This window comes from Salvelinus sp. IW2-2015, linkage group LG33 (genome assembly GCF_002910315.2).
Source record: "Salvelinus sp. IW2-2015 linkage group LG33, ASM291031v2, whole genome shotgun sequence".
NCBI lineage: Eukaryota > Metazoa > Chordata > Actinopteri > Salmoniformes > Salmonidae > Salvelinus > Salvelinus sp. IW2-2015.
The window spans coordinates 539,724-668,805 of NC_036872.1; the positions used below are offsets into that span (position 1 = coordinate 539,724).

The window sequence follows — 129,082 nt, forward strand, 5'->3', positions numbered from 1 at the left end:
AAACAATATGTTCCTCCAGCTTGAATAGTGATTTCCTACTCATTCTAATGACACTATATATCCACTAGATGGGGGTGTTTTAACTAAAGTACCTACTTTTCCAAAACCCCATCCAAAGTAATAAATCAAATCAGGCTTTATTTATAGAGCACATTTCAGACATGAATGCAACACAATGCACTTCACAGGAAAAAACTATGAAAATAAAAACTGAAATATTTTCTACACAAGAAACATAAGAGGATAAAAAACAAAAGAATAACAATTTCAAACTAAAAGACTAAAAAAACACCCTAAGGTAAATGCACACCTGTTCAGTGTGCATTTACAGGTGATTAGAACGCTTGTTATGGGCATTTTTACACACGTTCATTACACCTGTTCAGTGTTCATTTACAGCTGATTAGAACGCGTGTTATGGGCACATTTTTACATGCGTTCATTACACCTGTTCAGCTTATTGGGTAAGGAATGGTGTTTTTGGAGTTGTTTTTGGATAATTGCCGAGAACAACTTATTTGGTCGCTAACGTCACATTTTGTGATAGAAAAAAAAGCATTTATGTATTGAAAAAAAGCATATAAAGTCTTCATAATTCATAATGGTATTTTCTTATTTTAATTAGCTATCCATCTGTCACGCCCTGACCATAGTAAGCTGTTTTTTCTCTGTGTTGGTTGGGGCGTGATAGTGACTAGGGTGGGTCATCTAGGGTTTTTGTATGTTTATGTTGGCCTGACATGGTTCGCAATCAGAGACAGCTGTTTATCGTTGTCTCTGATTGGGGATCATATTTAGGTGGCCATTTCCCTTTTGTGGCATCTTGACTATGTTTAGTTGCCTGTCTGCACTATTTTTGTATAGCGGCACGTTTCGTTTGTACTTTATTGTTTTGGTGAGTTTTCAGTTTATTAAAAATATGTGGAACTCTACTCATGCTGCGCCTTGGTCTCACTCATACAAAGAACGTGACACAATCATTTTTCCTTGTCTGAAGTATCAAGCTCTAAGTCCATGTGTGGAAGAAAATTACACTTTCCATCCACCAGATAGGATTGTTTTGATAAAAGTACCTACTTTTCCAAAACCCCATTTGTTTGATAAATAAATTAAAGCAATAATAGTCACTATACTTTCCAAACCACAAAGGCTGGATTAAAATGTTTTATAAAAATGTATAAACTTAAGGAGGCAGCAGAGAAAGGACCAGGGTGCAACACTTGAGAGAAATAAGCTTCTTGTGCATATGAAAATGTCTGGCATCTTTTATTTTGTTACCTTTATTAAACTAGGCAAGTCAGTTAGGAAAAAATATGTATTTACGATGACAGTTTAGGAACAGTGGGTCGACTGTCTTGTTCAGGGGTAGAACAGATTTTTACCTTGTCAGCTCAGGGATTTGATCTTGCAATCTTTCAGTTTACTAGTCCAACAGTCTAACCACTAGGCTACTTGCCTCAGATCATGAAACCAAGGCTTTACGTGATGCATTTATATTTTTGGTCAGTCTATATACGTCCATGTGAAAATGTGCTGCAAACTGAGACGTCACCGCTCAAATTGCTAATCCAATATTTTGAGAATAGCTGGCTAGCCATCTGTCCGCTACGTAACATGCATATATCTTATGTTATCTTAAGGCTACCTCTGCACCGTTTCTTTTGTCGTTGATGGGCTGTACATTTACCTACCTATTCCTTGACATTGTCCAAGTTCTGATTTCTCATTAATTCTCCCTTCCTCCTCCAATGTATTCCATATTGCCCACTTCCTCACCAGACAGTAGCAGCAAACTATTAGAAACGGTGCTAATTTCAATCAACATTTTAAAAAGGGTAGTAGACATTGACAGTAGACACTTCCCCGATCATAGTCTAGCTCAAAACTAATGAGACTGTTTAGCATGTAAAAATTAACAGTACAAAACATACATTATTTTAGCAAACATAAAATAAATGAGTTGACTGAATAGATATTTAATAAACGTTTCAAAACAATACATTATACTATAGACCTGCTAAATTATTCACATCCAGCATAAAAAATATTACAAACAGAATAAACAAAAATAATTATGTGTTTACTTCTGATGTAACAATTGTTCATGAAGCAAACATTGTATGACTTGGTGAAGATGTGGGAGAAAGAAGCTGTCTGTTTTCCTCCCCCTCATTCATCCGCGGCGCTCATTCTACATAGCATTTGGAGATTCCTGTGAACATCAACAGTCAAAAACATGTCATTCTGAACAGCAACATCTTCCTAACAAGAATTTAGACCAGTTGACAATTCAACAGAATTCAGTCTTGTTCATGATTATGATCGGTACAACATGAGACAGATAGCAAGTAAGTATATCAGATCGTATACCACGGTATATCACGGTATATACCATGGTATAGCTAAATAGGACAAATTAGCTAGCAAGTGCAAGCTACCTAGCTAAATTGCCACGTTACATTGTTGGCACGTTACAAATTGTCCGTGTTAAACAGGCTGACTACACCGCTCGCATCGCGTGCGTGAGCGTTGCAAAATAAATGTAGAAATCTATATTATTCAATTATTGCACCCACACTGCTCGCGCACGTCAACGAGCATCTGCGTTGCCAAGGGCTAAAATAGAAGTCCTTTCTATTTCTGACGCAGGTCACACTGCAAGTCCTGCCTCTCCCATCTCATTGGTTTATAGAAGCAGGTACCCATGTGCCATCTCCTCATTGATTTTACCCACGTGGGTGACTGAAAGACGAATGAGGTCTGTGGAGGTAATGCACCTAACAGGCTGACTACAACGCTCGCATCACGTGTGCGAGCATTGCAAAATAAATTTAGAAATCTATATTATTCAATTATTGCACTCACACTGCTCGCCTACGAGCGTCTGCGTTGCCAAGGGCTAACAGGCTCACCACACCACTCGCGTCGCGTTCGCGAGCATTGCAAAATAAATGTAGAAATCTATGTTATTCAACTATTGCACCCAGTCCTGCCTCTCCCATCTCCTCATTGGTTTATAGAAGCAGGTACCCACGTGCCAACTCCTCATTGGTTATACCCACGTGGGTGACTGAAAGACGAACGAGGTCAGTGGCGGTAATGCACCTAATTTATGAAAGTTGCCAATCGTAATATAAAGTCAAGAGAAGAAAAAGCCTGGAAGGAAGAGAGATGACTAGAAACGATTCGCTTGACCGTTTTATGTGTGGATTAATTGGAGGAGTAGAGGACCTTGTGCACTTCAGGTAAAATAACAACTCAATGTTTATATCCCAGGACAAATTAGCTAGCAACAGAAAGCTAGCTAAATAGGACAAATTAGCTAGCAAGTGCAAGCTAACTAGCTAAATTGCCATAAATGTTTAATGCTTTCGACCTGTTCCCAAATTATAATTGGTTCAGAGTTTGTTTTGATATTTTAACCTGCGTGTCGTGATCGCGTTTGGTGTGGGGGGACAAAATAAATGTATGGACGATGGCGCACAATGGTGCATGTGCGCAGCCGGTTTGGGTTCCGTGTTACTACACAAGCGTCCAGATAATGATGGGCATTCCGGCTCTTTTCAGTGAGCCGGCTTGTTCTGCTCAGCTCACCAAAAAGAGCCAGCTCTTTTGGCTCCCAAACGGCTCTTTAAAAGAAATATGTTTTGTATTTTTTCAATCCAAACAGTTTGGATAGTTTGACTATGATTGATGTTAAAACAATTCTAATTAAATTATATCATACTCATCCTTAACTACAATGTATTTAAAAATGCATTTATTTATGAAAAAAGCTATTAAACATTTGCATTTAAAGTATAATTTTTATTTATTTTTTACCCCTTTTTCTCCCCAATTTTGTGGTATCCAATTGGTAGTAGTTACTGTCTTGTCTCATCGCTGCAACTCCCGTACAGACTCGGGAGAGGCGAAGGTCAAGAGCCATGCTGTAACGTTTGTCGTCGGAATGAGACCAAGGTGCAGCATGGTAGGCGTACATTCTTCTTTAATTTAAATGTACACCAAAAACAATAAACAATACAACGACCGAACAGCTTCGTCGTGCAAACTACATGCACTCAAAACAAAGAAAACATCCCACACTGAAGGAGGGAAAAAGGACTGCCTAAGCATGATTCCCAATCAGAGACAACAATAGACAGCTGCCTCTGATTGGGAACCACACTCGGCCAAAAACAAAGAAATAGAAAACATAGAAATAAAGAAACTAGAATGCCCACCCTAGTCACACCCTGGCCTACAAAATAGAGAATTAAAACCTATCTATGGCCAGGGCGTGACACGTGTCCTCCGAAACACAACCCAACCAAGCCGCACTGCTTCTTGACATAACGCACATCCAACCCGGAAGCCAGCCGCACCAATGTGTCGGAGGAAACACCGTACACCTAGCGACCTGGTCAGCGTGCACATAATAGAATATTGCACAATATCAAAGAAAAATAAATGTGCAAAACTGCAGCATCACACTTAACACTAAACTGGTCCCTCTTTTCTCTCTTCTTTATTGCCATGTTATAACCAGCAGCACACAGCAATGCTGACCATATTTTGCTTTTATGAGAGATTTGCATTCAGAAATGCAAGCTGCCTCACTTTCGAGGGGCTGATGCGGTTTCTTCTCTCAGTAATTATTTGTCCCGTTTTCGAGAAGACCCTCTCAGGGTCTCTCTGTCATGACTTTAGTAAGCCGTAGGTAGAAAGAGGCCTTGTTCTTTCACAAGCTCAGAGGGGCTCCTCCAAATAGGATCGGACCTCCATTATGGCATCTGCTGAGCGATTCCTTCGCGCTGCATCCCCAGTTGCTCTCCCGTCAAACAGCATCCAAACAGCAGACGTTTGTTGCACTACTGCTAGTGCTTCTGCTCCATCTGATCCCTCTTCTTCCTGTTGCTGTGGTGCCTGAGCCAGCTGACTGCTGGGGCTGCCCCTCCCTGCTGCTGAGGTTATTCTTTGAAGAGCCTCATCAATCGCTCTGGCATCACTGAAGGCTAACTTCTTAAACCTGGGGTCAAGTGCAGCAGTTTCTGATAGCACGTGATTATATTCCATTCTGTGGAACTTTCTGTCCATTGATGAACATAGGGTGTCCATSAACTCTGTCACYTGTCCTGTGGTTACATTTGCTTCTCTCTGGTGGCTGGCTGTGATTCGCTGCAGACCCTTACACAGGAGTATCATTTTTGAGGCTGTCACATAGCTGAAAAGAMAGAACAGTAARWTWTTAGTTCAGGTTCATGTTTTGTCTACTGATACTACATTCTCATCTACTGCTCATATACATATATAATACTGGATTAAATAATGATGTAGTAATAACTGCTTACTGTACCTCTCTCCACTGAGCTCCACAGTGACCTGCTCAAAGGGTTCCAGGACTCTGCACACCTCCACCACCACCTTCCATTCCTCTTGGATCAGAGCATCAACAGGTGCATTGACAATTGCCAGCGCAGAGATGATGGCATCCTTTGACTCAAGAAATCGCTTCAACATATAAAATGTCGAATTCCACATTGTAGTGCAGTCTTGTTCAGGCCTCAGCTCAGGCATCCCCATTGTGCGTTGTGTAGACTTTAGTTTTTCAGCACCTACTGTGCTCCTGTGGAAGTATTCCACAGCTGCTTTCACTTTGTGCACAGTGGGCTTCATCACCTTCAGAGCATCTCTTACAATCAGGTTGATTGTGTGGGCAAGACATGGATGATGGGTCCATTTTAAAATGTTCATGGCTTTGGTTATGTTAGCTGCATTGTTGCTAACACAACAGACCACTTTTCCATCTACTTGCCATTCTCTGGCCACTCTCAACAGTTCCTCTGCCAAGTTCTGAGGTGTGTGTCTGTCGCTGAACTCAAAGCAGTCCAGAAGACAGCTAGACATCGAAAAATCTTCAATGAAGTGACATGTAACCAACATGTAAGAAATGGTTACCCTTGATGTCCAGCAGTTAGTGGTAAGGCACACTGCAGTAGCTTTTGGGGCTCTTTCCCACACTGAAGCCTGTGTGCTCTCATACAGTTGTGGAATAAGTGATTTAGAAAGGGTTTTCCTGCTTGGAATTGTGTACATTGGATTTAGAATATTGCTATAATTTTCAAAACCTGTCCTCAACGATCGAAAATGGCTGGAAATCGGTGGCAATCATTTTAGCCAATGCAATATCAATTTGGCCTTGTTTTGCTACAGACATAGACTTTGGCATAAACTGGTCCATAGAAGACTGCGTTGCTGTGGGTCGTGGAGTAGGCCTACTTGACTGAGTGGATACATCTCCACGTGTGGAGGTGCTGGCTCCACCACTATCACTAGCAGGTCCACTAGTTTCTCGAAGCTCCGCTCAGCTAGCTTCACAGTTGGGTGCACAGTTCGCATATGCCGGTGTAGGTTGTGCGTAGAACCGGCTTTATATGAGATTGTTTTTGCTAACTCTACATTGTCTCTAACATTGTCTACTGTTATGGATACAGGTATCCCGTGTGTGTATCCTGTGTGTGTATTTCTTTTCTCTCCTTCTCCCCTCAGATGATAATCATCCTTCCCCAATCAGTCACCAATCTGTCATCAATCAGAAGACACCTGCTCTTTTTTCCTTACCCAATCACATTCCCTCTCTCTAGAGCTCAATCTCTCTGTCATGCCATCTCTCTGTAGATCTCTTGTTTGGTTTAGCAACTACATGTCACTTTGTCCGTTACCCTTTGAGTATTGTTTTTGTTATGGTGTTTGACTGTTTGTTTGATGGTGGGAAAAGGGGGTACCAAGACAAGTCGCCCATGGGCATACACTACCCGTAGGTGAACTTTGTCTAAGAACACTAGTTAGAACTGCGCGGACCACCCACTGTATTTTTGGTTAGTTAGTTAGCTGTTATTGAAGTAGGCTAGTCTAGTTTAGGGGTGTTTTTGGATGGTTGTTTCTTTCCTTGGGTCCAGCTCAGCCCCTCTTCCTGCCCCCCCTTTACCGTGTGTTTACCAAATAAACCATTAGTGTTCGACGGTAGATTTATGTTGTCTGTGTTTATTCGTTCTCACTGTTACTTTTTCACTGTTATAATTTGCATGAGTTATGTTACGTGTCTCGTTGCCATCCCCCCTAGACTGTAGAGCCAAAGGGATTCGTAACATCTACATTATTAAAATGCATCCAAAAATGCTAATGTGCTTCTGACTCATTTTCCAGCTGTTGTTTTCACAGCTGTCCTTTCTTCTCTCTCCTCGGCTGTGTGTGACTGAGTTCGCTCGGCCCTCCCTCACGCATCTTTGGTTCATTGGTTGACACTGCGTGTCTTATTGACAGGAACAACAGGTGAGGCTGTTGGTCTGAGCAGACAGAACGTATGTGTGCACTTGAGAATTTAGGCCTATATTATTATTTTTTCTTCTTTGAATTAGTTAATTCTATTCATTTAAATCTTTTGATTATTCATATCTTTTTTTTTTTATAAATAGATTTGGCTCTTCTGATATGCGAGCCGGCTCCCAAGGTTCACCTTCAAGAGCCGACTCATTAGCGAACGACCCATCACTACTCCTCAGTCCGAGAAAACACTGAGAGAAAGCTATATGTCGCAGATTAGAAGTCCATAACGTTAAATAAATATAGCATTAGCCTTGGGATGCTTTAGGTATTGTTATAATTGTGTGAGACTATTGAAACATGTAACTTTGAGTTTTATCGTTGTTATTGATATAGTTATACAGAGTGCTAAAAAGTATTGCTGGTGCTAGCTAGCATGTCTTTCTATGATGCAGATGGTTAGCTGCTGATTTTTGCTAGCGTTGCACTAAGGGAGATGTAGTTTTAGCCCTCTAAGGTCTGAATGGGATAAAGGTGATTTCACGTTGTAGCTTGTTTGTATTAGTGTTTTTGTACGAGTTGTTGCATTTTAATACTGTCAACACTGAAAGCACCTAGAATTGTATTGGAGATGTGAGACAGGATATGTGTTTTACCTTCATGCTCCTCTATAGAACAACTTGTCAGATGGTGCATTGGAGACTGATGTATTCCTGTCCTGTCTTTTCATAACATTATTAGAGGTACATGTCACGAGAATTTCTAACTGAACTGTTTTATAACTATCTGTATCCTGGAGGTTGTAAAGCTCCAGTTGTAAGAAACAGACAGATTCCCAGGATACAAATGATCAGTTCTTTATTCAGAGAGCGCTCTGCCCCCCTAGTGCAGAGCAAGTCTTTTCATAGGCTACTCCCTGCTTAGGCAGGCAGTACTTTCCCACTACCCCCATACATAGTTATCTCGTCTCACAGTTGTACCCTGCTTGCATAGCTACAAAAGAATACAATACCCTAGTTATAATTCTAACCAAGCTACACACATCAGATTATATTCTTATGATTCTAACACATTTCACACAGATATACAGTTTTGGGTTGGTATATCTTAGAAGAATTTATATGTTTAAGGTAGTGACTATCAATCCACCCTTTGACTAAATATTACACACAAGCTGGATAAATGTATTTATAGCTCTATTGTCTACGAATTACTATTATACATTCTTTGTATTAAAGATAGTTTATTATTTTATTCTATACATTACGGCTTTATGTATGAATGTAATTGTGTGAGTCAGAGAAAACGCTGAGAAAGAACAACTTGTCAGATGGTGGATTGGAGACTGATGTGTTCCTGTCCTGTCTTTTCATAATATTATTGCAGATCGACATAAAAGCCCAAAATGGCAGCCCTAGTGTCGCTCTTCAATTCTTGGTTCTTCTATGGTACATAAACTCAGCAAAAAATGAAACGTCCTCTCACTTTCAACTGCATTTATTTTCAGGAAACTTAACATGTGTAAATATTTGTATGAACATAACAAGATTCAACAACTGAGACATGAACTGAACAAGTTCCACAGACATGTCACTAACAGAAATGGAATAATGTGTCCCTGAACAAAGGGTGTTCAAAATCAAAAGTAACATTCAGTATCTGGTGTGGCCACCAGCTGCATTAAGTACTGCAGTGCATCTCCTCCTCGTGGACTGCACCAGATTTGCCAGTTCTTGCTGTGAGATGTTACCCCACTCTTCCACTAAGGCACCTGCAAGGTCCCGGACATTTCTGAGGGGAATGGCCCTAGCCCTCACCCTCCGATCCAACAGGTCCCAGACGTGCTCAATGGGATTGAGATCCGGGTTCTTCGCTGGCCATGGCAGAACACTGACATTCATGTCTTGCAGGAAATCACACAGAACGAGCAGTATGGCTGGTGATATCATTTACACAGATAATTTTATGAAATGTTTAAAAAAAGGTATAACGTTTTTTTTTATCAATTAGTATATTTGAGTTTAACCACAATATTTGTTATATTATTTGTTTTTTCAGGTGGATTAAACTGAAATTGTAACCAACTTTCAATGGCTTGTTTAAAAAATAACAATATTTTGGAGATTATTTTATAACTAACTGAAATAAATAACTGAAAGTGAGTGGTTGTAATCTGAATAATGGCAAAAGGTCATTCTTGAACATGGGGTGAGACATTCTTACTAATTTACGAGAGAACCATTTCGGATTTAAGTATAACTTTTGTATGACTGATGCCTTTAGTGAGAGGTCTAATGCTTTAATATTTAATAATTTCTGCCCTCCGAATTCATATTCATTATATAAATAGGCCCTTTTAATTTTGTCTAGTTTGCCATTCCAAATAAAATTGAATATTTTTTGCTCATATAATATTAAAAAGCAGATCGCTGGGGTAGGCAAAAACCATAGGCAAATAGGTCAACTGTGAAATGACTAAAGTTAATCAGGGTGATTTTTCCACAAATACAGGTATTTTCCTTTCCATGGTAACAAGATCCTATCTATTTTTGCTAACTTTCTATTCAAATGTATTGCTTCAAAAGCCTAGAATCTTGCTAATCCAACTGCGTTGTCAGATTTAAAAAAGGATTTACTGCGAAAGAATATGATGCGATTATCTGAGCACAGAGCCCCATACCAAAATACTTTTTCAACCAGGGGCCTGTTGCACAAAAGTAGAATTAAGACATCCGGGATAAATGACTCAGCTGAGCTCAATGAAGCCAAAACATGTGCGTCCAGGCTTAATTGGTTGCACAAAGACCAAGCCAGGATGAGCAGACACGGATTCATTAAGCCAGGTGAAACCAATCCTGGATAGGTGCGCGCTCACGGCTCACTCAAATAGACCCCGCCACAGATCACAGATTAACTGATTTACCATGCAACTAGAGCCGCGTACTTTCCCCGTCGGAAGCACAAATCCTCATGGAGGCATACGAGGAGGTAAAGATATATTAAGAAGAAAGGCAACACCGCCACAGTGATAAAGCAAAGAGAAAAAGCGTGGCAAAGTATGCAGACCGCCTGAATGCGTAAGTAGTGCACAATTACACACTCACCGCTCCGCTGAAACATCACAATTACAATTCAAATATTTAATTCACATCTCCAAAAATGCAGTTGTACTGTAATTATGAAACGGTTAAATTTTTTATTGAAATGCACTGCAGATATGAGTGAAATTGTGTAAAGTAACTCCATCACACTGTATAAAGTATGATAAATTTTTGATATTTTTACTGAAAACAAGACAAAAATACCAAGTAATTTTTTGCAGTGTGACTCCATTAAATGTGTGTGTGTGTGTGTAGATTAAACATGAACGGGCCAAAACGGACATGGCAGCAGTCAAAATCAAATACAAGAACATTCTGCAGAATGGTATGGTCCCTACTAATATTTAACAAAGCACAAGCATATATTGTACCCAGAAGGTCGCTGCTCACACATTGTCTGTACTGTTTTAGCAGTGAAAAAGAATACCCACAGACAAGGCACGGGTGGTGGGTCACCAAAGGCTGACCTACCAGCAGAAGCCATGGCCTTGGAGCTAAATAAAGGCAGGCCCGTCTTAGAGGGGATCCCTGGGGGGAAAGAGACGAGCATAGGTCCTCCAAGATGCCACCCGCTTCATTCAAGGTATGTCCTTCCATCTCTACATGGGATACAACCACATTCATATTGAATCAATGGACTGTCTGACTTTGGTTTACCTATTGCCTTGCAGTGTCTGGCAGCACTGTGTTCCTGTTAGAGCCACCAGCACAAGCACCAGACGATGCTGATCCAGTGAGTACTCCATCAAAGGCATACTGTAGGCCTGGCATGTCTTGTCTACTAGCTTCAATATGAATCTGATTAAATGTGATAGGGTGAAGGCCCCAGTGCAGCAGCACAGCACATGATGGAGACGATGATGAGGAGGAGACCATCTCTCTGGATTCCAGAAGGCATGAGGTATCATGTTAAGACTGTGAAAGTACTATTTACTCTACAATGGTGAGGAGTCCTCATCAAAATCAAAAATCTAATTCTTTTACAGGACCCAGATGCTATACAGTGGAAAACCAGCCTGGCAACATAGTGCGTATTAATAAAAGGACACCACATCCTGCCAAATTCCACTGCGCTAATTGTATTGTGTTCACAGAGCTCACAAGCTATCAGAAAGTTGTATGGCAACCACCTCCGGCGCCAAATGAAACTGGCAGACATAGACATTCAGTACAGAAGAAAAAAGATGGAAAATCTTGCACTGGAGTCCGAAATAAAAAAGAGGACAATTAGGAAACTGGACCTTGAAATAAAAAACTTGAGAGGGAGGTGAGATATGCTTCAATGTACACTGTATGCTAACTGTAACACAAATGTATAATCATTATTTTTTCTTTCCTCCCCAGCTCCAAGAAGATGACACAGCTCAAAATAAAAATTAGGTATATTCTCGTAAAGTCAAGTGAGCCATGACATATGAGCTCTTATTGTGAGCACACAGGACGGTGGCATCTTTCTAAGGTTTTTTTATTTTCCCAGCATCAGTACAACCAAGTCATCGTTATAAGGCATCGCCCTCTTTGCCCACCCCCCCAGCACCAGGTGGGCCACTAGCCTATATGAAAGGCCAAAATTGTGTGTTCCTTTCTGCTCTGAATGGCATCCCATTCGTGCGAGATGTGGTGGATGAAGAAGCACTTGTGCTGAGGAGACCCTTCAGGCGAGAAAGGTCTTCAGGACGGTTTGACCCACTGGCCTTCCCTGATGACCATCTATATGAAAGGATACAGGTTTTCTGGCAGATGGCATCAGGTATCTATGCAACTACTGGGTCCCAGGATTAAGCACCGCACTGCACGGAGCCATGCACTGAGTGTGGAGCAAATGGTTTGTGTGGCCTTGCGCTTTTTTGCTAGTGGAGCCTTCCTGTACTCAGTGGGGGATGCAGAACCAGCTGAACAAGGCCACAATTTGCCGCACAATAAGGAGTGTGTGTCTGGCTCTCAAAGCATTAGCAGATGTCTTCATCTCTTCCCTGGCCCAAGAAGACTCTGACATCAAAGAGGAGTTCTATAGGATTGCAGGTAAGAGGATCTACAAATTACGGACAACTTGTTAACACAAGTAGGATACTCATTACTTTGTGTGACAGGTTTTCCCCAATGTCATTGGGTGCAGTGGACTGCACACACATAAGGATAAAAGCCCCCTCAGGTGCCCATGAGCCCGATTTTGTGAATAGGAAATCCTTTCACAGCATTAATGTTCAGGTGAACATAACTTTTGATTAATTGTCCATTGACGAACACTCTGCATTGCAGTGAATGTTGCATTGATTGGTGTAATATTCTCTCTTATGATTTCAGATGGTCTGCAATGCTGACTGTGTGATCAGCAATGTTGTGGCAAAATGGCCTGGCTCCAGTCCATGACTCCAGAATCTTTTCGGGCCTCTGAATCTATCAGTGCCTATCACAAGGTAAGCCACACAACCCCTATTTATAACCATCATGGGCTGTGTCAAGAATATCACTGTGTTATGAGGTAGTAATGATGAGATTTTGTGTTGACAGGTGAATTCTCTGGTGTGTTGCTGGGAGACAGGGGGTATGGCTGCCAGCCTTTTCTCCTGACACCTTTCACAGACCCCCAGGAAGCACAGCAGGCCTACAACCATGCCCATGCCAGGACCAGGGCCAGAGTTGAAATGACCTTTGGCCTCCTGAAGGCACGCTTTCACTGCCTTCACAAATTAAGGGTCAGCCCTGTTAGGGCATGTGATATTACTGTGGCTTGTGCTGTCCTCCACAATGTGGCCTGCCTGAGGAAGGAGAGGGCCCAGAGTGCCACCAGCCATGGACTGGGACAATCCGGCAATCTTCCCTGATGACGACAGTGGTCGGCTGCTGAGGACCAATATGTGTTGAATTATTTTAGTTAGTATGTGTGCTTTCAATTTTGGTTAAATATGTCCTGCGGTGGCAGAGGAATTTGGGTTTTTTTGGGTTCGTTTTTTGACGAATTTGGCCTCTTATGATGTTTGTGCGGTATTACTGTGTGTAATACAAGCTGCAGGGAGGCTACTGCATCCATTCATTTGTCTGTTCAGTTGATGTGTATGGATTTGTCCTGCATTTATTTTAGTGTGCAGACATGCAGGGTGTGTTATATACAGACCTTTGAATGTGTATGTATCATTTTGTTAATATGCTTGGATTCTGTGCTTTCCATCTTGTAGAGTCACTGTGACTTCAGTTTCGAAAGGAGCTGATGGTTACCTGCTTTGTTTTGTCCTTATTCAATAAAGGAACATAATGTTACACATTGTGTTTTTATATTCATATGGAATGTGTATTTGTTTATATGACAGAGTACTAGGGCCACACCTGAAGATAAAGTCATAAATTTATGAGGCTGGTTCTTTCTGCAGAAAAGCTACATATTGTTTTTACAGTTTTGATACTTAATATTCTGGCACATCAGCATGTCTTTGTTTTGAAACCATACTGAAGTACAATTCTCACGAAATGCCCAACATCTGTCATTTTAACAACTGTCTCCTTTAAAACAACTGGTTACAATATTATGACTTGTGTTTCTTCCCCCTCTGTGGCCCTAATATTCTATCATTTTATATATGCCTTATAGTCTATGGAAACTGTAAATTATCTAATGATAGCAACATCATCTAATCATTTTTTATCCAAAATCATTGAAATTAATGATCACAAACGTTTAAATAATACAAGTGGGTCTAGTTATATGTGATAACAATGTAAGTGAGCAGTGAAATAACTATTGGTTTCCATTTGTGTGACTGCTGACTGACATTAGGGATGAGATTAAATAGATCCTGGAATTTAGCCTGGTCTGGAGCAGGCTAGCTCAACAGAATAATCTCCATGGTAATTTATACCATAACATATCCTCCTGCCCCTATCCATCTTTAGTGCAACCGGATTACGGATCAATTGAGCCAGGTTCACCAAGATATCCTGGCTTAAATCCCTTATCCTAGTTTTGTGGCAACAGGCCCCAGCACAGGCGTACAAAATCAAAGATAGCAATGAAATAAAACGTTTACCTTTGAAGATCTTGCTCTGTTTGCAATCCAAGGCTCATTGTTACACAATGAATGGTCTTTTGTTCGGTTAAACCATTTTATAGCCTAACACGAAACATTTTGTGAACGCTTATCTCGTGTCATTCAATTTTCGACTAAACATTCGACGTAAATACACAAACTAAACCTGACTTTATCAGTCATGTTTGGTTTCCTTGCAATCAACTGTTTGTTTGTAACACAACCAAACTTGATGGGTCATTTCGTGGGACGTATTGACCCGAAAAAAACGATTGGAAGACAACAAGTAACGACCTCATTGTGCACCAATTATATGACGGCTGTTTCGTTGATTGACTGTATTTTAACCCAATGACCACTGATCGTCTTGAAATCTAGCTGGGTAGATAGCAATGAGCAGAGGTAAACGGCAATATCTAATGTTTGTGTTTTGGAAGACCAACCCATGTAGTAAACTCCGGCGTAAAGATTGTCATTCGCCATTGAGTTCATACTGGAGTAGCCAAACTCATTACGCACAGCACTGTTTCGGTAACAAGCATCTTCAGATGTTTATATTGTAGCGACCCGCACAGACAGCTGTGTGTATGTGTTAGGCTAGTAGGTGGTTATGTTGTACTGACCAGTACCCAGTGTTCGCGGGGTCCGACATGTCAATCAAACTGCTATCTGCCAATCACGGGAATGCCTGGAATGTTCTGATGCCGGGCATCCTGGTGGTTGGCGGAGTGGCGTGGAGGGGGTTGGCAGGAGGATTGAAGTTAAGAGCAGGTTTAGCCTTTGTTCCTCTTCTTACGTCTGGGCTTCACAAGAGAAGGTCACGATTGGCTTGTGGGTTATCTGTCATTTATTTGGCGTGGGCTATGGCCAAACAGTAGCCTGTGTAAAGTTGGTTTAATAAACCGTCAATTCGCAAACTCAAACTCTGTCTGGACGATTGTTCATTTATGATCTAGTCAGGTCATTAAAATATATCGAAATCATGGCGAATAAGTCAGGGAAAGCTAAATCTAAGACTAGATATACGAAGTAGACAAAATTATTTGATCGTGAAAGTGAAACATATGCTTTTGGAAGACGACTCAGTTAGCGACCATGACTCAAATGGAAGCATATTTTTTGAACGGAGAGGACATTGTTTTGGACTGGTAAGTTCTTCTCATGCTAAAGCCTTGTTTGAGAATTAATAATATAAAATATTATTTGTGATTGTTTTTACATTTTATTTGCAATATATAAAAATGTAATGAAATGTGTAAAGTACACACATTGGCTATACTTCCTCCAGCGCATGCTTCCTCAACTCAGTCTACATATTATGGATTAGAGGGAGCATGGTCGAGATGCGCGTGTCTCCCGCCAACGTGTCCATCCCCAACGTGTGTCCATCCCCCTCTGAAGCTGGTTCATCCAGCTGGACCCCTGCAGTCTCTGGCTCCAGACCTCCCGGGCCATCTAGAGGTAAACTGTTCATATTTACTCTTGAGGGCTATATAAATAGATTTGATAGAGGACTGAGGGTCTTCCAAATATTGAAAGTGTGTAAATAGTTACCCATGTTATTTTGTAAATGTATATTTTTTTTTTCAAAAAAAATTCTTCATTTTTCCCCCTCCATTTTTGGGGGGGGTGTGTTAGAATACCATTTTGGTATTTTGTATATAGTTATGTTTCAAAATGTATACCTTCACCAATTTGGCCACATTTGGGCTACTTGTGTGGGACACCTGGGTGACTTCATGATAAATGTCATGTAGCACACTCATTTTGGAACTTTGCACAAGTACTGTTGCCCTCTTATGTTTTTCACTGAAATTGTCCCCATATTCATATCTGAATGTTTATTTTATCTTGTTCATTTTAAAGATGATGATACAACAATTAAAAAGAAAAAAACGTATGGTTTTTTCATTGTATTATCTAAACCAGATCTATTGTGTTATATTCTCCTACATTCAATTCACATTAACACAAACTTCAGAGTGTTTTCTTTCAAATGGTACCAAGAATATGCATATCCTTGCTCCTGGACCTGAGCTAGAGGCAGTTAGATTTGGGTATGTCTTCAGGTGGAAATTGAAAGAAGGGGGGGGGGGGGTAGCTGTAAGAGGAAAAAAATACATACAATTCGCCTCGGTTAGTGGATATGCTTAAAGTACATTACTTCCTCTTTCAAAATATCGCATTTCTATCTTGAAGATTGAAAAATAATTTGATGCATTTTTCCCCATATTCCATCCAGTTTGCTTTATTTTTTATAATATATTACACTAGATCTTTCTTGAATTAAGTTCCTCCATTTCTTTTTTCTTCAAACTTACTCTGAGCCTCTATGGTAGAGTTTTTATTGTTATCTATCTGTACTGTTAGTCCTTCAATTTCCTTTGTTAATATGGACACTTTTGACCTAAATTGCTTTTGTTTTATAGATGAGTACTGAATTGCATAGCCTCTAAAGGCACATTTAAAAGTGTCCCATACAATAAGGGGATCTGCTGTACCTATGTTATGTGGGAAAAAGTGAGTTATAAATTATTCTGTCCTAGTTTAAAAGAAAGTTATCATCCAGTAGGCTTTGATTACATTTCCAATATTCTCGCCCACGTGGAAATTGTGTAAGAGTAATATATATGCCAATTATGTGATGGTCCGACCGCATTCTGTCCCCTATCAACACTTTTTAACCTTTTGGTGCCAGAGAGAATGACATAAGAAAGTAATCAAGACGATTAGCTTGATTAAGCCTCCACCATGTATATCTCACTAGGTCAGGGTATTTGAGCCTCCATATAGCAACAAATTCCAATATATCCATGATTTCCTTAAGTGCCTGAGTGTAATAGTTTGTAGTGTGATTTACTTTATGGTCCATAGAGGTATTTAAAACTGCATTATAATCTCCCATCACAATAAGGGTCTTATGTTGCTTGTAGGGTTGATACATTATGTATATTTTCAAAGAAGCATGTATCATCATCATTTGAACCGTATAGGTTAATAAGCCATCTCTGTTTATGGTCCAATAACATATTTAAAATCATCCATCTACCTTGAGGATCTGTTTGGACAATTTGCACATTTGGATCAAAACTACTTTTAATTAATATCATCACCCCTTTTTGAATTTCTTTTCCCATGGGAGAAATATATTTCACCCTCCCCAGTCCCTTTTCCACAAAACTTTATCTAAAATTGTTGAATGAGTTTCCTGTAAACAATATATATTATATTTGTTCTCTTTTAGCCAGGTAAATACTGATCTTTTCTTATTATCTGCTAAGCCATTACAATTACAACTGGCTATACTTATTTCACCAATTACCATATTGAGACAAGTTTAAATTATATTTATCATAATATATGTTTGCACCACCCGATGTCACAGGAAGGCCAAAAAGATCAAGGACAACAACCACTCGAGCAACTGCCTGTTCACCCCGCTATCATCCAGAAGGCGAGGTCAGTACAGGTGCATCAAAGCTGGGACCGAAAGACTGAAAAACAGCTTCTATCTCAAGGCCATTAGACTGTTAAACAGCCATCACTAACATTGAGTGGCTGCTGCCAACACACTGACTCAAATCTCTAGCCACTTTAATAATGAAAAATTGGATGTAATAAATGTATCACTAGTCACTTTAAACAATACCACTTTATATGTTTACATACCCTACATTACTCATCTCATATGTATATACTGTACTCTATACCATCTACTGCATTTTGCCTATGCCGCATGGCCATCGCTCATCTATATATTTAATGTACATATTCTTATTCATTCCTTTACACTTGTGTATAAGGTAGTTGTGAAATTGTTAGATTACTTGTTAGATATTACTGCACGGTCTGAAATAGAAGCACAAGCATTTCACTACACTCGCATTAACATCTGCAAACCATGTGTATGTGACCAATAAAATTTGATTTGATTTAAAACACACCATTAAAAGTAACATGATGATTGAGTGTCTATATAGCTGCACCATGATATTTGCATTGCTACCGGCAAAAGCATTTCCATCACCCTCACCTCGATTTATATTACATATAGCTATTAAAATATATATTTAAAAATTCCTGTTCATCTTCATTTCCATAATTACCCATGACTATTTGTAGTAATGTAGGCAGTTTATGCAAAGGATTGTTACCTCTTACCAGTATTGCCATTACAAAAATTACATTTGGGCAAGCAATTATTATTTTAGCAAACAATTACTGTGATTCATCCTATATTGTCCCTAACATCTTTTACTCCCTCGCAACAGTTGAGACACACGCAACCCCTTTCCCCCACAAACAACCATACACTCAGATGCTCAACAGTTGCACCATCCCAGAGCCCAACTCAGATCCACCCAACATTGAGGGAGGATATACACAGTTGGCTGTGTATTGGGTTAACACCGTCAAGGATTCTGGTACTTGCACAGAATTGGGCCATAAGGGAAAAGTGACTGGAGTACTTTGTGACTCCAGGGGACATACAAAACCATGATGCAAAACTTATGCCATCAGTGTCACGGAAGACGTTAGGAAACACACAGCGAAACTGGAATTTATCAACAATACATCCACAAGAAACACCTTGTCCTTGTGCTGATGACAACACAGATTAGAAAAAATGTAATGGCCTGTAATAAGGCCATGGTCTTCATGGATGTCAAAGTCTGTTAATATTTTGAATGTACAGCGATACAGGATGGCTTAAAGCGACAGCTACCCTGGGTAAACTGATTTGACCATCTACAGTGAAGCATGACAGATGTGCTTCTTTGTTGGACATGCGGAATTATACAATGGGTGGGTCTAATCCTGAATGGTGAAAGTTAAAACCGCATTCCAGCCGTTGTCTATTCCACAAATTACCACCGGCTAAACCTATGATATTGAAATACCTATTTACTCTGTTCAATCTCACTGCGCAATCCACTGTCTCATCAACCCTGCCAGGAAATGTATAAACTTGATCTCCACTATAAAAAGCATCTAGACATTATCTCCCATTTCTTTTAGACTAGCATTTGGTTTTCAACAGCAGAGATTTGTATAAACATTGCCGTCTGTCTCAGACCTTTTCAATATTGAATTGCGATCTCCACGGTCCCATAGAAATTGAATGTGTCCGAACGACACTGACAGCAAATTGAACTGGTTGTCAAAGCAACATACAAAACTGTTATCAGTTCACTGGCTAAATCAATACTTTGTTGCGAAAACTAAAATGGATGAGTGGAACATTTATTTTTATATTTTCGGCGGCATGACTATGGATGAATGGGGAAAAGAGATGGCAATAATACCCAGGCATGCATATTTGGAGGATAGTGCATTGAATGACCAAGAGAAACGCCGCAACGAAAAAAAACACCTTTAAGAATACAAACTGGGCTGTGCGTTGCTTCGAGTGCTGGCTAGCAGGAATGAAAAGTTGTTGACTTCAAAACTGTCACTAAGGAAGAGTTTAACATCCATCTACAACAGTTTTATGGAAATGTACGAAATGGGAAGGGGGGAGCAGTACAGTGTAAGTAGCTACCTGGCACTCCTTAGTGGGCTCAACCGGTTTCTAAATGACCCACCCATCGGTCGCAGCTGGTGCCTTGTAAAGGATACTAAAATTACCACCTCGAATCATGTATTTCTGGTGAATATCAAACAGCTAAGAAGGCAAGGAAAATATATCACAAACAGCCACCCTCCCATCACCGATAAGGACATGATCCAGCTCCAAAACTCCCAGGCTCTGAATCCCGGTACACCAAAGGGTCTGGTCCAGAAAGTGTGGTTCGACCTCCAGTTACACCTGGGTCGAAGAGGAGAACTGGCAACTTTAGCCCAACTCATCCTTCGTAAAAACAGACGAGAACGGTCTAATGTATGTTGTTCATAGCCTGTTTGTTATTTCTAAGTCGCACTCGTAATTAGGCTACTGGAAAACAATATTATAACACATTCTCTCTCTCTCAGATACGCCACACTCGAATATAACAAGGCCACAAAGAATCCTTTGGACCCAAGGGAGTAGCATCCCTAGATTTGTGTCGGGACTATATCTTGTGGAAGGATGAAATAGTACGAATAAATTGAGCAAAATAACGATTAATGAAAATATGTCGATCATTTGAATATGTTGGTAACCCGTTGTATAAAAGTGATAATGCCCTCGAAGCCAGTGTTACCGGTTTGCCCCGTAACAATATATCCAACAAAACACCGGCTTCGAGGGCATGATCAGTTAATCATGAAATGCGCAAGCAGGTTGTGTACGTTGTGTTTGGTTTAACAGATTGTGCCAGGAAAGTAGGTGTATGCATCTTTTGTTTTTGGGGATATTTTACAACCCCGTACAGTAGGTGGCGGCAATACACTGAGCGGAGTCTGCCAATAAACCTCAAAGAAGAAGAAGCCGGCGTACATTATACCTGCTCCTTTCGCTGTTAGCTGAAAATCCCGTTTGAGCAAATCGAAAAATAAATTGACCGCAGGTTCAAGTCACTAATGTATTACTTAAGTGTAATCGGCGCATATTGTATTTATTTTTAAAGAGGATAGCTAACTGTTCTGTTGTAATAGGCATTACACATACGTTAGCTAGCCTGCTATTTGCTAAGTAAGCTAATAGCTAGCAAGGTTCTCTTAAGGTTTTGAATCACATGCGCGAGTAGCTCAACTAGCAAGTTGACGTTAGCGGTCATTAAAAAAAGCTATATAGCTCGCTAACCCACCCTAATATTATATTTTCATCATTTGGTTGCAGTGTATAGTGTTTTTGAGATATTAGGAGTACACCGCAAACGTTGTCGTTTATGGGATAATGTCAATGAAGCAGGCCGGTGGTAATCGCAAACCCGGCGGTGGTGCTGCCGCTGGGGCCGGACGACAGAATTTGGGCAGGTCGGTGATTTATTCAGTCGACATTTTAGTTAGCAAATATAATGCCAACGTTTGAAAATTAACATAAGCTTATTATGCTCTTAGTTACAGGAGCTGACATTTCCGCGATAAACGTCAAAACGTGTTATGTGAATGCACATTTCAGTGGGGCCTGACTGCTTACTACGTTGTTGGTGGTCAAGTTTAGCCAGCCAGCTAGCAAGTTAGGCCTACGAATCATGCTGACACACAATCCAGCAGTATTGCGGTACTTAGTTATTTTGGTAGCTCCATCTGTTTGTTAGTAGCTAACGAGTATTGAGAACATTAGTAAGCTAGCAGTGGTTGCTGGTTTGTGTCCTGTGTCAATTGCTTCCCAGGATAACCCTGTGACAAGAGGATGCATATACAGCAACTAATCAAACGTATATACTACATAACTAGCTTCTTCACTAGATTTAGGCTACGTTAGCCAACTACCATTAATTCATGCCATTGTATCAGCATCAAATGGTATTATTGGATAAGTCGGCTAATTCTAGCTACCAATTTGTAAGCCAGGGGTGTATTCATTACGGAAACCGTTTGCTCCTTTTACTTCTGGTTCTGAAATGGTAAACGAAACTGGGCGGGACCTACCTGATTTTGTCCAATAGAAACTCTTGTTTGAGTTTGTTTTGAGTAAATGGTTTGTTGCAAAACGTTTTGCAACAGAATCAATGTGATATTATACTGAACAAAAATATAAAATGCAACATGTAGTGTTGGTCCCATGTGTCATGAGCTGAAATAAAGGGTCCCAGAAATGTTCCGTCTATACAAAATCTTCTAAAATTTTGTGCACAAATTAGTTTACATCCCTATTAGTGACATATCTCCTTTGCCAAGATAATCCATCCACCTGACATTATATGCTGGGGACAATAAAATGCCACTAAAGTGTACAGTTTTGTCACAACAAAATGCCAAAGATCTCTCAAGTTTGTCCACCAGAGCTGTTAGAGAATTGAATGTTAATTTCTCTACCATAAGCTGCCTCCAACATTGTTTTAGAGAATTTGGCAGTACGTCCAACCTGCCTCAACCACGCCAGCCCAGGACCTCAAATCCGGCTTCTTCACTTGTGGGATCGTTTGAGACCAGCCAGCAGGACAGCTGATGAAACACGACTATTTCTGTCTGTAATAAAACCCTTTTTTGGGGAAAAACTCAATCCGATTGGCTGGGCCTGGCTTCCATGTGGTTGGGCCCTTGCCCAATCATGTGAAATCCATAGATTAGAGCCTAATTTATTTAAATTGACTGATTACATTATTTGAACCAACTCAGTAAAATTGTTGCATATTGGGTTTATATTTTTGTTCATTATATGTTTTCATACTGGGTGTTACAAGAAAGCCCTATACATACGCTGCCATAGATTTTTAAACTAACCTATGCTTGGTGATGCCGCCTTTGTTCTCGATTTGGTAAAAAAAAGTATCTTCGAAATGTCCTTGGTTCAACAAAAACACAAAGGTATGAAATCCATGTTTTGTACAGAGTGAGAAATGCTTCCTGCATGTGGGTAGATATGTTTTGTTTGCACTGTGTGACGTCCTGTCATCTACAGTGCCTGTAAAGTATTCAGACCCCTTGACTTTTTCAACATTTTGTTACATTACAGCCTTTTTCTAAAATGGATAAAATAAAAATCCTCAGCAATCTACACACAATACCCCATAATGACAAAGCGAAAACAAGTTTAGAAATTTTGGCAAATTTATAAAAACATTTAAACAGATACTTAAATAAGGTTCAGACCCTTTGCTATTAAATATGAAATTCAGCTCAGGTGCATCCTGTTTCCATTGATCATCCTTGAGATGTTTCTCCAGCTTGATTGGAGTCCACCTGTGGTAAATTCAATTGTCTATATAAGGTCCCACAGTTGACAGAGTAAAGACCAACCCATGAGGCCAAAGAATTGTCCGTAGAGCTCCGAGACAGGATTGGGTCAAGGCACAGATCTGGGGAAGGGTACCAAATCATTCCTGCAGCATTGAATGCCCCCAAGAACACAGTGGCCTCCATCATTCTTAAATGGAAGAAGTTTGGAACCACCAAGACTCTAGAGCTGGCCACCCGGCCAAACTGAGCAATCGGGGGAGAAGGGCCTTGGTCAGGGAGGTGACCAAGAACCCGATGGTCACTGACAGAGCTCTAGAGTTCCTCTGTGGAGATGGGAGAATCTTCCAGAAAGACAACCATCTCTGCAGCACTCCACCAAATCAGGCCTTTATGGTAGAGTGGCCAGACAGAATCCACTCCTCAGTAAAAAGGCACATGACAGCCTGCTTGGGAGTTTGCCAAAAGTCACCTAAAGACTCAGACCATGAGAAACAAGATTCTCTGGTCTGATTAAACCAAGCGTCACGTCTGGAGGAAACCTGGCACCATTCCTACGGTGACCCATGGTGGTGGCAACATCATGCTGGGGGATGTTTTTCAGCGGCAGGGACGGGGAGACTAGTCAGGATCAAGGGATATATGAATGGAGTAAAGTACAGAGATCCTTGATGAAAACCTGCTCCGGAGTGCTCAGAACCTCAGACTTGGGTAAAGGTTCACCTTCCAACAGGGCAATGACCCTAAGCACTCAGTCAAAACAAAGCAGGAGTGGCTTTGGGACAAGTCTCTGAATGCCCTTGATTGGCCCAGCCAGAGCCTGGACTTAAACCTGATCGAACATCGCTGGAGAGACCTGAAAATAGCTCTGCAGCAATGCTCCCCATCCAACCTGACAGAGCTTGAGAGGAACTGCAGAGAGGAATAGGAGAAACTCCCCAAATACAGGTGTGCCATGCTTGTAGTGTCATACCCAAGAAGACTCAAGGTTGTAACTGCTGCCAAAGGTGCTTCAACAAAGTACTAAGTAAAGGGTCTAAATACTTATATAAATGTGTTTCAGTTTATAAGTAGGCCAGATCTAGCTGCTATCACGTTGGTGTCTACTGATGGGTTGGTTGTTTAACAAAACCGAAGTGTGCTCAACTATGGGGCAAAACAGACTGGGCTGGCTCAGATGGTTTCCAACATGTAAACTATATTTCTCCAATGTTTATTGAAAACATAAATACATTTGCACAATGAGAACATCTTTCATACATTGTTAGTTAGCTAGCGGTTTTAGCCATATTAGCATTGACATGAAATCAGTCAAACACCCCAAAACAAGACCTGGTATCAAGAACAATATGAATCTAGCTGAAATCACTCACAATTTTCCACGTGGCAGTTTGTCAATGTTGATAGTTATCTGGCCATCCAGAATAACATCAACTCATGGACTAATGCCCCATTGAAGCGTGCGCATAATTTGACGTTGTTAGCTAACCCATCTATGGAATAGCCACCCCGTTAAGCAGACAGCAACTGATACATTTTTTTCAATGTCTTCATTTATCCACCATCTTTGGCGCAACGCTTCAGGGGTCCGGAACATGATTACAAATAATTTGTAGACTGCAAATTGAACGCAAAAATCCCAAACAGATATTTGACTAAAACAATCATTTCAAACCTTGCTTACATTTGTATACAAGCACATATGTCTCTTATGCATGGGAATACGTTGGAACAGATTTCCAAAATTCTTATCTCTTCGAGCCGATTTACTGGTTTTTACACTCTTATGTCCAATAGAAAACTTGAGGGGCCTAATAAAATGTGGGCCGCTAGTTGGGGAACCCTGTTGTATCGTCTTTGATGTGGCCGCATCATCTGGAAATGACTAGTTCCTGCAAATATGTTGGGAAATGCAAGTTGTCTGGCAGCTAAAATGGTGAGGGAACTTCAGTCTGTGCAAAATGTGGATTTAATATCTTACCGAGTTTTCACTGGATTTTGTAGAACCAACTGCAACTGGTCACCGAATCGGGAACGAAGAAAGTATCGCCAATAACAGTTGGGGAAAATGTATTGCGAGGCTTTTCATTAGCGAACCTCTAACACGGGTGTCAATCTTGTCCCACGGAGGGCTTGGTGTCTGTGGGTTTTGTTTTTAAGACCTTGACAATCAGGTGAGGGGAGTTCCTTACTAATTAGTGACCTTAATTCATCAAGTACAAGGGTGGAGCAAAAAGCAGCGGACTCTGTGGAATGAATTTGACACGTGCTCTAACGGGTATGGAGAATCACAAATCCCGTTACCAATTATGTAGCAAGGCTATGTTAGGATACCACCACCTTTCTACGCAACGTTTTGCTTTTACATCTTGTTGCAAGATGGAGGCTTTGGCACCGACAATTGAAGGTAAAAATTGCCTAGCTACCTTCAATAGCTTCCTACCTTTTTGTTGTGAAGTCACAATCACAGCAATAGTGTTGCAATCATTTTGAAGTTGTAATATAAGTGGGTGCGTGCGAGTAAGAAGGGGGGCGGGGCGGCCAGGGGGTTTGGGTCAAAGAGAATTTAGAGACCAACGACGGGCTTTCAACCTTGGTGTTGTCGCTGCTACTTATGTAAAATTGTGCCCTTGAAAGATGACATTTGTAAAAACTACCGTTAACCCGATGGGCTTGATTTCAGCAGCATTTCAGTCTATTTTGACAGTAAACTATTGGCAGGACTACAGTACGCGTTTCATTGGAGTCCAGACCCATGCATATAATATACAATGAAGCTCTCATCATATGAGCTGGGGGGGTCTAGCATGAATGTAATTCAAGTCACATGTTTCCTAATCCAAAAGGAAATTATTGTGTGTTTGTTGTAAAGTGAAGTAACCACTGCACACCTAGTGAGCAGGCCATATTTCTAGTTGAAACTTGCCCTAATGACAATGATATTGACCATTATTTTTGGCTTTATTCAGGGGACGGCATAGTGCCAAAGGTACTTCGGCAGCAGTAAGTTAAGTTTAATAATTTATTACATTTTTCTAACCCATTATTTGTATTGGGCAGGTGAAGTTGGAAGATCGCCTAGATTGTGAAATTGAACGGTATTTTATTTACTATTGGTTTCTTTCCTAATGAGAGAAAAAAAACAGCACACTGGTACATACTCAGTTGCTTGGTTTGTCACAGGCTTTGTCCACAATGAGTGCAGATGTTTCCTTTGGCGTTATTTTGTTTTGGGCTCTCAGGTTTGAATTGTATGATACATTTTTTTTTTTGTCTTTCAGGTTGTCTTCAACGGTGTATATGCAAACATGAGGATGGTCCATGTCTTGACATCAGTAGTGGTATGTTCCCTCCTGTTCTTATTATTCTTAGCTACCCCCATCACTTTATGCATGATCAAGGCTGGCAAAACTAAACTAATTAAGGACATATTTCTATAGACAGAGGTAGCAGAGCAAGCTATATATGGAAGCTGTCCCCACTCCTCATAGCAGGGGAAATACTGGACATAGTTAATGGTCGCTGGAATCCTTATGACAGCACGCTACAAGAGCTGTCGAGTCATGGAAGGGGTAACATGGAGTCAAAAAAGTATTGTATTGCATATCAAGCAAGTAATAGTCACATGTTTGTCCACAAAATCTGCACTTGCGATAATTACGCCATGTGTGATTGACAGATACATTTGAAAGAACAGAGGCATCTGTTTTTCGGAGTGAATTTGCAATGAATGAATTATTCAGCTTTTTAACTGCATGTTTTTCTAAACTCATTGTTTTAAAATGATTCTCTCGTACTTTTGTATACTTTTCAGTTAGTAGTTCTGAAAGTAACGCTCATGAAACAAAAGGGTCCTCGAAAATTGCGTACTACATCACATACAGTTGAAGTCGGAAGTTTACATACACCTTAGCCAAATACATTAACTCAGTTTCACAATTCCTGACATTTAATCCTAGTTAAAACCCCTGTCTTAGGTCAGTTAGGATCACCACTTTATTTTCAGAATGTACTATTATTCTGACATTTCAGTGATTTCAGCTTTCTTTCATCACATTCCCAGTGGGTCAGAAGTTTACATGCACTCAATTAGTATTTGGTAGCATTGCCTTTAAATTGTTTAACTTGGGTCAAATGTTTTGGATAGCCTTCCACAAGCTTCCTACAATAAGTTGGGTGAATTTTGGCCCATTCCTCCTGACAGAGCTGGTGCAACAGAGTCAGGTTTGTAGGCCTCCTTGCTCGCACACGCCTTTTCAGTTCTGCCCACAAATGTTCTATATGATTGAGGTCAGGGCTTTGTGATGGCCACTCCAATACCTTGACTTTGTTGTCCTTAAGCCATTTTGCCACAACTTTGGAAGTATGCTTGGGGTCATTGTCCATTTGGAAGACCCATTTGCGACCAAGCTTTAACTTCCTGACTGATGTCTTGAGATGCTGCTTCAATATATCCACATACATTTCCTATATCATGATGCCATCTATTTTGTGAAYTGCACCAGTCCCTCCTGCAGCAAAGCACCCACACAACATGATGCTGCCACCCCGTGCTTCACGGTTGGGATGGTGTCCTTCGGCTTGCAAGCCTCCCCCTTTTTCCTCCAAACATAACGATGGTCATTATGGCCAAACAGTAATATTTTTATTTCATCAGACCAGAGGACATTTCTACAAAAAGTACAATCTTTGTCCCCATGTGCAGTTGCAAACCGTAGTCTGGCTTTTTTATGGCGGTTTTGGAGCAGTGGCTTCTTCCTTGCTGAGCGGCCTTTCAGGTTATGTCGATATAGGACTTGTTTTACTGTGGATATAGATACTTTTGTACCCGTTTCCTCCAGCATCTTCACAAGGTCCTTTGCTGTTCTGGGATTGATTTGAACTTTTCGCACCAAAGTACTTCCTCTCTAGCAGACACAACTTATCTCCTTCCTGAGCGGTATGATGGCTGCGTGGTCCCATGGTGTTTATACTTGCGTACTATTGTTTGTACAGATGAACGTGGTACCTTCAGGCGTTTGGAAATTGCTCCCAAGGATGAACCAGACTTGGAGATCTACACTTTTTTCCCCCCCTGAGGTCCTGGCTGATTTCTTTTGATTTTCCCATGATGTCAAGCAAAGAGGCACTGAGTTTGAAGGTAGGCCTTAATACATCCACAGGTACACCTCCAATTTACTCAAATGATGTCAATTAGCCTATCAGAAGCTTCTACAGCCATGACATAATTTTCTGGAATTTTCCAAGCTGGTTAAAGGCATAGTCAACTTAGTGTATGTAAACTTCTGACCCACTGGAATTGTGATACAGTGAAATAATGGCAAACAATTGTTGATAAAAACTGCTTGTGTCATGCACAAAGTAGATGTCTTAACCGACTTGCCAAAACTATAGTTTGTTAACAAGAAACTTGGAGTGGTTGAAAAACAAGTTTTAATGACTCCAACTTAAGTGAATGTAAACTTCCGACTTCAACTGTATGTGCACCACGTTATTGCTCTCGTTCTCACTCTGCTGTATGTGCGCATCTTGCTAGCTGTGTGGGGCTAAAGCTTATTGGCTGGAATTCAAATTGCTAGGGGGGTGGCCCAGGTGGGGGAAAATATATGGAAAATAATGCTTCTAGTAACAGCTTCTACAGCTTCTAGTAAACAGCTTTCAAACTATTGATTTGTGGCTAATTGAGGTAAGACTAATTCTGCTCATAGATTATGCTTGTATGAACTAGGGCTGGGCGACATGGCCAAATATCATATTGTTCCCATTTTTGAATATTAGATTTTTTTTTTAATTATAAAAGTTCTAAATATTTTTTGCATGACCCAAGGATGGCAACCAATGATATATATATATATATATATATATATATATATATATATATATATATAACCCTGGATTGTTGATGCTATGTTTTGGCCAATGAGAGGCTTTGAAGCCACCGGTTGGCCATATTGGCTCTCCTCAGAAAAACAATATGGAGTTCTACAGTATTTCAAGGACAAAATTAAATGTTTAAGTATTTCTTTGTGGTAGTGGTGACAGTAACTTCAGTGCTTTCTAAAAAATGTTTGCTTTGCTCACATACTGTAATTTAAAAGTATGCTTTAATGTGTCTAATGTAATAGACATGGAAAAAAACAAGTGGACATGAGTAAATTAATTTCTATAGCTTCCAAAATATTTTTTTACAAGGGTGGGGGGTGTGCCAAGATGGAGGCGCGGTGGCTTCAAAATAGTGCCCCCCTTCAGTCATCTGTATATATAAATCATTTGGTGGCAACACACAGTCAATGAGGCTTTGTCCATTCTAATTGTTAAATACTGTTCAATGAAACTTTAACCAAAATTTGGAATATAGTGGACACTGAATATAGTGTTTAACGTGACATAAAATGAAAAAGCCAGGGAGAGGTTGTGACAGGGTAGGAACCAACGTGTTGGTCAGTGTTTCCCAGTGGACACTAATGTTACTTTAAATGTCTCATTGTTGCTAAAATATTAATGCTTTGCCTATTCCTCTTCTATTTAGAATATACCATTTCACAAACGGATCTAGGCATACACCAGTACTGGTATTGGGATATATTAGCTAGCTACCTTTGCTCTGACTAAGTACATTTAGCCAGCTAACTAGCGATTAGCATTAGTGGCTAACAAGATTTATTTTAAACAACAAAAGAAGACAAACTAGCTGTTTACAGACAGTAACAAACGAATATTGTGCTTACAGAACGCTTGTGGATTTATATTAAGACGCAAAGTGGAAAGCAGCATTGTTGTCACCATCTTCAGCATTGCATCTTCACTGCATTTATTGACCATGCAGACTCACTGTGTGGTTGTTGTGACTCGGGGTGGTAGCAAAGATGGTGGACAAATGAAGATAATTCACTCAGGTCGTTTACCATTGAAAACAAAAGGTCAATTCCGGTCTACTTAACGGGGTGGGTCTCCCATAGACGCCTATGCAATAGCAGCTGGTATACTTAGTCTGGTCTACTTAGTTCATTTACTTTCATTGAACCAGAAAATAAACAGCGAGTGGGGTGTTTGCTTTCTCTTCCATCTCTGGTGGTAGCGCAATAAACAGCTCTCCTTGAGTGACATGCGGCGGGGCTTGGTGTTTGGAAGGAGAGAGGGAAATGGACATTATTGCACAGGACGGAGTGGCATAAGACATTTAACAAACCAAACATTGAAATTTCATTATACATGGTAAAGTAAAAACCCAAACCAGCCCGTGCATCAATACCGGTATATAGTAAAATATGGTATACTGCCCAACCCTAGTATGAACTACACATTGACACATCCAGCCCAACGCGGGAGGTTTAAAAACATACTTACTAGTCAAAGTTATGGAGCATGTCTTTAAAATGTGTTGTTCAGACTGCCAATGGAGTTATTCCTAGCATCAGGGCAAAGGTCATAGTTAAACAGTATAACTCATGTGTATGAAAATAAAGTGTTTTTCTAATTTTCAGGGATCCAAATGCGAACTGAAGGTTAAAAATGGATTGGTTTATGACGGAGTGTTTAAAACATATGGCCCAGAGGTAAGGAGGAGAATCACATAAAACAATGGCAACTCTTCAACATTCACCACCACATACTGCTCTGTCCTTTTTCCTATTAGGTGACAAGTCAATTCATTGTTGTGGCTGGAGCAGTGTTCTATAACCTGAGGTCCAGCATATTCAATCTTTCTTGGTAATAAAAAAAGGAGGCTTACACACACAAAAACTGGACCTTAAACCTTATCCCATCCGAATAGTGCTTATTGGCGGGGCTCAGGTAATGTCGTTATGTACACGAGCACAAATCACCACATCTGTAATTTTTGTCCTGTTAGAATCTGCCATGTCAGTCATTTGTACTTGGCAGGAAGGTTATCACAGCCCTAAACCTACTGTTTTTCAGCAAACTCCGAAGTTCTCTGATAATACTTACAGTATCCTGTGCGAATTGTCATGCCTGTGTTTTGAGGGATATTTAGAGTTTAACAAGTGCAGCACCCAGTTTGGGTAAGAAGATGGGAACAAATTGATGCTTAAAACAAGTTGCTATGCACATAGCCTACAGATAAATGATCTGTTTTGTCATATCAACATTCCTAGTGCCATACTTCTCTTTTAAAAGATGAAGGGGACGATATTGTGCCAATTAATAAATTGCCAAATACAGCAGGTAATTAAATATCTGCATAGGTTACAGTTCATGGTTCTTATTGATGTACATTAATATTTAGATTAGGCCTATATTTGAAATATCTTCACGCCTAGAAGAGCCTCCAGGCTTCCGTCATAATGGTCAATTGTGAATTAGAGGGGGGGAAAGAATTACAGGGGTAGTTTGGTTAAAACAAATCCTGTCTGAATCATCCACTGGCGAAACTGATATGCTGGGGAAATTTTTACATAACCAACGTTCAATAGTAATTAGTCCCGTGCGAATAGGGCTTTAGCCTACATTCAACATTAGGTTCAAGTTTAACAGCATTGTCGTTAATTCATTCAGGGTAAATGCATTGCATGGCTCAGTTACGGACAGTGTTCATAATCTCACGTCAAGCACACAAAATGTAAAACATAACCATGCATTTCCTCCAGGAAGCAAGCGTTTACAACCATAAGTGATTTAGCTCTCACCACTCTTTGTCCACCCAGTGTGACCTGGTCCTAGATGCAGCCCACAGGAAGATCCCTAAGCCCAGCGAGGGCCCGCGACAGGAAGACATTGTGGAAAGCATCATCTTCAAGGCTTCTGACGTGGTGGTGGTGCACTTCAGAGACGTGGACCTCAATTTTGCCAGTAAAAGTAAGGCCTACTGTCAAGACCTATACACTCCAGGTTGTCACTGTCCCCTAAAGTTGACTGGATGCACAAATAGCTGTTTATTTGTTGGCCAATACAAAGATTGTGCTTAGGGTTGTTGTCCTGTTGGAAGGTGAACCTTCGCCCCAGTCTGAGGTCCTGAGCTCTCTGGAGTAGGTTTTCAACAAGGATCTCTCTACTTTGCTCTGGTCATCTTTCCCTTGATCCTGACTAGTCTCCCAGTCCCTGTCGCTGAAAAACATTCCCACAGCATGATGTTGCTTCGACACAATCCTGTCTCTGAGCTCTACGGACAATTCCTTCAATTTCATACCTTGTTTTTTTTGTTCTGACATGCACTGTGGGGACCTTTTATATAGACAGGTGTGTCCCTTTCCAAATCATGTCCAATCAATTTAATTTATCTCAGGTGGACTCCAAGTTGTAGAAACATCTCAAGGATGATCAATGGAAAAAAGCATGCACCTAAGCTCAATTTCGAGTCTCATAGCAAAGGGCCTGAATATTTCTGTTTATTTGTAATAAATTAACCAACATTTCTAAAATCCTGTTTTCACTTTGTCATTATGCGGTATTGTGTGTAGATTGATGAGGAAGAAAATTATTTTACCTTCACTTTTTCTAAAATGGATTGTCTGAATACTTTCTGACTGCACTGTATATCGCCACTAAACCTGTCAGGGCCCATACACTTCACAGTGAACTATGATACTCTTTCTGGGAGTTAGCATTGTAATCAAATCAACTAGTGACGTGGCACTGTGTGAAGGAGAGATAGGTTAGATCAGGGCTTCCCTACTTCCAAATCTGAAGCATTCCTGAGTGTCCAGGGATCTGATCTTGGATCAGTGTTCCTGTTCTCGCTGACCCAGTTTCCAGCTGACAAACGGCAAATGCCACATGTTAAGGCTTGCACACGTCTGCCGGTCATTTTAGATGCATACAATATGCATACATTATCTCCAAAACGTGATGGCCATGTGCCATATTGAACAGCTAACCCATAACCGTATCAGTAACCCATATGTTTTGAAAAGGAAATAAACATAACTAAGTGGTTGGAATGGAAACCTCAATATACAGTGGTGCTTTAGGAAAAAGGTTGGGAACCCTAGGGGTAGGCTAGGTTTAGGCTACCTGTCTTCTCTCCACTGACCTTCTCTTCCATGTCTCTGTCTTCTCAAATGGGTGTAGTCTCTACCGACACAGGTAATATGTCTGTTTTCTGTTCTTGCACTTTTGTTTGTTGACACATTTTCATTTTGAAAGGGACTAAACTGTCATATCTCTAAAGCTTTGCGTAAATGCAAACTTTGCTAATGGACAATCCTCATATTGAACTTGTTTCAGTCAGACAGTATTTCAATGGAGGACCCACCAGTACCCCACCCGAATCTCGTTATTCTCTAAAGAGCTTTATTCTTCGAAGTAAAGCCAGAGGGGTGATTTTAGAAAAACAAAGTGTGATTTGGACGAATCTATTGAATAAATGCAACTGAAACACATCAAAGTATTTACACAGGTGTACAACGCAAAGATTTGTGCTGAAATATGGCACTTTTCTCTTCTGATCTCAAGTATAAGAATCTGGCTTGTGCATTCTAACATTCATTTTGCTTATTCAATCAATTCTGCCTTATCCCATTTCCAGGCAGGCCATAAGTAAAATATTTCATCCTACATGACTGCAATCTAAGTGCATGTTTTTTGTTGTTGCTTACCCTCACTGATTTCTGTACTCATTCTCCCTAATGTCAACCCTTTGATTTTGCTACCTCTGGGTTGTGACTGTCTAATGGTTAGCCTGACATGATCACTGCCAAAGCAGAGAGCACACTTGCACTGTTTGTGTGTGTGTGGTACCCTCTTAACACCTGCACAGTGTGTATGTGGTACCCCTCGACACCTGCAGTGTGTGTGTGTGTTTGGCCCCTCTGTTTGCATGCGTGTCTGTCTACTGTATATAAATGTGAATGTGTGATGTAACATGTAGACAACTTCACGGATACGGCGGTGAGCGGCAGAATCAACGGGGAGCACAAGGAGAAGGACCTGGAGCCGTGGGATGGAGGGGAGCAGCAGCAGCACGTTGTCTCAGGCAGCCTGGAGTCCCTGGACACAGACGTGGTATTGCTTTCCATTTAGTGCTCTGCATGTACCGGGGTGTGTTCATTAGTGCACACTGTAGCAAAACGCTGTTACTCCCCACTCACCATCAGTTTACGCCATCTGACCAAAAACCTCTTTCTCTTTTTCTTCTCTCCAGTCTAATGGATGGGACCCGAATGACATGTTCAAGTACAACGAAGAGCAGTATGGCATCATGTCGACCTACGACAGCAGCCTGTCTACCTACACGTAAGCAGCACTCGCTTCTCTCATTCCATTCACGCCTCGTACAGGCACAGTCAAGTGTATCAAGGAGGAACTCTCCTCATCCACTACCAGTGTGTAGCACCCACCTAGCTTTGTTTGTGTGTTTGGGGACGGGTGTGTGTCTAAGGTTTGCCCTGTGCTGTGTTGCCCCATGCAGTGTTGCCCTGGAGCGGGATAACTCCGAGGAGTTCCTGAAGCGGGAGGCACGGGCAGCCCAGCTGGCGCAGGAGATTGAGGCCAGTGCCACCTACAAGGCCCGCGTGGCCCTGGAGAACGACGAGCGCACCGAGGAGGAGAAGTACTCAGCTGTGGTGCGCGGAGAGAAGGGAGAGCGGGAGCCACACACACTCAACAGGTGGGTCTCTCTGAGGGGTGAGTTCAACATAATTATACTGAACAAAAATATAAACGCAACAATTTTAAAGATTTTACTGAGTTACAGTTCATATTTTTAATTTTAATTTAATTTCACCTTTATTTAACCAGGTGGGCTAGTTGAGAACAAGTTCTCATTTACAACTGCGACCTGGCCAAGATAAAGCATAGCAGTTCGACACATACAACAACACAGAGTTACACATGGAATAACATGGAATAAACAATAAACAAGCCAATGACACAGTAGAAAAAAATTAAGTCTATATACAGTGTGTGCAAAAGGCATGAGAAGGTAAGGCAATAAATAGGCCATAGAAGCGAAGAATTACAATTTAGCAGATTAACACTGGAGTGATAAATGAGCAGATGATGATGTGCAAGTAGGATATAAGGAAATAAATAAATTAATCTATGGATTTCACATGAATGGGAATACATGTTGGTCACAGATACCTTTAAAAAAAGATAGGGGTATGGATCAGAAACCAGTCCATGCCTCATGCAGCGCAACACATCTCCTTTCCATAGTTGATCAGGCTGATTGTGGAATGTTGTCCCACTCCTCTTCAATGGCTGTGTGAAGTTGCTGGATATTGGCGGGAACTGGAACACGCTGTCGTACACGTCGATCCAGAGCATCCAAAACATGCTCAATCGGTGACATGTCTGAGTATGCAGGCCAGAACCTGGACATTTTCGGCTTCCAGGAAGTGTGTACAGATCTTTGCGATGGGCCGTGCATTGTCATGCTCAAACATGAGGTGATGAATGGCAGGGCAATGGGCCTCAGGATCTTGTCACTCTATGTCTGTGCATTCAAATTGCCATCTATAAAATGGAATTGTGTTGTCCGTAGCTTATGCCTGCCCATACCATAATCCCATCGCCAACATAAGGACACTCTATTCACAACGTTGACATCAGTAAACCGCTCGCCCACACAACGCCAGACACGTGGTCTGCGGTTGTGAGGCCGGTTGGACGTACTGCCAAATCCTCCAAAACAACGTTGTAGGTGGCTTATGGTAGAGAAAGGAACATTCAATTCTCTGCATTGTATAACAGCATTGTATACACATTTGTGAACCAAATTTGAGAGAAATAGCTTTTTGTGCATATGGAACATTTCTGGGACCTTTTATTTCAGCTCATGAAACATGGAACCAACACTTTAGGGAAAGGGGGAAACCTAGTTAATTGTACAACTGAATGCGTTCAACTGAAATGTGTCTTCCGCATTTAACCCAACCCCTCTGAATCAGAGAGGTGCGGGGGGCTGCCATAATTGACATCCACGTCTTCGGCGCCCGGGGGAACAGTGGGTTAAATACCTTGCTCGGGCAGAACAACAGATTTTTACCTTGTCAGCTCAATGATTCGATCCAGCAACCTTTCAGTTACTGGCCCAACACTCTAACCACTAGGCTACCTGCCGGTTGTAAAGGTTGCTACAGCCATGTTCAGACAGTCACTTGTAACTCGCTCCTTAATCATGCAGGGTTAGCATACTGCAGTGTTTTCAAGCTCTTGTTCCATTGTGGACATTTCAGAAGAGCGCTGGTAGGTTTATTGCAGGATTCCACCAATTCACAACTCTGATTGGACATTGTGGCAGTTGCATTAGTTTGTAACTTGTCCACCTGGGTCTCTGATCTCTCCATAGAGAAAACAAGTACATTCCCCCGGGCCAGAGGAACAGAGAGGGGATGTCATGGGGAGTGGGTCGTCAGAACTCCCCCAAGTTGGTTCAGAGCAGCAGCGGACCTCCGCGGCCAGGTCCCCATGACTACAGCCCCAGCTCTGGAACCGACCAGCGGGTTGTCAACGGAGGTAAGGACCCCCTGTACCCTAGAGCACAGAACAATAATGATACCACACAATGACTGAGAATGAGATGGCACTATTGTCAAAGCTAGAGGAAGTATGCGTGTTAGGTCACCCTGGGAGAACCAGACTAGAAAAGTCAGTTAAGAACAAATTCTTATTTACAATGATGGCCAAACCCGGACGACGCTGGGCCAATTGTGCGCCCCCTATGGGACTCCCAATCACGGCCGGATGTAATGCAGCCTGGATTTGAACCAGGGACTGCAGTGACGCACGCTTCTTGCACTGAGATGCAGTGCCTTAGACCGCTGCAACACTCGGGAGCCATTTCCTTGATTCCTTGTCATCTCGCCTCCTTCTCAAAACCCATTAGATGAGGTCAGAGGGGAGGGACCTCTGACCTTCTCATCCAATGGGTTTTGAGAAGGAGGTGAGGAGAGAGAACATGAAGAATCAAGGAAATACAATTGAGATTCTCACCCTGAGTGGGTTGTTACAGGCATCCTATAGTTAGAGGGCAGTTGTGTGGACATCGCTTTGGCTGTCCTTGCATGGGTCCATCTCAGACTCTTGAATCTACCCAATCCCTAGTTTTCAGCGTTCCTTGTTTTCAGTTCACCGGTATGCTTACCAGTCTTCAGAACAGTTTTTCTTGAATATAAATCCTTTCCTTTTCCCGAAATGCAACATTTGAGTTAAGACTTTCTCCTGTAGGATTCAGGTTATTCTGACACAGAATAAGCACTGTGCAAAGCGCAAAAAATACTTTATATATATATATATATATATATATATATATATTTTTTTTTAAACTTTTTTTTTCTTTTTCGAAACCTTTCTTTGTCAATGAATAACTCCATGGAATGTGCTTGTTAGTCCAGGCCTATGTTTAATCTGTGTCTGCGAAACTGGCCCATATGGGTTTGGTCTCGCGTTTCAGGGACTAGGGTCATCCTCTCATCCAAAAACCTTCATCACATGCATCTCGTCCTGCGTTAACAATTTGAATGTCAATTGAGTTTCGCTTCCTGAAATGTCCTCTTGTTCTGCACCTGCTTAAGTTTCTTTGACCATTTTCAAGTTTATACTGTTTTCATCAGAACATCACTGGAGTTCTTTCTTCTTTGCTACGCTGTTTCTATCTCTCTCTACCTAAACCATTCTCCGCCTTTCCTTGAATCACCCTCCTTTTCCTCATAGACCTCATCCCTCCTATTTACCACTTCTCCCTATTATTTGTCATTATTTAATGTTTTGTCCTCTTTCTTTCTTTGCTTTCTCAATTGTCCCTATTAGGTACCGCCTCGTGGCCATCTCCCTGCCCATCTCCCTCCTTGCGTCCTCCTTTTTGCTACCAGTCAGGGCCCTCTCTCCCAACCAGGGTGGCCACACCCACCCGGCCTCCCTCCAGACCTCCCTCGCGGGCTTCCCGGCCCTCGTCTCACCCCTCCGCCCACGGCGCTCCAGCTCTCGTCTCCACTATGCCCAATAGACGCATGTCCTCCGAAGGTAGCTACCTCCCTCCCAACAGAGTGGCGAACACACAGAGCCACATGCACCGCTGGGCTCACTGAACTAGGTTGACACTGGGCTAGCTGTGCTACTGCTACTCTCGTAGTGTTTCGCTCACTAATCTCCTGACGCTGCTTTTGAGTCACGGCTTTGGACTTTGACATTTTTGTTGTTGTTGTGTGTTTTCGTCTTCACCCTACCTTTCCTCCTCTCACTCGCTGTTTCTCTCTCGTGCTCTCGCCTCTCTCCCTCAACTCACACCGATTTGCATTGTAGTGTGAATTGTGTGTGGTGTTGGTCACTCATGGCAGTCTCTCCAGGGGGCTGGGTCTCTGTGTGTCTCACTCACCGGTAACACTTCCATGTGTGGCATTGTGAAAGTCTTGCTGTCACGCAGACTGGTGAGTGCTTATGTCCACTGGGTGAATTGACGGCCATTGTATTGTTGAATGTAAATATGGTGTATGTATGCATGATCAGTGTTTCCCCTAGGATTTGTTTTCAGCAGTGGTGACAGTTATTGTTGGGGGGGGTGCGTGTGGGCATGGCCAATGGTGCGGTCTCCAACGGAAATTTTGAGGCCCTCTTGTCTGCAGAGACAAAAATGTATATGTTTTAAAGCAAATTTCCTGCAATTCTACACATTCTGTCTGGGGCTGAGAAGAAATTGTAGTTTATAAGCAATTTTCCTGGAATACTACACATTTTGCCATGGCTTATGCCTTGCTATCTATATGAGTGACTGGAATATTATAACAAAATCAATGAGGGCCCGATTCCACAACATTTTGGGAATTTTAGATTCTCTTTGACTGTCTAGTTTTTATACTGGTGGTTGTTAGTTCTCAAAGATGATTTTATAGAAAAATATATAGGTCCATTATCTTAATTTTTAAAAGTTTACACTGAAAACGTTTTCCCACCGTGAAAATGTTATAAAATACATTTAATACTGTGCATTCGGGAAGTATTCAGACCCGTTCCCCTTTTCCCTTTTTTTGATGTTACAGCTTTATTCTAAAAATAATCACATGTTTTTCCTCATCAATCTACACACACTACCCCATAATGACAAAGCGAAAATAGGTTTTTATAAATTTTTGCGAATGTGTAAAAAAAAAAAACTTATTTACATAAGTATTAAGTATACCCTTTGCTATGAGACTCGAAATTGAGCTCAGGTGCACCCTGTTTCCATTTATCATCCTTGATGTTTCTACAACTTGATTAGAGTCCACCTGTGGTAAATTCAATTGATTGGACATGATTTGGAAAGGCACACACTTGTCTATATAAGGTCCCACAGTTGACAGTGCAAGTCGGAGCAAAAACCAAGCCAAGAGGTTGAAGAAATTGTCCGTAGAGCTCCGGGACAGGATTGTGTGGAGGCACGGATCTGGAGAAGGGTACCGAAAAATGTCTGCAGCGTTGAAGATACCCAAGAACACAGCGGCCTCCATCATTCTTAAATGGAAGAAGTTTGGAGCCACCAAGACTCTTCCTAGAGCTGGCCGCCCGGCCAAACTGAGCAATCAGAGGAGAAGAGCCTTGGTCAGGGAGGTGACCAAGAACCCGATGGTCACTCTGACAGAGCTCCAGAGTTCTTCTCGGGAGAGGCAAAGGTCAAGAGCCTTGCGTCCTCCGAAACACTCCCCCGCCAAGCTGCACTGCTTCTTGACACTGCTCGCTTAACCCGGAAGCCAGCCGCACCAATGTGTAGGAGGCAAAAACCGCACAGCTGGCTACCAAAGTCAGTGTGCATGAGTCTGGCCCGCCACAAATTACTACAGCGTGATGGGAAAAGGACATCCCAGCCGGCAAAACCCTCCCCTAACCCGGATGAAGCTGGGCCAATTGTGCACTGCCTTTTGGGTCTCCCGGTCACGGCCCGGCTGCGACACAGCCGGGCCTGTAGTGACTGCAAAGCAGTGCCTTAGACCACTGCGCCATTCGGGAGGCCCACAGCTAATTTGATTTAACCTTTTCTTTTGGCAGGGGTGTCCCTGCTATCCCTGGTCCAACAGACGGAGCACTACGGGTACTAATGGATGATTGCAGTCCCTACCTCCGCTTCTATCTAAATGATGTGATGTCTCACAACAATCTCTCTCCCTCCAGGCCCTCCCAGGATGTCACCGAAGACACAGCGCACCCCACGCACCCACAGAGTTCCCCCTGGGGGTAGAGTCCCTCCGGGAGTAGACTTCATGCCCCACAATGCTCCAGGAGAGGTGCCTGTGCCCCCGCCAACCCACAGCAGCTCTTCCGGTGGCACCTGGTCTTCCGTGGTCAGCGGAGGTAAGAGACCACTCTGTCTCTCAGGATTGGGATGGGAATGACACCCCCTGACAATAACTTGGATTGTACAGAAATGTTACTCAAATAGCCACTGCATGGTCATAGTAGGCGCGTGTGTATTGTAGCTGTGAAGGCTATATAGTGCAAGGGATGTAGTTCTGTGTGACTTTATGTTAACAGCGTTCGTTGCTCTCCTAAAGCACACAGGCCTCGCTCCCCTCGGCAGAACAGCATGGGCGGGGCCTCCCCTGGCCCTTCCTCTCTCCCCTTGGCCCAAACTGGGACCACCCCCGTAGAACCTGCTACCACGCAGTCAGCCTCATCACCCACTGCTGCTAGCCCCGCCCGGGATATGGCCGCCACTCCCTCAGCAGAGGGTAAGTCTGTTTGCCACATCCATGCAGACTGTTTTTAAACATTTTTATACGTAGAACATTTTGGGAAGAGTTGATACACAATGGTAAAATTGTGGCTCCCCTTTGCTGTGAGCTCAGGCTAAGCCGTCTGAAACAAAGCAGTTTGCTAGGCCGCACTCGACGATAGAACTGAGGATGACTCTTTTCCTCTCTTTCTTCCGTCGATATAGCAAAAGAGTCTCGGGTCCAGGAGACGAGACAGAACTCCCCTACGGCCAACAAGGAGAACATGAAGCCTCTGGAGAGCCCCCCTAGTATCAGCAGACCCCCCTCTAAAGGTCTGCAGCGTGGACACGGCTCACTTTTTAGGAAGATTATATTTCAATGTCTCAAATCAAACTGTAGCGGTGAAATGATCGATGTCTCCTCTCTCTCGCTTTATTTCTCTCTTTCGCTGCAGGACCCCCCTCCATGGCACCAGACCACAGAAAACAAATAGACAACTTAAAGAAATTTAGTGTCGATTTTAGGGTAAGTTAAATGTCCTCACTATCAGGCATTTATTGTAGTGTCACTTTCCTTCATCAAGAAGTATTGACAGTAAAATACAGAAGTTGTCACAAAGAATCTTAAGGTGTTTCTCAATATGCATACTACTGTCTCCACGCTCTCATGCTCTGAGTGCATTCTCCGCAGACGTTCTCTTGAGAATGTTCTTATGTGGAGAATACATCAAATATTAAATTTGATAGGGTGTCCAATCAAAAATGTCTATTTTTACCAATGGGTAAAATAATGTTAATTGTGTAGATAATCCTCTAAGAAAACCAATGGTCCAAACCTCATGTCTCTTTCATAATCTGTTCAAAAGTTTTTACCCTTGTAGGATGGCCAGAATTTGGGTGACTAAATCAATGGAGGCCAGAGAAAAAGTGGTCAAAAATAAAGAAAATTGCATCATGTCAGCTAGGCTGGATTCTGTGCAAGAATTAATGCTACTGGCTACCTGACAAGCTCACTTTCCTGTTGAACTCGTCATCTTCTCCGCAGGACATAAAACAATATAGCGGTAAGATGGATATCAATTTTGAGAGATGACGTAGCGGATCTCTGTGAGATGTCAACAGAATGCTGAGCATACAACAAGCGTTTTATTTTCAAAGCCTTTTCTATTGAATTCAGCTCGTGTCATGCAAATTTTTATTTTTGTAACCTGTTAAAACAACTTCTAAAGACGACGACCACAACATGTACAATTCTCAAGTTGTTCGCCCGAAACCTGCACAGCTATGGCAACAGAGCTCGGTGCTTATTATCGGATATATTGGGTTACGAAAAACGATTTTTCTGATATACACCACTGTTCAAAAGTTTGGGGTCACTTAGATATGTCCTTGGTTTTGAAAGAAAAGCACATGTTTTGTTCATTAAAATAACATCAAATTGATCCGAGATACAGTGTAGACATTGTTAATGTTTTAAATGACTATTGTAGCTGGAAACGGCAGATTTTTTTTGTATTTTTTATGGATTATCTACATAGGCGTACAGAGGCCCATTATTGGCAACCATCACTCCTGTGTTCCAATGGCACGTTGTGTTAGCTAATCCAAGTTTATCATTTTAAAAGGCTAATTAATCATTAGAAAACCCTTTTGCAATTATGTTAGCACCGCTGAAAACTGTTGTGCTCATTAAAGAACCAATAAAACTGTCCTTCTTTAGACTAGTTGTGTATCTGGAACATCAGCATTTGTGGGTTCAATTACAGGCTCAAAATTGCCAGAAACAGAACTTTCTTCTGAAACTCGTCAGTCTATTCTTGTTCTGAGAAATGAAGGCTATTCCATGCGAGAAATTGCCAAGCCACTGAAGATCTCGTACAACGCTGTGTACTACTCCCTTCACAGAACAGCGCAAACTGGCTCTTAATGAAAGACCCCACTGAATGATTCAGAACATGATTAATCATATTTGTCTTGGTAAAATGTATTTTAGAACATAAGGAAGTGAAATTTAATCACCATAGTGCATTTTCACCCACTGGGCAGAGTGGGTGGACAACCTACATTTGAAAGGCACTCGCACTCCTCCCTGCTGTATTACCTCACGCTGGTTGCACCTCATCATTTACTGAACCTTTTTCCAGCCAGGACAATGGCAATAAACTTTACAAGATATATATATGTACACAAAGAAAATGTTTTACTTCATAATTATCGACTAGCTGTTTGTGAATCGTAATATCTAGCCAGCTAGTTGAAAGAAAAAAATAACTAAAACTAATGTTATGCTGTCAATTCTTCGTGGATAGCTAACTACCAATTCTTCATTGCTAGTCGTATTGACTTACTATCGGCTTGAGATCAAAACGCTCTTTCTCGCTTTCTTTCTCTCGCTCAGTTGCAGTCCAGCTCTAACCCAGATCCACAGTTTGAGCAGATGATGACCAAGCCTTCACCAGATGCCGCGGGAGAAAAGCCCAAGGAGCTTCCTCTGGACAAGGGTTTGGAGGGGTCTGAGGAGGGCGCCGTGGCCCCCACCGGGAGCAGCAAGACAGGCAGCCCTGGAGCACCATCCTCCTCTACCCTCTGTCCTGCCACGGAGCAGAAGAGGGGGCCTGACGTGACCTCACAGGGTGTCCAGACATCTGCACCCACCTTCAGCGGAGGGGCCAAGCCTGAGGACAAAGAAGAAAAGGAGCCAGTCAAAGAGTGAGTGTCATGGCCACGCATTTGCTCCCATTATTTCTATTTGAGTTGGTGTTTTAGAATGGGCCTCTGAGGGTAAGCACAAATAACAGAATGTGGCTTAAAACGACAACTGACCAGCGAAAAATGTTGAGGGGAAAAAATGATTTTGTCTCGTTAACTATGTGTTCTTTTTTCCCGGTCCGCAGTCAAATCATGAAGTCGACTCTCAATCCTAATGCCCATGAGTTCAAACCCAGGGTGTTCAATACTCAGGTTAGTTGTCTGACTGCCCCAGTAACTATTCTCATCCTGCTTTTTGACATTGCCACTTGAGACAGACATTCCTTTTTAAGCTGTAGTGATTTTTATAGAGTTTCCCTGTCGTGTGTGTGTGTGTGTGCGTGCGTGTGGCCTGCAGCCCAAGCCGGCCACCACTCCAACCCCCCCGCGGCCCCAGGGCCAGCCCAGCCCCTCCATCGTGGTGCAGCAGCCCCAACAAGTCTACAGCCAGACGGTCTGCTTCCCCCAGATGTACCCTCTGACCCCAGTCAGCCCTGGAGTTCAGGTGAGACACATGCACACACTCTCCATCCCACCTGCATGCCTCTGCAGCTCAGAAGAGTACTTGTGGAAGCTCAGACATACCCTTCAATGATAATTGGTTAATGATTGGCATGCAGAGTTCCTAAGCAGCAAGGAAGATGTATGAGTGTTCTAAAATATTTAGTTGGCCTCCTTTCCTGTCATATCTCTCACTGTTGTCCTCTCTGTTGCATCAACCCTGCACCTCTCTCCTTGCAAGGAATGTATCATGCAACAGGAAGAAATGAGGGAGGGGGGGGTGCATTTGTGTGGTCAGAATTTCGATATGCAGTTGTGGCATGCACATGTTGGAGGCCCTCTCCTCTCACTTTGGCCTGTCTGGTTTCACCATTCCCCACTTTGACCGGTCTTCACCATCCCACAGCCATAAACTCATCGTGTGTGTAGTCATGTACAGTAGCCTACTGCTTGTTGATATTGGTTTGTGACATTTCCAGAGACTTTAGGTTGATTCGAGTCGAGGTTGAATTAATGTTTTCTCTGAATTGAATCTCTCATTTTTAAACTTTTGTGTAGCCTTGAAGATAAGTGTTTTGTTGTAGGGTAGTTGGAAGTAATGTAGAGCTCTGAGTGAATGCAGTTTGTGAGAAGTTAATCTGTTGTGAAATATATAATGGTGTGATGGTGATTTCTCTGGACTAAGTGATTTATTGTTCTAAAATATATTTTGGTTTTGAAGTTGCTATCAGAAATTGTTGGTAATCCAACATCGGTCATTTGAGTTAAGAGAATAATTTCTGGTCGAAGAAAAAAACGAGCAACTAAAGAATGGTTCTTTTTTTTTTTTCTCTCTCCCTTTCCTCTCTCTCCATTAGAAAAGCATTATCTGGAAGGTTCGTGCATTTCTTAAGCTATCTACTTGTTTCTTACCTTTTTGCCAAAATCCGTATGAGATGTTTTGCTTGCTTAAATGTCTCATCAGATGTTGGTTTGCCATTTGCAATTGGCTACAGTTATCAATAACTTAACCTCATCCTTGTTTTAACAGCTTTCTTAAGTGACATTCTTTCTCCCAGGCCTAGAATAATATGACTAGTATCAATGTCATTCTTGCTCACAGTTTACAAACACCGAAGCAATGCAGAGCATATCTCACGTCTTTATTTGATAAGCCTGCATTAATGTTTGCAGATAGATATAGAATAAGAAGTGCATGGTCATCCAGGTTAGTAAATGGGCTATGTTGGAACCCATTGGACAGCTGCACTGTATCCATGTGGCCTAAGGTAAGTGCCCAGCCAACCTTTCTTCTCACTCCAAGTCCACACGGCATGCTGTGAACAAGGAGTGTGGGTGGATGAGAAGGGAGTCGAAGTTGAAAGGGTGGGGGGGTGGGCGGTGAATCAATGGAAGGTTTCAGTTGGTTAAACGTTGTCTTCTTCTGATCTCATCTCTCAGTCTCCAGCGATGTACCATGTCCAGATGCCTCATATGACGGTGAGCCAGTCCAAGCCCTACAGACCAGGTAAAGGTGAGAATGCTCACTGCCAGTGCTGTCTGTCCCATGCAGTCCCCTGTCTTCACTAATAGCACAGTTCAGCATCTTGGTATGTCAGACACACATGCGTATGGAGTCAAAGCATTCTAGCAAACGCATAGTCAAAAGAGAATAAGACCACGTGTGCAGGTACATCTTTAGTTGTAACACCTGGCCTGCATGGGGTCGTAGCGGTGTTAGATATTGCTGTCTAGTCTGCTGGGGAGCGAACTGCTTGGGAGCTGCTCTGATTAACAGTGCTTTTGGAAACCATGTCATAGGTTAAATTCAGTACTGTAGACTAATATTGAATTTAAGAAGGCTGTTCCCCCCCGTGAACATACAGTTGAAGTCAGAAGTTTACATACACCTTAGCCAAATGCATTTAAACTCAGTTTTTCATAATTCCTGACATTTAATCCTCGTAAAAAGTTCCTGTGTTAGGTCACCACTTTATTTTAAGAATGTGAAATGTCAGAATAATAGTAGAGAATGATTTATTTCAGCTTTTATTTCTGTCATCACATTCCCAGTGGGTCAGAAGTTTACTTGCACTCAATTAGTATTTGGTAGCATTGCCTTTAAATTAACTTGGGTCAAACGTTTCGGGTAGCCTTCCACAAGCTTCCCACAATAAATTGGGTCAGTATTGTCCCATTCCTCCTGACAGAGCTAGTGTAATTGAGTCAGGGTTGTAGGCCTCCTTGCTCGCACACGCTTTTTCAGTTCTGCCCACAAATTCTCAATGAGATTGAGGTCAGGGCTTTGTGATGGCCACTCCAATACCTTGACTTTGTTGTCCTTAAGCCATTTTGGAAGTATGCTTGGGGTCATTGTCCATTTGGAAGACTCATTTGCGACCAAGCTTTAACGTCCTGACTAATGTCTTGATGTTGCTTCAATATATCCACATAATCTTCCTTTCTCATGATGGCATCTATTTTGTGAAGTGCACCAGTCCCTCCTGCAGCAAAGCACCCAAACAACATGATGCTGCCACCCCTGTGCTTCATGGTTGGGATGGTGTTCTTCGGCTTGCAAGCCTCACTCTTTTTCCTCCAAACATAACGATGGCCATTATGGCCAAACAGTTCTATTTTTGTTTCATCAGACCAGAGGACATTTCTACAAAAAGTACAATCTTTGTCCCCATGTGCAGTTGCAAACCGTAGTCTGGCTTTTTTATGGCGGTTTTGGAGCCGTGGCTTCTTCCTTGCTGAGCGGCCTTTCAGGTTGTCGATATAGGACTTGTTTTACTGTGGATATAGATACTTTTGTACCCGTTTCCTCCAGCATCTTCACAAGGTCCTTTGCTGTTGTTCTGGGATTGATTTGAACTTTTCGCACAAGTACGTTCATCTCTAGGAGAAAGAATGCGTCTCCTTCCTGAGCGGTATGACGGCTGCGTGGTCCCATGGTGTTTATACTTACATTTTACATTTTTTACATTTAAGTCATTTAGCTGACGCTCTTATCCAGAGCGACTTACAAATTGGAAAGTTCATACATATTCATCCTGGTCCCCCCGTGGGGAATGAACCCACAACCCTGGCGTTGCAAGCGCCATGCTCTACCAACTGAGCCACACGGGACCATACTTGCGTACTATTGTTTGTACAGATGAACGTGGTACCTTCAGGCGTTTGGAAGTTGCTCCCAAGGATGAACCAGACTTGTGGAGGTATACAATTCTTTTTCTGAGGTCTTGGCTGATTTCTTTTGATTTTCCCATGATGTCAAGCAAAGAGGTACTGAGTTTGAAGGTAGGCCTTGAAATACATCCACAGGTACACCTCCAATTGACTCAAATTATGTCAATTAGCCTATCAGAAGCGTCTAATGCCATGACATCATGTTCTGGAATTTTCCAAGCTGTTTAAAGGCAAAGTCAACTTAGTGTATGTAAACTTCTGACCCACTGGAATTGTGATAGTGAAATAATCTGTCTGTAAACAATAGTTGGAAAAATTACTTGTCATGCACAAAGTAAATGTCCGAAACGACTTGCCAAAACTATAGTTTGTTAACAAGACATTTGTGTAGTTGTTGAAAAACGAGTTTTAATGACTCCAACCTAAGTGTATGTAAACTTCCGACTTCAACTATCTCTTTCCTGTAATCCTGGATGTTGTGTTCCACTGGCTGCTGCAGTAGCCAACATGCCCCAGCAGAGGTCAGACCAGCACCACCCCCAGGGCACACCCACCATGATGCACCCGGCCCAGGCCGCGGGGCAGCCCATTGTGGCCCAAAGCCCCACCTATTCAGCCCAGTACTTCACCTGCAGCCCACAGCAGTTTACCAGCCAGCAACTGATGCAGCAGATGCCCCACTACCAGTCACAGGTAACAATATGCCAAAATTACAACTCGACTCGAGTCTTTCCACGGTCCATAAAGGTATCAGAAAAGATTGGCATGTATGCCTTTAAATCATTAGCAGTGTCTTGTGAATAGGACACACCCACACACATGCACAAGCAATGTGTCCCCTACCCCTCCCCAGGCTCAGCATGTGTTCAGCCCGGTGATGCAGAGTCAGGCCAGGATGATGGCCCCTCCCAACCACGGCCAGCTGGTCTCCTCCTCCACCACCCAGTATGGCGAGCAGACTCACACCATGTATGGTAAGCAACGCCCCCCCCCTCTGTGTGTCACTCTATTGTCACTTTGTTTAGTCTTCTGTCTTTGTGTACCTTATCTTGGCACCCAGAACAAAATTAGCTACTTCATTTAGGTTCTGGGACCGGAAGTAGAGAAATTTGTAATAGCGTTGCATACTCACTCCAGTTCCCCAAAAAGAATTACGTTTAGATAACTTTGTTGTGGTAAAGCAAACACTCTACATTCAATCTGGTCCGTGCCAATAACCCAGTCTTTGTTTTGGGGTTCCAGTGTCACAAGGCCCCATGCCGCAGCAGTACCAGCACCCCCAACCCTCGGTCACGCCCACAGGCCAGGCCCAGCAGGGCGGGCAGCATGGGGGAAACCACCCGGCTCCCAGCCCCGTCCAACAGCACCAGGCTGCAGCCGCCCAGGCCCTGCACATGGGCAACCAGCCCCAGCAGCAGATGTACCAGGCCCTGGCCCCCACCCCGCCCTCCATGACCCCGGGGACCAACCCCCAGTCCCCCCAGGGCAGCTTCCCCTCGGCCCAGCAGGCCGTCTACCTCCACCCCCAGCAGATGCAGCACGGCTATAACCCCTCCCACATGGCCCACATGCAGCAGGTGAGCTCCACCTTCAGAAGCCCTTCCCTTCACTCTGAGTACATACTATATGAACAGGTTAGTGGTCCCAGGGACAAAAACACAAAACCCTTTTATGGAGTCAGTAACAGTTGTATGTATCTCTTTCTACTAATGTTCTCTCTCTCTTTCTCTCTCTCCACCCCCCCCCCCCCCCAGGCCCATATGCAGTCTGGGATGGTTCCCTCCCACCCTGGCCACCCTCAGATGATGCTGATGGCCACCCAGCAGCCAGGCGGCCACCAGCCCCAACTCCCCCAGAACGCCCTCAACCCCATCCCGGTGTCCTCCACTACACACTTCTCTTACTTGGCACACCCCCAAGGTACATCTCTACGTCACCCCATCCCTATATGCCTCAGGGGTAGGACTCTTCCAATCACCTGACGGATGTCTCTGTACGGCTTGTTCAACTAAATACACTTCCAAGTATTAAATTGAGGCAAATATGTTTGTTCATCACGTTAATGTTTGATCCAATTTTCCCCAGCCTTATCGTTAATGATACATTTAGCTGAAAACTGAAATTCTTGTAATAAGTGCTATGGACCAAAAGGCTCCTTAACAGCTTCTACCCTCAAGCCATAAGACCGCTGAACAATTAATCAAATGGCCACCTGGACTATTTACATTGACCCCCCCCCCCCCCTTTTGTTTTTATCCTGCTGCTTCTCACTGTTTATTATCTATGCATAGTCACTTTGCAAATTACCTCGACTAAACTGTACCCCCGCACATTGACTCAGTACCGGTACCCCCTGTATATAGTCATGTACATTTGTTACTTTTTGATTGATTAGAATTTTTTACGCTCTTTCTTGAACTGCATTGTTGGTCAAGGGCTTGTAAAGTAAGCATTTCACAGTGAGGTCTAGACCAGTTGTATTTGGTGCATGTGACAAATCAAATTTGATTGGATGATTAATGTATTCTAACCACGACTGGCCAATTTCACTGATTTCCTCCGTTTTGTGTCCCTCCAGTGCAACAGCACCATCAGTAGCAGCTGTGGAGGGTGCTACTGAGAACATTGGACCCCTTATCCAGCCCTCGCTCTCTTCAAGGGTCTTGACACAGAAGCCACACAGATCTCTCGTCATGCTACTACACATATGCTTTCCTCTCCCAGTCATAAAGAATGTTCAACAGGTTGTTGCATTGGAGAGGTTTTATGGATTAAGAGTTTGATTAATAACAGAACGGATCCCGCGGTCTTCCCCACACACCTTTTAAGAAACCTGCAGAGGGTCCCTAATAAAACTTGATTCAGCTTGCCAATTAAGAATTGAAAGAAATATATAATTATCTGCACCTTGATATGAAAATTCTTCCAACTTGGACAGCATTAATGTTACTGTTTAACAGCTGCTGCATTCAAGACTTCAGAACAGGTTTTAACCAAACTAAAACAAATTAAAATCTTCCTGTAATTAATAACAAGTTCGGCCTGAAGGACAAACATTATTTATTAATTATGATGGCTAAAGTGATCCCACTTCTCACCTGACCATTATGTAACTTTTACTTTGTAGATAATATAAATAATTTAAAACATTTGGGGGGAAAAATAAAAAGTTTTAAAAACCGGATAGCTGTATTGGCAGTCGTGTTTTTTTGCATAATCAAGTGTTAATTTTGTAATGCCATTCATTGATTACGTCTAAAAATGAAGTATAGGTTTATCAGTGGCCTTGACCGATACGAATTACAATTTAATTTCCAGTAAATATGCATTGTAGTTACCGGTAAATTGGTCAAGTCAGTTGCAAATGGCCAAGCAAGGTTCACACGTAAGAACGGGCATCGGCAAGAATCTGTGACTTTCTGGTCCCTATCCCGTTGATTTTAGAGGGTGGTATAATGATTTGACCATCCAGATATGTTTACAAATCCTTTTTTAAAATTAAGATCTGCAAGATTAGAACCTGTGCCTAGTACGCTACTCTAATTTTAGAATAATTAACGCCCTCCAACCTACAATCATTAAAGGCCTTTATTTGACCCTGACCTGTCACTAAGCTCTGCCCACTGCTTTCATTCAACAAATCAATTTATCCCTGACTACTTCTGGAGGTGGTCAGGATAAACCGGTCTTAAAATGTCAATGAGATCAGGATGCAGGTTACCACCAGGTATAAACGAGATTCACGTTTCACACCATGTCTCTTGAGTTGTTCTTGGTTCACCCACTTTGATCTGAAAGGACTAGACCGGTGAAAGCATTATAGGGCTATGTGCAGGAGCCATACAATGCTGTTTTATACCTGTGTCTATTAATTTCAGTGCACACATTTTTAGACTTGTCAAAGTAATATGCAGAAAAACAACCACGAGGGAAGTGTGGAGCTTTTTCATAGTCACAAAAAAATTGCTGTGTTGTAGGTACATTTTTTGGGTTAGCTTTATATTACAAAAGTCAAATATACAGTTGAGATAATTTAGAATGCTTATAACTAAGGAAAATGTGACAGTTGATCAAAGATTGACAGATGGAAAGCTTTTGTGGTTTAATTAGCTTGGGGAGAATGGAATGTTTAGTGCTAATACATAACAGGTAATCAACAGTATTGAGAAGACACATTAAATCAGTTGAACTTGGAACAATGTCAGAAAGCTTGACTGACCGGGCAAAATAAGTGCATGTAAGCAAATGTTCTAATACATAGGCCTGAGGTACATTGGGGCCATTTGGAGTATAAAACTAACCTGATATGTGCAGACAGGTGTTGAAGAGTGAGCAACACCAGACTACAGTAGTGGAATGCACTAAGCTTGCCAGAACTCTTGGTGTGATTTGTGTTTTCCCAATATGATTGAGTGCAAAGACGATGTACAGGTTAAGCTATAATATAAAGCGTTCAATGTGCCATAGGCTAAATTATTGGAAATATCTCAGTTATTGCACTAAGTTCAAACACGTAAAGCAACAGCAGTTTTCAGGCAAGGCAGTCTTTCTGGCTACAGGGACTGATAAGTCAATGATACCGTTGCTTTCCTGTTGCATTTGCAGAACAGATTGGGATTAGTTTAAATTTAAGCACAGGAAACAAACCGCAATTGTCTAACCTTTTTTCCCACCTAAACATTTGACAATGTCAGTTTAAATTTTGGAAGGTACCTGATTAAAAACCATTGTAAAATTCCTTGATAGATTTTTAGCTGGGTCATGCAATGAAAAGGCAAGTCGATGTCCTGATCATTTAAAAAGGAAATCAACCTGCCTTTGTGCATTTCTTAAAAACAAAGCCCTTCTATGATAAGAAATGAACATAAATACTGTAGGACTTCTAGAGGGTAAGCTGTACAACTCAATGATTAAGGTTTCACTGCTAAGTTAGTGTTAGGCAAGGGAAAGAAGATGTACATACAGAAAAGTGACGGGTACTGGTATGTTAAAGAAGAATGTTTAATTACTAAACAAAATGTACACCAGAACGGTTGCTTACATAAAATGTGTTAAGGGGCCATGTACACAAGGGTTCTTCGTCAAAGCAAGGGAGTGCAGTCTTTTCTTTGGCGAAGTTTGTCTCTTTCAAGAGCTCACTGATTAAGAAGCCATAGAAGACAAACGTTCAAATGTAGCATTTGGAAACATTTAACTAGCAAAAAACAAATGCCTTCAGAAAGGTCCAGCTTTGTCCTTGAGTCGTAGAGCTGGAGAGAACAATGTTAAGATGAAAGAAGTTAATGCTATGAAGGTAAGGACTCTTCTGTTAAATGCTAACAGGAAATTAACATGCTAATATTTTGCCCTATTCAAGTTGTACAATGCTTTGTGATACAACAGAGTTTTGCACAGTGGTTGTGTAAACATTTTTGGGCAGACAAACTCTGTATCACGAACATTGTGTGAAATGTGTTATACAAGAGTTGTGCACAGGGCTTGAGAGTCGAGGCTGTGGAGGGGAACAGGGACTCTAGAATAGGGTGTGTCCCCTCCCGACCGCTTTCTTTATGGGGTTACAGGGGGAGGGAGAGGCAGTGAGGGTGCCCCCCTCCCCTGCCTGAGGGAAGACCTTCCCCATGTAGCAACATCCCTTAAAACAACGACATCTGCTTCATAAAATGAGAATAATCATAACAATATTAAACACTTTCCTAAAAATACATTCATAATGAACTCTGTCACCCCCACCACGAAACAGACCTCAACTTGGGCATACACGTTCACTCATGAGTCCATCTGGCACTTGCTTGGAGTTTTGCGGTGACCTCTGGGCCGGCTGTGAAAGGGAGTCGGCCGGTCAGAGGAACATGTACTGGTTGTCGATGGCCCGCTTGCGGCCCCTGTCTGGCTCCAGTTCGTAGTCGGAGTCTCGCTGAGTAAAGGGTGGGTGGGGGTTGGGGTGGCGCAGTAGGGGTCTGCGGCCCACCGACTCGCTCCGACGCAGGGGACCCGAGGTGGGGAGGTCTGGGAGGGGTGAGGTGTATAGATGAGGGTGTCCGGGCTGGGGCAGAGGGCCTGGAGAGGGGCCTGCTGAGGGGAGCAGGCTGGGGCAGGTGGCTGGGCTGCAGTGGGCCAGGCTGGGCTCGGAGCTCCAGCAGTTCAGGGAGAAGGGAACCAGAACAGCCGCTGAAATCTGACCTGAGAGGACACAATGACATAACATTATTTATGCTGACAAAGGGTTTCACTTGTAACATCCTGTGCGGATTCCCATATACTTTATATCCAAGTAGCTGTTTATGGCACATCTATAATAAAATAGTATTTCTTTGTGTGCAATTTTTTTAGAGACATTTATGTAAAGTTAAGTGTTAGCAGTAGCCCTAAGTTCAAAAGTATTGGTGGGTGCGTGTGTTTGTGTCCAGTGTAGGTCAGGGGTCAGTGACGAGGGCTCACCTTGGGAGTTAGCCACCACGAAGCTTGAGAGGGTGACGTCACAGGCAGTGCCACACTCCAGGGGTATGGGGTAGAGGCGAAAGTGACTGAGCATGTCCATGACGGATGGGAAGCGCAGGTGCTGCACCCTACACTGACCCCACTCTGTTAGAGACAGACGCAGGTGCTGCAGAAAGAGAGAGGCGGAGGGAGATGCATCGACATGAACAACAATGTCAACGATGCTTTTATTCAGACATCTTCATGATATCAAAAACTAAGAAGGTATTCTTCTAGAACCTATGGTAGATCCAAGGTGTGTGCGCCCCACCTTGGCCTTGCTCTGGTAGTTGAAGGTGAGGACGTAGTCTCCGCGGCGAGTCTCACTCTGCCTCACTAGGAACACTCCGTGGCCCTCCAGGCCCAAGTTCTGGACCAGGTGGGCCGCCTTCACCCGCGAGATGGACCCGTGGAACCAGGGGTATGAACACAGGAAGTGGTCAGTCTTATGGTACACCTGCTCCGAGAGGGCAAAGGTCGCAGATCCTAGTGGGGGGACAACAAGTGAAGTGTAAGAACAGAATGTAACATGGTCATTTAGCAGACACTTTGATCCACAAATAGCTCATTTTTTGGGGGGTACACACACTGGATAGTCGCAGTGAAATTTGTTGTTTAACAGGGTCAGCCATAGTAGTATGGTGCCCCTAGAGCAAATTTGGGTTAATCGCCTTGCTCAAGGGGAAATCGACAGAATACCGATTACCTTGTTGACTCGGGTATTCAAACCACCAACCTTTCTGTTACTGGTCCAACGCTCTAACCCCTAGACTACCTGTCACCCTGCCGGAATGTTCATAAGATATACATGCAGCCCATGCAGGAATCATACCCACAACTCCTCAAACCGTTACAAGTGACTGGGCCAACCACTACAGCATAATTTCAAACATAAAGATACAATATCATCCTGAGATATTAATTGTTACACACTTCCAGGTTGGGGTCCGACCCTTCCTGTCCCTGACACCCACCCTGACTCCCTGACTCGGAGTTCCCTCTCCGGTTGGCCATCGCAGCATTGTCCACAGGGTAGGTTAGGAGCTCCAAATCCACACTGCCAGACCTGTGTAATAAACAATGACTTCAGTTAGCAGCAGCCAATCCAGACTGGGCTAAAATGTTAGCCCATCCTTCTTGACATGACACTGCCATCAACTGCACAAGGCTGAAATGTACTATTAAAATAAATCATTAGATTTTTCCATTGTGTTAATGATGGCGGACTGATTGATACATTTTTTCAAGATGAGTGATGAGAAGAGAATCGTCTAGACCAGGGGTGGGCAATTCCAGTCCTCGAGGGCCTGATTAGTGTCACAGTTTTGCCTCAGTCCCAGCTAACACACCTGACTCCAATAATCACCTAATCATGATCTTCAGTATAGAATGCAATTTGATTAATCACCTATGTTTGCTAGGGATTTAGCCCATTGGGTACCTCACGACAACCCCATATGCCATGTCTTGAAATATGCAGACAGATGGATTAAAGGTAAGTTTACATTGTATACTGAACAAAAATATAAATGCAATATGTAAAGTGTTGGTCCCATGTTTCATGAGCTGAAATAAAAGATCCCAGACATTTTTCATACTCACATAAAAAGCTTATTTCTCTCAAATTTTGTGCACAATTGTGGTTACATCCGTGTTAGTGTGCGATTCTCATATGCCAAGATAATCCATCCACCTGAAAGGTGTGGCATATCAAGAAGTTGATTAAACTGCATGATCATTACACAGGTGCACCTTGTACTGGACACAGTAGAAGGCCACTCTAAGATGTGCAGTTTTGTCACAACACAATGCCACAGATGTCTCAAGTTTTGACGGAGTGTGCAATTGGCATGCTGACTGCAGGAATGTCCACCAGAGCAGTTTCCAGAGAATGTTATGCTAATTTCTCTATCATAAGCCGCCTCCAACATTGTTTTAGAGAATTTGGCAGTACGTCCAACCAGCCTCAAAACCACAGACCACGTGTATGGCATCGTGTGGGTAAGCGGTTTACTGATGTCAACGTTGTGAACAGAGTGCCACATGGTGGTGGTGGGGTTATGGTATGGGCAGGCATAAGATACGGACAACGACCACAATTGCATTTTATCGATGGCAGTTTGAATGCACAAAAATACTGTGACGAGAACCTGAGGCCCATTGTGAGGCCCCTTTTTTTCTTTAAAGGTATCTGTTTTCCCAGTCATGTGAAATCCATAGATTAGGGTCTAATTAATTTATTTCAATTGACTGATTTCCTCATATGAACTGCAACTCAGTAAAATGAAATTGTTGAATGTTGCATTTACATATTTGTTCAGCAATACTTCTGACAGCTAACTTTCTAGGTCCGACCATAACTTTTGGACTTCATACCGTTCCCATTTATTCTCATTTATCAGGATGCGTACACCTCTACTGTTACTACAGTAGGTGGCAGCATGGGCCTCTCCAATCCAGCTCCTCTTTAAATATTACATTTCTCTCCTTTTAAAAGAAAAATGTAACTCTTGCAAGAAAAAGAGATTGTCAGCAGATGTGGTTAAGTGTTCGAGAACCATATGCTTTTTCCCCCCATCATGGAGCCCATGCATACAGCATAAGAGAGTTATCTCTGCTGCAGAGGATAAGTTCATTAGAGTTACCAGCCTCAGAAATTGCAGACCAAATAAATGCTTCAGAGTTCAAGTAACAGACACATCTCAACATCAACTGTTTAGAAGTGTGTGTGAATCAGGCCTTCATGGTCAAATTGCTGCAAAGAAACCACTACTAAAGGACACCAATAATAAGAAGAGACTTTCTTGGGCCAAGAAACACAAGCAATGGACATTAGACCAGTGGAAATTTGTCCTTTGGTCTGGAGTTCAAATTGGAGATTTTTGGATCTAACCGCCGTGTCTTTGTGAGACGCATGTAGGTGAACGGATGATCTTCGCATGTGTATTTCCCACCGTAAAGCATGCAGGAAGAGCTGTTATGGTGTGGGGGTGCTTTGCTGGTGTCAAGGCACACTTAACCAGCATGGCTACCACAGCATTCTGCAGCGATACACCATCCCATCTGGTTTGTTTTTCAACAGGACAATGACCCAACACACCTCCAGGCTGTATAAGGGGTATTTGACCAAGGAGAGTGATGGAGTGCTTCATCAGATGACCTGGCCTCCATAATCACCCGACCGCAACCCAATTGAGATGGTTTGGGATCAGTTGGACCGCAGAGTGAAGGAAAAGCATCCAACAGGTGCTCAGCATATGTGGGAACTCCTTCAAGACTGTTGGAAAATAATTCCAGGTTAAACTGGTTGAGAGAATGCCAAGTGTGCAAAGCTGTCATCAAGGCAAAGGGTGGCTACTTTGAAGAATCTCAAATTTAAAATATATTTTGATTTGTTTAACACTTTAGTTACTACGTGATTCCATGTCTTATTTCATAGTTTTGATGTCTTCACTATTATTCTACAATGTAGAAAATAGTAAAAAATAAAGAAAAACCCTGGAATGAGTAGGTGTGCAGACTTTTGACTGGTACTGTACATGCTATATTTAAGCAATGAGGCCCGATGAGGTGTGGTATTTGGGTTGTTCTTATGCCCGGCGCAACGCGGAGTACCTGGGTACATCCCTTAGCCATGGTATATTGGCCATATACCACAAACACCAGAGGTGCCTTAGTGCCATTATAAACTGGTTACTAACGTAATTAGACCAGTAACACGATTTGCTTTGTCATACCGACGGTATACGGTCTGATGTACCACGTCTTTCAGCCAATCCAGATTCAGGGCCCGAACCACCGGTTTATAATTCCTTTTTTATATTGTCTTTTCATTGACCATGTATCTCATTGGCATTGACTAATTCAATTGTTACTTCCTAGATAAGAACAGTTACTTGGAGACAATGGAGTCTAGAGTGTGGGGGGGGGGGGGGGGGGGGAAATAATATTTTCTCAACTTACGATAAGATGGTCTTGGGCATCATTGTATGTAGCCTAGTGTGCTTATCACTTTTCTGCCTCTTCCTCCTCAGGGCATTGGGCTCTCTTTCAACTGGAAAGGCTTACTGCAGCCTGTTCAGGGCTTCATCGGCACTTGTGAACTCCATCCTCTGTGTTCCCATACCGTGTGAGGATATTTAGAGTTCTTCTCTTCTCCAGAAGGCCATTTCTGTTGTCCTATTCGTCCACGCGCCTGCCCTGTATATGCATATCTGACGATACTCTACTTTCCTTTTGAGCAAATCTACCTCTTTAACAACAGATTGTAACAGTTTGCTTGTTTTGGTGAGCGTTGAGAGCATTTTAGCTATGTTTTCCTGGATATCCTTTAGCCGTCCGTGGCTCTCATTTGCATCTCCAAGTTGTTCTTTGTCTTTTCCTCTTCGTCAACGGAAGCCATGGCTTGTTGGCGTCGCTTAACACAGATTGGTTCGTGGCTGTAAATAACTGACCGCTCACTCTCCTCCAGTTGCTTGGGGATATATTGATCTTTTGACTTTAGAGGCTTAATTTAAACGATATTGTCCGACTTCTACATAGAATCACAGTTTTGAGGGTACAAAACGGAGCTACTCACTCCCCATGCGTCCTATCGGTATGTGCATTGGCCTCTCGTAAAGATACTGCATTATTCACAAGAAAGTAAACATTTATATCACACTAGGTCAATATTAATCCAACAATCTGCTTATTCAATCATATAAACCACAAACGGGAGCTTTGGAGTTGTGGTTACACTAGGGGAGAAGTGAAAGAACGAAAAAGAAAAAGAAAGAGGAAGCGGGAGAGAGGGATGGGGGCCATCGAGTCTACAGGAAGCAGCAGGACGGAGGCACACAAAAGCGTCGGGGCTCGGTCAGGAAGGATGTCTTGTTACAGTAAATCTTGAAAACGCTAGTGTTATTGTACATGATACCTCCACTCCACCCCCAATATCACACACACGGTCTGTCTGTCTTTTGAAAGAGAGTAAGAGTGAGAGAGAGAGAGATGGAGTTTTTCCTCCTCATACATATTCACAGGTCCTCCACCCAGAAGGAGAAAGACGAAGCCTCTATATATTTCTCTAAGACACACACACTAAAAATAGACGCACACATGCGCAAACTCATGAATGTGCACACTCATACAATCTTGAGTACAATCTTGAGTACTGTGACTAACTGCCTGATTTGGAACAGCATGATAGCATACATGTTGAAAGCGCAGCCATGCCATGGATAGAGAGCATGATCCTATCATCCGAAATAGGAAATGACAGCACTATCAGTGTCAATAGCTCACCATTCCCTGCACACTTCAACCATTTTACAGGGTGTCCATTTTGATGACAAAAGTGTTACCATACTATGTGTCAGTACTGCTTAAGAGAAATGCATGAGACTGAAATAAGTATTGTATTCATTAGCCTTTGTCAGCAATTCCGACAGCTACAGTAGCTAGCTTGTTATAGTCTAGCAAATAAAGCACTGCCTTCTGAGATGGAAGTTTAATGTTTGGCGCCCCAATGAAAGGGGGTCCAACCGTTAGCAAGAAGATGATCATTTTTACTTACATTTTAACTCTGTGTGTGTGCGTGTGTGTGCGTGTGTGGAAGGCCTCGGGACATGGGGGCTACAGAGCTGAAGCCGTGCTGGACTGAAAACCAGAGTCTGGGGAGGGGAAGCGAGATAGAGAATTCCAGACATCTGCAGAAATGAGAAAGGTCCTGAGATTCCCCCACTGAGACTCAGACCTCCCCCACACTTCCTCTTTCACATGGCTGCGCCTGACACATAGCTCCCCACACACACACACACACACACACACAGAAACACGTGCACACACACACCACAGAACACATGGAATAAAGCTAGATGAAGAAAATACAAAATAGATGGGGAGGGAGAGTAGCATGTTAAATAACTAGTGTACTGATAACATTACAGTGTGCCGTGTCCCTCACCTGTTGATACATTCTTTAATTTCTGTTGTCCAGGAGCTGACTTGCTGGTTATTTTCCGTCTCAAATATGAGACTACCTGGATAGTGATTAACCTGGAGGAGACAAAACTAGTGGTAAAGGAGATTGTATGCACACACACACAGAAATATGTGACAAACACACCCTCAAGAACAGGAATGGAAAGAAACAGACAAGTTTGGCAAAGGGTGTGTGTGTGTGTGTGTGTGTGTATGCTTGCTTGCGTGTATACACTTTTGAGTGATGTTTCATGTGGAAGCTCACTGCTCAATGGGCACTATAAATCCAAGAGTGCTTTTGGACAGAACAAGCTGACTCCTTGGCTGAATGTGTGCATGGACCATGTGGCGAAGGGACACGACACAAGGCAGGAAGATGGATCAGCATCACTAGCAGGGGAGAGTCTCCTCCTCACCTTTAAAACAAACGTGTTCATGTTGTCGGGCATCTCCAGGCGGTTGCAGCGGCGGATCGCCAGGATGTCTGCGCAATGAACTGTCAGTTTGGGACTAGAGCCCTGGAAAAGAGAAAGAAAGAAAGAGAGAGAGAGAAAGAGAGATAGACAGACAGAGAAGAAGCAGACATTGAGACAGCATGTCATGTTCCAGACCCCTCAAACACCACTCTGTTCCAGTAACACACCACATCGACGGAACTCCCTTTAAAACACCACGTACGTCACACCGGTGTGTTTGTGCCACATTAAGAGAAGTTTCGAGCTAGAGTTTGCTTCTGCTTTACGTACATCTTCGTTCGTCAGGACCATTTTAGCCAGTGTTTGTGGTGAGGAGGTTAAGTTTGTGTTGGTTTGGAGAGTAGAAATATTAGGTTGCATGAATTTTATCTATCGCTGTTTTGATGTTTTCCTTTTGCTCTACAGATCTCTCTGACAGGAGCTCCAGAACTGGATGGAGAGGGGTACCAGATGGTGGAGGAACTAGTGGGAAACGCACATTCACTGGGACATGCAGGTTGTGTGTGCGTGCGTGCCTCTCTCAGTTTCAGTGTGTCTAAAGTATGTGTGCCTGTGTGCATGAGTCTTTGCTCTTGAAAATCCAGCTTGGCTCTTACCCTGGAGCGTCCCTCAGTGGAGCTCTCTGGGCTGAGCACCAGGCCCCGTTCAGACTGGAGAGACCCAGAGAGTGGGCTGGAGGAAGGCTACTGCTCACGGAACACGCACTCTCCAGCCCAGCTCAGAAGGAGGAAAGGACACGAGAGGAGGAGAGTTCACCATTTTCCAAATTGAATCTCGTCGCTTTTTCCCCCAGCGCAAATGGGTGGAGGGAAAGAGAGCAGAAGGTGCTCATTGTGTGCTGATGATAGCTGGGCTTTTGTGTGTGTCATGTGTGAGCTGTTCCACGTGCTGGCTGAAGTGCATGTGATATCAGCCCCAGTCACCTCGTTATGAGGAATCCTTATGCTATGTGAAGGCAGGTGTACCTTGGAGAGAGTGGGTGGGTGGGTGGAAACAATATGTACTGGATTTGCATATGGTGTAGTCAGAACGGCATAACCCAAAATGTACATCTCCTCACTGTACAGCCAATTACTAAGCCTAGATCTCCATTATTTTTGTAGATAATCCCTAAAAAGACAATGACATGAATCACCAGAACGTCTCACTCTCTCTGCTCCTTTACAATAAATCCCAGAAATGGGGATCAAACAGCAGAGCAACAAAGCACAGTTGGCGCAACACTCAAGAGGTGTATTCCAGAAGGCTGAGTCAGATGAGTGTGACCCTATGCAAATGTCACAGTGTGTGAGCGGGAGGAATGTCTATGGGTGCATCCCAAATGGCACCCTATCCACTATACAGTGAATTCATTTTGGGACGAGGCCTATGGGCCCTGGTCAAAAGTAGTGCACTACATATGGAATAGTGTGCCATTTGGAATAATCACAGACAGGTTGGGCACATCAAAAGGAGATTCCTTTCCCCCTCGTTTCCTTTCCTCATGAGTCTTAGTATAAATTAATAACACAGAGTCATTGTTCATCCAAACAGCTTTAGGGAGAAATTAAAAGTATTTGACTCATTGAAGGGATCTGAGAAGAAATGACTAACTGGCTCTCTGAGAAACCATCTCACTGACTGAGCGTGTACAAAAAAGAAGCAGACAAATGAGTGCGTGCCCACACACACACACAGCTTTTCTTTCTGCCAACTCCATCAACCTACCTTCCACACACACTCCAAAAAGTTCAATATTTTTTTTTTTAAACAGTCCTATGGGCATGTGACCTGTCCCATCCACCATGCTGAGTCTGAGTGAGGATGGGGGTAATATATACCAAATGCTGAACACACACACACGCTAAACATAGGCAAACACACACACCAGCCATCATAAATTGGCCTACACAAATATCCACGATACAGCACAAGCCGAGCCAAGCCGAGCCAAGCCGAGCCTTTGTACCGACACTCAAACAAATGTACCTGAGGTTCAGTGCGCACTCCACAGCTTTGTCAAGTATCAACAATCCAAGTAACCATTAACCCCAAACTCTCAGTTTACATACACTACATGAACAAAAGTATGTGGACACCTGCTTGTCAATTATCTCATTCTAAAATCATGGGCATTAATATAAAGTTGGTCCTCACTTTGCTGCTATAACAGCCTCCATTCTTCTGGGAAGGCTTTCCACTAGACGTTGGAACATTGCTGTTGGGACTCTTCCATTCAGCCACAAGAGCATTAGTGAGGTCGGGCATTGATGTTGGGCGATTAGACCTGGCTCGCAGTCAGCGTTCCAATTCATGCCAAAGGTGTTCGATGGGGTTGAGGTCAGGGCTCTGTGCAGGCCAGTAAGGTTCTACCACACCAATCGACAAACGATTTCTGTATGGACCTAACTTTGTGCACTGAGGCATTGTCATGCTGAAACAGGACCTCCCCAAACTGTTGCCACAAAGTCGGAAGCACAGAATCGTCTAGAATGTCATTGTATGCTGTAGCGTTAAGATTTCCCTTCACTGGAACTAAGGGGCCTAGCGCGAACCATGAAAAACAGCTCCAGACCATTATTCCTCCTCCCATTAAACTTTACAGTTGGCACTATGCATTGGGACAGGTAGCGTTTTCCTGGCATCCGCCAAACCCAGGTTCGTCCATCGTACTGCCAGATGGTGAAGTGTGATTCATCACTCCAGAGAACGCGTTTTCACTGCTTCAGAGTCTAATGGCGGCGAGCTTCACACCACTCCAGCTGACACTTTGCATTGCGCATGGTGATCTTAAGGCTTGTGTACGGTTGCTCGGCCATGGAAACCCATTTCATGAAGCTCCCGACAAAGTTATTGTGGTGACGTTGCTTCCAGAGGCAGTTTGGAACTCGGTAGCTCGGTAGTGAGTGTTGCAACCGAGGACAGGCGATTTTTACGCACTACACACGTACAGCACTCGGCGGTCCCATTCTCTGAGCTTGTGTGCTTCGTAGCTGAGCCGTTGTTGCTCCTAGACATTTCCACTTCACAATAACAGCACTTATAGCTGTGTGCTCGATTTTATACACCTGTCAGCAATGGGTGCACTCATTTGAAGGGGTGTCCAAATACTTATGTATACATAGCGTTCGTTGATTGATAAGAGCAAGAAAGATCAATAGCTATTGACACTGTCAAACAAGTGGAACAGACTGGCAAGAAAAGGTAGCAATATCCGACCCTCACCATCTCAGATTGTGCTGAAATCTTTTATGTAGTTAGAAACATAAGAGAAATTAAGATAATTGATTCCACAGGATTCAAACATAATTCTTCCTAACAATGAGTAAGACCTCTGGAATCCAATAAAATGAATCAAAAGCCATCCACCCACGGATGCCTCGCACCCCATGCCAATCCCACCCCGACAACCAGTGTACTGTATGTCCACTATCAGTTCAGTATACTGTATGTCTGACAAGAAGTACAGGGCTGCAGCTTCTTCATCCTTTGTAATGTATTCCCTGTAAATCTGGTTAGGGCTATTGCTGTGACCATATTATCACCACACCGGCAGTCATGAGTCATGACTGCAGTAAAATGGAATAATACTGCAATAATACAAGAAACAACACTTCTATTGCCTCTCCCTCTACGATACGCACTTCCGGTTTGGTTTGGAGCGAGTAGTTGCATTCCGCTTTGCTCCACAGGTAGTATTACAGGTAGTATTACATTTCATTTCATTACAGTACAACAGTTTGATTTGTTTGATCTTAGCTGGCTACATAGCCGTCTTTGTATCCAAGATAATTGTGTAGTCTAGAGTAATTGTCGAGGTTACCTAGCCAGTTAGAGGTTACCTAGCCAGCTACACTTTCAAACAAAGTCAACAACGCAGCCACTGCTAGCTAGCCTATTTCACCAGCCAGCCAATTAATATCATATTATTATTCAAATAAGCATTTTTATGCAACGTAAGCTTAACTTTCTGAACATTCGAGACGTGTAGTCCACTTGTCATTCCAATCTCCTTTGCATTAGCGATGCCTCTTCTGTAGCCTGTCAACTATGTGTCTGTCTATCCTGTTCTCTCCTCTCTGCACAGACCATACAAACGCTTCACACCGCGTGGCCCTGCTACTCTAACCTGGTGTCCCAGCGCGCACGACCCACGTTGAGTTCCAGGTCTCAGGCAGCCTCTGAACTGCCGATCTGCGGCCAACAAGGCAGAGTTCATCTCAGCCTATGCTTCCCTCCAGTCCCTCGACTTCTTGCACTGACGGAAACATGGGATTACCACTGATAACACTGCTACTCCTACTGCTCTCTCCTCGTCTGCCCACGTGTTCTCGCACACCCCGAGAGCTTCTGGTCAGCGGGGTGGTGGCACTGGGATCCTCATCTCTCCCAAGTGGACATTCTCTCTTTCTCCCCTGACCCATCTGTCTATCGCCTCCTTTGAATTCCATGCTGTTCACAGTTACCAGCCCTTTCAAGCTTAACATCCTTATCATTTATCGCCCTCCAGGTTCCCTTGGAGAGTTCATCAATGAGCTTGACGCCCTGATAAGTTCCTTTCCTGAGGATGGCTCACCTCTCACAGTCTGGTGACTTTAACCTCCCCACGTCTACCTTTGACTCATTCCTCTCTGCCTCCTTCTTTCCACTCCTCTCCTCTTTTGACCTCACCCTCTCACCTTCCCCCCCTACTCACAAGGCAGGCAATACGCTTGACCTCACTTTACTAGATGCTGTTCTTCCACTAATCTCATTGCAACTCCCCTCCAAGTCTCCGACCACTACCTTGTATCCTTTTCCCTCTCGCTCTCATCCAACACTTCCCACACTGCCCCTACTCGGATGGTATCGCGCCGTCCCAACCTTCGCTCTCTCTCCCCCGCTACTCTCTCCTCTTCCATCCTATCATCTCTCCCTCTGCTCAAACCTTCTCCAACCTATCTCCTGATTCTGCCTCCTCAACCCTCCTCTCCTCCCTTTCTGCATCCTTTGACTCTCTATGTCCCCTATCCTCCAGGCCGCTCGGTCCTCCCCTCCTGCTCCGCTGGCTCGACGACTCATTGCGAGCTCACAGAACAGGGCTCCGGGCAGCCGAGCGGAAATGGAGGAAAACTCGCCTCCCTGCGGACCTGCATCCTTTCACTCCCTCCTCTCTACATTCTCCTCTTCTGTCTCTGCTGCTAAAGCCAATTTCTACCACTCTAAATTCCAAGCATCTGCCTCTAACCCTAGGAAGCTCTTTGCCACCTTCTCCTCCCTCCTGAATCCTCCTCCCCCTCCTCCCCCCTCCTCCCTCTCTGCTGATGACTTCGTCAACCATTTTAAAAGAAGGTCGACGACATCCGATCCTCGTTTCTAAGTCAAACGACACCGCTGGTTCTGCTCACACTGCCCTACCCTGTGCTTTACCTCTTCTCCCCTCTCTCTCCAGATGAAATCTCGCGTCTTGTGACGGCCGGCCGCCCAACAACCTGCCCGCTTGACCCTATCCCCCTCTCTTCTCCAGACCATTTCCGGAGACCTCTCCCTTACCTCACCTCGCTCATCAACTCATCCTTGACGCTGGCTACGTCCCTTCCGTCTTCAAGAGAGCGAGAGTTGCACCCCTTCTGAAAAAACCTACACTCGATCCCTCCGATGTCAACAACTACAGACCATATCCCTTCTTTCTTTTCTCTCCAAAACTCTTGAACGTGCCGTCCTTGCCAGCTCTCCTGCTATCTCTCTCAGAATGACCTTCTTGATCCAAATCAGTCAGTTTCAAGACTAGTCATTCAACTGAGACTGCTCTTCTCTGTGTCACGGAGGCGCTCCGCACTGCTAAAGCTAACTCTCTCTCCTCTGCTCTCATCCTTCTAGACCTATCGGCTGCCTTTGATACTGTGAACCATCAGATCCTCCTCTCCACCCTCTCCGAGCTGGCATCTCCGGCGCGGCCACGCTTGGATTGCGTCCTACCTGACAGGTCGCTCCTACCAGTGCGTGGCGAGAATCTGTCTCCGCACCACGTGCTCTCACCACTGGTGTCCCCCAGGCTCTGTTCTAGGCCCTCTCCTATTCTCGCTATACACCAAGTCACTTGGCTCTTCATATCCTCACATGTCTCTCCTATCATTGCTATGCAGACGACACACAATTAATCTTCTCCTTTCCCCCCTCTGATAACCAGGTGGTGAATCGCATCTCTGCATGTCTGGCAGACATATCAGTGTGGATGACGATCACCACTCAAGCTGAACCTCGGCAAGACGAGCTGCTCTTCCTCCCGGGGAAGGACTGCCGTTCCATGATCTCGCCATCACGGTTGACAACTCCATTGTGTCCTCCTCCCAGAGTGCTAAGAACCTTGGCGTGATCCTGGACAAACACCCTGTCTTCTCAACTAACATCAAGGCGGTGACCCGTTCCTGTAGGTTCATGCTCTACAACATTCGCAGAGTACGACCCTGCCTCACGCAGGAAGCCGCAGGTCCTAATCCAGGCACTTGTCATCTCCCGTCTGGATTACTGCAACTCGCTGTTGCTGGGCTCCCTGCCTGTGCATTAAACCCCTACAACTCATCCAGAACGCCGCAGCCCGTCTGGTGTTCAACTTTCCCAAGTTCTCTCACGTCACCCCGCTCCTCCGCTCTCTCCACTGGCTTCCAGTTGAAGCTCGCATCCGCTACAAGACCATGGTCTTGCCTACGGAGCTGTGAGGGGAACGGCACCTCCTACCTTCAGGCTCTGATCAGGCCTACACCCAAACAAGGGCACTGCGTTCATCCACCTCTGGCCTGCTCGCCTCCCTACCTCTGAGGAAGTACAGTTCCCGCTCAGCCCAGTCAAAACTGTTCGCTGCTCTGCACCCCAATGGTGGAACAAACTCCCTCACACGCCAGGTCAGCGGAGTCAATCACCACCTTCCGGAGACACCTGAAACCCACCTCTTTAAGGAATACCTAGGATAGGATAAAGTAATCCTTCTAACCCCCCCCCCTTAAAAGAGTTAGATGCAATTGTAAAGTGTTTTCCACTGGATATCATAAGGTGAATGCACCAATTTGTAAGTCGCTCTGGATAAGAGCGTCTGCTAAATGACTTAAATGTAAATGTAAATGTAAAATTCCACGTGACTTTTGAGTCACATAATCTCCTTTTATGCACTCTGGACATGCTTTGGTAGCACTCAACTTGCTAACTATCATCATGTCCTGGTACTCAGGGCTCAATTCTCCCTCTAACTACTCTGACATCAATGCAAATGATATCGAAAATCACATCAAACACTTATCCAAACAGTAGGCCTATCATACTTGTAAAACTCATCTCACTGTGATCATCAATCGGAAGAAATAAGTTCAACAGCAGGTTGAAACAGTGTATAACATGGTTGTTGTGGATGTTGTTTCAAAGCCTAACACAACGAAATGGACAGCGCTATCTAAGGGGATGATTCATTCAAAACACAAATAAGCATATTAGAGCTTATGCATTAAACCTAAAATAAAAAAACAACCTGAATGAAAATGATGATTGTGCAGTTACACAATACATAGCCTACCGCATATTACGCAAGGCCAGTGGCGACCCGTCATTCAGGGCACACCGGTTTTGAGTTCCAAATGTTTTGCCTGTTTTGCATGTTATGTTGGCATTAATACGTGTCACATTTCAGTTTTCAAACAATGTATAAAAAAATATCATTCAGTTAATAAAGCCGCATACAAACACGGTCTCTTTTTTGATTTCTTGAGTAAGGAAGCTCCAAAATGAAGGTGTTTCAGCCTATTTCAGTGATTTCTGTGGTGGTGGGGCAAGCCAGCAGAAAATACGGTGCGGCGTGATTGGCTCAGTGTTCTGTAACTCATGGGGACACTACGTCACTGCCAAGTCTAAGGGTAGACCTCAAAAATTCTAGCCCCTTGGGTGCTACCATAGAGTTACATTAGAAGTGCCCATCCAAGAAGGCTCAAAGTCATTGGCCACTGAAAAATGACATCAAATCACGTTATATGTACAGTAGCTTTGATTGGACTGATCATGTCAACATCATACTTTCAAAATCTTAGCTAGCAGTCGTCGTCATGAATCAAGTTGACAATCTACTGGTAAATCCCTTTTAAATGACAGATAAAACGTATTGGTGCTCATCGGCCATAAACATTACACAACAAGTTGGAAATTGCAAATTCAACAATGATTGGTTTGGAAGGAATCAGTGACAGTGGCTGTGTGGTCCCAAATCTGGGATTAAGGGGCTCTTTCCCAAGTTTAAAATGATAAACATTCAACATTGGCCATGCTGTCAATGAAGCATGATTTGTGCTGCGCTCAAAACAACTGTTAACTTGGAACTGCGAAAACTTGACTTCAGTGAGTTCAAGAAAACTGGGAAGTAAGGAATAAACGAGCTCCGACTGGGAAAAAACGTTTTGAACTGTCATCCAACTCGGAATTGTAAATATGGCCTCTTTCTATAGCTACGACCTGAAGATCAATGACATCATCATGATTCAAACTTGTTTTTTTCAGAGTTCCCAGTTGTTTTGAAAGCGGCATAAATCCAGAGAATGCCAGACTTTGATGTACCAGCCTTTGATGACACAATTTGCCCACTAAGGACCGCCACGCCACCTTCCTGTTCAAGTGAGCGCAGCACAACAAGGCGAGTCCAAAAATGTATTGTATGCTGCTGCATAAATTATGTAATATGCCAGGGAGATATGTATACTGTAGCTTAGAAAGTAATACTAAGTGTATGTTGTGTAGTAAGATGGTAGTAGCCCATGTGCCTCACCCTAATAATTTGGTCTATTTACCCCTCTTAATTTCTCCTACTGTATTGACTTGGTGGTGCACATGTAGCCTATAGCCTGTTGTAGAGAAATTTAATCATAGAATATATGCCCCCTTGATTTATCCTACGGTTCTGACTTGGTGTAGAGGGAGAACACTGTAAGAACAGCCCATGTCATGAATTCTGTCGCTGTACATTTCAAAAGTGCTAAACAAATACTTTTATTGACTAAGTCCGTCCTAGATCGCTCATTAATGTCTTAATCGAAATTACGGATTGCCTCTTATCTGCTTGTCATCCCCTTATTTTTCCCCTGCCCATTTGATTATGGACCATTCTGAATCTAAACAAATTTTACATATTAGTAAAGACCAAATTAAATTGAGAATAATAATAATAATAATAATAGCAAGCTTTTTTTTGCTACTTTCTCAAATCATCAATAGCCTATAGTCCCACCATGTAGCCCATATAGTTTGTTGATTTCTAAGACATTCTAAGGTTGATATCGTTCACAACTAAAATTGCCAAATAACTAAATCTAGCATATAGGACCGGTTTCAAATTATCACTTTTACGTTCAACATAGCGCAATATGCGCACTTGCTACATAATGTGAAAAATATCCTTTCTATTTTATTCAGTTAAATTCAATTATATTCCTCTTTAAAATCATATAAAATAAAACAATTGCACAGGATTTATAAGCATACAGCCTATGGATTGGCACATAGCCAGATTTCATAGGCCTACAGTAAGCCAACTCATATTCTATTCACCTGAAATACAATTTCTTCATATCATGTTGTTTCTTTAGACCCGACTAAAATAAAAGATTTATTGTGATGGTGTACATTAAATTGGTTGTAGATGTGTAGATGTTCAAAAATGCCACATCAGCAGCTTATATGTGTGGAGGCCTAGATATGCTAAAGGTGTTTATTAATTAACGGTCAATTACCGTGAGACCAGCGGACTTTTGCATGACAATAACCTGCTGGGGGGAAAAAATCAGGACAGCCACAGCCCTAAATTTGGTGATGCTTTGTTTGTTTGGCCCACTAGAGAGTGAATTGCTTTCATGGAGGACTGGCTTGACTTGTGAAGATCACCACACAATTGCTTTTCATCATGAGCAAAAGCTATTGGTTTTCAATCCAAAATTGCAAAGAAAATATTGCGATCCATAATTTAAGAAACACAAGAGACCAGCAAAATGTATAAAAGGATGTGGCAGTAGCAGGAACAGCGGCATCTAGTGTGAAAGTTCACTGTAGTTCATGGTAAATAAAGCAAGCAGCTTCAACAGCTCATTTCTCTGAACAGGGGGGGAAAAATATCACCAGATTCACAGGGAATACACGACAAAGGATGAAGAAGCAATACTCCAATCTGCAGATCCATAACAAGGCCTTGTCAGACAGAGAACTGAGTACTGAACTGAATACTGTGTAGTGGTTGTTGGGGTAGGATTTGCGTGGGATGTGTGGGTGGCTTTTTACTATTTTATTGGATTCCTCATGTCTTATGCAAATCAGATGTTGGATACTATATTTCTTGAATATTATGTTAATCCTATAAATTAAAAGGGCTAATTTGGGTGCAATCGTGAAGCTGAATTTCTCAGATATCTAAATTAATTTTCAATAAAACAATTTTGCAGGAATGTTAATATCTGTTTCTAAATACAGAAACGATTTCAGAACAATCAGAGATGGTGGGTGTCATGGCATGCTGAAATGTCGTGGAATGACTCGGTAGAGGGTCTAGCGTAAAGAAAAACTCCAGAGCTCTTCAACCTTTAATACAAACAGGAAAGAACACCAGAGAGGCTACATGTGACTGATGTATTAAGAGTATGTGACAGGAAGGCTTTGTGAGGGTGATGACATTAGAAGCCTGTGAGCACTTGAAAACTAATGTCTATGCACAAGGACTACTCTCAACAATTTCCACTGAACAGCATCACTCTGTTACTGTGGAATTGCCCTTGCTGTAGCTGTCTACTTCGAAATGCCAGACACCATCTCCTCGATTGTATACACGACGCATCGAAACTGTTTGTCCGTTTCCAAGCTTGTTTTGTACATTTCTGTGTACTTCATAAGGTATGCTCTGAGCCTGTGAAGCCACAAGTGATGAGCAAATAGAACATGGTGTAGGCAGTAAGAGATGCGACACAAATTCAAGAAATTTGATGCGAAGCAGAAATGACTGGGTGACAACAGCGGACAGCACACATGCAGAACGGGGGGTCTCATGCTACTCAGTCAGCGCCCGTCCCAACCACATCTCACATCAGAGATCAGCTGCGTACCAAAACAGTGGCGGGGTGCCTTTTATTGTTGTTTGAACTGCAGAAAGCCACTCAATATGATGCCGAGAGACAAGTGAGTGCACGTCGGCCTTTCAGCTTCAGTCACACACAAACATAACATTTGATATTGTGGTTTGAGGAAATTGCCAATTTAACCCACAGACGCGTGGGCAAAGCAAATACTCACACGATCACATTCACAAACCTCAACATGCGTGAGTTAGACTACATAATAAGCCTAGGCCCATATAGGCCTACTTCATCTACACATTCACAAACAAACTTAGGCTACACATACTGTATGTACAGGCTTCAACTTACAAGACAACACAAAAAAGTGTTGGTGTCAGCTGTAGGTAGACCTTAACATTCTGCACTTAAAGGGATAGTTCACCCAAATTACAAACGGACACAAACTGCTTACGGGGTAAGGAAACCAACGTACAAGGTATGACAGTAATCCATGCTTGGTTTAGTTTCCCTGGCGGTGGCTGGCACTGTTTCCAAACGCTAACATTTTAGCACAAATCCCATTCAAGTCATGGGACCAATATTTGCATTTTTCGTGTTCAAATCATCTATAAGTGACTTTGGTGAGCTTCACAATCAATTTGAGATACTTTGATGATTTGGACATGTCCAGAAAATGCTTATATTGGTCCCATGACTCGTATGGGATTTGTGTTACAAATGCTAAAACGTTAGCATTTAGAAACAGTGGCAGCAGGGAAACTAAACTAAAGCATGTATTGCCGTCATCACACCTTGTCCATAGACTAAGATTCTTGTTTGTAATGAAAATCACTATATCAAATGATTGCAATGTAATAGACTAGGAAACCAAAATGTAATTTGGGTGAACTATCCCTTTAAACACAAAGTCATATTGGTTGTTCAGACCCACCCCCACCCACACAGTCATACTGAACCAGAGAGGAGACACAGGAAGTTTGGGGTCCCCTAGCGCCTCCCAGGGTCCCATTCTCAGGCCGTCTCCATGACAACACCCCACTCACCCAGAATTCCGCTATCCCCCTAAGAGGGTTAAGACCGCTGTAACTGTCCACCCGGGGCAGGACTCCAAGCCTGCTTTGCTCTAACATTCCGCTGACCCTGGGGTTGTCGTCATCATCAGAACTGTCTCCAGAGACTTTCCAAATGTTCCCCTCTGCTATTAATACACACACACACACACACAATAAAGGGGATTTGATTTTCATATGCCACATTTGATTTAGATTTAATTTGGTTGACAAACTCATTAGGTTATTGAGAATTTGGTAGTTCACGTTTAGAATAGGTCCTTTACCACATCCACCCATGGCCTCCGGTACACTAGGCTATGTGCTTGCAAATCAGCTTCGGCATGGATGCATTGCATTCTTCATGGTGAAGCAGGTTTTCAAACAACTCTACATCCTCAGAAGTGTCACAGAAAAGAAAGAGTCCCCTAGACTCTCTGGAGTCTCTAAAGGGACCAGCAGCGAATAGAATGGTGATAAAGCTCTCCGAATCAGATCTAGCGAGATATGACATCAGCAAGGATGTGGGGACAGCGGGGCCGAGGTAAAACTGAGAAATGACAGGTTTCTAGGAAACATTTCAGAGACACCGTCTGTTGATGTGTGCCAGGGAAACAAAGTGAAAGAGGTCAACAGAAATGAATAGACCCTATTTTTCTATTAGAATTTGTGTCAAGTATCTTCGAATTAAATGGTAATAATAGATATTACAGCACATTAAAGGTTCTACACATAGAATTTGTGCATTGTAATTTCAGAAAATGTCCAGAATATATCTGCCGCTAATAGTGGAATGATAGTGTATCACTGTATTACTTACCCGCCAGTGTCATGATTGGCTATGATATTCACCTATTGATTTCTCACGCAGGACTGGCATCTGTTGTCAAACTGGGAAACCTGTTGTGACTTTGTGGCTATATTATCTAGTGGAAAACGCTCTGTCATTTCCTGGTTGCTAAAATTTTACACTGTTCGTTCAATTTCAGTTTATGTGAGAAAACAAGCTCTTTATAGTGTAGGGAATCATTGTGCCATCTAAATTGCTGTGAAATATCGTTTAATAAGATGAAATACAATTTCTACACCAGCTTCAAACGGTTGTAAAAACTATATTTTTAGTTGTGCTATTGTGTAGAAAGACTTTACAATTTAAATCACTGAAAATGTATGAATTCAGTGTATTGCTAGTAGTTTTGAATATTGTCCAGGTTTATATGATCAGGACTATTTTCTAAGTAAGAGAACATTAAAAATTAAACATTTAACCTGTCTTCTCTTGAGATTCTAGCCTTATTTACAGTTATACTGCAAGATATGAATTGCCACAATGATGTTTGTTCTTCAAATTATGTATTTTATTGAAACAGAAATATGAAGTAAATAGCACACATTACGAAAAATAAATGTTCCTTTTTTTGGGGGGGGTTGCGTTTTTCCTTGATTTTATAACAGAACATTGCATTTGGTTGTTTTTTAAAGTCCACAACAATGCTTAAACCACATCAGGAGAACACTGGGAAAAATCTGAGAAATTTTGATTTTTGGGTGTAGTTACCCTTTAATTCAAGTGCACACCTAGCCAGAGGTTGTTTTTTTTAGCAGTGTTTTTGTAGCACACTTGATCGTAGAGTTTGCAAAACAAGTACCCACTGGATTGATAAAAATAATCATAATATTCTGCCAGGTAACCATAGGCTACTTTGTAGTTAACATTTCATTGAGAAGGTTTTTGTGAAAGCCTTTCCATCTACCAGAAGACTGTTTGACTTAGCATCATCGCTAATGGCTACACAAAGTGATAGACGCTCGCACCGCACACAGACGGGCATTCTCGAAATATCTATCTTGGGCAAATTAAATAATTTCCAATACATTTAGTTGTTCCTACAGTGATGATTCACCATCTTCATTAGGTGTTTTCATAATTGATCTGCAGATAATCACCAAAAAGCCGAGGCCTACCAGTAGCGTATACAACTTAAGGAGACAAATGAATGGCTTTCTCACCTATGCGATAGTCTACGCTGACTGACGAGAAGTGTCACTCACTTTAGCGTCACGGTCTGGCAAGCCCCAATATCCTAGTACTCAGGAAAGGAAACCTGGGTAATCCTTTGGTTTACTTGCCCCGATGCGATACGACGTTGCATGATTTATGAATGGCAAAGGGATATAGCAAATCGACTTTATTCAGTCAGTTCGACACATTTTATTAAACTAATCAACACTTGCTGTTCAGTTGTAACTCAATGCACAGTAAATAGCCTAGGCATACTATGCGCCACGACTCCGCGTGGCTGGCTATGTGAAGAATGTGTCAGAAAACAATAATTAGCCTAAATTGTGAATTTCGACTCATCATTACCACTTACATTACCTTACATGGGGCGAGCAAATTCATCGAGGATCATGCTCTCTCCATCAGTGTAAAGAAATTTGACTGCAACCAGAGATCTGTAGCTACACAGTATAATGACGAGATACTCATGTCTCCGCCCTAACAATAGGAGTTGTTGTCCCAAAGGTGACAAATTTAGGTCCAAAATAAGCCCATAGAAACGCATTGGGCTTATTTTGGACAGATTTTGGCGAGAGTGAAACCTTCCTCTCTGCAGTGTTTGCCTGTCATTGCTCGCTTTAATAGATCACTAGAAGATGCATTTCGTTCATTCTAGCGGGAGAGGACTCGACGTACTAGTGAATTTAAACTTTTAAATTAAAAGGAGCCTGAAGTGGTAAATGAAGCCTGCTGAAAATGAGTCTGTAACCGACAGATTTGAAAAAAACTGTGTGTTTGTGTGTGTGTGTGTGTGTGTGTATATCAAGGTTTTTATAGTAAACGAAAACTTAAAATAAAATCTAAGATTGGAAAAACATTTGAGTAAACTGAAATAAAAACTATTGGCTACTGAAACTGACTGCAAAACTAGCCAATACAAAATAAAAAAACATAAAATTTAGTTTTTTTTATTGTCTGTGGCAAAAATCAAATGGGTTAAATCAAGCATTTTTTCAAAAGGGCTTTTCTAGCTTCTGAATCTGGCATGTAAATGCTGCCAGTAGATGGCAATGTTTCAAATAGGCCTATCTTGTGCAATATTATCATTAGCTATCAGAAGCTAACAGGGAAGTATTCCACGGGCGAGCGCAGAGCATGAGCGTGAACCATAGGTGTGAACAATGGCAGGAGCAAACCCCAACACCAGCAGTGGTCGGTCGCAAAAGGCAAAGCCTTATATGGGATTATTTTGAGTGAGACAGCTATTATTTTATTTTTACAATTCGGTCAGGATTCGACTCCTGGTATCATATGAACACACATAAGACATGGAACATTTTTAGAATTACAGGAAATGTGCTTTGAAACTGCACATTTTTCTCTCTGCCAACAAGAAGGGTGTTTGGGGTCTCATGGGTTGCGAGGTGGGCGTTTGTTACTATGCCGATACATGACAATGCATCCGGACTTTTGTCACATAGGAAATTTCTATTACAGGACCATCTCAAATTGTATAATAGTACCCGTGCTATAGGCCTACATCACATAAATTGCTCCTAGCCTCCCATGCATAAGGCTACTTTCTGTCCCTAACACTAAAACAAAATAAAAACAGAATAAAAACTAGTAAATCAAGTCTGAAAACCAGACAGAATTTCAAATATAAATCTAAAAACTTATAGAAATAAAAACGAATGGAAAATCACAAAACTATAATAACCTTGGTGTGTGCATGTGTGTTCGTGGATGCACGCCTGTGGTTTGCGGTAGTGTCGTCACGATACCGGAATTTTAATTTCGATACGAGGTTAAGTATTGCAATACTCGATACCATCACGATACTCTATACCAAAACGATACCACGGCAAAAAACATGTTCTCAAATGCCATTGAAATGGCAGCAGCGGTATGAGAACCAGCACATTCTTGAGCATGCAATACGGTTTTCCTCAGTACGAAATCCTCATCGACCCACTGTGCTGTCAGACTCAGCATGCTCATGGGGCTGACGTCGCTGGTCCAAATGGAAGCTAATAGCAGTAACTCATGGATGTGCATTTCAACAATACTGTGTACATCCGATAATGGATTTCGCCTTTGAGTTGTCTCGCTGAAATGTTCTTAGTCTTTCAAATGACTGCTTGACTTGTTGTCTGCTCGATCCAACAGCAGACATTGTGGGCTAGGTTAGGAATGCTGTGTTGCACGTGAGGACTATATTTTTTGTGGCGTCATTACTACATCTACCTACGTTATGTAGGTATGCACGTCAGCTTTTACATCGGTTTTGCACATCGGCTTTAAACTAGACAGACATCGGACCGATGCTAATGTTGACATTTTTAGCTAATATCGTCCGATTCCGATATGCTTACTGATATATCGTGCATCCCTAATTCTATTTCTCGATGGTACCCGTATCCAGGGTAGATAAAGCACAGTTCTATTGGGTCTCCCGAGTGGCGCAGCGGTCTAAGGCACTGTATCGGAGTGCTAGAGGCATTACTACAGACCCGGGTTCATTCCAGGGCTGTACCACAAACGTTCGTGGCCAGGAAGTCCAACAGGACGGCGCACAATTGGCCCAGCGTCGTCCAGGTTAAGGGAGGGTTTGGCCGGTGTGGGTTTACATGACTTATCGCTTTAGCGACTCCTTGTGGCGGGCCGGGTACTTGCGGGCTAACCCCGGTCGCCAGTTGAACAGTGTTCCGACACATTGGTGCGGATGGCTTCCGGGTTAAACTGGAGGCTCTTAAGCGCGGTTAGGCGGGTCATGTTTTGGAGGACGCACGACTCTACTTTCGCCTCTCTCGAGCCAGTTGGTGAGTTGCAGCGATGACAAAAGATCGAAAATTAGGGGGCAAAAGGGGGTAAATAAAATCACATTTAAAAAAGCACTAAGTCATTTATTTAAAGACATTGCTGCTAGTGGTATTGCTGTAAGATGCGATTTATAAAATGTTTTATACTTGCTTTTAAAACAGCCTAGTTTGGGTTGTAAATAACTCTTATTTATTTGTTATGCGCAACTTGCTTAAAATCCTTCACTATTTCAGCAGGGCTCTCTACTCGTTAGGTTTAGTGTTCCCCACTACAAGCACATCAAGTGTGGATATCTTTGCGTGGGGATTAGCGGTTACCTTGTTCTTTAAGGAGACCAGGGTGGGTTTTCTTTTTCATACGTATTGTTTTTTTATTCCTCAACTTTTTTTTTTCTTTTTTTTTTGCATTTTTGGAGAAAAAGAATATGGATCAGTTATTCTTGTAATCTGGCATCTATCCTTTCCCCACCTGACTTTACATGGCCAGGCCTAATCTCACGAGGGACAACTGGGAGGGACACTTTTGCTAGCTGGAATGTTAAATCTTTAAAATCACCTAGTGGAACGTAAAATGATTCTTTCTCATCTATATCACCTTAAAGTAGATATCATCTTTCTTCAGGAGACATCTCTGCACTTTCGACCACTCTCTTTTAAAAGGAGGGTGGATCGGTCAATCATATCATTCCAATTTTCATTCTAAAACTAGAGGAGCAGCCATTTTAATTAGTAAAAACATACCAATCGCAATGTCAAGTGTAGAGGCAGACTCAGCATGCCGTTTCATTATTGTAGTAGGAAGACTGTAATAATACACCTGTTATTTTAGCTAACATTTATGCACCAAATTAGGATAACAGTTAATTCGTCACAAATGTATTTTCTCGATTACCAAATATGGACACACACCACCTAATACTAGGTGGTGATATGAATTGTGCACTGTCGCCCAATCTGGATCGTAGCTCTCCTAAGGTATCATCTTCATCAAACACAGTATCCACAAATTAGCCATTTCTTAAGACATACGGCATATCTGATGCTTGGCGTTTCCGCAATCCCATAGCTAGGGAGTATTATTTTTTCTCACCAGTTCATAAGACCTTCTCATGTATAGACTACTTTTTCCTAGACAATAGATTTCTGCCACTTATCACTGAGTGTGATTACCAAGCTATAGTAATTTTGGATCATTCTCCCCTTACTATGAAACTACTTCTACTTAACTCACTCCTGCAATCAGAAGAAACCTTGGTTGCTTTTATTTAATCTCAAATTGAGCTATTTCTCAAGGTTAATCAAACCCCTGGAATGTCTCCTACAACAGTATGGGAAGCAATGAAGGCTTATCTAAGGGGACAAATTATTTCGTACAGTGCGATTAAGGAAGTGCAATATTCAACGCCTAGGAGAACTTACAAATAAAATATTGGATTTGGATATGGCATATTCACACTCTCCACCTGCAGATTTACTAAAACAATGTTTGACAGAGTTGGATCTTCTTTCAACTCGACAAGCTGAAAATCAAATTAGTAAATCTCGATACAAAACTCATGAACATGGAGAGAAATCAGGGAAAATGCTCACACACCAGCTGCAAATCAAACCATACCTGAGATAACTGACAAGCTGGGTAAAAAATGTATTGATCATTTAGAGGTCAATTCATGCTTTCATAACTTTTACTCACAACTATACACTTCGGAATCAGCTGGTAATGCCACCTTACTGGACACCTTCTTTGAGAACTTAGATATTCCTACAGTTGAACCTGAGATAACTGTTCTTCTAATTCAGCAGCTATCTGTAGAAGAGATTGTGTTGGTAATTAAATCTATGCAGTGTGGTAAATCCCCTGGATCCGACAGATTTCCGAGTGAATTATTTAAAAAGAAATCTCAGATCAACTCTCTCCTCTTGCTTTCCGTACATGAGGAATCATTCTCCTCAAACTCTTTACCCTCAACAATGAGAAGCATGTATTTCACTTATTCTGAAAAAGGAAAAAAAACAAATATTAAGTGTGGTTCATTTAGGCCAACTTCTTTACTGCATTGTGATGTAAAGATACTTTCTAAGATGATTACCTGCCGTTTTGAGTCAGTACTTCCCTCCATTATCTCTACAGATTTCATTTTTAACATCTTTTTTAACATCTTTACAATATACTTCATAATCCCTCTTCATCTGACACTCCAGAGATGTTATCACTTGATGCCTTCGAATACCTTTGATAAGGTGGAGTGGGATTATCGATTATATACTCTCAAACAATTTGGATTCAGTCCCAATTTTATGTCCTGGATCAAAATTCTTTACCCCTCCCATGGCTGCAGTGCGCACAAATAATAATATTTCAAACTTCAACGTGGGACAAGACAGGGTTGTCCTCTATCCCCGAGCCTTTAGCCATAGCAATACGTAATAACACCACTATCAAAAGTATTTGAAGAGGGGGCTTAGAGCATAAAGTCTCACTCTATGCAGATAACATGCTATTATATATGTCTGACTTTTTAACTGGTCTTCCAGACAACCAGGTCTGGAGGTTAATCTACAAAAAAGTGAATTGATGCCTATTAAACTTATTTTAGTCATGTGCCCTTCAGAGTCACTACACAAGAAATTAAAATATTTAGGAATTTGAGTCACACACAATTTCAAAGAAATCTATAAAGCCAATTTCCCTTGATACCAGGCTGTATGACATCCGGCCATGATTGGGAGCCCCATAGGGTGGCGCACAATTGGCCCACCGTCGTCCAGGTTTGGACAGGGTAGGCCATCATTGTATATAAGAATTTGTTCTTAACGGACTTGCTTAGTTAAAGGTTAAAATAAAAATAAATTTTAAAAACACTCCGCCTGAAACAGAAACTTGAACGCTGGGATTTACTTTCTCTTTCTTTGGGCGGAAGAATTAACACAATTAAAATGAATCTATTACCTACGTTTTTATACTTATTTCAATGTATTCCCATCTTTCTGACAAAATCTTTTTTTATCTCCATAGATAAACTGACATCTGCTTTTATCCGGAACAAGAAAAACTCTTGGATACGTAAGAGCGTATTGCAGAGATCTCGCTCTCAGGGTGGTCTAGCACCTCTGAACTTTCAATACTATTACTGGGCAGCTAATATAAGAATCATTCTATATTGGCTGACAGAAATCCCAGATGTTACAGGCCTGAAATGAATGACCTTGGAGATCTCATCATGTGGCCCCGCTGCCTTACTCTGCTCAAAACTTGCATTAGCTGAGCCTGTTTCCAAATACACTAAAAACCCTATTGTGAAACATTCTCAAAAAAATCTGGAAACAGTTCAGGCGATTGTTTGGTCTCTGGGAATTAAAAGAAATTCTGCTCCATTATTAAAGAACCATACGTTCTCTCCATCATTATTAGACCGGTCATTTCATATCTGGTCTGGAAAAGGGATCGCCTCACTGAACAACTTGTACATTGATATGACTTTTGCATCTTTTGATAAGTTACTACAAAAGTTTGATATTCCTAGATCCCATTTCTTTAGATACAAAACTACGTAATTGTAGGCCTCTTCATACTCTAGTCACTTCCCATCACGCCCACCTACCTCCCTTCTAGATTCTATTTTTAAAGTGAACCCTTATATCAAAGGGGGCATAAGCTTGATCTACACATTATTAAAGTCGCACAATCTAGATTCCCTTAACTCTTAACTTCTTTGGGGTAGGGGGCAGTACTTTCACATCCGGATGAAAAGAGCTACTCAGCCATAAAAGATAGAATATGCATATTAGTAGTAGATTTGGATAGAAAACACTCTGAAGTTTCTAAAACTGTTTGAATGACGTCTGTAAGTATAACAGAACTCATATGGAAGGCAAAAACCTGAGAAAAAAATCCAACCAGGAAGTGGGAAATCTGAGGTTGGTCAATTTTCAACTCAGCTCCTATTGAAGATACAGTGGGATATTGGTCATGTTGCACTTCCTACGGCTTCCACTAGATGTCAAAAGTCTTTAGAACCTTGTATGATGCTTCTACTGTGAAGTGGGGCCGAATGAGAGGGGATTGAGTAAGGTCTACCATGAGCTGAACATGCGCTGACCATGCGCGTTCATGTGAGAGCGAGCTCTGTTCCATCGCACTTCTGAAGACAAAGGAATTCTCCGGTTGGAACATTATTGAAGAATTATGTTAAAAACATCCTAAAGATTGATTCAATACTTCGTTTGTCATGCTTTTATGGACTGTAATATAATTTTAACTTTTCGTCCGTACTTTCCGCGCGTCGTGAGTTTGGAAAGTGTACTGAACGCTAGAACAACAAGGAGGAATTTGGACATAAATGATGGACATTATCGAACAAAACAAACATTTATTGTSGAACTGGGATTCCTGGGAGTGCATTCTGATGAAGATCATCAAAGGTAAGTGAATGTTTATAATGTTATTTCTGACTTCAGTTGACTGCACAATATGGCAGATATATTTTTGTCTTGATTGGGCTCTGAGCGCCGACCTCAGATTATTGCATGGTTTGCTTTTTCCGTAAAGCTTTTTTGAAATCTGACACAGCGGTTGCATTAAGGAGAAGTGCATCTAAAATTCCACGCATAACACTTGTATTTTCATCAACATTTATAATGAGTATTTCTGTAAATTGATGTGGCTCTCTGCAAAATCAAAGGATGTTTTGGAACTTTTGAACGTAAGGTGCCAATGTAAACTCAGATTTTTGGATATAAATATGAACTTTACCGAACAAAACATACATGTATTGTGTAACATGAAGTCCTACGAGTGTCATCTGATGAAAATCATCAAAGGTTAGTGATTAATTTTATCTATATTTCTGCTTTTTGTGAATCCTCTCTTTGGCTGGAAAAATGGCTGTGTTATTCTGTGAATAGGCATTCACCTAACATAATCGTTTGGTTTGCTTTCGTCGTAAAAGCCTTTTTGAAATCGGACACTGTGGCTGGATTTACAACAAGTGTATCTTTAAAATGGTGTAAAATACATGTATGTTTGAGGAATTTTAATTATGGGATTTCTGTTGTTTTGAATTTGGCGCCCTGCAGTTTCACTGGCTGTTGAAGAGGTGGGACGCTACTGTACCACGTACCCTAGAGAGGTTAAGAAACAATGGAAAGAGGATTTAGGTGAACAACTTTATGACTAAACTTGGCAGAGTATGCTTCAGAGAATACATTCTTCATCTATATGTCTAAGACATGCTGAAATTCAATTTAAAATAGTTAAATCGGCTGCTATGGTCAAAGGCAAATTATCCAAAATTAGACCAGAAATAGATCACACTTGTGAACGATGTACGCAGGTGTATTGTAGACGCTGGGAGTCGAGAAGCAGGTGCAGGTGGTAAGTTTAATAAAACAAAGAACGATACAACATTGGAGTAGCGTCTTGACATGAAACATATAAGCAATACTGCCTGGGGAATGAACCTAAGGGCGTGCCAGATAAAGGGGAGTTAATGAGTGAGGCAATGGAAGCGCAGGTGCACGTAATGATTGATGCCAGGTGCGCGTGATGATGGTTGCCAGGACCGGTGGTTAGTAAACCAGCGACATCGAACCCTCCCCCCCCAGCTCCAGCCGCAGGACGACGCTGACCAGAGGGATGGCCCAGAGGACAAGGAGCGGATGGGCAGCAAAGATGGAAATCACGAATGATGTTGGGATCCAGCATGTCCTCCACCGGAACCCAACACCGCTCCTCTGGTCCGTACCCCTCCCATTCCACCAGGTACTGGAGCCAACCCCCACAACGTCAGGAGTCCAGTTGGGATCTGACGGAATAGGCGGGACCTCCCTCGACGTCCAGGGGTGTCGTGGGGGACAGCATCAGCCAGGGGACCAGGAACCACCGGCCTGAGAAGGGAGACATGAAAAGAAGGTGAGATACCGTACTCACTGGGAAGCTCTAACCCTATACGTCACCTCGTTGACCCTCCGGAGAACATTGAACAGCCCCAAAAACTGGGGGCTCAGCTTCTTGCAGGGCAGGCGAAGTGGTATATTCCTGGTAGAGAGCCATACACGATCCCCAGGATGGAACACGGGAGTCTCGTTGAGGTGGCGGTCTGCCTGCTCCTTCGGACGGTGGACGGCACGCTGGAGTCTCACGCGAGCGTCGCTCCACACTTCTGCGCGCCTGAACCACTCTTCCACCGCAGGAGCTTCGGTCTGGCCAAGGGTCCACGGAGCCAAAGGGAAACCCAGAACACACTGAAAGGGAGTCAGCCCGGTAGAGGTGTGACGTAACAAATTCTGGGCGTACTCCGCCCATGGAAGGAATTGGGCCCACTCTCCCTGCCGGTCCTGGCAGTGACTCCTCAGGAACCTCCCCAGCTCCTGGTTCATCCTCTCCACCTGCCAGTTAGACTGAGGCCTATACACGGAAGTGAGGCGGACCATGACCCTGAGCTTCCCCATAAAGGCTCTCCATACCGTGATGTGAATCGGGGGCCACAGTCAGAGACGATGTCCACTGGAAGGCCATAATGCTGGAAGACCTGCTGGAACAATATCTCAGCAATCTGAAGAGCAGTAGGGAGACCAGAGAGAGGGATGAAACGACACGATTTAGAAAATCTATCCACAACAACCCAAATTGGTGGTGAAACCGTCAAAGGAGGGGAGATCAGTGACAAAGTCAATGGATAGATGAGACCAATGATGCTGATGCATGGGAAGGAGTTTTCCTGCTGGAGCGCACCGGGGGGGGATTTGGTTGGAGCACATACGGAACAGGAGTTGACGTCGTGAATAACGTCCTGCCACCAGTACTTCTCGGAAATAGAAATACCTGGATGTCCAGCGACGACAGCTGTGTGCACCCAGGTCAGCAGCCGATCCCTTATCCCCGTGGGAACGTAGATGCGCTCGTGAGGACAGGTAGTGGGTGCGGGCTCGCTCTCCAGAGCCTGGTGAATGTGCACATCTACATCCCAGACCACAGGGGCTACGACTCGAGAGGAAGGGGTTATGGGTGCATTCAGGACAGGACCCTCTCCCGAGTCGTAGAGACAGGACAAGGCATCGGCTTTGGTGTTCTTTGAACCTGGGGGATAGGTCAGCGTGAAGTCAAATCTCGTAACGAAAAGGGCCCACCTTGCTTGGCGCGGATTCAGCATCCTCGCTGTCCGTATGTACTCCAGGTTCCGGTGGTCAGTGAGGATGACGGATGGGTCCTTGACGTCCTCAAGCCAGTGTCTCCACTTCTCTAATGTCAACTTCACCACCAAGAGCTCTTGATCACCAACATCGTAATTCCTCTCGGCAGGGGACAGATTCTTAGAGTAATCCGCACACGGATACAATTTTTGTGTATTACCTTGTCGTTCAGACAGAACTGCCCCCACTCCAACCTCTGAATCATCCACCTTCACCACAAAGGGTATCGTGTGATCTGTGCGTTTCAGCAATGGGGCGGAGGTGAAATGTCCCTTCAGTAGGCGGAAGGCCTCGTCAGCTGATGGACTCCACACCAACCTACAGGGACCACCCTTGAGGAGAGAGGTGAGAGGAGTGGCGATGGAGATAAAGTTCCTGATGAAACAGCAGTAGAAGTTGTCAAAACCCCAAAAAATATTGTAACCCCTTTATGGTGGTTGGAACTGGCCATGACCTGACTGCATCTACCTTATTGAATTTCATCTTCACCCCTTGCAGGCTGATTTGGTAGCCTAGGAAGGAGACAGCCTCCAGATGAAATTGGCACTTCTCTGTCTTGACAAACAGTTGGTTAGCCAGGAGGCGTTCCAGGACTACTCGGACGTGAGCGATGTGATCCTCCAAGGTAGCCGAGGAGACCAGTATGTCGTCAATATGCACAACCACCTGGAGTCCGAGAATGTCCCGGGAACACCTTGTTGACGAATGCCTGGAGCACTGACGGAGCATTGGATAAGTCAAATGGCATCACCAAGTACTCATAGTGACCAGACATCATGCTAAAAGCTGTCTTCCATTCATCCCCCTCCCAGATGCGGATGACGGGCCCCGATGATCTTTTCGATGGCTGCCGTCACCAACGGGAACGGGACTTGGTGGTACTTGGTGGTGATATCATTGAGTCCTCTGTAGTCAATACATAGGTGTAACACTCCATCCTTCTCGGTCACGAATAAGAAGCCTGCAGACGCAGAAGTGGACATGCAGATGAATCATTGTTGGAGTGCATCATGGATGCCTTGGTTTTAGCCACCGACAGAGGGTAGATGCATCTGCGCAGGGCGCGCAGAGCCTGCAAGCAGGCCGATGGCACAGTCCCAGGGGCGATGAGGAAGGAGACAGGTGGCGCGGGTTTTGGAAAATACCTCCCGCAGGTCCTGGTATACCTCTGGGATGTTGGACTGAAGGGCAACCGCAGGACTCAAACTGACATGGAACCACAGGGGATGAGCAAGCAGGTCCTCCGGCATTCTGGTGCCCAGTCTGTAATTTTCATCCTCGACCATGAGATGGTGGGATTATGGCGTTGAAGCCAAGGGAGGCCGAGGATGATCTTGTGAGCTAGTGCACTGGTGATGAAGGGAATGTTCTCCAGATGGATGGACTCCACAGTGAGGGCGAGTGGTTTGGTGATGTGTGATGGTCCCGGAACCTAGTGGCCGATTATCGACGGCTTGAACCGGGAAAGGAGATGAGAGCGGGTATGAGGTGATGGTAAGAGAGGATGGGTTTGGTCAAAAAAGGCCCCTGCGGCACTGGAACCCACTAATGCTGTAGAAACAGTACATGAGGGACAGTCAACTAGTGTGATCGACACCAAAAAGGGTTTGGCAGAAAGTGATGATGAAGAGGGGATACTCACACCTGCCCTAGGAGGTGGAAGACGACGTGACCGGCCCTCCGCTCTCGTGGATCCCAAGTTGGGACGTACCGGACATTGCTGGAGCCCTCCTTGACCACAATAGAGACAGAGCCCCAGCTGTATCCATCTGCGTTGCGCCGCCGCGGGGAAGCGCCTACCTCTATGGGTTCAGGCTCTGATCCAAAGTGTTCACTGAGGGAGGAAGAGAAGCGATGAGAGTACCGACGCTCGCGAAGTAGGTTATCCAGACGGATGGCCATTGCGATGAGTGCCTCAAAGGAGAGGTTGTCATTTCGACAGGCCAGTTCTGTCTGGACCTCATCGTGTAGTCCTCTGAATAGCGTACGAAGCGCCGGCTCTGACCTCCGGTTGATTATCAAAGATAGCCATGAACACCTCATATGAATCCAGCTCCTCCTCTCCTGTCTCCCAGACGGCCATGGCCCATTCCAACGGCCGCCCAATCAGCAGAGAAACAACCATGGCAACCTTGGACCTCTCGGCGGTTGGGGCTTCCATCTGGTGCGAGGCAGCACTGTAGTAGGAAGCCACGGCATGGGGTGCCGTCATATTCATCTGGAAGGGACGTATGGGTGTCGCTGACCTGAGCGGGTTGTTGAATGGGCTGGTGTGCTGGATCGACTGGTGGTGGAGAAAGTCAAAGCCTTTCGGGTATGTTCAAGGCGTTTAACACTGCAAAGAACCTCTTCCATAGCCTTCCACAGTTGCGCCAGCTGGTCGTGACGTTGACGAAGTAAGTATCCCTGTTCGTCAACCATCTGAGAGATGTTCTGATTTCCTGCTGCTTCCATTTGTAGAGGCAGCATTCTGTAACATAGACGCTGAGAGTCGAGAAGCAGGTACAGGTGGTAAGTTTAATAAAACAACGAATATGGAATGATACAACATTGGAGTAGCATCTTGACATGAAACACAGAAGCAATACTGCCTGGGGAATTAACCTAATGGAGTGCCATATAAAGGAGAGGTAATGAGTGAGGTAATGTCCAGGTGTGCCTCATGATGAACCGCAGGTGCGCGTAATGTTTGATGCCATGTACGCGTGATTATGGTTGTTAGGACCGGCTTCGAATGCTGGAAGGGAAACGCGGGAGTACATGATAGCAGGCTCCTTCTACTTTATTGCATGATTTGAACATGCCCAAAATTGACAGACTTCTGGATATCAATTTGAGACCTTTTCTAAGATACTGGAGAGACCTATAGAACATTCTGCTTTTATTGCATTATTCAGTGTGGCACCACAGGAGGCCCCTTTAACTTATTATGGGCAGGTGGGACGGTAGCGTCCCACCTGGCCAACATGCGGTGAAATTGCAGAGCGCGAATTTAAAATTACAGAAATATAAATATTTAACATTCATGAAAATACAAGTTTTATACATCAAAATAAAGCTTAACTTCCTGTTAATCCAGCCGCTGTGTCAGATTTCAAAAAGGCTTTACGGCGAAAGCACACCATGCGATTTTCTGAGGACAGTGCCCAGCATACAAAAACATGAAGAAAAAAAATTCAACCAGGCAGGAGCGACACGAAAGTCAGAATTAGCGATATAATCATTGCCTTATCTTTGAAGATCTTCTTCTGTTGGCACTCCAAAAGGTCCCAGTTACATCACAAATGGTTATTTTGTTCGATAAAGTCCTTCTTTATATCCATTAAAAAAAAACTCAGTTTAGCTGGCGCGCTTCATTCAATAATCCACCGGTTTCCCTCCTTCAAAATTAATACAAAATGAATCCCAAACGTTACCAATAAACTTATCCAAACAACTTTTATAATCAAATCTCAGGTACCCTAACACGTAAATAAACAATACAATTTAAGACGGAGAATAGTATGTTCATTACCGAAGATAAATAACAAAGAACGTGCTTTCACCCACGCGCATGGAAACACTACAGCCAAAATGGGAGCCACTAAGAAAAACTACAACTTCTAGCTCATTTTTCCAAAAACCAGCCTGACACTCTTTCTAAAGATTGTTGACATCCAGTGGAAGCCCTAGGAACTGCAATCTGGGAGGACTTCGCCTCATAATAAACATGAAAGCCATTGGAAACAGTGGAAGGGATGGTTTGTCCTCGGGGTTTCGCCTGCCATATCAATTCTGTTATACTCACAGACATCGTTTTAGAAACTTTAGAGTGTTTTCTATCCAAATCTACCAATTATATGCAAATCCTAGCTTCTGGGCCTGAGTAACAGGCAGTTTACTTTGTGCATGCTTTTCATCCGGACGTGAAAATACTGACCCCTACCCAAGAGAGGTTAAACAGTTATGGGCAACATGCTGGCATTTACTACTCTTCTAGCTAGACGTCTTATACTATTTAAGTGGAAGGATGGTTTCTTCCTACTTTTAACCATTGGAAAAGGAAGTTATGCAATATCACAAGCTAGAGAAAATACACTACTCCATCCTATCCTTTGTAGAAGACATGGATCCAGCTAATTTCACAACTCCATAAACCAACCCAAATTCGATTTTGTATCATTTTTAAAAACTTTTTGAATAATATATATATTTTTTAGTATTTGATAATATTGGTCATTGTATATCATGCCTACTTTAAGTCTGGTTTTGGGTTGGTGCTCTGTTAGAGCATGGGAGGGGGTTGGGGGGTGGGGGGTGATTTGGTAGAGGATCCGTGTGTTTTGATTTAATATGCACTCGAATAGCGAATGGAGACCACTTTACCGCATGTTCATTTTTCACTCATGTTGGGTAGGCTACTCCGGTTATTTCGCTACGTGACATTCCTCCCAACCTCTGTATGCCATGGGCTCTCCAACCCTGTTCCTGCAGCCATAAGTGTTTGAGCAAGTCAAATCTGTTCGGGAACATTAAAAGTAACATGTTTTCACAACTAAACATATTTCAACTGTTGAAAGCCCTTCTCTCTGCGCACTGGAAAAAGGAAAGGAGAGAGGGGAGAAGATGGAAATGCATGGTGGTAAGATATTCTGTAGCTAAAGCTAATATGTCAGCCTATTAACTATGTTACTATGCTATTCAAAAAGAAAATACAAATTCACTATAATTGTAGGCTAACTGTACCAACAACAAAGAATATATATATATATTTTTTAAATGTCTTTCTGCCGTGTGTAATATGCGGTAGGCTATGTTTTGTATAACGGGACAATCATTTTAATTACGTTTTTGGGGGCTTGGACTCATATAGGCCTATGCATATACAGTGCATTCAGACAAAGTACTGAGTAAAGAGTCTGAATACATATGTAAATATGATTTCAGTTTTTTACTTTTAATAAATTTGCTAAATTAAAAACTGTTTTTGCTTTGTTATTATGGGATATTGTGTGTAGATTGATGAGGGGAAAAAACTATTTAATCCATTTTAAAATTAGGCTGTAACGTAACAAAATAAAGTAAAGGGGTCTGAAAACTTTAGCGTATGCATAAGCTTTAATATGCATATGGGTGTTTTGAATGAATCATCACCTTAGAAAGCGCTGTCCATTTTGTTGTGTTAGGCTTTGAAGCAACATCCAAAATGACAATGTTGAACTTCTTTCTTCAATCACAGTGATGTGAGTTTTAACCGTTTTGATGTGATTTTCAACTGCATTTGGATTTATGACAAAGTGGTTAGAGGGATAATAGAGCCCTGAGTACCAGGCCATTAGAGAACTGATGATCGTTAGAGATATGTCCAGAGTGGACAAGAGGAGATTATCGTGACTCAACACGTAGAACATGATGGGAGCTAATAGTGAAGGACACTTTCAACATGTAGAATCGTAAGTATTGTTCCTAAAGATACTGAATATGTCTCTGTTGACTGGAAACTTTATTTTGGTAAAACCGAATAGTTTAGATTTCATTGATCAAGGATGCCAGGCTACAGAAGCTTCCGCAACGAGCCATCTGTAAACAATGGCTCGTGAAGCAAGCTAGCCTGCACTGGGAGTCGGGCTGCATCATGTTAGCCTTTTTAGGACACACGTTCCGCTAGCGGAACCCCCCCCCCCCCCCAACATTCCGCTGATAAGGCAGCGCGGGAAATTGATTTTTTTTTTTGAAATATTTAACTTTCACACATTAACAAGTCCAATACAGCAAATGAAAGATAAACATCTTGTTTATCTACCCATCGTGTCCAATTTTTTAAATGTCTTACAGTTGAAAACACAACATATATTTATGTTAGATCACCACCAAATCCAAAAAACACAGCCATTTTTTCCCAGCCAAAGATAAAAGCAGAAATAGAGCAGAAATAGAGATAAAATTAATCACTAACCTGTGATAATCTTCATCAGATGACACTCATAGGACATCATGTTACACAATACATTTATGTTTTGTTCGATAATGTGCATATTTATATTCACAAATCTCGGGTTACATTGGGGCCAGGTTCAGAAATGCCTCCAAAATATCCTGAGTAATTACAGAGAGCCACGTCAAATAACAGAAATACTCATCATAAACTTTGATGAAAGATACATGTTTTACATATAATTAAAGATACACTTGTTCTTAATGCAACCGCTGTGTCAGATATTTTTTTTTTTACTTTAGGAAAAAGCATACCATGCAATAATCTGAGACGGCACTCAGAAATACACAACATTTCTCCGCCATGTTGGAGTCAACAGAAATACGAAATTACATCATAAATATTCCCTTACCTTTGATGATCTTTCATCAGAATGCAGTGCCAGGAATCCTAGTTCCACAATAAATCGTTGTTTTGTTCGATAATGTCCATTACTAGTGTCCAATTAGCTACTTTTGCTAGCACGTTTAGTTCACATGTCCAAACGCTGGCGCCGGTCCAGGCGAACTCGGACGAAAACTTTAAAAAGTTATATTCCAGGTCGAATAAACTGGTCAAATTAYGTAGAGAATCAATCTTCAGGATGTTGTTATCATATATATCCAATAACGTTCCAACCGGAGCATACGTTTTTGTCTACAGAGTAATGGAACGCATGGCCATATCATGAGTAATGCGCATAACCAGGAACTAGCATTCTGCCAGACCACTGACTCAAATAGCTGCCATCCGGCCCCACATCACACTAGAGGCTTCATTCCACGTTCTACTGACTGTGGAAGGCGTAGGAAGTGTGAACAGATCCATATCTTACTGGGATGTGAATAGACGATGAGTTTAAAATCAACCAGCCTCAGAATTTCCACTTCCTGTTTGGATATTTTCTCAGGTTTTTGCCTGCCATATGAGTTCTGTTATACTCACAGACATAATTCAAACAGTTTTAGAAACTTCAGAGTGTTTTCTATCCAATAGTAATAATAATATGCATATATTAGCATCTGGGACAGAGTAGGAGGCAGTTCACTATGGGCACCAATTCATCCAAAAGTGAAAATGCTGCCCCCTATCCCTAAAAAGTTAAATAAGCATTTAAAACACATTTTTATCCAGGGTCTCCCATTTTATGCCTGTGGGTTGCCATTGTAGTCCATTCTAGACCACCCAGTCATGCGAAAGCAAGGTACAAGGTAATCTCCCATTTCTACAGACAGAAAATGGGAGAGCCTGGATAGAAACGTGTTTTAAAATGCTTGTTTGATAGCGAAGGACACATTCAACTTGTCAAATCGTTCCTAGAGATATGGGATATGCCTCTGTTGACTGGAAACTATATTTTGGTGAAACCGAATAGTTTTGATTTTGTTGCTCAAGGACACCAGCCTACGGAAGCTTCCGCAACGAGCCGTCTAAACAAAGGCGCAACAGGCTAGCATGAGTAAGTGGAGCAGGCACAGTGCGCGATATAACAAGGAACAAGGGGTCGGCTGCACTGATATACTGTCTGGATCCGTGAGACACATTTCAGAAGTAACGAAATTAACACAAATTCTAGTACCAGACCATTTATGTTCTAGTATCGAAAAAGTACAGACGTTTTGGTATACCGTGCAACACTAGTTCGCTGATGTGTGTGTGTTGTGGGCAACAATGCTCATCGCTCTGTGATGGACTGTAACCACAGTGCTAGTGCACGTGACCTCGCAGAGTTGCCTGTGGAAAGCCCCTAAGGGGAGCTTTGTCTCTCATCTAGCTTACCTCTGTCTCTGCAACCCCTTTCCTCTGCTCTCTCAGTCTCAGGTAATTTTCTCTTTTAAATCACATTTCCCCTTTCTTTCCCCTATCACTCGGTCTATGCCTCCACTCTCTTTGGCTGTGTGCCCCTACCCCCCTGTGTGTGTGAGACATGGTACTGTGTGTGGTTTACCGTCTTTAGCCTGTACACAAGATGAGTGGCCCCGTGTGATTGACTGATCTGCCTGAATAGCTTTTTACAGAGCCAGGGCCAGTGTACACAGACCAACTGACAGACAGAGCCAGACGCACCACCACTAAGCCCCTGAGCCACGAAGGCTGCTTTATCGGTGCTGCACCTCTGGGCCTGTTTTTCCGGGGCCAGGCCCTGTTATTTTAGGAGCCCCGGTCAGAGGTCAAAACTGCAGAGCTGTACATGTTTCATTCTGTGCCCAGCAGTGGACAAAGACAAGGGAGAGCAAATGTCTGGAGTGTACACTCACAGTCTCCCACTTTTACCAGTCCTCCTTATCTCTGATGGTTTGCTTCTGTGCTCGCATGTGCACGCACACATGCACAAACTTAAACGTGGGCATACACAAAATGTTGAAAAAGTAAATGGGTCTGAATACTTTCTGAATTCACTGTATAGACCTATAGTAAGATTATTGGTAAGAAAGCAGCGTTTTGGTCCCGAGGTCAGCGCATGGAGAATGGACTGATTTGGCCATTTTGGGAACTGGTTTAGCCTGAAAATGAGACTAACTAAACAAAACGAAAACCTCCACTCACAGTATGTGTTAAAATGTAATGTTTTTTTTTTTAAGGAGCAGAGGTCAATCAAATACGTTTTGATGACATCCAGCATCAGCATTGACCGTTTACTTGACCGCTACTGCTTAAAAGACATTTAAATACTATTTCAGTGATTTTTCCTAGTTTTTAATCACAAAACATACATTATCAAAATGGCAGCTTGGGTGTTATGTGCAAAATTATCATGATCATTTGACTGTGCTACAATTCTGTTAGAAACATGGCACGTTACATTCAGATCTATTTCCACCGGAGGACACTTGCCAGTCTACACGTAAGGAGGCCACTGACACATTTTAAATGGCGGAAAGCCATGCATCTCATTAAGCACATTTAAAAGCAACATTAATTAACCACACATTGCCCTTTGCACACAGTCACTGTTGGTGTGTGAACTGTTTCTCTCTCACATATGGATATACACAATAATATGCGTAGTGTCAACTCCCATACAATGGCTAGCCTATGATTCCTTATTAAGCATGAATAAAACATGTAATTATAGCACATGAAAATGAAAATGGTGGCATTTTAATGCATTCAGGCCTAGTAGGCATATTACTTGGCAGATAATACACTGGCAATGCCTTTATGCCTGCCTGGAACAAGCAAACTAAATTTATAGATTCGTTTTGCCTACATAATTCTACAATTTCAAGGTTGCAAAATTGCTTAGGGTTTTCAAGAAACAGGACCTGGTAAGAGAAAGACAGTTGGTTTGAAATTGAGACCCGAGTGATGAAAACTGAAACTGCAATGTCTAGTAATATCTGTGGATGATTATGAACCCTGTACTCGAGCCAGTTTAGTTGGTTTTCATTCGTCTGCGTGCGGTAGGCTAGTAGCAGGTGTTCTGATTTATACATTCCAGAAAATATGGTGTTTGGTTTAGGGATGTTAATGGTTAACCATTAATCGTTAATCAGTTAGCCGCTGAAAATACATTTGACCGGTCATGCTTATAGGTCTATAGGTTAATTTGCATAATTTTGTGGAATTAAATTGGCGCATGTGTATTTTCGTTTGTCGTCGTATTTTATCACACGGCGCACAGCATACAGAGTCTAGTTTGAGGAGCGGAATGGCCTATCACCTGTCAGACAGCGCAAGAGCAGCTCCTCAAAAAGCTGGTACTGGAGTGATACATGCTTTTATAAACCCAGTCATTGCGCAACAAATAACAATTCTAAATGCAATTGCGTGTTAAAACTGTTTTGATGGATACGATTAAAAATACATTATTTTTATTTCTCATTCTCAACTCGTAAATAAAAGTGCGCCTCCCATTCGAGTGCATAGGCTATAGTCAACGGTAAACAGGCAATCAGCGCGTCACCCACAACTACAATGTGAGCTTGAGGCAGTATACTTGTTTGAAACCTGAACGTCTTACTTTACCTCAAATAACGAGGAATGTCTTACCTTGCTTGAAATTAGCCTAGCCAAAATCCAACCGTAGAAATGTCGCGGCAATTATTTTATAGACTTCCTCATGCCGTTAACGAGCATTTCTCCCCTGTTCTATTGGTTTTCACATCAACTTTCTTTTGTTGTCCAAAAGCCAAAGGCACAATCATAATCATATTAGCAACTCACCCTGGTTGTTGGTATTAGATTCCCCCTCTAAGTTTCTAACTGCAATTTTTGTTTATCTCTGTCACATATGGAACCGCATGAGGGGCGCTGTTTAGAACGGTGTTTTCCCGCGAATTGCATTTTGGCAAATGTTTGAAAAGTAAATTTTATTAGCTACTTCATTAAATCAAATCTGATTTGTCACATGCGCCGAATACAACAGGTGTATGTATACCTTACTTACAAGCCCTTAACCAACAATGCTGTTTAGAGAAAAAAAAAGAAAAAATCCCCCATAATAATAATAATTAAAGAGCAGCAGCAAAGAGTCAGTGTGCGGGGCACCAGTTAGTCGAGGTAATATGTACACTACCGTTCAAAAGTTTGGGGTCACTTAGAAATGTCCTTGTTTTTGAAAGAAAAGCAATTTTTTTGTCCATAAATTTTTTATTTAACTAGGCAGAACAAATTCTTATTTACAATGACGGCCTAGGAACCGTGGGTTACCTCTTGACGCTAGGGGTCAGATTTTTTTTTTATTATTTTTTTTAAACAACGTTCCCAAGGTAAACAGACTATTTCTCAGGTCCAGATCGTAGAATATGCATATAATTTATAGATTAGGATAGAAAACACTCCAACGTTTCCAAAACTGTCAAAATATTGTCTGTGAGTATAACAAAACTGATTCTGCAGGCGAAAACCTAACCCGGAAGTGATTTTATTTTATTTACTTTTTAAATCTATGTTTCCTGGCCCGTCTTTCTTCCATTTAAAAGGGGTATCAACCAGATTCCTTTTCCAATGGCTTCCTCAGGCTGTGACCAGGCTTTAGACAGTTTCAGGCTTTTAATTTGAAAAATGAGCAAGATTTTTCAAAACTAGTCAGGTGTCCTCTGATTAGTTCCTGCGCGCGAGACAGGTACCTCTCCATTTTATTTTTCTCTCTTATTGAATAGGTTACGGTCCGGTTGAAATATTATCGATTATGTTTGTTAAAAACAACCTGAGGATTGATTATAAAAAACATTTGACATGTTTCTACGAACATTACGGATACTTTTTGGAATTTTCGTCGAACGGAACGAGGCTGTGGTTTTCTGAACATAACGTGCAACCCAAATGGCTTGCAAATTTTTTTGTTATAAAAGTAATATTTATCGAACAAAAAGAACATTTGTTGTGTAACTGGGAGTCTCGTGAGTGCAAACATCCAAAGATTATCAAAGGTAAGCAATTAATTTTATTGCTTTTCTGACTTTCGTGACCATGCTAATTTGGGGCTAGCTGTTGTAGCATTGATTGATACACTCACAAAAGCTTGGATTGCTTTCCCTGCAAAGCATATTTTSAAAATCTGACACGATAGGTGGATTAACAACAAGCTAAGCTGTGTTTTGGTATATTTCACTTGTGATTGCATGATTATAAATATTTTTAGTAATATTTTGCGCCCTGCAATTCAGCGGTTGTTTAGGAAAATGATCCCGCTAAAGGGATCCGTAGCACAGAGAAGTTAATGGCCTTGTTCAGGGGCAGAACGACAGATTTTTACCTTGTCAGCTCAGAGATTCCATCCACCAACCTTTCGGTTACTGGCTCAACGCTCTAACCACTAGGCTACCTGCCGCCCCAAAATAACATCAAATTGATCAAAAATACAGCTGTTAATGTTGTAAATAACTATTGTAGCTATAATGGCTGATTTTTTATGGAATATCTACATAGGCGTACAGAGGCCCATTATCAGAAACCATCACTCCTGTGTTCCAATGGCACGTTGTGTTAGCTAATCCAAGAATATAATATTCAAAAGGCTAATTGTTCATTAGAAAACCCTTTTGCAATTATGTTAGTACAGCTGAAAACTGTTGTACTGATTAAAGAACAATAAAACTGTCCTTCTTTAGACTAGTTGAATATCTGGAGCATCAGCATTTGTGGGTCGATTACAAGCTCAAATTGGCCAGAAACAAAGTACTTTCTTCTGAAACCCGTCAGTCTATTCTTGTTTTGAGAAATGAAGGCTATTCCAGGTGAGAAACTACCAAGAAACTGAAGATCTTGTACAACACTGTGTACTACTCCCTTTACAGAACATCGCAAACTGGCTCTAACCAGAATAGAAAGAGYAGTGGGAGGCCCCGGTGCACAACTGAGCAAGATGACAAGTACATTGGAGTGTCTAGTTTGAGAAACAGACGCCTCACAAGTCCTCAACTGGCAGCTTCATTAAATAGTACCCGCAACACATCCACCTAAATGTCAAAAGTGAAGAGGTGCCTCCGGGATGCTGGCCTTCTAGGCAGAGTTGCAAAGAAAAAGCCATATCTCAGACTGGCCAAGAAAAAAAAATTAAGATGGGCAAAAGAACACAGACACTGGACAGAGGAAGACTGGAAAGAAGTGTTATGGACAGACAAATCTAAGTTTGAGGTGTTCGGATCACAAAGAACAACATTCGGAAAAAATGAAGATGCTGGAGGAGTGCTTGACGCCATCTGTCAAGCATGGTCGAGGCAATGTGGTGTCTGGGGGTGCTTTGGTGGTGATAAAGTGGAAGATTTGTACAGGGTAAAAGGGATCTTGAAAAAGGAAGGCCATCACTCACAGGCATACCCTGTGGACAGCGCTTAATTGGAGCCAATTTCCTTCTACAACAGGACCCAAAGCACAGCTCCAAACTATGCAATAACTATTTAGGGAAGAAGCAGTCAGCTGGTATTCTGTCTATAATGGAGTGGCCAGCGCAGTCACCGGATCTCAACCCTATTGAGCTGTTGTGGGAGCAGCTTGACTGTATGGTACGTAAGAAGTGCCCATCAAGCCAATCCAACAAGCATGGGGTGAAATCTTCAGATTACCTCAACAATTTGACAACTAGAATGCCAAAGGTCTGCAAGGCTGTAATTGCTTCAAATGGAGGATACTTTGACGAAAGCAAAGTTTGAAGGACACAATTATCATTTCAATAAAAATAAAAAACATTTATAACCTTGTCAATATCTTGACTATATTTCCTATTCATTTTGCAACTCATTTCATGTATGTTTTCATGGAAAAAACAAGGACATTTCTAAGTGACCCCAAAGTTTTGAACGGAAGTGTACATGTAGGTAGAGTTATTAAAGTGAATATGCATAAATAATAACAGAGTAGCAGCAGCAGCTTAAAGGGGGCGGGGGGCAATGCAAATAGTCTGGGTAACCATTTGATTAGATGTTCAGGAGTCATGGCTTGGGGGTAGAATCTGTTTGGAAGCCTCTTGGACCTAGACTTGGTGCTCCGGGAACTGCAAGCTTTGCGGTAGCAGAGAGAACAGTCTGTGACTAGGGTGGCTGGAGTCTGACAATTTTTAGGGCCTTCCTCTGACACCGCCTGGTATAGAGGTCCTGGATGGCAGGAAGTTTGCCATGCCAAGTCTCCTGAGGGGGAATAGGTTTTGCCGTGCCCTCTTCACGACTGTCTTGGTGTGCTTGGACCATGTTAGTTTGTTGGTGATGTGGACACCAAGGAACTTTAAGCTTTCAACCTGCTCCACTACAGCCCCGTCGATGAGATTTCATTACAGCATTTGCATGTTCAATAATAGGCTATAGCCTTTAAGACGATAGGCTTGCCATTATTCCATGTTTTCATTAAGCTCTTAATGAAAAATGTCAGTTCCTTGTATGTATGCATAGCATTTTTTGTTATTTTACTGTTTGGGGGAAAAAAATACAGTTTGTTGATCGGTTAATGAGGGTTGGTTAGTCGGAACCAACATTGACAGAAATTTGCACCCCTAGTTTGGTTATCTATTCTCTTCAAATTGATATCGTTTTGTTTTTTTACCAAATAGTCTAGGCCTAGATCGCAATATCATTATATATAGTATCATAAGGCCATAAGCATATGGAAATAGGCTTATATTACATTACATCCCAATAATGGATCATTGTAACATTATATAAATACTATATTAAAAAGCAGAAAAACATTTCCCCAATAGCAAATAGTGGAACAATTCCCACAATTTCAATCAAAGTTTGAGTCAATTCACATTCCTAGTTCCATAACGGTGTAGTGACTAGGCCTAAACAAGAAACTCACTGGTGTGCATAATGATAGCCTAAGAGAAGACAGTACAAATTTGCGTAGCTTTAACTTTGATAAAAAGAACAAGAAGGCAGAGAGGGTTATTCTGAGTACTAAAGCATGTCTTTTTCATCACTCATTACGTTTCCTGTAACTCTTGAGGGCGGCTAATTGAGTAACTGTTTTCACTGGCTCAGGCTAAATTTTCAGATGCTTAGTTGTGGTATGCAGTGTGACTGAAATTAACGCTGCATGTTGCTTTGTGGGTTTGAAGTATAGGCCCTAACAAAAAACAGATGGCCGATGAGGTTTGGTAGTATAAAAAGTATTTTCCATTGGGGCAATTCCGTGGGAAAGTCAACCTGAGCATCCACAAATGAAGTTAGTCATTTTCAAATGAAACCATGGTCAAATGTATCTTTAAAAAAAGGTCTATATGTTAGAGTTCAGGCTTTATTTGAAATGTTCAGTTAGTAAATTGTATGAATTTAGACCATTACAGAGTAGGATGTCAAGTCTCAAAAAAGTATTTTCAGTCAATCATATTTCATGGCTTTTAAAAAGGGCTCACAGAACTTGTTTTTCCACACTGTCCCCCAGTGTTAGTTATGAAGATGAGATGTTATTGAAGCAACTGGGACAAGCAATGTAACATTCATAAAGTACTTTTAGGAAAAGGTTTTGTCAAAAATGCACCTTACATCAGATCATCTTGAAACTTTCTCTGTAAAGCGAACTTCTTTCAAGGTTTTATATGGTCTATAATTGTTTTTTCTTTTCATTATCAGTATCCTTTTTTAGCGTATTGATATCCGTAATATCCATAACAGATCTGGATGTGATGGTTATTGATGCACCATATATTCTCTTCAGAAGATTGTGCATTCACCACATTGTGTGATTGTTCTGAGATGTATTCTTCAGGCTTTCACGGAAGCAATTGTTGATATCTTGAAAATTATGTGTTGTAGCTAAGATTCTCTTGGAAACTATATGCTGAAATGCGTTTCTCATACATGGCAGTAATATTTTTGAGATAGAAAGATGAGAAAAGTGTTAAATCAACAATCTTTGAAAAGTCCTGGAATTGTAAAAGTTGTAGGAACATCTCAAGATCTCAAGGATGATCAATGGAAACAGGATGCACCCTGAGCTTATTTTCATAGCAAAGGGTCTGAATACTTACGTAAATAAGGTATTTATGTTTTTTATGTTACAATTATGTTTATGTTACCAGATGTTTTATTTTTATACAAAAAAACATTTACTTCTATATACAGTTGAAGTTGGAAGTTTACATACACTTAGGTTGGAGTCATTAAAACTTGTTTTTCAACCACTCCACAAATTTCTTGTTAACAAACTATAGTTTTGGCAAGTCGGTTAGGACATCTACTTTGTGCATGACAAGTAATTTTTCCAACTATTGTTTACAGACAGATTATTTCACTGTATCACAATTCCAGTGGGTCAGAAGTTTACATACACTAAGTTGACTGTGCCTTTAAACAGCTTGGAAAATTCCATAACATGATGTCATGGCTTCTGATAGGCTAAATGACATAATTTGAGTCAATTGGAGGTGTACCTGTGGATGTATTTCAAGGCCTACCTTCAAACTCAGTGTCTCTTCAATTGACATCATTGGAAAATAAAAAAAAATCAGCCAAGACCTCAGAAAAAAAATGTAGACCTCCACAAGTCTGGGTCATCCTTGGAAGCAATTTCCAAACGCCTGAAGGTATCACGTTCATCTGTACAAACAATAGTACGCAAGTATAAACACCATGGGACCACGCAGCCGTCATACCGCTCAGGAAAGAGACGTGTTCTGTCTCCTAGACAGGAACGTACTTTGGTGCAAAAGTGCAAATCAATCCCAGAACAACAGCAAAGGACCTTGTGAAGATGCTGGAGGAAACAGGTACAAAAGTATCTACAGTGGGGCAAAAAAGTATTTAGTCAGCCACCAATTGTGCAAGTTCTCCCACTTAAAAAGATGAGAGAGGCCTGTAATTTTCATCATAGGTACACTTCAACTATGACAGACAAAATGGAAAAAAATCCAGAAAATCACATTGTAGGATTTTTAATGAATTTATTTGCAAATTATGGTGGAAAATAAGTATTTGGTCACCTACAACAAGCAAGATTTCTGGCTCTCACAGACCTGTAACTTCTTCTTTTAGACGCTCCTCTGTCCTCCACTCGTTACCTGTATTAATGGCACCATGTTTGAACTTTTTATCAGTATAAAAGACACCTGTCCACAACCTCAAACAGTCACACTCCAAACCCACTATGGCCAAGACCAAAGAGCTGTCAAAGGACACCAGAAAACAAATTGTAGACCTGCACCAGGCTGGGAAGACTGAATCTGCAATAGGTAAGCAGCTTGGTTTGAAGAAATCAACTGTGGGAGCAATTATTAGGAAATGGAAGACATACAAGACCACTGATAATCTCCCTCGTCTGGGGCTCCACGCAAGATCTCACCCCGTGGGGTCAAAATGATCACAAGAACGGTGAGCAAAAATCCAGAACCACACGGGGGGACCTAGTGAATGACCTGCAGAGAGCTGGGACCAAAGTAACAAAGCCTACCATCAGTAACACACTACGCCGCCAGGGACTCAAATCCTGCAGTGCCAGACGTGTCCCCCTGCTAAGCCAGTACATGTCCAGGCCCGTCTGAAGTTTGCTAGAGAGCATTTGGATGATCCAGAAGAAGATTGGGAGAATGTCATATGGTCAGATGAAACCAAAATAGAACTTTTTGGTAAAAACTCAACTCGTCGTGTTTGGAGGACAAAGAATGCTGAGTTGCATCCAAAGAACACCATACCTACTGTGAAGCATGGGGGTGGAAACATCATGCTTTGGGGCTGTTTTTCTGCAAAGGGACCAGGACGACTGATCCGTGTAAAGGAAAGAATGAATGGGGCCATGTATCGTGAGATTGAGTGAAAACCTCCTTCCATCAGCAAGGGCATTGAAGATGAAACGTGGCTGGGTCTTTCAGCATGACAATGATCCCAAACACACCGCCCGGGCAACGAAGGAATGGCTTCGTAAGAAGCATTTCAAGGTCCTGGAGTGGCCTAGCCAGTCTCCAGATCTCAACCCCATAGAAAATCTTTGGAGGGAGTTGAAAGGTCCGTGTTGCCCAGCAACAGCCCCAAAACATCACTGCTCTAGAGGAGATCTGCATGGAGGAATGGGCCAAAATACCAGCAACAGTGTGTGAAAACCTTGTGAAGACTTACAGAAACCGTTTGACCTCTGTCATTGCCAACAAAGGGTATATAACAAAGTATTGAGATAAACTTTTGTTATTGACGAAATACTTATTTTCCACCATAATTTGCAAATAAATTCATAAAAAATCCTACAATGTGATTGTCGGGATTTTTTTTCTCATTTTGTCTGTCATAGTTGAAGTGTACCTATGATGAAAATTACAGGCCTCTCTCATCTTTTTAAGTGGGAGAACTTGCACAATTGGTGGCTGACTAAATACTTTTTTGCCCCACTGTATATCCAAAGTAAAACGAGTCCTATATCGACATAACCTGAAAGGCCGTTCAGCAAGGAAGAAGCCACGGCTCCAAAACCACCATAAAAAAGCCAGACTACGGTTTGCAACTGCACATGGGGTCAAAGATCGTACTTCTTGGAGAAATGTCCTCTGGTCTGATGAACAAAACTAGAACTGTTTGGCCATAATGACCATTGTTATGTTTGGAGGAAAAAGGGGGAGGCTTGTAAGCCGAAGAACACCATCCCAACCGTGAAGCACGGAGTGGCAGCATCATATTGTGGGGGTGCTTGCTGCAGGAGGGATGGTGCACTTCACAAAATAGATGGCATCATGAGGCAGGAAAATTAAGTGGATATATTGAAGCAACATTTCAAGACATCAGTCAGGAAATCAAAGCTTGGTCGCAAATGGGTCTTCCAAATGGACAATGACCCCAAGCAAAGTTGTGGCAAAATGGCTTAAGAACAACAAAGTAAAAGGTATTGGTGTGGCCATCACAAAGCCCTGACCTCAATCCTATAGAAAATTTGTGGGCAGAACTGAAAAAGCGTGTGAAAGGAAGGAGGCCTACAAACCTAACTGTTACACCAGCTCTGTCAGGAGGAATGGGCCAAAATTCACCCAACTTATTGTGGGAAGCTTGTGGAAGGCTACCCGAAACATTTGACCCAAGTTAAACAATTTAAAGGCAATGCTACCAAATACTAATTGAGTGTATGTAAACTTCTGACCCACTGGGAATGTGATGAAAGAAATAAAAGCTGAAATAAATAATTCTGTGTGTGCCTGGACTGTGTGTGCATGTGCCTGGACCTTGCAGGCTAAAATGCTGAGAAAAAAACAATGATCCCGCTAGCTAGCTATCTCTATCTAGATATATATCTATATATCTATACACACACACACAGTTGAAGTCGGAAGTTTACATACACCTTAGCCAAATACATTTAGGTCGTGGCTGATTTCTTTAGATTTTCCCATGATGTCAAGCAAAGAGGCACTGATTTTGAAGGTAGGCCTTGAAATACATCCACAGGTATACCTCCAATTGACTCAAATTATGAAGCTTCTAAAGCCATGACATCATGTTCTGGAATTTTCCTAGCTGTTTAAAAGGCAAAGTCAACTTAGTGTATGTAAACTTCTGACCCACTGTAATAGTGATACAGTGAATTATAAGTGAAATAATCTCTCTGTAAACAATTGTTGGAAAAAATACTTGTCATGCACGAAGTAGATGTCCTAACCGACTTGCCAAAACAATAGTTTGTTAACAAGAAATTTGTGGAGTGGTTGAAAAACGACTTTTAATGACTCCAACCTAAGTAAGTAAACTTCCGACTTCAACTGTATATAGACAGGTGTGTGCCTTTCCAAATCATGTCCAATCAATTGAATTTACCACAGGTGGACTGCAATCAAGTTGTAGAAACATCTCAAGCATGATCAATGGAAACAGGATGCACCTGAGCTCAATTTCGAGTCTCATAGCAAAGGGTCTGAATTCTTATGTAAATGAGGTATCTGTTTATTTTTTTAAATAAATTAATCAAAAATGTATAAAACCTGTTTTTGCTTCATCATTATGGGGTATTTTGTGTAGATTGATGAGGAAAAACATTGAAATCAATTTTAGAATAAGGCTGTAACATAAAATGTGGAAAAAGTCCAGAGAATACTTTCGAAGCACTGTCTGTCAATCTACTATCCCCCATAGTACAAAAGGTAAACCTATTCTATTCTAAATAATCCAAAACATAGTCTGGGACAGTTGTGGGATGCGATAGATCCATAGATCCCAAATTAATACAACCACTAGCATCAAAAAAACTTTTGACGCAACAGATCAGAACGTTTAGCTTTTATAAACTATTAGACAATTTATTCACATTATAAGCGCAGCAATGCGCACATGGTAGTAAGTTCCATTAGCGCAAAAAACACCATTGTCAAAAGTGACCGCAAATGCAATTATGCATGTAATGCTTTGAGTTTAAAGATGCATTTATTTGGTGAAAATTATCTTCCACAAACTTGAAACTCACGCACTTAGGCTCTACACCCCTTGTAAAGCGGATTAATGAGTTTACATATTTAAACCCCTTTTGTTTAAATAATATTTGTATCAAAACTTATAGGCATATGGGCTAAGCTACATAGGGTGTGCGACTATGATTAGAAAAAGTCGCAAAAAAAGGCTTTGTTTCTTATGCTGGGCATCATTCACAAGTGATAATATATATTTCACAACTGATAGGCTAATATTGTCACCCATTAGACTATTCGTGATTTAATCTTGTCTTTACATATACTAAATAATATAAACTCAGCAAAAAAAAAAAAAACATCCCTTTTCAGGAACCTCTTTCAAAGATAATTCGTAAAAATCCAAATAACTTCACAGATCTTCATTGTAAAGGGTTTAAACACTGTTTCCCATGCTTGTTCAATGAAACAAACAATTAAATGAACATGCACCTGTGGAACGGTCGTTAAGACACTAACAGCTTACAGACGGTAGACAATTAAAGTCACAGTTATGAAAACTTAGGACACTAACGAGGCCTATTTCTATTGACTCTGAAAAACACCAAAAGAAAGATGCCCAGGGTCCCTGCTCATCTGCGTGAATGTGCTTTAGGCATGCTGCAAGGAGGCAAGAGGATTGCAGACATGGCCAGGGCAATAAATTGCAATGTCCGTACTGTGAGACACCGAAGACAGCGCTACAGGGAGACAGGACGGACAGCTGATCGTCCTCGCAATGGCAGAACACATGTAACAACACCTGCACAGGATTGGTACATCCGAACATCACACCTACGGGACAGGATGGCAACAACAACTGCCCGAGTTACACCAGGTACGCACAATCCCTCCATCAGTGCTCAGACTGTCCGCAATAGGCTGAGAGGCTGGACTGAGGGCTTGTAGGCCTGTTGTTAGGCAGGTTCTCACCAGACATCACCGGCAACAACGTCACCTACGAGCACAAACCCACCGTCGCTGGACCAGACAGCACATTTATCGTCGAAGAAATGAGCGTTACACCAAGGCCTGTACTCTGGAGCGGGATCGATTTGGAGATGGAGGGTCCGTCATGGTCTGGGGCGGTGTGTCACAGCATCATCGGACTGAGCTTGCTGTCATTGCAGGCAATCTCAACGCTGTGCGTTACAGGGAAGACATCCTCCTCCCTCATGTGGTACCCTTCCTGCAGGCTCATCCTGACATGACCCTTCAGCATGACAATGCCACCAGCCATACTGCTCGTTCTGTGCATGATTTCCTGCACGACACGAATGTCAGTGTTCTGCCATGGCCAGCAAAGAGCCCGGATCTCAATCCCATTGAGCACGTCTGGGACCTGTTGGATCGGAGGGTGAGGGCTAGAGCCATTCCCCCCAGAAATGTCCGGGAACTTGCAGGTGCCTTAGGTGGAAGAGTGGGGTAACATCTCACAGCAAGAACTGGCAAATCTGGTGCAGTCCATGAGGAGATTCACTGCAGTACTTAATGCAGCTGATAGCCATACCAGATACTGACTGTTACTTTTGATTTTGACCCCCCCCTTTGTTCAGGGACACATTATTCAATTTCGGTTAGTCACGTGTCTGTGGAACTTGTTCAGTTTATGTCTGTTGTTGAATCTTGTTATGTTCATACCAATATTTACACGTTAAGTTTGCTGAAAATAAACGCAGTTGACAGTGAGAGGGCGTTTCTTTTTTTTGCTGAGTTTATGTGTGAAAGTTGTTTTGATTTAGAATGGACCATTATCATGCACCTGTATCGAAACCGGGTCAGCGGGATGTCATCTATGCACTTAAAAAGCGAATGGAGGACACTTTTCCCCGTGGTTTATTTTCATGCCAGCTAGGTAGGCTATACTGCTGTTGTAAATATAAGCAATGTGCTTAATGTGTGTGTCTATAGTACCCCTTAGGGTACTACATCTATTGTAGTTACTGCCCAGAGAAAGAGAAAGACCATGCCAGCTGAACTGAAACGTTTATGTCAAGCTTTAGATCACCTGTATTTGACAGCCAGTTTAGGTAGAGCAACCTAAACGTCACTTCCAAATTATCAGAGCTCCTGCAGCAGCAATTGCCAATAATAGGTGAAGCCCAGTTTAATGAAATAAAACCCCATCAGAAAGAGCCAGATTAATGTGATAGTAGAAGGGGAGAGCCCAGTTCAGCAGCTGGGACCAGGGGGCTTTACCTTGGGGGGGTCATAGAGCTCCAGCTGGAACCTCTCTCCTGCTAGGCCGTCTCTGATCTTCCTCACCAGTAGGCGGCAGCGCTCCCAGCGATGCTGTGTGTCCGAGATCGTGTCGTCAACCACCAGGTACCTCAGCTGCCCCTCTTTGCACCTGCCCGCAGCCTGCGGCCCGCGCTTCACACTCTGCCTACTGCCAAACCTGCTGGCCAGACGGTCTAGGAGGTGGACCGCCTTGGACGAGGCAGAGGTCTCGGGGGAGGGGTTCACAGTCAGCGCTGACAACGATAAGGCTGTCACTTCGTCCAGAGTCCCTCCTGTTCCCCTGTCCCCCGGCCCTCTCGACAGCAGGTCCTGAGGTGGCGGCAGGGGCTCCTTAAGAAGACAGCGCACGCTCTGCCTGATCTGGCTGACAGAGAAGTGCGTGACATCAGCAGCAGCGGAGGAGGGTGAGGTGGGGGTGTACCATTCAGACACAGGCCGCCGCTCCGACACAGACACCTCCTCCTGGCTGTGGCTCCGGACGGGAGCTCGAGCTCGCACCCCTTGTTTGGCTGATGAGCACTGGAGGGGCTGCTCCACCACCCCGTGCTTCGGCTTTGGGTCCAGCACGGTGAACAGGGCCGGGGCACCAGGCTGGCCCGCCTCCCGGTAGTCCAGCACCCCGGAGGAGGAGGTGATGCGGAGCTGGCCCATCATGGGCGAAGGGGCCAATGCAGGGATCTTTTCGGCCACCTCGCTGTGGAAGTGCTGCTGGAACAGCTCGCTGAACTGCTTGGAGAAGCTGTCCGGTGGGATGACATCATGATCTGGCCGCTCCCTGGCAAAGTTACGGTAGTGGTTGGCTAGTTCCCGGGCCGTGGCTATGGCATGCAACTCGCAGAATTCCCTCCAGCCACACGGTGCTGCAACGGAAGCTGTGGTTGTCGCCTGATGGATAGTGTCACCATTCATTGCAGTAACCAGCACAGCTGAGAATCACTACAAATTAAAAAGGTGTTGGGGGGACAGGGGAGGGAAGAGATGTATTATTAATAGGGGCCATTTTAATACATTCACTTACATTTGAAAAATATCTATTGATACAGATCCAAGGCCTATTCAATCTAACTTAAAACCTTCAACTATCATTAAGAACCTCTGTGCACCCAAAATCCAAGACCTTTGGAAGTCTAAGGGAAGAGTATGATACACAACACGTAGTTGGACATTTGGAAAAGGAGAGCAGATTTCAGATTTTATATACAATAAAACAAATTCAATTTATTTACAGATTAAGTATCTTCTGCACCCAAAAATATAATTTGAATCATTGGGAAAATACACTCACACACATGTATCTCACACACATATATCTCACACACACAAGATTCTGATCAATCTGAAGAGCAACCAGAAGGAAAAAGTTACTGGATGATTATAGTAGCCTCAGTCAAACTATAAAAGCATATATCCTTAAAAAACTAAAAAAGTGTGTGCTTGCTAGTCTTGAAGTAATTGTTGTAGCAAAGTGAGTCTATTTACTTCTATGACCATTGAAATGCAAATAATAAAGAGGGTGAGATGTCTAGTGTTCTTGCTTTCGGCAAGCACAATAATAAGGAAAAAGTATCCTGCTAGCCTACCTTGAGAACAACTTCACTAAACCTCAACTCCCGAGTGGCGCAGCGGTCTAAGGCACTGCATCTCAGTGTTAGAGGGGTCACTACAGACACTCTGGTTCGATTCCAGGCTGTATCACAGCCGGCCGTGATTGGGAGTCCCATAGGGCGGCGTATAATTGGCCCAGCGGCGCCCGGGTTTGGCCGGTGTAGGCCGTCATTTTAAATAATAATTTGTTCTTAACTGACTTGCCTAGTTAAATAAAAGGTTACATAATTTTTTTTACCGGAGTTACTAAAAAGGCGGGACAATAAAACCTGATTAGATTAAGTCCAAATCAGTTTCATATGCTTTACAGAGAAAGAAGGCCACATGAATGGAGCCAATACAGTAATGTGACAGTGAATGAAGGGCAAATAGAGGAAGTTGGCTTTAGCATTTCTCAATGGATGCTACAAACAGCTGAGGCTTCTCCTTTTTCAAGATGAGAGCCCATGTTGTGGACTACTGTTGCCAAAACACACACTAGGCAGTCATCTGTGGCCTCTCCCTCCCTCGAGACAGAAGACCAAGGCCTGTGAAACGCCAACATTCTGAGCTTAATTGTGATATTGTATAGACCTTACGGTTTTAGCCAGAATTCATTGCTTTTGTGGAAATAGTCAAAGTCTAACGTCAAAGTCTCCAACTGCCTTCAAAAACCGAAAGGTCACATGCTGTGAAATGAGATCACTTACCAGTTGCCTTATCAATGGGTGCAGTGATCAAACCTCAGCTTTCTACTCTCATACACATTTTAACCGGAATAAGGAAATTAAACAAATCACTGGACGCGTCCTTAAAGTAATGGGTCAATGGACTGATGCATCCATCTCTCCAAAATAGAGACATTCAATGACCCTTCTGAGAACGGATTTTTTTTTTCAAAAGACAATCTCTGACTAAGGTTTGTTTTTCAACATGGCTCCCAACATCAAAAAGCAACACAACTCAATGCTGGAGTTACGCACTTTCATGGTGTATTAAACAATAATTTCCTCATTACATACCTTCGCAGCAGAGTAAGGTCTACTAGAGGAAGTGGGGGCGAACCTTTCAACAGATCACAGAAACCACAGAATCAGGGGGAGTGGCCCAGCCCTGCATGGAGAGAAAAAAAAAAAAAAAAAAAGTGCGGTCTCTTGGACTGAAATCTCTAACCTAAATTTGACTGCGTGCCCCACTTTTTTCCTGTTTTGGCTCACTAACAAACCATGTTTTTTTATATAACGTATAGGAGTCTGAGACGTCACTTCAATGCGTTTCAGAGGCATAGGTAGCATCCAGATATATTGCGTCACCAACCATCAATGCCCCACTAACCCTTCCTCACCACCCCAAAACCCCTGTACGCATGCTCCCGCTGGCACTCCCACCCCTGTCGCTGGCCCCTAGATCACTGTTTCTATCAGCGTAGCCAGCTCAGTCATGACTCAGCAGCCTCCAGCACTGCAACACACACTTCCTCTCCTCCAGTGTGCCTGCCTTGCCCTGGCCTAGGCTGTCTCAGTCCCCCGCATTCTCTTTGGGCTCAGCCGTGTGCCCAGTGACACTACCCCAACCCTCCTCCCTGGGTCACCAACAGTCCATACTCACTGTGCCATCATGTTTTACTAGAGGCAGAGCAGAGACAACCCTACACATACACAGCAGTGTCATCATGTGATATTATCAGCCCTAGTGGATGCCCTCTTGCAGGGTGGACCTAGATATCTGAGGTCATATCTGTGCTCACACACTACACAGTGTTTCTTGTTAGCCCCGGTGGGAACGGCGGTTACTTTCGGGCATGGAGAAGACAAAAGAGCCCTCACTGACTTGTCTACATTCTCAAGCCTGCTGCAGTGGGCCCAGTAAAGAGTTTATCCCAGGCAGATGACAAACACTCACCTTGAACATATTATGACACAGAGATAAAGTTGACTGTTTTACTGAGGCTGTTTTTAGCAAGAGAAACCACCCCTCTATTCTTAGGCTACATAAGTAACTGTTAAAGTAGCCAATCCCCTGTTATCGCACGATAACTTGAATCCAATCCAAAACTCTTGTTGATTCTCCATATTGCACTGGTTTGGTGTTTGAATACAAGTCGTTTTCAGGAAAGAAGAAAACACTGACAAACTGGGCACACAGAGAAGTATGTAAAAGCCACATTCTGGCCTGGGTCTCTGAGGGAGGGAGGGAACGAACCCAGGTGGCAGACTCACTGAGACAAAAGATAGCTCTAGCGACCAGTTCTGCTTGGGCAGCAATCTCAGGAACAGGAAACCCTGCCCTGCCCGGGCCTGGCAACCAGCTCCAACAGAAACCCTACCCCCAGACTAGCCTGGAAACGGTGGGAGCCAGCTCCCATACAGTTCAATACCCTGAGCCAGAGAGGAAGCTGAAGTGCACACCAGCCAGCTTGAAGTCCACATACAGCAACGACATCATATTGGTGTAGGCTATGTGGGAAAGGGATGGGATACGTAGGCTGTGTTCAGTTCTCTGTGTCAACTCTTTGTCCATACAAAGCAATAATCTAAAGCGGCCGTAAACTATAGTATAGGCTACTAGTGGAGTATATTGTATTGGCAACTGGAGCTTTTCTTTACCTCTCTAGTAGCTTCTGGGTACGTTACCAGTATAGTTGATTCCTCTTTGGCAGAGGAGCCATAAAGTCTACCCTTTGTTTTAATCCCCAGTCCTTCAACATGCTTTACACACAACAATGCAAGCTCAGCCCAACACAATGTAGCTATACTTTAGATGCACAGAAGGAACACAAACAATTTCCTGGATTTACACTGCAATATAGAACGCAAACAAAATAAAAACGCAACATGCAACAATTTCAAAGATTTTACCGAGTTACAGTTCATAAGGAAATCAGTCAATTGAAATAAATAAATTAAGCCCTAATCTATGGATTTCACATTACAGCGAATACAGATATGCACCGGTTGGTCACAGATAGCTTAAAAAAAAAAAAGTAGGGGCGTGGATAATAAAACCAGTCAATATCTGGTGTGACCACCATTTGTCTCATGCAGCGCGACACATCTCCTTCGCATACAGTTGATCTGGCTGTTGATTGTGGCCTGTGGAATGTTATCCCACTCCTCTTCAATCGCTGTGCGAAGTTGCTGAATATTGTTGGGAACTGGAATACACTGTAGAGCATCTAAAACATGCTTAAATGGGTGACATGTCTGGTGAGTATGCAGAGCATGGAAAAACTGGGACATTTTCAGTTTCCAGGAATTGTGTACAGATCCTTGCGACATGGGGCCGTACATTATCTTTGTGAAACATGAGGTGATGGTGGCGGATGAATGGCACAACAATGGGCCTCATGATCTCATCACAGTATCTCTGCATTCAAATTGCCATCGATAAAATGCAATTTGTTCGTTGCCTATAGCTTATGACTGCCCATAACCCCAGCGCAACCATGGGGCACTCTGTTCACAACATTGACATCAGCAAATCGCTGGCCCACACGACGGCATACACGCTGTCTGCCATCTGCCCAGTACAGATGAAACCGGGATTAATCCCTGAAGAGCACATTTCTCCAGCATGCCAGTGGCCATCGAAGGTGAGCATTTGCCCACTGAAATCGGATATGACGCCAAACTGCAGTCAGGTCAAGACCCTGGTGAGGATTACAAGCAGGCAGATTAACTTCCCTGAGACGGTTTCTGACAGTTTGTGCAGAGATTCTTTGGTTGTGTAAACCCACAGTTTCATCAGCTGTCAGGGTGGCTGGTCTCAGATGATCCCGCAGGTGAAGAAGCAGGATGTAGAGGTCCTGGGCTGGCGTGGTTACACTTGGTCTGCGGTTGTGAGGACAGTTGGACGTACTTCCAAATTCTCCAAAATGAGAAATGAACATTAAATTATCTGACAACAGCTCTGGTGGACATTCCAACAGTCAACATGCCAACTGCACACTCCCTTAAAACTTGACATCTGTGGCATTGTGTTTCATGACAAAACTGCACATTTTAGAGTGGTCTTTTATTGTCCCCAGCACAAGGTTTACCTGTGTAATGATCATGCTGTTTAATCAGCTTCTTGATATGCCACACCTGTCAGGTGGACGGATTATCTTGATATTTAAATGTACATTTTTACTTCTAATTACTACCACAAAGATGACTGCCGGTCCACCTACCATTGAATGTCAAGTTAAATTGTCATGTATATTCTATTATCTATATTTCCTTAGGTTTCCTACGGAGGATTGACAGTATAATTTAAAAACAGATATTCCATTCAATAAAACATTATTCGAAGTGTGGCACTCCAACCATCTTGAATGTTGAATTTTTTTACAGTTATTAAACATGAGCATGTTGTCTCAGCTGATGGCGGGCACAACACAAAAACCTTAGATGATGTAAAATAGGCACTAATTGACGTTAAAAGGTTAAACAAATTACATACTTTTATTAAAAACATTTTTATGCAGAAAATTATACAATAGTTTGACAACCCTGTAAGCTTGTAAGCTTTTAAATGATATCAACTCTCAACCGTTTATCTTTTCCAGTGATGAATATATGGATGTCTCATAATACAGTGGGGTATGTAAAATGGGTCAACATTGAGGACCTCGAATGTTCTGGCATTCAGGTCCAAAAGGTCACTTTCTGAGCACTTCTACAACGGGCAAATAGGTACGGATGGCTTCGTTCAAATCAAAAAGTGATAGAACTAAAATTGATTTACCCATAGCAGCGTGAATTAGGGGTGCTGGGGCCAATGATAAATAAAATTTGACCAAAAAATATTTCCCACAAAATTATATTACTCCTGTCTAAACAGAAATAAATAACATCATTCAAATTACTACAATAGAGAGCATAATTTAGCCACAGAGGATCAATAGCTTCTCAAAAACTGGCTGTGGATTACGTTTTATAACAAGCACTTAAAGTCGGGAAGGCCGCAATTTGGGAATTTCTCGCACCTAACATAGAACAGCTTGATGCATTGTGGCCATAGATACAGTTGAAGTCGGAAGTTAACATACACTTAGGTTGGAGTCATTAAAACTCCAACCTAAAACTCCACAAATTTCTTGTTGACAAAATTATAGTTTTGTTAAGTCGGTTAGGACATTACTTTGTGCATGACACAAGTAATTTTTCCAACAATTGTTTACAGACAGATTATTTCACTGTATCACAATTCCAGTGGGTCAGAAGTTTACATACACTAAGTTGGCTGTGCCTTTAAACAGCTTAGAACATAACAGAAAATGTCATGGCTTTAGAAGATTCTGATGGGCTAATTGACATAATATGAGTCAATTGGAGGTGTACCTGTGGATGTATTTCAAGGCCTACCTTCAAACTCAGTGCCTCTTCGCTTGACATCATAGGAAAATCAAAAGAAATCAGCCAAGACGTCAGAAAAAAAATCTGGGTCATCCTTGGGAGCAATTTCCAAACGCCTGAAGATACCACGTTATTCTGTACAAACAATAGTACGCAAGTATAAACACCATGGGACCACCATGGGACCACGCAGCCGTCATACTGCTCAGGAAGGAGACACGTTCTGTCTCCTAGAGATGAACGTACTTTGGTGTGAAAGTGCAAATCAATCCCAGAACAACAACAGCAAAGGACCTTGTGAAGATGCTGGAGGAAACAGGTACAAAAGTATCGATATCCACAGTAAAACAAGTCCTATATTGACATAACCTAAAAGGCCGCTCAGCAAGGAAGAAGCCACTGCTCCAAAACCGCCATAAAAAAGCCAGACTACGGTTTGCAACTGCACATGGGGACAAAGATCGTACTTTTTGGAGAAATGCCCTATGGTCTGATGAAACAAAACTAGAACTGTTTGGCCATAATGACCATTGTTATGTTTGGAGGAAAAAGGTGGAGGCTTGCAAGCCGAAGAACACCATCCCAACCGTCAAGCACGGGGGTGGCAGCATCATGTTGTGGGGGTGCTTGCTGCAGGAGGGACTGGTGCACTTCACAAAATAGATGGCATCATGAGGAAGGAAGATTATGTGGACACATTGAAGCAGCATCTCAAGACATCAGTCAGGAAGTTAAAGCTTAGTCGCAAATGGGTCTTCCAAATGGACAATGACCCCAAGCATACTTCCAAAGTTGTGGCAAAACGGCTTAAGGGCAACAAAGTAAAGGTATCGGAGTGGCCATCACAAAGCCCTGACCTCAATCCCATAGAAAATTTGTGGGCAGAACTGAAAAAGTGTGTGCGAGCAAGGTCTACAAACCTGACTCAGTTACAGCTCTGTCAGGAGGAATGGGCCAAAATTCACCCAACTTATTGTGGGAAGCTTGTGAAAGGCTACCCAAAACGTTTGACCCAAGTTAAACAATTTAAAGGCAATGCTACCAAATACTAATTGAGTGTATGTAAACTTCTGATCCACTGGGAATGTGATGAAACAAATAAAATCTGAAATAAATCATGCCCTCTACTATTATTCTGACATTTCACATTCTTAAAATAAAAGTGGTGACCCTAACTGACCTAAGACAAGGCATTTTTACTAGAATTAAATGTCAGGAATTGTGAAAAACTGAGTTTAAATGTATTTGGCTAAGGTGTATGTAAACTTCCAACTTCAACTGTATAATCCATAGAAGGATTTTGGAACCTCTAACCCCGACACTGACTGTTAAACTCATGGGTACACTAGCAATGGCTGCCAGAAATGATTTGAATGGGAACTGCCATCTAGGGATTCTATTTTTATGGTTTATTGCAGCTGTCAGTTTGCCTTTCACAAATTTCTAAATACAATCGCAAGAAAAACATAGGCTACCATTTGGAAAGCAAATGCCTACTGCTGAAAAGAGAAGACTAATCAAAAACAAACATTTTCAGTACTGTTTTTCAAAGTACCTTATCTTGAGATATTGGCACAAGCACATCGGCCATCACCGGTGAGTAGCCTATGCTTCATCATCATCAATGGGTGAGTCACACGGAAATCAAACCGGCAGTGCGCGTGCGCCATCGTGCATACATTTATTTTATCCCCCTACGCCAAACGCGATCAAAGCATTAAACATTTATGGCAATTTCGCTAGTTAGCTTGCACTTGCTAGCTAATTTGTCCTATTTAGCTAGCTTGCTGTTGCTAACTAATTTGTCCTGGGATATAAACATTGAGTTGTTATCTTACCTAAAATGCACAAGGTCCTCTACTCCGACAATTAATCCACACATAAAACGGTCAACCGAATCATTTCTAGTCAGCTCTCCTCCTTCCAGGCTTTTTCCATCTTTGAACTTATATGGTGATTGGCATCTAAACTTTCATAGTATTACTACACCGACCGGCAACACAGTTCGTCTTTAAATCACCCACGTGGGTATAACCAATGAGGAGATGGCACGTGGGTACCTGCTTCTATAAACCAATGAGGAGATGGGAGAGGCAGGACTTGCAGCGCGATCTGCGTCAGAAATAGGAATAACTTCTATTTTAGCCCTTAGCAACGCAGACGCTCGCGAGCAGTGTGGGTGCAATAATTGAATAACATAGATTCCTAAATGTATTTTGCAACGCGAGCGGTGTGGTCAGCCTGTCAGTGTCACTGGAATGTTTATTTTGTTGCCTATACTATATCTTCAGTGCCTTCAGAAAGTATTCACACCCCTTGACTTTTTCCACATTTTGCTGTGTTACAGATAGAATTCATAATGGATTAAACTGATGTTTTGTCACTGGCCTACACACAATACCCCATAATGTCAAAGAGGAATGCTTTTTAAATTTTGTACAAATTAAAAATGAAAAGCTGAAATGTCCTGAGTCAATAAGTATTCAACCCCTTTGTTATGGCAAGTCTAAATAAGTTCAGGAGTAAAAATGTGCTTAAGTCACGTTGCATTATTTTTTAATGACTGCCTCATCTCTGCACCCCACACACACACACAATTATCTGTAAGATCCCTCAGTTGAGCAGTGAATTTCAAACACAGGTTCAACAGCAAAGACCAGGGAGGTTTTCCAATGCCTCGCGAAGAAGGACACCCATTGGTAGATGGGTAAAAATAGAAAAAGCAGACATTTAATCTCCCTTTGAGCATGGTGAAGTTATTAATTGCACTTTAGATGGTGTATCAATACACCCAGTCATTACAAAGGGTACAGATGTCCTTCCTAAATCAGTTGTCGGAGAGGAAGGAAACCATTCAGGGATTTCACGATACAGATACAGAGTTTAATGGCTGTGATAGGAGAAAACTGAGGATGGATTAACAACGTTGTAGTTACTCCACAATACTAACCTAATTGACAGAGTGAAAAGAATGAAGCGTACAGAATACAAATATTCCAAAACATGCATCCTGTTTGCAACAAGGCACTAAAGTAATGAAGAAAAAAATGTGGCAAAGCAATTAACGTTTTGTCCTGATACAAAATGGTTGTTTGGGGCATATTCAATACAACACATTACTGAGTACCACTCCTCATATTTTCAAGCATAGTGGTTGGTGCATCATGTTACGGGTATGCTTGTAATTGTTTTGGACCGGAGAATTTTCCCAGGATAAAAAAAGAAACGGAATGGAGCTAAGCACAGGCAAAATCCTAGAGGGAAAATTTGCTTCACTAGACACTGCGAGATTAGTTTACCTTTCAGCAGGACAATAACTGAAAACACAATGCCAAATCTATACTGGAGTTGCTTACCAAGAAGACAGTGAATGTTCCTGGGTGGCCGAGTTACAGTTTTAACTTAAAAGTCTGCTTGAAAATCTATGGCAATACTTGAAAAGGGCTGTCTAATAATTATCAACATCCAATTTGACAAGGCTTGAATAAGTTAAAGAATCATTGGCAAATAGTATACAATCCAGGTGTGCAAAGCTCTTAGACTTACGCAAAAAGAAACATACACTACATGAACAAAAGTATGTGGACACCTGCTTGTCGAACATCAATTCCAAAATCATGGGAAATTAAATTTGGAGTTGGTTCCCCTTTGCTGCTATAACAACCTCCACTCTGCTGGGAAGGCTTTTCACTAGATTTTGAAACATTGCTGTGGGGGACTTTCTTCCATTCAGCCACAAGAGCATTATTGAGGTCGGGCACTGTTGTTGGGCGATAAGCCTGGCTCACAGTCGGCGGTCCAATTCATCCCAAAGGTGTTTGATGGGGTTGAGGTCAGTGCTCGGTGCAGGCCAGTCAAGTTCTTCCACACAGATCTCAACAAACCATTTCTATTTGTGCACATGGGCATTGTCATGAGGAAACAGGAAAGGACCTACCCAGCACAGCATCGTCTAGAATGTCTTTGTTTGCTGTAGCGTTAAGATTTCCCCTCTCTGAAACTAAGGGTCCTAGCCCAAACCATGAAAAACAGCCCCAGACCATTACTCCTCCAACAAACTTTAAAGTTGGCACTATGCATTCGGGCAGGTAGCGTTCCCCTGGCATCCGCCAAACACAAATTAGTCCATTGGACTGCCAATTGGTGTAGGGCGATTCATCACTCCAGAGAACACATTTCCACTGCTCCAGAGTCCAATGGCAGCGAGCTTTACACCACTCCAGCTGACGCTTGGCATTGCGCATGGTGATATAAGGCTTGTGTGCAGCTGCTGGTCTATTTCATGAAGCAAACAGTTAGTGTGCTTATGTTGCTTCCAGAGGCTGTTTGGAACTCGATATTGAGTGTTGCAACCAAGGACAGACGATTTTTATGCGCTACACGCTTTACAGAACGGGACCGCCGAGTGCTGAGCTTGTGTGGCCTACCACTTCGCGGCTGAGCCGTAGTTGCTCCTAGTCGGTTCCACTTCACAATAACAGCACTTACAGTTGACCGGGGCAGCTCTCGCAGAGACGAAATTTGACGAACTGACTTGTTGGAAAGGTGGTATCCTATGGCGGTGCTACGTTTAAAGTCACAGCTCTTCAGTAAGACCATTCTACTGCCCGTGTTTGTCTATGGAGATTGCATGGTTGTGTGCTCAAATTTATACACCCGTCAGCAACAGGTGTGGCTGAAATAGCCAAATCCACGAATTTGAAGGGGTGTCCGCCTACTTTTGTATATATAGTGTAGCTGTGATTGCTGCCAAAATGTTATTCGAACATGTATTGACTCGGGTGTGAATACTTATGTATACTTAACGAAAATATAAAACGCAACATGAAAAGTGTTGGTCCCATGTTTCATGAGCTATAATAAAATTATCCCAGAAATGTTTAATATGCACAAAAAAAGCTTATTTTTCCGATGTTCCTTTCTAAGTGACCCCAAACTTTTGTTTGTTTGTAAATAAAGTATTTCAGTTTTTTATTTGTAATAAATTGGCAAAAACGTGTGTTTGCTTTGTCATTGTGTAAATTGAGGAATAAAATAATGTATTACATTTTAGAACAAGGCTGTAACGTAACAAAATGTGGAAAAATGGGTCTGAATACTTTCCAAATGCACTGTACCTCAAATAAAGTTTAACGGTGTACACCTGCCAAGTGGCGCCGTTGTCTAAGGCACTGCATCGCAGTGTGCCACTAGAGAGTCTGGGTTCGAGTCCAGGCACTGTCGCAGCCGGCCGCCCGGGAGACCCATGGAGCGGCGCACAATTGGCCCAGTGTCACCTGGGTTAGGGGAGGGTTTGGCCGGCAGGTATGTCCTTGTCCAATCGCGCACTAGCGACTCCTGTGGCGGGCCGGGTGCAGTGCACGCTGACACTGTTGCCAGGTGAAATTAAAATATAGACAACAAGAAAAATGAACAAACAAAAACTATATATCAAAAACGGTGTGCAGTTTTAGGAGACATGACACCAATACCTTCACATTTGTTTAACCAACTGCAACTAATTGCATGGTAACAGAATGACAGACTCCAAACAAAATCCATTGATTGCAAAGTTAAACAACATCATGGGTCCCTGATCTGTACTATACAGAAATTCATAATTATAATTCTCTTCATGGTTACATGTCCTGAATAGGTACACAAAAAGGTACAATATCCTACTTTGCATGTTTGGGTGTTATTCTACACATTATTTTTTACGATAGTCAACGTCTGACGATGTCACACCCATTTCCAAAAACACCACACAGTGCACTTGTTACAAAGTGGAACTTAACTGTCGTTACAGGAGCTGTCCCGTGCTGAAAATTATTACAGAAAATAAGCTGAAGAGTTCGCTGTAGCTCAAATCTATTGTAATCTTTTTTTTGTTAACACAGTTTTCCCATCAAGAGAATAAATGCTCTGTAGCCTATTATGTATTTTAGTGTTTGTATTTGTGTTACAAATGTGTTAATTGTTTTCTTGTTATTTTGTATGAAACGTTTGTCAGTTCTGCATTTCTTCAGTTTGCGTAAACTGTGAGCAAGAATGAATAAAGCCCATGTCAGTTGCTATTTAGAAAAGATCAAATTGACCTAAAAATAGGATATGATGATATTACTTTTTGTAATTGCTCAACAAGCCTAAAGGCAGGCAGGAATTGTACTTCAAGTAGGCCTTCAGATATTCTATAATTAAACATGAAGCAGCCTGGCCTAGGCTAAAAGTTAAGCGACATTGCCATAGACGAAATATGTAGACCTTTAGGTTATTGGTTAGGCTACAGTGAAATGCGTAAGCTTTCAGATGAGTAGCCTATAGGCCTAATAGATACAAATACTGCTTTGCTTGGAGAAGAGGGGGGAGGGGAGGAGCAGACACGGAAGAAAAAAACGAGGAAATCAAGATAGCAGTGGCGGCTGTACAGAACTCATCCAAAGGACATTGACTTCTCAAACACTGCAGAAAGCTAACCCAATACGATGCCCTGTCCAACTTATTAATTCAGCAACTTACTTAGATAACTAGCAAATTCAAATTAGGAGTCGCGCTAACGTAGAATTCAGAAAAAAACTGGTCAGTTAGCCTAATAACGCGTTCACGTCATGTCAGTTCACCTTCACCCAATCAGATGACCAAATGTAATCCAAAGTGTAGCATTTGACAACTTGAGTTTTCTAGCTAAGATTAGGGGTTCCTATGCTTAAATGTTGCTGATGCCACACCTAAATAGGTATTTTAAGTATCAGCTAACTGCATAATATATTATAGAAATGTGTCAGTCGATGATGTGGCATGCAACCATTGGTAGCCTAGTGGTGTTGGGCCAGTAACCCGAAAGTTCCCCGTTTCGAATCCCCGAGCCGACAAAGGTGAAAAAACTGTCGATGAGCAAGGCATTTAACCCCCATTTGCTCAAGGGGCACCGTACTTCTATGGCTGACCCTGTAAAACAACACTTTCCACTTTTCTTTTTTTGCATCACCTCGCCTTGGTGAGGTGAAGCATCCACGAAGAGTTCTCCTTAGTGAAACATCACTGTTGCTTGCATAATTAGGCCTACAAATTCTGCCATGCATCGAAATCTCCATGTGGAGCCCTCTGTGCGGTGTGTGGTGAATTCACAAAGAGGTTGTGGAGCCTCTACGGAGTAGTCTACTTCTAGTGGAGTGCAAATCCAGACTTAGCCCATCCATAGGTTTTTGGGAGGACGCTGATTAGCCAGTCCAAGCCAACCCAAGGGATATTAAGTTTGGATCAGATACCAAATGTGATCTTTGTGTGTCACTGATCTTTGTATGTGACCCCAAGCAGCAAGTGACCTATTTTAAGAAATTGACAAGCTTGTGCAGTAGCACAGTATACAACCACCCTCTGAGCAACCGGAGGATGGGTGTAGGCTATTTTGTGCTGCTTGGTTATCTTCAGTAGGTTTCACCGTTGCAAAATGTTGTTCAACAGGGCAACATTTTGTAGAGCGTTCAGATAAACATAATGTAGAAGAAAATGCATGTCTAGCAAGCAAACATGTATGCCTGACAGGTAAGATTTGTGCCAGCTGAGTTTTTAAAAATTACATGTCTATCTGCAAAGTTCACTATATTGCACCCTTCTAAATGCGACCCTGGAGTTCAGACAGCACCATTTCCATTTACCCAAACGACATGTTCATTAGGCAAATGTTACAAATAGACATGATTCCTTATTCACCCTGTCAGAGGGATGTGAGTTCTACATAACTATAACGTTACAGAACTGCGATGAACGTGCCCTGGTGTAATGTTTCTGGTATTGTGTTTCAGTAAAAACAGTATTACATCACTATTCAGCAAGGTTGGCTGTTTTACTAACTAAATAAATCCAGTTCGTGGTCTGACGTGGTAGTCTTTCTGAGAACAAGTTTGCTAGTTAGTTATCAAAATGCTTTGCAAGAAACTACCCAAAGTAGTGGCAACCAGTCCTCACCTCAGTGATGGAGAGGACAGCTCTTTAAATGTCATCCAGAAAAGTACACTAGATCGCTATCAACAACAAAAAATATTCGGAGTTCGTTATCAATCTTTCCCGAAATTACTTTCTGAACAACTAACTACAAGCAAGCCACCATATTCTTTATGACACTTATTCTAACGATTGGAGTTTTGAGCACTACAGAAACGAGACCAAATTTGACACGGCTCTTGACAACATACTTACGTTCTCTGTTATTTTGTTGGATGAGCACACGTAGCAAGGCGACGTACCAAAAATGTGACGTAGCATAACCCATATGCGTTGAGAAACATTTATAATAACTAAAACCAACCTCGGTAAATAATAATAAATATGTATTTAAAATGTACCTGCATGCCCAAAAGCCCGTTGCTTTCTCTCTCATTTTGAATGCGTGCAACAGGCTACAAACTTTCAGGAAGGAAATTGACTGGTGTAACGCCAGCAGCATTAGCAATATCGTGGTGATCAGTTCCGGGTGACGTTCCGGCAAAACCTTCAAAATAAAAGTACGGACCTAAAAGAAAGAAAAAGTACAAACGGCGGTGAAATTAATTGTGAATTCTTAACGATTCATTAACGACATTTCGGCCATTATTATAAATTGTTGGTGAAATAATTGCTGGTGAAATAATTATTTTATTTACTATTGCATAATCAGTATCTAACTCAGAGGAGGCTGGTGGCTGAAATGGAATAAATGGAAACGATTCAAAAATATTGTCAAACAAATCCATATGTTTGATGTATTTGATAACGTTCAATGTATTCCATTCCAGCCAATACAATGAACCCACCCTCCTATATTTACTACCACCAGCCTCCACTGAAAACTCAATAGAGAATGAAAATGATGTCTGTGTCAAACCCATGGAAAAATCCAGGGCCGGATAATCTGGGGCCATGGGCAAGATCATTTCAGATGTCCCCCCCTCTTCAAATCAAATCAAAATTTTTTATTGTCACATGGGCCAAATTTTATTTAATTTTATTTAACTGTTATTTGACTAGGCAAGTCAGTTAAGAACAAATTCTTATTTACAATGGCGGCCTACCAAAAGGCAAAGGCCTCCTGTGGGGACGGGGGCTGAGATTAAAAATATACTTTTTAATAAAATATAGGACAAAACACACATCACGACAAGAAAGACAACACAACACTACATAAAGAGAGACCTAAGACAACAACATAGCATGGCAGCAACACATGACAACACAGCATGGTAGCATCTCAACATGACAACAACGTGGGAAAAACACAACATGGTAGCAGCACAAAACATGGTACAAACATTATTGGGCACAGACAACAGCACAAAGGGCATGAAGGTAGAAACAACAATACACCACGCAAAACAGCCACAACTGTCAGTAAGATTGTCCATGATTGAGTCTTTGAATGAAGAGATTGAGATAAAACTGTCCAGTTTGAGTGTTTGTTGCAGCTCGTTCCAGTCGCTAGCTGCAGCGAACTGAAAAGAGGAGCGACCCAGGGATGTGTGTGCTTTGGGAACCTTTAACAGAGTGTGACTGGCAGAACGGGTGTTGTATTTGGAGGATGAGGGCTGCAGTAGATATCTCAGATAGGGGGGAGTGAGGCCTAAGAGGGTTTATAAATAAGCATCAACCAGTGGGTCTTGCGACAGGTATACAGAGATGACCAGTTTACAACAGGTGTACTGTAGACCTTAGAGTGAAATGCTTGCTTACTTACAAGCCCCTAACCAACAATGCAGTTTTAAGAAAAATAAGTGTTACGTAAAAAATAGATAAGTATAAAAAATTTAAAACAAAAGGAACAAATAATTAAAGAGCAGCAGTAAAATAACAATAGCGAGGTTTGTCATTAATGGGGTATTGTGTGTAGATTGATGAGGGAAAAAACTATTTAATCCATTTTAGAATAAGGCTGTATGGAACAAAATGTGGAAAAAGTCAATGGGTCTAAATACTTTCCGAAGTAAAATAACAATAGCTAAACTATATACAGAGGGTACCGGTACAGAGTCAATGTACAGGTGCACCGGTTAGTCGAGGTAATTGAGGTAATATGTAAATGTAGGTAGAGTTAAAGTGACTATGCATTGATAATAAACAGAGTAGCAGCAGCCTATTAGAGGGGGGGGCAATGCAAATAGTCTGGGTAGCCATTTGATTAGCTGTTCAAGATTCTTATGGCTTGGAGGTAGAAGCTGTTTAGAAGCCTTTTGGACCTAGACTTGGCGCTCGGTACCGCTTGCCATGCAGTAGCAGAGAGAACAGTCTATGACTAGGGTGGCTGGAGTCTTTGGCAATTTCTAGGGCCTTCCTCTGACACCGCCTGGTATAGAGGTCCTGGATGGCAGGAAGTTTGGCCCCAGTGATGTACTGGGCCATACGCACTACTCTCTGTAGTACCTTGTGGTCGGAGGCTAAGCAGTTGCCATACCAGGCAGTGATGCAACCAGTGAGGATGCTCACAATGGTGCAGCTGTCAAACTTTGGAAGATCTGAGGACCCATGTCCAATTTTTTCAGTCTCCTGAAGGGGAATAGGCTTTGTCATGCCCTCTTCACGACTGTCTTTGGATCATGATAGTTTGTTGGGGATGTGGACACCAAGGAACTTGAAGCTCTCAACCTGCTCCACTACAGCCCAGTCGATGAGAATGGGGACGTGCTCGGTCCTCTTTTTCCTGTAGTCCACAATCATCTCCTTTGTCTTGATCACGCTGAGGGAGAGGTTGTTGTCCTGGCACCACACGGCCAGGTCTCTGACCTCCTCCCTTATAGGCTGTCTCATCGTTGTCTGCGATCAGGCCTACCACTGTTGTGTCTTCGGCAAACTTAATGATGGTGTTGTAGTCATGCCTGGCCATGCAGTCATGAGTGAACAGGGAGTACAGGAGGGGACTGAGCACGCACCCCTGAGGGGCTCCCGTGTTGAAGACCAGCGTGGCGGATGTGTTGTCACCTACCCTTACCACCTGGGGGCGACCCGTCAGGAAGTTCAGGATCCAGTTGCAGAGGGAGGTGTTTAGTCCCAGGATCTTAGCGGCGGAGAGAACAATATGCAGTTTCAAAGCTAATTTCCTGCATTTCCACACATTTTGCCATGGGGCTGAGAAGATTTTGCAGCATTAAAGCCAATTTCCTGCAATTCTACACATTTTGCAATGGCCATGTTCACATGCTATCTGAGTCACTCAAACATTATGACTAAATCAATGGGTGCCCCCTGGAGTTCGGGCCCCTGGGCATGTGCCCTGCGTGCTCGGTCGGTAATCCAGCCATGGAAAGATTGCATGTACTCCTGTCATATTGGACTTCACTGCACAGAATGTCCTATACTGTAGGTAGGCTTAGTTGTTACTTGTCAACGAAAGCCGACTCCAAAACCTCTCTCCTGAAGTGGACAAGTCCACAGGTCTCATTCGAGTTGGAGCCAAACTCCGGAGGGCTGAGATTCTCGAACCAGAGGATGAGGATGGACAGTTGGCAATTGTTAGAGGATGGAAATAAAATATAGTGCCATATTTTGGGCTCTTTTGTCAAATTGCCCCTAACCTGACAGTCCCCCTCATCCTATCACCAACCACCATCCCCTGTCCAATCCTCTTCTATCAGAGGTGGGACTTTGGCTCCACCAACAGGTCAAATACTCGCACCTGTCCCCAATCAGTGTGGTTGACCAAATCCTTTGTTTGCATGTCACCTTTTATCTTTTTGTTGTTGTTGTGAACAATTGTTTTTAATGGATCACAAGAGCAACACAATCATTAAAAAAATAACAATTTCATTTTTGAACAAACACACCATCCCACTCTACCCATCCCAAATATACCCCTGGCGGTCCCACCTCATCCTCTCATAATGTAAAAACCAAAAACATATTACTTTTTTTTTTTACTGTTAAAATTAAATTAAAATAGACAACACACTGCATACTTGAATACATGATACACAGAAAATACATTTGCCAATACAACACCATCAAGAAAACATTTTAAGTCACCTTTTTGTTTTTTGATGTGTTTACGTCAAAGTTGTTCTTATTTCTTGATTTACATTATCATTTGTACTGTTATTATTTGATCTATTTCAGTGGAGGCTGGTGGGACGAGCTATAGGAGGACGGGCTCATTGTATTGGCTGGAATGGAATTAATGGAACGTTAAACACATAAAATATATGGAAACTACATGTTTCAGCCATTACAATGAGCCCATCCTCCTATAGCTCCTCCCACCAGCCTCCTCTGATATATTTGTTTTCCTTATGCATTTGTTTTACTCATGCTTGAATCCACTGCCAAAGTTTCTTCCCTGTAGTATTCCTTTGTTTTATTGAGATTCCTGAGTGTACTTATTTGCATTTGTTTTACCTTGCATGAAATTACCACCATGTATGCTCTTTTCTTGTTTCCTAGTTAACTATCCCATCCTTAAATCATCCTAACCTTAGCAACAGACCGTTAAAATGCATCCATCTCTGTGTTTTAATGGACACACCACCATGATGGCTCCACCTCGAACCAGCAACATCAAGATACAGTCCTTTATTCAATCACTACTCTAACCAGTTTTTACACTACTGTTGCTGAGGTTAGTTTTGCTACGTTGCGTGAAGATTTGCACTGAATGAGTCGAATGTCACCTTTCTGCAAAACGGTGCACACCGTTCTTCAGAGTTCCTGTTCCTGACATGCAGATGCATGTCAAATCTTACAACGGCTGGATAGGTATTTAACATAGCAGCTAACCACATCATATGATATAACAATCTGATGCCTAGTCAATGATGTAGCACACAACTGTTGGTTGATGCAATGTAGTCGGGCTGCTGAACGTGGTGCTGCAGAAAATTCATGGCTATGGCATATCCGTAGGTCGACGATATGGGTATTATACCTTTTCAACAAAACCTCCTCTATCATCAACCTATGGTATCTGACGTCAATAAATACCCCTTTTTCTCCCAAATTGGTAGTTAGTCTTGTCCCATCACTGCAACTCCCATACGGACTCAGGAGAGACATGTGTTCACCGGAACTAGACCCAGCCAAGCAGCACTGTTTCTTGACACACTGCTCACTTTACCCGGAACCTAGCTGCATCAATGTGTCGGAGGAAACACCCTACAACTGGCAACCAGTCAGCTTACAAGATCCCGGCCAGCCACAAGAGCATGATGGGACAAGGACACCCCGGCAAGCCAAACCCACCCCTAACCCGGACGATGCTGGGACAATTGTGCGCTGCCTCATAGGTCTCCCAGTCATGGCCAGCTGTAACAGAGCCTGGGATCGAACCCGGGTCTATAGTGACGCCTCAGCGGTCTATAGTGACCGCTGCGCCAATTTGGAGGCCCTATAAATCAGATTTTTAAGATGAATAAAGACTTTCTAAAGTGCCAAATAATCAGCATTTTGACATGTCCCTCCAGCTTTTCCGACTTCTAGGTAGATTTTAAACCACTTAACCAAAAAATGGCCCCAAGCTTTCACTATAATTGTAAATCCCTAGTTAGTTCCTTTGTTGCTTTGACATTTCTGAAGATTGTTTGTTTCACATGATTAGTGATTCATTTAGGTTTGTCACTCATTTTAAAGTCAACCCTGTTTAGTGAACTGAACTCTCATTTTAATGTGGTGAAAAAAATCATAATTCGTTTTTTTCAAAAGAAACATTGAACATTAATAAGTAGTCAAATCATAGTGTGAAAGCAGGTGAGCTGGTTCTACTCTTTTTGGCCATTTTCGTGTGTTTTGTGGTGGAGAACTGAGCAGGTCGGGCATAACATGTCAAACCTGATACCCATAGATAGATAGGCTAGACATGTTTTAACAATTCCAATTTTTTTTGTGAAGCTTGCATTCAAACAGCCCATTATGTTGAAGAAGCGTCCATTCCACCTGTCAGAAGGGGAGTTATGGCTGATTTAAGATGAAAACTTCAACCCTGTTACTTTAATTGACACTTACTATAGTAATTGTTCTTAATTTGAAACCTCTTGAGATGGGGAAGAAAAGCTTTTTTATGAATTTGAACGTGTGCTCTTTATGACAATGTTGTGACATCGGCTGATGTAAAAAGGGCTTAATAAATACATTTAATTGATTGATTGACAATGCTAAAATTAGGTAAAATAAAACGTTTTGACCAAATTACACTACCCAAAAGGAATCCTGTTGGTGAAATGACCCGTATAGCCTATATATAATCATGTTTAATGAGAATGTAACATAAAATACTCCAATACTATGACGTTCGTATGCCATTTATTCGCAGGACTTTTATTTTGCATATCACAGAGATAAGGGCATGTTTGTAGGCAGCTGTTGGTTGGCTTTTCTGGCTTCACACAGATGAAACTCTACATGGAAAAAAGTTGGCCTCATTTCCGCTGTCAAAATTGCAGTGGTCGAGTGCATGTTTTCAGATTTCACCAGTGCTTGACTTGGGCAGGAGGACACTGGAGCTGAGTACCGGCACCTAAAATGTTCTACTGCTTGAGCTCCTGTCCCTCTTACAGAATATTAGCTCAAAAGTACTGTGGCTCTCCTGCACCTTAATATAAACAGTGCTGGCACACAAAATCCAATCCAATCAAATCAAATTTATTTATATAGCCCTTCGTACATCAGCTGATATCTCAAAGTGCTGTACAGAAACCCAGCCTAAAACCCCTAACAGCAAGCAATGCAGGTGTAGAAGCACGGTGGCTAGGAAAAACTGTCATGTTTTGTCTTTGATCTTCATGTCTTGTCCCTGTGCTTCCCTCTGCTGGTCTTATTAGGTTCTTTCCCTCTTTCTGTCTCTCTCTCTCTCTCCTCCTCCCTCTCTCCCTCTCCGCTCTCTCTCTATCGTTCCGTTCCTGCTCCCAGCTGGTTCTCATCTCCTAACGACCTCATTTACTCTTTCACACCTGTCCCCTATTTTGCCCTCTGATTAGAGTCCCTATTTCTCCCTCTGTTTTCCGCTTCTGCCTGGTCGGATTCTTGTTTGATGTTTGCTGTTCCTGTGTCCTTGTTCCGCCCTGTCGTGTTTTTGCCTTCTTCAGATGCTGCGTGTGAGCAGGTGTCTATGTCAGCTACGGCCTGTGCCTTCCTGAAGCGACCTGCAGTCTGTGGTCGCGTCTCCTGTCGTTCCTCTCTACTGACGAGAGGATTTCAGTTTCCTGTTTGGATTTACCTTTGATATATCCAGGAGAATCATTGTTTGTTTGATACTGGAATAAAGACTCTGTTACTATTACGTCGCTGTTGGGTCCTCATTCATCAGCATAACAGAAGAATCCGACCAAGATGGACCCAGCGACTATGGATTCTCTCAACACTGCCGTCGAGTTCCAGGGAGCAATGCTCGCAGACACGAGCAGGATTGTTTGCTGCTCGTCATGCCGTTTGAGACCCTGGCCGCTCAGGTCTCCGATCTCTCTGGACAGTTTCAGAGTCTTCATCTCGTGCCACCAGCTACTTCCTGGTCTTCCGAGTCTCCGGAACCTAGGGTTAATAACCCACCATGTTACTCTGGGCAGCCCACTGAGTGTCGCTCCTTTCTCACCCAGCTGTGATATTGTGTTCTCTCTCCAGCCCAACACGTACTCAAGAGAGAGAGCTCGGATCGCTTACGTCATATCACTCCTTACTGGTCGGGCTCGGAGTGGGGCACAGCTATCTGGGCAAGGGCTGAGTTTTCTAACGATTATCAGAACTTTAAAGAGGAGATGATACGGGTTTTTGATCGTTCAGTTTTTGGGAAGGAGGCTTCCAGGGCCCTGGCTTCCCTATGTCAAGTGATCGATCCATAACGGATTACTCTATAGAGTTTCGCACTCTTGCTGCCTCCAGTGACTGGAACGAGCCGGCGTTGCTCGCTCGTTTTCTGGAGGGACTTCACGCTGAGGTTAAGAGGAGATTCTCTCCCGGGAGTTCCTTCCAGCGTGGACTCTTTGATTGCACTCGCCATCCGCATAGAACGACGGGTAGATCTTCA

At 42.6% G+C, this 129,082-nt stretch overlaps 2 protein-coding genes and 1 long non-coding RNA gene across 16 annotated transcripts; 2 read left to right on the plus strand and 1 right to left on the minus strand.

Annotated features, from left to right (window-relative positions):
* The first annotated feature begins 12,170 nt into the window (after positions 1 to 12,170).
* On the plus strand, positions 12,171 to 13,200 carry LOC139023527 (uncharacterized). Of its 2 annotated transcripts, none has more exons than XR_011474655.1 (3): positions 12,171 to 12,425; positions 12,708 to 12,820; positions 12,915 to 13,200. It is a non-coding gene; the product is annotated as an uncharacterized lncRNA (long non-coding RNA). The 2 variants fall into 2 exon arrangements; XR_011474656.1 differs by lacking the exon at positions 12,171 to 12,425 and adding an exon at positions 12,521 to 12,611.
* Positions 13,201 to 20,811: 7,611 nt separating this feature from the next.
* Positions 20,812 to 50,948, plus strand: LOC111957990 (ataxin-2). 11 transcript variants are annotated; one of them, XM_023979137.2, is made up of 25 exons: positions 20,812 to 21,325; positions 26,161 to 26,194; positions 26,473 to 26,532; positions 30,676 to 30,747; positions 31,858 to 32,008; positions 33,221 to 33,235; positions 34,020 to 34,153; positions 34,293 to 34,384; positions 34,560 to 34,757; positions 36,444 to 36,610; positions 37,904 to 38,116; positions 40,238 to 40,417; positions 40,618 to 40,794; positions 41,004 to 41,111; positions 41,234 to 41,304; positions 43,177 to 43,487; positions 43,673 to 43,739; positions 43,885 to 44,031; positions 44,885 to 44,902; positions 45,468 to 45,540; positions 47,698 to 47,891; positions 48,052 to 48,172; positions 48,441 to 48,832; positions 48,953 to 49,118; positions 49,777 to 50,948. In XM_023979137.2, the coding sequence occupies exons 1-25, from the start codon at positions 21,246 to 21,248 to the stop codon at positions 49,794 to 49,796; spliced, it is 3,261 nt and encodes a 1,086-aa protein (XP_023834905.1). In that variant the 5' UTR covers positions 20,812 to 21,245; the 3' UTR covers positions 49,797 to 50,948. The 11 variants fall into 11 exon arrangements, with proteins under 11 accessions (XP_023834905.1, XP_023834910.1, XP_023834906.1 ...); XM_023979142.2 differs by having other exon boundaries at positions 48,441 to 48,775; XM_023979138.2 differs by having other exon boundaries at positions 45,468 to 45,534.
* A 337-nt stretch (positions 50,949 to 51,285) lies between these two features.
* Positions 51,286 to 121,567, minus strand: LOC111957992 (SH2B adapter protein 3). Of its 3 annotated transcripts, XM_023979152.2 has the most exons (9): positions 121,458 to 121,541; positions 108,817 to 108,907; positions 106,169 to 107,146; positions 60,056 to 60,157; positions 59,623 to 59,714; positions 54,650 to 54,741; positions 53,947 to 54,161; positions 53,637 to 53,802; positions 51,286 to 53,378 (listed from the first exon to the last, which is right to left on the minus strand). In XM_023979152.2, exons 3-9 carry the CDS (start codon positions 107,117 to 107,119, stop codon positions 53,038 to 53,040), a joined length of 1,959 nt encoding a protein of 652 aa, XP_023834920.1. In that variant the 5' UTR covers positions 107,120 to 107,146; positions 108,817 to 108,907; positions 121,458 to 121,541; the 3' UTR covers positions 51,286 to 53,037. The 3 variants fall into 3 exon arrangements, with proteins under 3 accessions (XP_023834920.1, XP_023834918.1, XP_023834919.1); XM_023979150.2 differs by lacking the exon at positions 108,817 to 108,907 and having other exon boundaries at positions 121,458 to 121,567; XM_023979151.1 differs by lacking the exons at positions 108,817 to 108,907; positions 121,458 to 121,541 and adding an exon at positions 121,312 to 121,451.
* Between the last annotated feature and the right edge of the window lie 7,515 nt (positions 121,568 to 129,082).

Coding starts and splice junctions, on each gene's coding strand:
- LOC111957990 (XM_023979137.2), top strand. CDS start 21,246: ATGTCAATGAAGCAGGCCGGTGGTAATCGCAAACCCGGCGGTGGTGCT. Junction 34,385..34,559: donor AGCAGCCTGTCTACCTACAC/GTAAGCAGCACT, acceptor TGCCCCATGCAG/TGTTGCCCTGGAGCGGGATA. Junction 34,758..36,443: donor GAGCCACACACACTCAACAG/GTGGGTCTCTCT, acceptor ATCTCTCCATAG/AGAAAACAAGTACATTCCCC.
- LOC111957992 (XM_023979150.2), bottom strand. CDS start 107,119: ATGAATGGTGACACTATCCATCAGGCGACAACCACAGCTTCCGTTGCA. Junction 54,742..59,622: donor ATTAAAGAATGTATCAACAG/GTGAGGGACACG, acceptor TTTATTACACAG/GTCTGGCAGTGTGGATTTGG. Junction 54,162..54,649: donor CTCCGAGTCAGGGAGTCAGG/GTGGGTGTCAGG, acceptor TCCCCCCACTAG/GATCTGCGACCTTTGCCCTC.